This window comes from Neoarius graeffei, chromosome 11 (assembly GCF_027579695.1).
Source record: "Neoarius graeffei isolate fNeoGra1 chromosome 11, fNeoGra1.pri, whole genome shotgun sequence".
In the NCBI taxonomy this organism is placed as follows: Eukaryota; Metazoa; Chordata; class Actinopteri; order Siluriformes; family Ariidae; genus Neoarius; species Neoarius graeffei.
In genome coordinates this window covers 69341984-69486162 of record NC_083579.1, presented here as the reverse complement: position 1 = coordinate 69486162, position 144179 = coordinate 69341984, and the positions used below count along the sequence as shown (strand labels likewise).

Genomic DNA, 144179 nt, shown 5'->3' with positions numbered 1-144179 from the left:
TTTTGATAGAATCTACGGCCAGTCATTTTGCCCTGCCCCTGCCTCGCGCTCCGTCCGGTGCGGTAGTGATGTCCTGTTGCTCGTGCACCGCAGCAGAGACCCACGCGACCTTCAGCCAGTACAGTCGCTGTTCTTTTACCACCGCCGTTATTCTCATCTTTCCGGTGTGTTCTTGATTTTTCCATTGTGACCTATTGTCCTATTTCGTCATATCAAATACCCAAAATGTATCATATTATTCATATTTAAGTGAATAATCAATTCAGTCATCATAACTTAGCATTTTTAACCCAAGCAATCAAACAGAGGAAATTTATTCAATATTTTCACTCACCTGTGAAGGATGGGCTTTAATTCTTCATGATGTACAACCCCGATTCCAAAAAAGTTGGGACAAAGTACAAATAAAACAAATAAAAACAAAATGCAATAATTTACAAATCTCAAAAACTGATATTGTATTCACAGTAGAACATAAACAACATATCAAATGTCGAAAGTGAGACATTTTGAAATTTCATGCCAAATATTGGCTCATTTGAAATTTCATGACAGCAACACATCTCAAAAAAGTTGGGACAGGGGCAATAAGAGGCTGGAAAAGTTAAAGGTACAAAAAAGGAACAGCTGGAGGACCAAATTGCAACTCATTAGGTCAATTGGCAATAGGTCATTAACATGACTGGGTATAAAAAGAGCATCTTGGAGTGGCAGCGGCTCTCAGAAGTAAAGATGGGAAGAGGATCACCAATCCCCCTAATTCTGCGCCGACAAATAGTGGAGCAGTATCAGAAAGGAGTTCGACAGTGTAAAATTGCAAAGAGTTTGAACATATCATCATCTACAGTGCATAATATCATCAAAAGATTCAGAGAATCTGGAAAAATCTCTGTGCGTAAGGGTCAAGGCCGGAAAACCATACTGGGTGCCCGTGATCTTCGGGCCCTTAAACGGCACTGCATCACATACAGGCATGCTTCTGTATTGGAAATCACAAAATGGGCTCAGGAACATTTCCAGAGAACATTATCTGTGAACACAATTCACCGTGCCATCCACCGTTGCCAGCTAAAACTCTATAGTTCAAAGAAGAAGCCGTATCTAAACATGATCCAGAAGTGCAGACGTTTTCTCTGGGCCAAGGCTCATTTAAAATGGACTGTGGCAAAGTGGAAAACTGTTCTGTGGTTAGACGAATCAAAATTTGAAGTTATTTATGGAAATCAGGGACGCCGTGTCATTCGGACTAAAGAGGAGAAGGACGACCCAAGTTGTTATCAGCGCTCAGTTCAGAAGCCTGCATCTCTGATGGTATGGGGTTGCATTAGTGCGTGTGGCATGGGCAGCTTACACATCTGGAAAGACACCATCAATGCTGAAAGGTATATCCAGGTTCTAGAGCAACATATGCTCCCATCCAGACGACGTCTCTTTCAGGGAAGACCTTGCATTTTCCAACATGACAATGCCAAACCACATACTGCATCAATTACAGCATCATGGCTGCGTAGAAGAAGGGTCCGGGTACTGAACTGGCCAGCCTGCAGTCCAGATCTTTCACCCATAGAAAACATTTGGCGCATCATAAAACGGAAGATATGACAAAAAAGACCTAAGACAGTTGAGCAACTAGAATCCTACATTAGACAAGAATGGGTTAACATTCCTATCCCTAAACTTGAGCAACTTGTCTCCTCAGTCCCCAGACGTTTACAGACTGTTGTAAAGAGAAAAGGGGATGTCTCACAGTGGTAAACATGGCCTTGTCCCAACTTTTTTGAGATGTGGTGTTGTCATGAAATTTAAAATCACCTAATTTTTCTCTTTAAATGATACATTTTCTCAGTTTAAACATTTGATATGTCATCTATGTTCTATTCTGAATAAAATATGGAATTTTGAAACTTCCACATCATTGCATTCTGTTTTTATTTACAATTTGTATTTTGTCCCAACTTTTTTGGAATCGGGGTTGTAGTTATTTTATATGAAAATCAATTTTACAAAAGCATTTGAATTGTAATCAAAAAAATTTCCACAGTGGAGGCCAGATAAAGCAAGATACTATCTTTATTCTTATTAAACATGACAAAAGAAACATTGAGTGTTAGGTAAATGCAAAAAAAAAAAAAGAGTAAAATTAGAAAATTTATTTTTTGACCATAATGTCCCAAATGAGAGACCAGTTTCTGAGGCCGACCTATGTATATATAATATAAAAATTGCAGACGTGAGTGTTTTACTGGGAAAAACGCCACTCTTATTTTTCATAGGAGCTACATCCTGGACATGGAGAACCAAAACCGTTATATAAATCTCTATACGTCACTCGTGAGGAAATCAATGAATTGTTTTGATAAATTTGGGTACTTTTTGTTTGTGAATGTGTCTACATAATAAAAAGAAAATCACACATTGACTTGAAGACATGAAGTTTATCTTCTCGTGTTGAAAAACTCGCATTTTTCATATGAAATACATCGCGGATATGAGTGACATATTTTCCAATATTTTACTCCAATGATGTCACTCTCAATGTTTTCCTGCTGACTAGACACCCGGTGTCAAAATGGTGAACCAGTTCAAAATTAAAATATTTGTAGGTTTTGTTTTTTTTTGTTTGTTTTTTTGGGGATGTGTCCATATAATATAAAGAACATTACACGGTGGTGCGAAGATATGACGTTTATCTTCTTGTGTTGAAAATATATCACTCAGTTCCTTCACTTCGTTGTAATATATACATTCACCTCTCGAAGATAAACTTCATATCTTCACGTAATTGTGTAACATCCTCTATATATTCTATTGTACACCATTTGCACACTCTCAGAAGAAAGGGTACAAACTGTCCTATTCCTTGTATGTTCATCTTTTTTGCCTTTAATATGTATCTTTCACCTGGAAATGTCAATACAGTGAACCTTAAAAATTATATACTTAAAGTGCCATTCCACCATTGGATGTATTCTTTGGCATAAAATACAATATATTTTATGACAACATGACTAGACAGAGAAATCTTTTAGCTTCAAAATGATATATCAAACATAATTTTTTGACAACGACAAGTATATTAATTTTGCGACCAAAGTCACCTACCCTTTTAATTTCCGCGCGGTAGTGAAACGTGATGTCATCGGCAGGTTCCCCTTCTTGTGTACCACGTGTCGGTCTATTTTTAGACCAGGAAACCCCCAAAGTGAGAGAGTCATTTCTCCTCGTATATGGGGGCCAAAAAAATTGCAAAAAATTTTGAGTTAATCTTTCAGTTAGCTAGATTTATTGGTATTAGCTAGATTTATTGGTATTATTTTTATCGCGTTCTATCCGCCATTGCTGATAATATGTGCCACGTCACACGTCACGTGGTACACAAGAAGGGGAACCTGCCGATGACATCACGCGCGGAAATTAAAAGGGTAGGTGACTTTGGTCGCAAAATTAATATACTTGTCGTTGTCAAAAAATTATGTTTGATATATCATTTTGAAGCTAAAAGATTTCTCTATCTAGTGATACCATTTATATATGTTGTCAAAATATATTGTATTTTATGCCAAAGAATACATCCAATGGTGGAATGGCACTTTAATTGGACATTATAATTCCATATAAGTGTAAAGCTTTAAAGATAGACTACATGCATCTTTGTAGGTAAAAGATACTAATAGTGCAAAAGGTGTACACTTTAGGGTACCACCAACAAGGAAAGGTGGAGTTTAGTATTTTTTCCCCCTGAGGGTGTACATACACAATATAATGACTAGCTGTTCTATTATCATCAATAAAGAAACAGAAAGCAGGAACCAATTGTTTGCAACAGGACAAAAATATCCCTAATATGTCACATTGTGTATAGAGTTTTACTCTTTGTCATATTTGATGAAATAAAGATAACAAATAGTGTTGTGTGTATTTGCCCAAAGGGGAAAATACTGATTTTACACAATGGCAGGATATGAGTTGAAATCAGCTGCATGCACCAACAAATGACATCTTCACTCATCACCTCATATGAAACAGGAAGCCTGCAGTAAAGACTTAGAGATGAAACCTAAAATAAAAGTCTGACGAGTGGCCATTGTTCTGAATCAGCAATGCCATAGAGGAAGTCTGACCAATTGATCCATATCCTATGTTCGTGAAGTTTTCCAGAGAGTGTTCAGATACAGAATAAATAGACACAGCTGTCTATATACCTTCAAAAGATATCTATCTGTACTGATGTAAACAGCACTGGCCACACAGCAGGCTATATCTATTTCAATCATTAAACACCAAGCAAATCAAACTTGATCATCCAGTCACACATCTGATCATATTACATCACAGCTAAAGATTAAAATACAGGGTTTTTTTTACATAACATTTTTAAACTGGCTAGCTACTTAAACTTAGCACTGCACTAATGTTTAAAAGATTACTAGCTAGCGTAGCTGAAGTTACGTCTCTAAAGGATTTAATGTTAATAATTTGCCACGCTTGCTAGCAAGCTAGCTGAACCTAAACTAAGCAATATATTATCTAATTCAGTAGCTATTTTCTAACAAAGTTGCGAGCAGTAGGTTTCCTTATGATAGCTAACTTTCTAGCCAACATTGCTAACCAGCACTTTATCCTGGCCACAGTGGTGGTGGTGGATATGAAGTCTAGCCCGTATTTTTGGTCACACACAAGTTGCAGTTTTCATGACATTTGTCTCATCTCATCTCATCTAGCTGCTTTATCCTGTTCTACAGGGTCGCAGGCAAGCTGGAGCCTATCCCAGCTGACTATGGGTGAAAGGCGGGGTACACCCTGGACAAGTCGCCAGGTCATCACAGGGCTGACACATAGACACAGACAACCATTCACACTCACATTCACACCTACGGTCAATTTAGAGTCACCAGTTAACCTAACCTGCATGTCTTTGGACTGTGGGGGAAACCGGAGCACCCGGAGGAAACCCACGCGGACACGGGGAGAACATGCAAACTCCGCACAGAAAGGCCCTCGCCGGCCACGGGGCTCGAACCCGGACCTTCTTGCTGTGAGGCGACAGCGCGAACCACTACACCACCGTGCCGCCTCATGACATTTGTGAAAAATAAAATTTGGCTGTTTTCATAGGTGTTTTCCAGTCGCAAACAAACATAACTGAGAGAATTAAGTGCTTGGCTTTCAGTGAGGCCATGCAGATGCTAAATCAGGTTTCATTAATTTTAGTAATCCCTTTTGTAGTTTATAGTGAGAAATCTCTGATATACATTACCGTTCAAAAGTTTGGGGTCACTTTGAAATGTCCTTATTTTTGAAAGAAAAGCACTGTTCTTTTCAATGAAGATCACTTTAAACTAATCAGAAATCCACTCTATACATTGCTAATGTGGTAAATGACTATTCTAGCTGCAAATGTCTGGTTTTTGGTGCAATATCTCCATAGGTGTATAGAGGCCCATTTCCAGCAACTCTCACTCCAGTGTTCTAATGGTACAATGTGTTTGCTCATTGCCTCAGAAGCCTAATGGATGATTAGAAAACCCTTGTACAATCATGTTAGCACAGCTGAAAACAGTTTAGCTCTTTAGAGAAGCTATAAAACTGACCTTCCTTTGAGCAGATTGAGTTTCTGAAGCATCACATTTGTGGGGTCGAATAAATGCTCAAAATGGCCAGAAAAATGTTTTGACTATATTTTCTATTCATTTTACAACTTATGGTGGTAAATAAAAGTGTGACTTTTCATGGAAAACACAAAATTGTCTGGGTGACCCCAAACTTTTGAATGGTAGTGTAACATAGTGGTCAGTCACAGATGTTTGTTTACAGACAGACAGAAGTGAAGGGACTTGATGATAAAAAGTGACCCCCAACTTCATCTCATTATCTCTAGCTGCTTTATCCTTCTACAGGGTCGCAGGCAAGCTGGAGCCTATCCCAGCTGACTATGGGCGAAAGGCGGGGTACACCCTGGACAAGTCGCCAGGTCATCACAGGGCTGACACATAGACACAGACAACCATTCACACCTACGGTCAATTTAGAGTCACCAGTTAACCTAACCTGCATGTCTTTGGACTGTGGGGGAAACCGGAGCACCCGGAGGAAACCCACGCAGACACAGGGAGAACATGCAAACTCCACACAGAAAGGCCCTCGCCGGCCCCGGGGCTCGAACCCAGGACCTTCTTGCTGTGAGGCGACAGCGCTAACCACTACACCACCGTGCCGCCGACCCCCAACTTGATTATTGATTATTACAGTTTCAACTTTTGAGAGATTTGGCATTAAAAAGACAACATAAACACCCAGGCTTCCAATAAGAACTACGCAAATGGTATTACTCTGTAAACAGAAAGCATCATTCAGAACAACTGATGTCACTTCAAACTGGATCCACCTAGACACTCCTATTATTCTGTTAGTCATGTTTGTACAGCACTGGTGGCAAAAGACAAAAATCAGAGACGGTTGCAACATGCTTGAGTAAGCATTGAGACAGAAATAGCTGGAAGATCTGTTTAGCATTCCCTGGTGGCTAGTAGCTTGGGGCAGTGTTCCGATCTGTTGTATGCTGGATAAACACTTCCTCCAGCCAAATCTGCACTCTGAGGTCATTGGCCAAATGAATGACTCACTTGGGAAGGTCTCCAAGTTTGTTTGTTTTCAGACCAAGCAAGAACAGAGCAATGCCAGTCACCACTGTGTACCCTTAAAAAAAATTCCATTCCTGTACTCTTTGTGTATGAGGATGAGAAGAAGAGCAAGACACATAAAAGCCATGGTACATTTTTTGGTGAAGTGTTTATAACACTTGAAATAGAAAGGTTGCGAGAGTGGGATCTGGGGGTATTAAGCTTGGAATTTCCTGCTCTTTATCATGTGTGTGTACAGGCAAGGTGTGATAGACATGCATACATATTTGCAAATTGTGTGTGCATTCCTTTATGTCTGTGTGCTTATTTTTGTATTAAAATAACATATATCATATATCACATATCACATATTTGATTATATATCACATACAGTTGAAACCGTATATTTACATACACTTTAGGAAAAGACACAATCTTTTTTTTTTCTCATAGTCAGACATGAAATCAGACATTCACTTTAACTTTTCATGTCTGTCTGAATATTTAAAATTATTTTAATGTACTTAATGCCAAATTAATCAGAGAAGGAGTTTTTTATTCAATATTTTAATTGCTTTTATCAAATCAGAAGTTTACATACACTTCATCAGTACTTGGTACAAATGCCCTTAAACTGTCTGACTTGGGTCAAACGTTTTGGATAACCTTCAACAAGCTTTGCACAATACTTGACAGGAATTTTGGCCCATTCCTCTTGACAGAACTGGTATAACTGGGCCATATTTTTTGGCTGCTTTTCATGCACATGTCGTTTCAGCTCTGCCCACAAATGCTCAATAGGGTTGAGGTCGGGGCTTTGTGATGGCCACTCCAAAACATTGACTTTGTTGTCATCAAGCCATTTTTTGACCAGTTTGGCGGTGTGCTTCGGGTCATTGTACATTTGGAAGACCCATTTGCGGCCAAGCTTTAACTTCCTGGCAGATGCTTTCAGGTGTTGGTTCAGTATCTCCACATACTGTTCCTTCTTCATTACTCCATTGATTTTGTGAAGTGCACCAGTACCTCCTGCAGCAAAACAACCCCACAACATGATGCTGCCTCCGCCATGTTTCACTGTTGGTATGGTGTTGTTAGGATTGTAAGCGTCTCCTTTTTTTCTCCAAACATATCGTTGTTGATTATGGCCAAACAGCTCAATTTTAGTTTCATCCGACCACAAGACATGTCTCCAAAAATTGAGATCCTTTCCCCTGTGTTCATTTGCAAACTGTAATCTGGCCTGTTTATGTTTGTGTTGGAGTAATGGCTTTCTCCTGGCAGAGTGGCCTTTCAGCCCATGTTGGTGCAGAACTCGTTTCACCGTGGACAGTGACACACTCTTACCAGCTTCAGCCATCATCTTCACGAGGTCCTTTGCAGTCATTCTTGGGTTCTTATGCACAGCACTGACCAGAACCCGCTCATCTCTGGGACTCAGAATCCGTCTCCTTCCTGTGCGGTATGATGGCTCGACATTCCCACATTGTTTATACTTTCGTATAATGGTTTGAACTGAAGACCGTGGCACCTTCAGGCTTCTTGAAATTTCCCCCAAAGATGAGCCAGACTTGTGCAAGTTAACCATTCTTAGTCTGAGATCTTGATCAATTTCTTTAGATTTACCCATGTTGTGTACAAGGAAACACTGTGTTTGAGGTGTTCCTTAAAATACAATCTCAGGTGTGTGTCTCAGGTGTGTCTCCAATTAATTCAAATGTTGCCAATTAACCTATCAGAAGCTTCCAAATGACATGACATCATCATCTGGGCGTTCCTACATTGTTTAAAGGCACACAAACTGCAGTGTATGTAAACTTCTCATCTCATCTCATTATCTCTAGCCGCTTTATCCTTCTACAGGGTCGCAGGCAAGCTGGAGCCTATCCCAACTGACTACGGGCGAAAGGCGGGGTACACCCTGAACAGGTCGCCAGGTCATCACAGGGCTGACACATAGACACAGACAACCATTCACACTCACATTCACACCTACGGTCAATTTAGAGTCACCAGTTAACCTAACCTGCATGTCTTTGGACTGTGGGGGAAACCGGAGCACCCGGAGGAAACCCACGTGGACACGGGGAGAACATGCAAACTCCACACAGAAAGGCCCTTGCCGGCCCCGGGGCTCGAACCCAGGACCTTCTTGCTGTGAGGCGACAGCGCTAACCACTACACCACTGTGCCGCCCTATGTAAACTTCTGATTTGATAAAAGCAATTAAAATATTGAATAAAAAACTCCTTCTCTGATTAATTTGGCATTAAGTACATTGAAATAATTTTAAATATTCAGACAGACATGAAAAAGTTAAAGTGAATGTCTGATTTCATGTCTGACTATGAGAAAAAAAAAAGATTGTGTCTTTTCCTAAAGTGTATGTAAATATACGGTTTCAACTGTATATACGCATTATGTTGAAGCTCTGATGAAGTAATTTACTGAGATTGATATCAATATCCATATAGAAATGTCTTTCAAATAAATGCGTTCCTTGTGTGTAACTGGAATTTAAATTGTACATGGAAAGTATTTATTGGAAAATAATTATTTTTACTGGCCATATTTTGTTTAAAAAATACAACCTGTACAACCTGTAACACACACACACACACACACACACACACACACAGTACGACTGGTACTCTAAACACCTCATCATATGCGAAAAGCCAGTGTGTACATGTTTCTGATTTGTATCATTGTAATATATTTAGTAATGTTTATTTTACCATTTTTACCTTCAGAGAAGGTCAAACGTTTCATGTGGGTGCTGTTAGATTGCTAGCACACAGAGCTAGATTGCTAGGACAGGTTTATAGGATTGATTTATAAAGGGCTGAACATTCCAGAGATCTATACACAGCAACTCAATGGTGGAGGAATCAAAAACACCCTGTCTCGGTTACAGCACTGCTGATTAAAACTTACATAAGCCTGCAAACACATGACTAAATCTTGTGTTTCCATGGGCAAAAAAATCTGCAGTATTCTTTAATACCCCTTCTGTCTTAGTGAAAGTGGAACAAGCTTTATCGGAGTCTGGGAAACTGCCAAAATGACTGCAGGACTGAAGGAGATGTTCTCATAGCTGATACAGATACAGATACAGACCACTGAGTATATCTTCTTGCCTTTTTCATTTAATATAATGAATGATGAGTTTCAGGGTTTACGAATGTGATATAAAAAAAGGTAAATTTGTTTAAAATAACACAAATTTGAGTTATGATTAGGTGTGATATGATTTGAAATGTTTATGTGGCTTGATCATGAATCACATGAATCATAAATTTATGAAGGCTATACCTGTGTTAGGAACTCCATAACTTACCTAACATCCTTAAAATGTCATTTCTCTGATATTTAAATGTCATCTACTGTATGTTTTATTTTTTTTTCTGGATTTTAAAAGGAGATAGAAAAGAGAACCTGGAGTTCCTTTATACTGAAGAAAAAGCACTAAAGTTCTTTTTCCAAAGGATATAATGGACAGTTTACCAACATCAATTCAGATGGGATATAATATTCAATATATTATTAACTATTATATTATTCATAGTACATCCATCCATTATCTGTAACTGCTTATCCTGTGCAGGGTCGCAGGCAAGCTGGAGCCTATCTCAGCTGACTATGGGCGAGAGGCAGGGTACACCCTGGACAAGTCGCCAGGTCATCACAGGGCTGACACATAGACACAGACAACCATTCACACTCACATTCACACCTACGGTCAATTTAGAGTCACCAGTTAACCTAACCTGCATGTCTTTGGACTGTGGGGGAAACCAGAGCACCCGGAGGAAACCCACGCAGACACGGGGAGAACATGCAAACTCCACACACCAACCGCTGGGCTCGAACCCAGGACCTTCTTGCTGTGAGGCAACAGTGGTAACCACTACACCACCGTGCTGCCCTATTTGTAGTACATTTAACACTTATTCCACGAAATTGAGTCATACACGCGATGGGCTATAAGCTATGTTCAATGAGATTGAGTGGAATAACTGTTTTATTCTATCCACATTCACTGGATTTTGAGAAACAGAGCATTTTTATTTTTTGCAAAATAGATAAATAGAAACTTTATACAAAACGTCCGACAAAATCATTTCCGCTTAGAATTTAAACAAACCAGCAAAATGACAATAGCAATTTATGAAAAATGCTATAATAGTAATTATTGAAAAATTAAAAAAATATATGTTCTTACCATCAAATATTTTTGTTCCATATTTTGATTAATTGTTTTTTTTTTTTTTTTTTGGGGGGGGGGGGGGTGTTTTCGAGTATTGTTTTTATTTCATTCTTGGTTGGTTCAGTAACACACTCTGCCATTTTCTTTTCTTCTTTTTTTGGCAGTTGGTAAACCAACTTAAAGCTGCATTACTGCCACCAACTGGGCTGGAGTGTGGAACAGGAGATATTGGGGGGGAAAAAAACTCATCTCATCTCATTATCTCTAGCCGCTTTATCCTTCTACAGGGTCACAGGCAAGCTGGAGCCTATCCCAGCTGACTACGGGCGAAAGGCGGGGTACACCCTGGACAAGTCGCCAGGTCATCACAGGACTGACACATAGACAACCATTCACACTCACATTCACACCTACGGTCAATTTAGAGTCACCAGTTAACCTGACCTGCATGTCTTTGGACTGTGGGGGAAACCGGAGCACCCGGAGGAAACCCATGCGGACACGGGGAGAACATGCAAACTCCACACAGAAAGGCCCTCGCCGGCCATGGGGCTCGAACCCAGGACCTTCTTGCTGTGAGGTGACAGTGCTAACCACTACACCACCGTGCCGCCGGGGGAAAAACTATATTCTTTTATTTATCTATTTTTGTTATTTTTAAATACTTCATAGCAAAGTGATATATCTGACTTAATGCGTGCCGCCATTTTGTTTTTCTCTACTCAGGGTAAATGAGCTGATATCCTAGTAGTAGAGTAGCCAATCAGAGTACACAATTGCTCATATCCAGTGAATGTGGATAGAATATCTCATCTCATTATCTCTAGCCGCTTTATCCTGTTCTACAGGGTCGCAGGCAAGCCGGAGCCTATCCCAGCTGACTACGGGCGAAAGGCGGGGTACACCCTGGACAAGTCGCCAGGTCATCACAGGGCCGACACATAGACACAGACAACCATTCACACTCACATTCACACCTACGGTCAATTTAGAGTCACCAGTTAACCTAACCTGCATGTCTTTGGACTGTGGGGGAAACCGGAGCACCCGGAGGAAACCCACGCAGACACGGGGAGAACATGCAAACTCCGCACAGAAAGGCCCTCGCCGGCCACGGGGCTCGAACCCGGACCTTCTTGCTGTGAGGCGACAGTGCTAACCACTACACCACCGTGCTGCCCTTGGATAGAATATATTATGGTTATTTTATATAATGTCAAATACAGTTGAATCTTTCCAAACATGTTCATGCACAGTCTGGAAAAACACTACTGACATGTTTGATTTGGACATGATACATCAAAAATAATGACATCACCACACCTCACAATATAAAACTAGTCCAATTTGAATAATAAATACGTTTTAGAGAATGAATTTTCCATCATATTTCTTACATTGTCAGTAGGCAAGTCGTCACATTATTATTTTAAGCTGGAAGAGGGAGTGGCTGTGAGGAAAGGTGGTGCTGAGTGGGGGGAAAGGAAATAAAAGATGGAAATGTGTTTTAATAGGTACAGTATTATGAAAAGATTAGTGGTGAGGTATCTATTCTATTGTTCACCTTGACAAACAATGACACCATAACAAGTCTAATTATGACATTGTTAAAGGAACTGCTGAGCTTTCTGAAGCATGATTTATGGAACCAGGGTAGGAATAGAGGATTATCTATCTAGCTGAAATGAGACTCTCATAAATCTAATTGAGCCAAGTCAGCCAACTCAGAACAGTTTCTGGCATTGTTACATTTATTGAGATCACACTTCTGTGTTTTACCGAGTGTCACACTTCACCAACAAATTGAAACTAGATCTCAGTTGATTTCCTTTGAGAACATCCAGCACATCTATCTACAAGATTTATTTTACCAAGGTATGTACCAAACTTTAGTCATTCTCAGTAAAATCATTTGTTCTGCAACCTGAAGAGATTATCTAGAAGATGGATGAGCAGTGTGAAAGGTATTTTTGTCATAAAAATACATGAGGTCAGACCATAGTGTAGTTAATCAAGCAGTGGTAGATACTGTTATGAGTAATGTTGATGGATGCAGTCAGATCTGGTGTGGTGAAATTGCAACATAGCCACTTATCCACTTTGCTGAGATCAGAATAAGATGGCTGGAATTTTCTTTTAAAAAAGTACACTATATGGCCAAAAGTATGTGGATGCCTGACCATCACATCCATGTGTGAGTCTTTCCGAAACTGTTGCACAAATTTGGAAGCACACAAGTGTTTAGAATATCTTTGTAAGCTGTAACATTAAGACTTTCCTTCACTGGAACTAAGGGGCCCAAACATATTCCAGCATGTCCCTGTGTACAAAGTGAGGTTTATGAAGACATGGTTTCCAAGATTGTTATGGAAGAACTTGAGTGGCCTATACAGAACCCTGACCTCAACCCCACTGAACACCTTTGGGATGAAATGGAATGCTGATTGTGTGCCAGGCTCCCTCGTCTGACATCAGTGCCCAAGTTCACTAATGCTCCTGTGGCAGAATGGTCACAAATCCCCACAGTCAATTTCCTAAATGTAATGGAGATTTCTCCCAGTGTGGAGATTGCTATAACAGCCAGCAAAGGGAGAGACAAGCACATATGGGTGTGATGGAAAGGTGTCCTTAAACTTTTGGCAATGTAATATATATATATATATATATATATATATATATATATATATATATATATATATATATATATTTTTTTTTTTTTTTTTTTTCATGATAAACGTTTTTAACTCATGGTAATTGGAGTGCTTACACACTCTACTGATGACAAAGTTTTAATATGTGACGTAATAAAACAAGGCAACAGAAGTGACTAAATTAATCAGTGATTATTTTCTCACTAATGTTTGCAGGAACAGAAATCGGTCGAATGAAGAGACGACAAGGAGCTTGTGTTAAATGGTTCAATCAAAACATCTTGCCAAAGGACTACAGCTGAAAATTATCCAGTTGGCCAGAGGTGGACAGTAACGAAATACAGTGACTTTCCAAAAAGAACATTGCTGCTCATCTGCAGTTTGCTAAAGATCATGTGGACAAGCCAGAAGGCTATTGGAAAAATGTTTTGTGGACGGATGAGACCAAAATAGAACTTCTTGGTCTAAATGAAAAGCATTATGTTTGGAGAAAGGAAAACACTGCATTCCAGCATAAGAACCTTATCCCATCTGTGAAACATGGTAGTGGTAGTATCATGGTTTGGGCCTGTTTTGCTGCATCTGGGCCAAGACAGCTTGCCATCATTGATGGAACAATTAATTCTGAATTATATCAGCGAATTCTAAAGGAAAATGTCAGGACATCTGTCCATGAACTGAATCTCAAGAGAAGGTGGGTCATGCAGCAAGACAACGACCCTAAGCACACAAGTTGTTCTACCAAAGAATGGTTAAAGAAGAATAAAGTTAATGTTTTGGAATGGCCAAGTCAAAGTCCTGACCTTAATCCAATAGAAATGTTGTGGAAGGACCTGAAGCGAGCAGTTCATGTGAGGAAACCCACCAACATCCCAGAGTTGAAGCTGTTCTGTATGGAGGAATGGGCTAAAATTCCTCCAAGCCGGTGTGCAGGACTGATCAACAGTTACCGGAAACATTTAGTTGCAGTTATTGCTGTACAAGGGGGTCACTCCAGATACTGAAAGCAAAAGGTTCACATACTTTTGCCACTCACAGATACGTAATATTGGATCATTTTCCTTAATAAATAAATGACCAAGTATAATATATTTTGTCTCATTTGTTTAACTGAGTTCTCTTTATCTACTTTTAGGACTTGTGTGAAAAATCTGATGATGTTTTAGGTCATATTTATGCAGAAATATAGAAAATTCTAAAGGGTTCACAAACTTTCAAGCACCACTGTATGACTTAAACTTCACTACATTTGAAAGACAAATATCGTACTTTTCACTCCACTACAGTTCTTTCAAGGTCCTCATTACTATGAAGCAGCTTTGAAAGTTGATGTTTTTTCTTTTCTTAAACGTGATTGTTTTTTTTTTTCCCCAGGTGACACTGAGACAGCCGATCAGTAATCACTAGGGTCACATCACGTCCATAGACTGTATAAAATCAAGTTTAATGATTTCTCAGCAGCATTTATTTGAACAGGCGGCACGGTGGTGTAGTGGTTAGCGCTGTCGCCTCACAGCAAGAAGGTCCTGGGTTCGAGCCCCGTGGCCGGCGAGGGCCTTTCTGTGCGGAGTTTGCATGTTCTCCCCGTGTCCGCGTGGGTTTCCTCCGGGTGCTCCGGTTTCCCCCACAGTCCAAAGACATGCAGGTTAGGTTAACTGGTGACTCTAAATTGAGCGTAGGTGTGAATGTGAGTGTGAATGGTTGTCTGTGTCTATGTGTCAGCCCTGTGATGACCTGGCGACTTGTCCAGGGTGTACCCCGCCTTTCGCCCGTAGTCAGCTGGGATAGGCTCCAGCTTGCCTGTGACCCTGTAGAACAGGATAAAGCGGCTAGAGATAATGAGATGAGATGAGATTTATTTGAACACGATCAGTCCATGGCAGAATGGAATGAGGTGGTTCTTCTGGAGAATGTACGCACCCATGGCCATACCTAGAATCCATGTTTCAGTTTTTTGAAAGGATTAAAGATTTGTTTCATTTTAAATGTTTGCTTTGTTTGCCTAAAATGAACCACATCGCAGCCTCCAAAAACTCGCCATCCAACCTGTGGAAGCATATTGGGTATGTAAATGTTTTATTCCAAGAGAAAGTTTGCCTACCAAGTTGCTGTAGCCTTGTCCATGGCTAACATCAACACATAGCTAGTTAACTTGGACCCTGTTAGTTAGCATGTAAAAACAGAGTTACACTAACATGAATAACGTTAACTTATCTGAAGTCCTTTCAGGAATATCTCATCTCATTATCTCTAGCCGCTTTATCCTGTTCTACAGGGTCGCAGGCAAGCTGGAGCCTATCCCAGCTGACTACGGGCGAAAGGCGGGGTACACCCTGGACAAGTCACCAGGTCATCACAGGGCTGACACATAGACACAGACAACCATTCACACTCGCATTCACACCTACGGTCAATTTAGAGTCACCAGTTACCCTAACCTGCATGTCTTTGGACTGTGGGGGAAACCGGAGCACCCGGAGGAAACACACGCGGACACGGGGAGAACATGCAAACTCCGCACAGAAAGGCCCTCGCCGGCCACGGGGCTCAAACCCAGGACCTTCTTGCTATGAGGCGACAGCGCTAACCACTACACCACCGTGCTGCCCCTTTCAGGAATATGTTTTAGCATAATCTTGCCAAATAAACAAAATGTAGAAATCTTTATTTTCTCGTCGCATTAGCTACCCAATATGATTGAGTTTGAAAAGAGCTTGCTAGCATGTCAGGAGCTTCACTGACTGGCTAGCTTAACGTTAAACCACCATGATGACACAGCATACGTTCATTTTGTGAATTCACATTTCTGTCTTTGGTAATGTTAACATTGTAGCTTTTGTAAGCATTGTAGCAATAATACAAAAATGTGTTGACAGAAAATGTACTTTTAATACTTAAGTATTTTTAAAAGCAAATACTTCAGTACTTTAACTTAAGTAAAAATTTGACTGTACAACTTTCACTTGTATCGGAGTAACATTTGACCAGTGGGATCTGTACTTTCACTTAAGTAATGTAGTTGGGTACTTTGTCCACCTCTGCTGCTTGCTAACACTGGCACATTTACAGAAATGTTGATTAATGTGTGCTGTCCTTATAAATAAAGAAATGAAATAAATACTGTGAGTGACTTTCACCTCAGGTGATGAGACAGTAATTGAAGATGGTGATAATCTGAGTGATAAGTCATTTCATATTGTAAGTGTATAATTCTTTCAAATTTGGCAGTAATGTTGATTATAAATGTAGATGCGGAAAGGAATCTCTCATCTCATCTCATTATCTCTAGTCGCTTTATCCTGTCCTACAGGGTCGCCGGCAAGCTGGAGCCTATCCCAGCTGACTACGGGTGAAAGGCGGGGTACACCCTGGACAAGTCGCCAGATCGTCGCAGGGCTGACACACAAAAAAAAAAAAAGCACACAAGAATCTTGATTAAGGCTGATTTTCCCCAAAAGCATAGCAAAGTTAAGGTCATCTTAACTGGGGGGGGGGGGGGGGGGTGGTGGTGGTGTTCATTTTGATGCTCATTCCACCATTTAATAACCCTTGTTCTACAATCTTTTTGGAGAAACTTCTCATCTCATCTCATCTCATCTCATTATCTGTAGCCGCTTTATCCTTCTACAGGGTCGCAGGCAAGCTGGAGCCTATCCCAGCTGACTACGGGCGAAAGGCAGGGTACACCCTGGACAAGTCGCCAGGTCATCACAGGGCTGACACATAGACACAGACAACCATTCACACTCACATTCACACCTACGGTCAATTTAGAGTCACCAGTTAACCTAACCTGCATGTCTTTGGACTGTGGGGGAAACCGGAGCACCCAGAGGAAACCCTCGCGGACACAGGGAGAACATGCAAACTCCGCACAGAAAGGCCCTCGCCAGCCACGGGGCTCGAACCCGGACCTTCTTGCTGTGAGGCGACAGCGCTAACCACTACACCACCGTGCCACCCGGAAAGGAATCTTTAAATGTAATTTTTCCACTTTTCACTTTCGGGAACAACTAGACTTTAAAATGCTATAACCTTACTTGTAGTTGAGATACTTACAAAAATATGAATATGAAATATTCATATTTCAGTTCAGGAAAGCTTTTAGTTTTCAGAACTTTTTATAGTCGAAAAAAATATCAAAATTGTACAATGTGAATGGTTTTCCAAGGTGGCCACACATATTTAACCTCAATAATCATAAACATGTTTGAACTTCACTCCTCAGATACAGCAAGGAGTCTGTACTGGCCTACAGGCATGGCCTACATTTTCACATTACTCATGGATGAGCTTGCTCCCATGATTCACAGCTTATTTGTCACACACCAGTTCAGACCCATTCACATCTCAGCCACTGCTTCACCAGAATGCAAAAAAAAAAAAAAAACTCCAACCCTCATTACAAATCACCCAGTGAGCTTTTGAGGCTGGTCCTCTGCTTTTGTTCGGTAGTTTCAATGCAATTCCAGTGTCTGTTTTGCCAAGACAATGCCTCATTCATCGAATTCATCTCATTTCATACAGCTTAGCCTCTTTTGCATACATAAGAAATGTAAAGTGGTGAATGCTAATCTGAAGTTGCAAGAGGTTTTGTGTCAGTTGAATGAATTTACTGTCAAAAGTCAAAAGAACAAGGCTTGGTAATGATATTCGTCATAAAGTATATTACTTCTATCATCAAACAAATTGGCTATATTTATTATTTTTACCATACCATTGTTATGTGTATGCACAGTTTCCAATGTTCCATTGGTTAATCTAGTCTCATCAATGCAATCATCAATTTGGGATTTGAAAAGCTGGACCGTAGTATTGAAATGATAGTGAGGATGGGAAGTGTGAGTTCTCGCTTTCATCCCCTCACTAAGTACACTGACCTACATCTGTCCGTCTTTAATTAGCTCTGCTAGTTTTAGACTCCAGGGCTGTTGAAGGGAACTGAACAAAAGAGGTTGGCACAATTGTCTTGAATGTGTGTGTGTGTGTGTGTGTGTGTGTGTGTGTGTGTGTGTGTGTACTTGCTCTTGTACTTGCTACATATTGAGGACTGGCATACGTTTTTTACCAACAGAGTTAGGACATTTTTGGAAAGTGAGGACATTTTGGTTGGTCCTCACTTCTTCAAAGGGCTGTTTGAGGGTGAAGAGTGCCCCACAAAGATAGAAGTACGAGAGGGAGAGAGAGAGAGAGAGAGAGAGAGAGAGAATGAGTCATGCTAAGATTCTATCCCTGTGTCCGAAATCACTCACTATATAGTGAGGTTGCCATTTTGTAGTGCTGTCCGAATGTATAGTGAGAATTATTACACCCTATATAGTGGACTCATAGTATCTCACGATGCATTGTGAAAAGTAGTGTACAACCGATGGTCACTAACCAAGCAATATATACCATCATGCATTGCAGTCGTGCTGAAAGAAAAAAAAGTGTGTTGGGATGAATGGACGGAGGAAGAAACACATAAACGGACATTCAAGTCCAATTAAAAATAGTAAGAGAATAGAAAGTAAGCTAGAATAGAATAAGACAGATAAAATACAAGAATAAAAGTTACAGTGCAGAGCGAGGAATTAATCAAAAGCCTCTAATTTGATTTAATAAAAGGCAGCAGCAAAGAAGAAAGTATTCAGCCTTGATTTAAAAGAACTGAAAGATGTAGCAGACACAAACTACTTTGTATTTATCAATGTGGGAAATACGCTCAGTATAATATGGATTTATCACAAAAATACATGCATGTACTGTATTTATTATTTTGAAAACCCACCAGCTGACTGATCTGGCACATTTTAATTGTGCAACAGTAATGGTGTAAATGACGGCGTGGCAAAGTAGTGTCCAAAAGTGCTTTTTCATTTTACCAATGAGCTCACTATATAGTCCTCTATATAGTAATTCCCTTGATAGTGAGTAGGGAATAGTGAACGAGTGAGTGATTTCAGACACAGGGTGTGTGTTTGTCTTGTCTGGTATAAAAAAAAAAAAGAGTAACACTCCCTGGAGCATGCGTATGTTTAAGTGCATTCATTACAGTGTATTATACTGTTTAAGAGGGACTCATAAAATAAAAAATATTGCTATGATTGTAAATACAATGTACAGAATTGTGTTATAACCATTTATACATGTTGATATATTCACTTGGTGACATGAAGAAACTTTCACTGTCTATATAATCTCTGTTCCAGTTTTCAGTTCCTTAATGGGTTCCTTTTACTTTTACAGTTACTCATTTGGCAGGCTTTTTTCCCCCAAACCAACTTACCGATGGCATGGATGGTAAGAAAAAAGAGAACACAAAGACCATAATTCAGCATATGATGCAGATCCACAATAATAGAGGTGGAACTTAGCACAAAGGAAAAACAAGAGTGCTCTTCACACACTTTTCTGACCTGACCTGCATTATATTCAACACTCGGACAGAAGCCTGTCAGTTAGGTGAAACGCATAGGTGAAAAACACCAAAGTCCTGTGAGAAAATAATATAAATGTGTTGATATTTAAACCATTTTTCCTAGTAGTACTCAACCTGAATTCTGAAAGTCTCCTTAAACAGAAGTATCTTCAAAACCAAATGGACACTTCTCCAGAGGTGGACAGTAATGAAGTACATTTACTTGAGTACTGTACTTAAGTACACTTTTTGAGTATCTGTACTTTACTTGAGTATTATTTTTTTTAGAAGCTTATGACTTTAACTTCACTACATTTGAAAGACAAATATTGTACTTTTCACTCCACTACATTTCTATCAAGGTCCTCGTTACTCGTTACTATAAAGCAGCTTTAAAAGTGGATTTTTTTCTTTTCTTTTCTAAAACGTGATTGTTTTTTTTCCGCAGGTGACATTGAGACAGCCAATTAGTAATCACAAGGGTCACGTCTATAGACTGTAAATCAAGATCAGTGATTTCTCCACAGCATTATTTGAACACGATCAGTTGATGGCAGAATGGAAAGAGGCGGTTCTTCTGGAGAATGCACGCACCCGTGGCCATACCTAGAACCCATGTTTCCGTTTTCTGAAAGGAAAAAAAAAAAAAGTCATTTCATTTTAAATGTTTGCCAAAAACGAACCACATCACGGCCTACAAAAACTCGCCATCCAACCTGTAGAAGCACATTGAGGTATATAAACGTTTTATTCCAAGAGAAAGCTTGCAATGAAGTTGTCTGTGCTTTTAGAGCTAGCGATAACATTGCAATAATTATACATGCTGGTTAGTCAAATGACTTTCTATGGATTTGCCCGCTAAGTTGCCATAGCCTTGTCCACGGCTAACGTTAACATATAGCTAGTTAACTTGGACACTATTAGCTAGCATGTAAAAATGGAGTTACGCTAACATGAATAACGTTAATTTATCTGAAGTCCTTTCAGAAATATGTTTTAACATAAGCTTGCTAAATAAACAGTGTAGAAATCTTTCTTTTCTAGTAGCGTTAGCTACCCAATATGATTTCGAGTTTGAAAAGCGTTTGCTAGCATGTCAGGTGGAGTTTCACTGACTAGCTAGCTTAATGTTAAACCGCCATGATGGCACAGCATGCGCATACATGTCAACCTATACGGAATGTCCGTATTTTATACGGATTTGATTCAATAAACGTAGTATACGGGCATATAAATAAAGTTATACGGATTCTTTAAAAAAACTTCAATATTTATTTAGAGCTATAATCAATTCCCACGATGATAAAAGACATAACATTTACAAACGTACTGTACACCACAGACAGCCAGTAAAGAGTCTTATGAAATCGTGCGTTATCTTGTGGTAGCGAGACTTCGTTCCACTTTTGATCATGCGCACACCGCATTGCGAGAATCCTGCCAACCAAGAAGTCATAGACATAGAAACATAGATGCCGCCTTCTGCATAGAATCATACGTCATCCTCGCCGCCATATTGGATGGGGCAAAGTGGAGATTCTTCAGCTGTCTCCAGACAGTAGCTGAGAATAAAGATGCCTCATTCATGTGCTGCGTTTAACTGTACCAACAGGTTTACCGTCCAAACGAGATCACATGGGATTACCTTTCACAGGTGAGACTGGAAAAATACTTTTCATTGTATTTGGTCATTATAACGTAATTTTACGAACAGATTTTCCTGAAGTCTCACGCATAATAGCCGCTCGGTGAAACCTGTCTCCAAACAACGAAGTATTTCCTTCGTAACTACGCTGATAACACTTTGTGTTTTTGTCAAACATCGGAGCTTTGTATTCATTCTGAAGGTTTATTGTTATTAATATTGAATAAAAAGTAACTGGGATATATCATTGTTAATTATCATTCAAATTTTAGGTAAATTATTTTAATTTGCATCTTATACGGATTTTATAAGGGAAATACGGATTTTGGAGGTTGGTTATACAGGTTTGATTGACCAAAGGTTGATATGTATGCATGCGTTCATTTTGTGAATTCTCATTTCTGTCTTTGGGAACAGCATTAGGTTTTGTAAGCATTGTGGCAATAATACAACGATGCATTGACAGAAAATGTACTTTTAATACTTAGGTATTTTTAAAAGCAAGTAACTTCAGTGCTTTAACTGAAGTAAAAATTTGACTGTACAACTTTCACTTGTATCGGAGTAACATTTGACCAGTGGGATCTGTACTTTGACTTAAGTAATGAAGTTGGGTACTTTGTCCACCTCTGCACTTCTCTATAGCTACAGAAGAAGCTTGTGAACAATAGCTTCCATTCACATGGACTCACTCTTCTCTACCCAACATGTTGGACAAAAGATGAATTTTTAAAAAAATCTCAATTATCAGTAATATCCTTTGCTGTTTGTCTGCGTTATGCTAGCTAGGAAATTGGATACTAGCTATCAGATAATATAGTATTGGTCTTGTAGCTATGTTCTTGTCCACAGCAGTTTAATATTTGTACAACAATAATTTAGAAACCAAGAATCCAGCATAATTAAGAAGCTATTTATGATTTAGTGCATACTACCAGTGTGGTTTCTGAATAATATCTAGTTTGAGCATTAGCGATATTCCACCATGACCTTTAAGTGTACCCCTTGTAAAAGTTTTTTTAAAATTCATTTTATACAGGTAATTGTGGTACATTTTAGCCATAGAAAAACTCCCTATGATTTCTTTATCATATTTTATCAAACTCTGAAGCATGATTTTATTGTGGCACATCATAGTAAAAATGTTTGTATGCTTTAAACCATTTTGCTACCATGGTTTTACTATGGTGCTTTATGGTAGCTGTGTTAATTACATGTCAAGTCAGTTGATTTGTTTCAACAACAGACATTGTCACAAAGCAGCTTTACAGGAAAATAAGGACTTTAAACATATTAACTACTTTTATCCCTAACAAATATATTTATCCATGATGAGCAAACCTGAGGCGACCGTGGCGAGGAAAAATTCCCTTAGACAACACGAGGAAGAAACCTTGAGAGGAACCAGACTCAAAAGGGAACCCATCTTCATTTGGGTGATGAGAGAGCATGATTATAAACAGCTTGCTTCTATAACTGTGTCCTATATAGTCACAAAGTGCAGCTGTGTAACCAGCAAATTCATTATAGTTTTAGCATTAACTCTATTTTGTTGAAGTTATCAACTGTTCACTGATGGAGACTTTAGTGCAAAACTGTTCATGACAACTGCAGTCTTAAAGTTATCATGTCAATTTTAGTCCTAAACCATCACAGCAAAACTGTAAGTGTCCAGGGCCATCTTCTGAGTGTAGCTTTTGATTGTATGGGGCCATACTCCAAAGGAGTGATATGATGAGAACTCTAGCCAGAAGTACGGCATCAGGATGGATCAGGCAGGTCCAGAGAACAGGAGAGGGCAGCAACACTGGAGTCTCAGGAGTGATGTGTAACTCGATAGAGAGACAGACAGGGTGAGAGACAGAGAGAGAGAGAGAACACAGGTTGTTAGGTATGCCTGTTGTCACCTAATGGTTAAGAATAGGGCAATTCCATGTAAATGTCAACCTCACCATGCAAAAATAAAGCAACATGTAATACATCAAAACCACTCCCAGAGATATCACCTAGGCCTGTATTTTACAGATGTGAATAAGTTGAACCAATTTGTAACCAACCTAATATGTCACTGTCAGTCTTTCTTTCTTATAATGTAAACCCCAAGCTAAAATCAACTTTGATCATGTACAATTCTATATTATTGCCACAAGCCACAGAAATGTATGCTAAAATCCACAAAACAGCAAAACAATAGCCATCCTAAATATTATTTAAGAACTTTGATAGTTTTAGCTGATATTTAGAGAGTTTTTCAAAGGGTTATGGTGGTTAAATTGCTGATTTTCTAAACATATGCCATGTCCATTTCAGACGCGTCACATCCATAACCGAATTTCGTCACATCCATAACACTGACTTTTCCTTCCGAAACTCTGCATGAAATACAAAATATTTTAAACAAAGATTTTTTAATATTCACCTTGGACCCCTCTATCAAATGGATATCTCCATTTCGACATTAGGTTTACAATTTCACAGAGTTTGATAATAATGTACAGTCACCCAAGAAAAGTGATACTTTTTCTGTCACATCCATAACGCATCTTTTATTGGCATTTTCTGGCATGCCCTAGATGTACTATGGGAATTGTTCTTGTTCTATCACTTCTCCAGTATGGTACAGCCTTAAAATATGCAACACCTGTTTAAATACTGGGAGACAATAAAACATGCACTGGGTCATTTGTTGCCATTTTGAGTTCAAGTGTCACGTCCATAACGCTGGAATTGCTCAATAGGAAATATTGTGTGCTGAGTGCAAGACCAACTATGACAGCATAACAAATGGGGAGAACCAGAAGGTAACACAGACATGAGGGTGCCCTGGGACATGACATACAGCTAGCCACTCCACTGTCAACAAACCTGAGTGAATGCATGAGAGTGGGGGGCATCCACACATCCCAATTTACCAAAACACTCTATGCCCAAGGACCCTTCAGATCTACTCCTTTACCTAATAAAAAGCTATTAACAAAAGGCTTGATAAAATATATGTTTTCAGTCTAGACTTAAACACTGAGACTGTGTCCGAATCCCGAACACTACTTGGAAGAGTGTTCCATAACTGTGGGGCTTTTTAAGAAAAGGCTCTGTCCCCTGATGTAGCCTTCACTATATGAGGTACCAGGAGATAGCCTGCACTTTTTGATCTAAGTAGGTGTGGCAGGTCATAAAGGACCAGAATTTCACTTAGGTACTGTGGCACAAGATCATTCAGCAAATATAGCAAATATATACAAGGCATGTTTTCAGTACAAACAGACAACTCTTGGTGACTTTACATCTTTTGAATACCTAAGTGCAATCCTAAAATGTTCTTCTAACATATTAGTGTTGACTATGTACAGACCACCAAGACTTTCTGCACCACTGTTCCTAGAGGAGTTTGGGGAACTGTTGTCAAATATTTGTTTAGAGTTTGACAATCTTATTATTTCTGGGGATTTTAACTTCCATGTTGATAATCTAGATAACACGTATGCAAATGAATTTCTTACACTGATTGATGCCTTCAACCTAACACAACATGTACAAGGGCCAACACACTCCCATGGCCACACCCTCGACCTTGTCATCACTAAGGGTCTTAATGTATCTACTAGTGTCATGGACCTGGGTATATCTGATCATTTCTGTGTTTTCTTTGATGTTTCCATTTCCCCTCACTTTCAAAACAAGTCTGTGACTGTAAAAAAGAGGGTAATTACCAATGGCACAGCAGCTCTTTTTGAGCAGGCACTCTCAGAACTCCTATGTCAATCTTTAGATTGTGCAGATGATCTAATGCAAATTTTTAATTCAAGAATGAATCATATTATGGATGCTATTGCTCCTTTAAAAACCAAAAGAGTCATAGACAAAGGGAAAGCACCCTGGAAACTAAATCCAGCAGTTAAAATGTTAGAGGGAATGTAGAAAGTCTGAAAGAAGATGGCGTAAATCTAAACTCCAGATTCATTATCAAATCTACAAAGGGATGTTATGTAAACACAACTTAGAAATTTCTAAAGCAAGACAGTCTTTTTTTGCTGACATTATTAATAGGAATATCAACAATGCCCGTGTGCTATTTTCTACAGTTGAAAAGCTAACAAACCCATCAAGACAAATGCCTTCTGAATTTCTCTCAGTTAATACATGCAACGACTTTGCATCTTTTTTCAAAGGAAAGATTGATAAAATACGTATGAATATAGCCACACAGGTGCAAACACTTCAAAATCTGGAACCATTGGATAAAGAGAGAGGGGGTCGTAATATAATGTCAACATTTAGTTTAATTGATGTTGAGACTCTGAGAAAAACAGTACAAAGTCTCAGCTCCTCCACATCTGAACTGGACATTTTACCTACAGTCTTTTTCAAATCTGTTCTTCACCTAATATCAGACGAGGTACTTCAGATTATCAACACCTCCTTACGAACTGGCATGTTTCCTTCATCTCTGAAAAAAGCGGTTGTAAAACCCCTACTGAAAAAGAATAACCTGGATGTCTCAGTACTCAACAACTACAGGCCCATATCCAATTTGCCATTCGTTGGTAAAATAATTGAAAAAATTGTTTTTAATCAATTAACTGCCTTCCTGACATCAAACGGATGTTTTGATAAGTTTCAGTCAGGTTTTCGTGCCAATCATAGCACTGAAACAGCTCTTACTAAAGTCATGAATGACCTACGTCTTAATTCTGATGCTGGTAAAACATCAGTCTTGGTGCTTTTAGACTTAAGTGCTGCATTTGACACGGTAGATCATTTCATACTGTTACATCGACTGGAGCATTGGGTTGGATTTACTGGTATAGTAATCAACTGGTTAAAATCTTACCTACAACAAAGATTTTTTTATATGGCCATTGGAGGCCACAGTTCATCACCCGTGTCCTTGAACTGTGGGGTTCCCCAGGGCTCAATCCTGGGACCATTACTATTCAACCTTTATATGCTCCCACTTGGACAAATTATTAAGAATAACTCAATAAACTTCCATAGCTATGCAGATGACACTCAGCTTTACTTAGCTATGTCACCTAATGACTATGCCCCTCTTGAGTCTCTTCATAGATGCAATGACCAAATTAACAAATGGATGTCTCACAATTTTCTTCAGCTGAACGCAGATAAAACTGAAGTAATTATATTTGGCAAAAAGGAGGAAAGGCTTAGGATTGCCACTGTTCTTGAAACTAAGGGGCTTAAAGCAAAGGATACTGTCAAAAACCTTGGTGTCCTTATTGACAGTGAACTTAACTTCAACAGTCATATGAAAGTGGTAAAAAAGTCTGCATTCTATCACCTAAAAAATATTTCTAAACTCAGGGGTCTCATGTCAAAGCATGATCTAGAAAAAACTTATTCATGCTTTCATCTCCAGTAGGGTTGATTACTGCAATAGCCTTTTCACAGGTCTTCCAAAAAAGACCACCAAAGAGCTTCAACTAATCCAAAATGCAGCAGCAAGGGTTCTTACAAGAACAAAAAGGGTAGTCCATATCACTCCAATCCTAAGGTCTCTGCACTGGCTCCCAGTGAGCTATAGAATTGACTTTAAGGCATTACTTCTTCTATTTAAAACATTAAATGGGATGGGACCCAACTACCTACTGGATATGTTTCAATTATATGCACCAACTAGGTCTCTAAGATCACAGGAGAAAAACTTGCTAGTAATACCAGCTGTCAAAATGAAGTGTGGTGAAGCAGCCTTTAGTTGCTATGCTGCTAAGCTTTGGAACCAACTTCCAGATGATATCAAAAATGCTCCTACTGTTGTTAGTTTTAAATCAAAGCTGTTTTCAGATGCTTTCACTTGATTAATTTTGACCTAAAGTGTAATTAATTTCCTTTAACATAATTTCTTTTAATTTTGATTTTAATGATTTTACTTTAATTCTTTATTTTAATTTCTTTTTAATTTTGGATTTTAATGATTTCACTTTTACTTTAATTCTTTGTTACTGTTCTTATGCTTTTATTTTTTGTGAAGCACATTGAATTGCCTGTGTGTATGAAATGCGCTATACAAATAAACTTGCCTTGCCTTGCCTTCAGTGCTTTAAAGGTCAATAGTAGTATTTTATAATCAATGCGAAATTTGATTGGGAGCCAGTGCAGTGTGGATAAGGTTGTGGTCATAGCTTCTAATTCTAGTAAGGACTCTTACTGTTGCATTTTGAACTAATTGGAGCTTGTTTATGCACTTGTTGGAACACCCAGACAGCAAGGCATTACAATAATCCAATTTAGAGGTAACAAAGGCATCCATCCATCAATCATCAGTGCATCCATCTATTATCTGTGGCCGCTTATCCTATACAGGGTCGCAGGCAAGCTGGAGCCTATCCCAGCTGACTATGGGCGAGAGGCAGGGTACACCCTGGACAAGGAAGAAACCCACGCAGAACATGGAAACTCCACACAGAAAGGCCCTCGTCAGCCACTGGGCTCGAACCCAGGACCTTCTTGCTGTGAGGCAACAGTGCTAACCACTACACCATTGTGCCGCCTGTAACAAAGGCATGAACCTTTTTTTTTTTTACATCATGTAGTGATATTATATTTCTTTGCAATATTTCTGAGATGAAAGAAGGCTATTCTTGTAATATTATCGATATGAGTTTAAAATGAAAGACTGGAGTCAATGATTACCTGAAGTCTTTTACTGCTGCACGTGAAGAAACAGACAGGCTATCCAAAGTTACTGTGTAATCAGAAAACCTACTTCTAGCTGCATGTGGTCCTAGTACAAGTACTTCTGTCTTGTCAGAGTTAAGTAGAAGGAAGTTAATAAGCATCCAGTGTCTAGTGTCCTTTACACATTCCTCAATTTTATTAAGCTGGTGTCTGTCATCTGGCTTTGCTGAAACATATAACTGTGTGTCATCAGCATAACAGTGGACGTTAATACCATGTTCATGAATAATATCACCCAGAGGTAACATCTCATCTCATCTCATTATCTCTAGCCGCTTTATCCTTCTACAGGGTCGCAGGCAAGCTGGAGCCTATCCCAGCTGACTATGGGCGAAAGGCGGGGTACACCCTGGACAAGTCGCCAGGTCATCACAGGGCTCAGAGGTAACATATATAAAGAAAAAAGCAGTGGGCCTAAGACAGAATCTTGTGGAACACCAAACTTTACCTTAGTATGCATGGAAAAATCACCATTTACATCAACAAGCTGATAATGATCAGTTAAATATGACCTGAGACAAGCGAGGGCTGTTCCCTTGACTCCCACAACATTTTCTAGTCCATCAAGGAAAATGATCACTGGTGTCAAAGGTTGCACTAAGATCAAGCAATAAAAGCAAGGAGACACAACCCTGATAAGATGCCAGTAGTAGGTAATTTACTACTTTAACCAGTGATGTCTCCGTGCTATGATGAGGTCTAAATCCTGATTGATACATTTCACTGATGTTATTCCTATGTAGATATGAGCATAACTGCTGTGCCACAGCTTTTTCTAGGATTTTGTAGATAAAGGGGAGGTTTGATATTGGTCGATAATTGGACAGCTGACAGGGGTTGAGGTCAGGGTTTTTTTGTTTGTTTGTTTGTTTGTTTGTTTGTTTGTTTTTTTAATCAGGGATTTGATAACTGCTAGTTTAAAGGATTTGGGTACATAGCTAGTTCTAAGGGAAGAATTTATTATTTTTAGAAGAGATTCGATTGCTTCTGGTGTCTTTTTGTTGAGTCATGTAGGTAAGGGATCTAGTACATAAGTTGAAGGTTTTGATGTGGAAATTAGTGATTAGTTCAATTTCTCTCATGGGAGTAAAACATTCTCATTGCTGTTCTCATACAGTTATATTGTTAACTAAAGGGTTACTTAAATTGTCTGGCCATAAATTAGTAGCTTGAATTTTTTGTCTGATATTTTCAGTTTTGCCACTGAAAAAATTCATGAAGTTGTTACTACTAAATATTGCAGGTGTGTATGTATCTACCGGTACGGTGGTCTTTTTCCTAGTTAATTTTGCTAATGTATTAAATAAGAATCTAGGATTATTTTTGTTATCTTCTATGAGGGTGGAGATATACGTCGATATAGCAAGATTAAGAGAGCTTTTCTATACTTCAGGAGGCTCTCCTTTCATACTAATTGGAATACTACCAATTTTGTTTGACACCGTTTACATTCTAATTTTTGAGTGGTCTGTTTGAAGGTGCATGTGTAATCATTATACCAGAGTGCTCGTTTTTTTCTCTCTAATCAATTTTCTTTTAAGTGGAGCTACATTATCTAAAGTATGGCAGAACGTTGACTCTAAGCATTCAGTTGCCTGATCAAGTTCTGTGGGGTCTGACAGTGATCCAATCAAAAGTTGATCTCTCCCGGAGACTACTGATAAAACGTTGTGTAGGAGTTGATATGAATGTAGGTTTGACACAGTAGCGTGACATGATATTATTGCTCAGACATTTTTTGAATGAGATGAAATAATGATCTGAGGTAGCTTCAGACTGTGGAAGTGTGACTATATTTTTTAAATTTAATCCAAATGTTAGTATTACAGTGGTGCTTGAAAGTTTGTGAACCCCTTAGAATTTTCTATATTTCTGCATAAATATGACCTAAAACATCATCAGATTTTCACACAAGTCCTAAAAGTAGATAAAGAGAACCCAGTTAAACAAATGAGACAAAAATATTATACTTGGTCATTTATTTATTGAGGAAAATGATCCAATATTACATATCTGTGAGTGGCAAAAGTATGTGAACCTCTAGGATTAGCAGTTAATTTGAAGGTGAAATTAGAGTCAGGTGTTTTCAATCGATAGGATGACAATCAGGTGTGAGTGGGCACCCTGTTTTATTTAAAGAACAGGGATCTATCAAAGTCTGATCTTCACAACACATATTTGTGTTAGTGTATCATGGCACAAACAAAGGACACATCTGAGGACCTCAGCAAAAAAGTGTTGTTGATGCTCATCAGGCTGGAAAAGGTTACAAAACCATCTCTAAAGAGTTTGGACTCCACCAATCCAAGCCAGAAGGCTATTGGAAAAATGTTTTGTGGATGGATGAGACCAAAGTAGAACTTTTTGGTTTAAATGAGAAGCGTTATGTTTGAAGAAAGGAAAACACTGCATTCCAGCATAAGAACCTTATTTCATCTGTGAAATATGGTGGTGGTAGTATCATGGTTTGGGCCTGTTTTGCTACATATGGGCCAGGACGGCTTGCCATCATTGATGGAACAATGAATTCTGAATTATACCAGTGAATTCTGTCCGGTGATGACCTGGCGACTTGTCCAGGGTGTACCCCACCTTTCGCCCATAGTCAGCTGGGATAGGCTCCAGCTTGCCTGCGACCCTGTTGAACAGGATAAAGCAGCTAGAGATAATGAGATGAGATGAGACCCGTGAATTCTAAAGGAAAATGTCAGGACATCTGTCCATGAAGTGAATCTCAAGAGAAAGTGGGTCATGCAGCAAGACAACCACCCTAAGCACACAAGTCGTTCTACCAAAGAATGGTTAAAGAAGAATAAAGTTAATGTTTTGGAATGGCTAAGTCAAAGTCCTGACCTTAATCCAATAAGTCAATAAATAAATGACCAAGTATAATATTTTTGTCTCATTTGTTTAACTGGGTTCTCTTTATTTACTTTTAGGACTTGCGTGAACATTTGATGTTTTACTTCATATTTATGCAGAAATATAGAAAATTCTAAAGGGTTCACAAACTTTCAAGCACCACTGTACCTTAACATCAGGTGTTGGCAGTGGCTGTACATTTCAGTATGATCTAATTTTATGTTAATTAGGTTACTAGAACAAACTCTGAGTATTTCTACTTTTTTTGTATAGCTCAGGGAACAGACACAGTCTCGATATAATGGAACCTGAGTGCCAACTCTGTGCAGTTATCAGACAGTTGGTTTAGCCTGTTTGTCTGCTTCCTGGCCTTGGCTCTGGATTGTCACAAATCAACTAGGCCTGTTCTGAGACTATAAGCTCTGCTGCAAGAAATGACAGCAGCACTTTCCCAAGTTGGATGAATACCATTCCTCCATAACAGGCCAGCCTTGCCCTCAAAATTTCTCTAATTATCTATAAAGCCAGGTGGCATGGTGGTGTAGTGGTTAGCGCTGTCGCCTCACAGCAAGAAGGTCCGGGTTCGAGCCCCGTGGCTGGCGAGGGCCTTTCTGTGCGGAGTTTGCATGTTCTCCCTGTGTCCACGTGGGTTTCCTCCAGGTGCTCCAGTTTCCCCCACAGTCCAAAGACATGCAGGTTAGGTTAACTGGTGACTCTAAATTGACCGTAGGTGTGAGTGTGAATGGTTGTCTGTGTCTATGTGTCAGCCCTGTGATGACCTGGCAACTTGTCCGGGGTGTACCCTGCCTTTCGCCCGTAGTCAGCTGGGATAGGCTCCAGCTTGCCTCCGACCCTGTAGAACAGGATAAAGCAGCTAGAGATAATGAGATGAGATCTATAAAGCCCACGTTGTTTTTAGAGCACCACCTGGACAACCAACAGTTCGGCGACCATAACCTGCTGTAAACTACATTGCCATGCCACATTGGGATGGGGCCAGAGCATATTTGAGCATCAGACATCGCCTTCACTAATTTAAATGCCTCTCCAAAATTACTCTTATTAACCTCAGACTGCTGAAGGTGTATATCGTTAGGAGCACAATTTTTCATGTAGGTGCTATCTTTGAAAAGCTACGCTTGCCTAAGACCCTAAGATTACCTGCTATGTCCAGCGCCCTGGCTCTCAGTATACACCTAACTAAAGCTGCTGGTGCCCCTAAATGCCTAACTAATTTCACGTGCCATAAGATAGAGTCCCCTATAACAGTTCCATGTGACTAACACTGCCACAGTTTTAATATGGAATTTTAAAATGGAACTGCTATAAGATAACTTGTTAGTGTCTGAACACCAGTGTCGTAGTCAAGTCACTAAATCTTGAGTCCGAGCTCAGTCTCGAGTCCCCAGTGTTCAAGTCTGAGTGAAGTCCAAGTCATTAAAGAAAATTGAGTTGAGTCCACTATTGACCCGAGTCGAGTCTGAGAACAAGACTCCAACCGCATCATTTGACGGTGGCTGTTGCTGCCTTCATGTGAAAGCGTCTCTGCTACTGTGTTGGACGAACGTTACTGCTTGACTGCCCCATTTTAGTTAATAGGCTACAGATAAATAAAGTTGTTCATCGCTCAGCAAGCCCCGCCCACTATCAACAGGGCAAATAACATGAGACAGGGTTAACACTAGCTAGTTCATTGCTCAGCAAGCAAGCCCTGCCCACTATCAACAGGGCAATGAACATAGCGTGTCACTTCCTTCTCTGGGTGGAGTCTTGCCAAATGACAATTGAAGTTCGAGGTTGTCCCCGTTGTCTCCTCGACAGTTCTTCTACATATGGAACACATACCGTAGCAGTGCATTTTTTCTCACTGCACAAGAAGTCTGTATAAGCAAAGCAGACAATCCTAGCGGCGTTCTCTCCAGGCATTTTAGCGCCATTAACGTTAGTTTGTTCCTGAACGTGACATATGAACAGGTGAATGTGCATTCTCTTCCACAAAATTAATATAAAAATTAATGTAGATATAAATATTTTATGCCAAATTATTATGGCATGTTACAGAAAAAAAAATCAGAGTCCTTGTCTCCAATGTACAAGTCCAAATGCAGTTAATGCATGAGTCCAAGTCCGAGTCATCAGTGCTCAAGTCCAAGTCAAGTCACGAGTCCTTAAAGGTCCCATGGCATGGTGGTTTGTTGATGCTTTAAACGGGCTCGTGAAGGCTTCCGGATGTTATATCCGCAGCCTTTCTCGAAATGAACCCTCGGCACGTAAATATAGCCTCCTGGGAGAAAGCCCCATTTCAGCGCTTTTCCCAGTGCGTCGTTTTGCTAATGAGAAGCAGGAGGCGGGGAAGGGTAGAGGGTGGGGGAGGGGCTTGACCAAGCTGTGGCCATGCTAGCTGTGTGTGAACAGTAGCAATGGCAATACTGATACTGATCTACATACTGACAGAAAATTATGAACACACAAAAATAAATATGAGAAATACATAACATAAGAAGAAATGACCACTAATCAGGTTCCTTCACAAGTCTAAATAAGGGAGTGGGAAAATGTGTGTACAACACTAGTAGTATAGTATAGTAGTATAGTGTTTGCGTGCACACACATACTCGCTGCTATCAGCGCCTGTAGCCACGCTGCTAAGACAAAACCCCGTTCTCCCTCGGACTCCTTTCGTAAACTCAACGTGACACAGAGAACAGAGAGTGAGAGTGTTCGGAGTGGTAGTTTACGAACGTATAATACCCTAGGCTTGAACACGCACTCCATAACCAAAGAGGATAGAAGCAGCAACTACAGCAACATATCGCTTATCCAACAGAAGACATACATTGCGGAGCAATAGTCAAACATAAGCTCATAAGTTACAGTCAATTTCCAGACTAAACTCAGTTTAACAGAGCATGTTGCATGCTCTTTAGTTTTGTAGCGCAGATTACCTGGCTAACTGCAGGAAGCGGTTAGCTGCACAGCTAATGTAGCCATTGCTAGGCTAACGCACCGATTTTAAAACACGGCAAAACGACTTAACAGTTATACACTTACTTGTTCGGTGTTTGTTGCTGATGCGGCAGGGATGCTTGGTACGGACCCAGGCTTCAGTGACAGTTGATGTGCAAAACCTGCCCTGTACTGTCCCAAGTTGTGGAAACGTTCCTCAGGAAAATGCTTCCGACAAACATACACCGTCTTAGGTAGACTCGACGGTGTATTATTGAAGTAAATAAAATTAAGCCACTGCGTCTTCAGGGGCTCTCCCATCGGCAGTAAAAACAGACTCTTTTCTGTGTTGTCACATCCATGTACAGCGCAATTTCCATGTTTCGCTCGCTTAGGTGATGCCATGTTGTTGTGTCCTCTATGGTCTCCTCACTACAACTGGGCGGGGCAATCCATACAGTGGGTGGGAATCCAGAGGGGGGGGCGTGGGGATCATCTCCCTTGCTGAGGTAGTAAAGGGAAGAGCTTATCAACGCGCCGTTTTGACGCGCCATTCTCAAATGTTGGGCATAGTTTGGTTTACACATTATGAAATTTCTAGCCACTGGGGTGACTTAAGAAGGTCAGAGGAACTCATTTTAACGTTAAAAAACCTCAGAAAGTGAAAATTTCATGCCATGGGACCTTTAAAATTAGAGCATGAGTCAGACTCGAGTCCTACAAGCCGAACAAGTCCAAAAAAACAAAACAAAACAAAAACGCTTCCTCACAAATGTCATAAATGCTGAAAGATTGGGAACAGTGTGATTTTGAGAAGCACTTTATTCTACTGTCTTAGCGTTGTTGGTTTTTTTTGTTAATTCTTATGTAAATAGCAAGGTGAAGATGAAAAATCTTTTCAAGTATAATCACTTTTTTTTGCATGGTGCAACTGTGGGTGCACCATCTACTCCCTTGTGGTTAAAAATGTCACAATTACATTTTAAAGTTATTGTAGCTTTTTCCTGTAAAACACTAGTGAATTCTCCAAGGGGGGACCCAGAAAACAGAGTAACTCTACATATTGCTCTCTGTCATATATATATATATATATATATCTCATCTCATCTCATTATCTTTAGCCACTTTATCCTTCTACAGGGTCGCAGGCAAGCTGGAGCCTATCCCAGCTGACTACGGGCGAGAGGCGGGGTACACCCTGGACAAGTCGCCAGGTCATCACAGGGCTGACACATAGACACAGACAACCATTCCCACTCACATTCACACCTACGGTCAATTTAGAGTCACCAGTTAACCTAACCTGCATGTCTTTGGACTGTGGGGGAAACCGGAGCACCCGGAGGAAACCCACGCGGACACGGGGAGAACATGCAAACTCCACACAGAAAGGCCCTCGCCGGCCCCGGGGCTCGAACCCAGGACCTTCTTGCTGTGAGGCGACAGCGCTAACCACTACACCACCGTGCTGCCCTATTCTGACAACAGTTACAGGTTAAACCTTCATAAAATGTCTGAATAATATCGCCGTGAAAATCATATCTAATGTAAATAGCAACTGAAAGACTGACTTGCCAGACTTGGTTTAAGTGTGGTGTGTTTGTGTGTTTCATAAGTGGCACTGCCTTTCTATGTGCTACATCCTAAAGAAAAAAAAAAAGCATTAACCATGCTCTCTGGTCTTATTCATCATATCCTTGTATTCTTCAGGAGTCTTTGGACACAAGTCTTCCATTGTTTTGGTGAAACACAACTGAAGCCTGGCTGCAGTGCTGGAATCATGTACTGTACACCGGGTATTTTTCCCTGTACCTACCCAGTTACTTCCTGCACCTGCCCAGTCCAAGTACATTATGTTCATGACTGCATGCCAGTAATTGGATATTTGACATCATCTGCAAACAGGAAGTGCGTTTATACAAGTGAAACCAAGTATTTATTTGTATGCAGCAGTGTAATATTATATGGTAAATGTCAGTCTCAAACAGTGAAGCAGAGAAAACAACAGATTAAACAATGTTCATCAACTATTAGGGAAATGATTTTAGTTTGCGGGGCGGCACGGTGGTGTAGTGGTTAGCGCTGTTGCCTCACAGCAAGAAGGTCCTGGGTTCGAGCCCCGTGGCTGGCGAGGGCCTTTCTGTGTGGAGTTTGCATGTTCTCCCCGTGTCCGCGTGGGTTTCCTCCGGGTGCTCCGGTTTCCCCCACAGTCCAAAGACATGCAGGTTAGGTTAACTGGTGACTCTAAATTGACCGTAGGTGTGAATGTGAGTGTGAATGGTTGTCTGTGTCTATGTGTCGGCCCTGTGATGGCCTGGCGACTTGTCCAAGGTGTACCCCGCCTTTCGCCTGTAGTCAGCTGGGATAGGCTCCAGCTTGCCTGCGACCCTGTAGAACAGGATAAAGCGGCTAGAGATAATGAGATGAAATGAGATTTTAGTTTGCAAAGAGCCCATAATTATTAAAAGAATACACACACAACTGATTTATGAAAGCATAAAAGCAGGCACCTAAATGGTTAAAGAGCCGTTAACATTTAGAGTAAAAAAAAAAAAAACTTGGTGTGTGTGTGTCTTAAGTTCTTCTCTGGTCACGACTGTGGTGTCATGTTTCAAGCTCAGCCGAGCATGACATTGTGGTGTGGAGAGAGTCACGCAGGCATCTCTGCTGTAAAATGACAAGCGGTGAATCTGAACCCCATCACACACACTTACTGTACATACTCAGCACGAAGTCCCAGTGTGCACGCACGCACACACACACAGAGAGAGTGAGAACACCAAAAGTGATGGTGCCATTGACCCCTTTAGAGACTTCCTTATATGGGGCATAGCGTGATCCTGTTACACATTTCCTGTTCTACAATGAGACTGCTATCTCAAGTGGACTACAAGAACAAACTCCACACCGACAGGAGCTTAAAAAAAATAATGCAACAAAGAGTGATCATTCCAGGAATGAAAGATCCCTGAAAATCAAAATGACACTGTGTGGAGTTTTCACATGTTCTCCTTGTGTTCATGTGGAGTTCCTCCTTGCCTCACACCCAGTTGTTCCACGATATGCTCACCCTCACCATAATTAAGTGGTTACTGTAGCTACTGAAGATGAAGGAATGATTAAAGATGATTTATTTTTTATATTCTAGGTTCCATTTGCCACAAATAAACAACCTTAGGATTTCAGTACCTGTGGCTCAGTTAGCTATGGTTCATTTAATCAGGGTTGCAGGGGATCCAGAACTTTTCCAAGCCTATCCAGAGCCTTGGAACATGGAGCAAGAAGTATACAGTACACACACATGTAACAGTCTGGCTCATGACCGTCACAAAAGAGAGGAGGAAACACAGGTACGTTTCAGAAGCTCAAGGATTTATTCAATAAACGAGTCAAAAATAGAATGTAAAACATAACTCAAACAATGTCAGTATGAACCAGTCAGTAATTGGAAGTATGCAAAAAGTGAACACATGAAAACAAAGGGGGGCGGCACGGTGGTGTAGTGGTTAGCGCTGTCGCCTCACAGCAAGAAGGTCCTGGGTTCGAGCCCCGGGGCTGGCGAGGGCCTTTCTGTGTGGAGTTTGCATGTTCTCCCCGTGTCCGCGTGGGTTTCCTCCGGGTGCTCCGGTTTCCCCCACAGTCCAAAGACATGCAGGTTAGGTTAACTGGTGACTCTAAATTGACCGTAGGTGTGAGTGTGAATGGTTGTCTGTGTCTATGTGTCAGCCCTGTGATGACCTGGTGACTTGTCCAGGGTGTACCCCGCCTTTCGCCCGTAGTCAGCTGGGATAGGCTCCAGCTTGCCTGCGACCCTGTAGAAGGATAAAGCGGCTTGAGATAATGAGATGAGAGATGAGATGAAAACAAAGGCAACACAAACCAAAACCCAAAAGGGCAAACGCCTGCCACCCATCCGTCCCCTCCGCCTGAGTAGGCCTAAAAGAGGAGAATATAAAGAAAACAAAAGACAGGTGAACACAGTCCCAGGTAACTACCCATTTAAAGAGCCAAAACCCCAACAAGCTGACAGCCCTGAAGCTGTCTCACACACACACACACACATACAGTGACATTTCATTTTGCTCGGTTTTAATGAAAACAGTGAAAGTAAATAGGTCATAAGTTAGCTAATAAAAAAACTTGCAATATTTTCTAACGATTCACTGCACAGCACAGTCCAGCGTCAAGGCCACTAATATTTATCGAACATCAAACGCAAACAGATGTTGAGCGAAACTGACACGAGAAAACATTAAAGGGGAACTGAAGTCATTTTTAAACTTGCTTTATTTCTTAATTAGCGTGTTATTCAATTACGTTTTCGGTTTTATTAACCTTATATCGTGACTCGTATTGGCATATGTGACCCCTCACCGAATCCAGGGACACATGTCGGCCGAAACGAATCCGAGATAATCGCAAAAGAAGCATTTTTTTTTTCGAAATTTGTGATTTTTGTTTTTTTCCATCATGTGCAAGTTGAGATCTTGAAGAATGCAATCAGTATTTCAGATAATAGATTGTTTTGTTGGAAAAGCATACATTTTTTGTTGCAAATTGTCTCGTTTTTGTCAGGACTGTAGCCTGCTGGGGGGTGTGGGTAAATTACCATATGGGCCATTCACGATGATTTAGTCATTTGGTTTTTTTTTTCCACGAATCAGCTGTATGATACGAGCTGAGCGCATGGCTACTTAACCTGCATACAGGTGTGTGATTTCACTATGGAATGAGTTACTAAACAGAGCGCAGAGGAGCAAACACCGCGAAGCAAACAGACACTCGGTATTTACATTGGAGATAACCATTTCTAGCAAAAAAAACCCGCAACCTCGTTTTCCAGATTGAATGGAATACTTGAATGATTGGATGATACACGGACCGTTCTAGGACTACATTATTCCATCGGAGGCATTGGTGTGTGCAAGGCGCCGTTTCTCTTTCTGATGGGGTAAGTTTATTAATCTAAGGCTGTGTGGTTATTTTTGCATGTAACGGAGAGTGTTGTGGTTTGGTTAAGCCTAGGTCACAACTGGACGTACGATTTTTTGGCCGTGTGATTTTTGGCGTTTCCCAAATCGCTGTGTTTTTTTTTGTTCATGGAGAAAGAGACGCGCGTTGGCCGTAAGTTTGTCTCGCAACCTGAAAAAAACCTAAGCGCCCGTAGAGTTTGTTTGACATGACAAAGAACCTCTGCGGCCGGTCTGCGGCTCGAAAATCAGCACATCACACACGCGCTCTCGTGCTTTTCACACGCGCGCTCTCGTGCGTTTCATGCGCGCTCTCCATGTGTTTCTTGCGTTTTTTGCATGTAGACCGGCTGTAGGAGCACATACGGCCGGTTGTGACCGAGGCTTTACATGAAACTAGTGTTGTGTTAGTTGTGTCATCATCGTGCTATCTTTCTTTCTTACGGTGTGAGTAATTTTTCAACCACAAAACGTTAAAGTATACTTTAGGACTTATTTTTGTACTTCATAATTGTGTTGGGCATACTTTGCATGGAAGGAAAATTGACGTGGTGATCTTTGTTTACATGAAAGTAGTATCTTGCTAGCTCGTAGGGGGTAGGGCTTTCCTTAATGTCATGCAAATGAGCACCATTATGTGCCCGCCCTGCACCCAGAGTAGCTGAGAAGGAAAACTTTGAGGGCGATTTTCTCCCTTTTCTGTTTTAAGAAGTATACACTTTCAAAAGGCCACACATTCTTCAAATATTGTCAGATCTCCACATGGAAGGCATCATTAGAAAGCTTAGAAACTGTACTTTCTGAATCTGTCAATAACTCAAAATGCCCCAGGGCAGACATGTGTCCCTGGATTCTGTGATCTGCCACATATTTTATTACACTTATCGGCCTTTTCGGTTTGTAGCCATGTTGAATGTAGTTTGTATGGTCCACGGCAGGCGTCGCTTATCCGTGCGATCTTCACGAGACTTGTGCGAGACTTCAAACGTGAAGTGTCAGCACCACCATTTTGAAAACTGTTTACAAAGCAGCCAGTTCGTCATATTATTCCAATTTAGATTAATTTTAAGATTTGCCAGCTTCATCAGTGATGGAGATTATTCCATACGACTTCGAACCAACGTGGCATAGAGAAGAGTTGGAAAGACGACAAGATAAGGACTAGTCTGTCACACTGGTATTTACGTCATTACTGTCACACAATTAAAATGGGCCAGATCAGGCAGCTGGTGGGTTTTCAAAATAATAAATACATGCACGTATTTTTGTGATAAATACATATTATACTGGGTGCATTTCCCACATAATCCTCACTAAGGTTTCAGACAGCGCTACAAAATGGTGTCCCCACTATATAGCGCCCTATATAGTGAGTAGGGAGTGATTTCGGACACAGAGAAAACTTCCGGCTTGATTATGTCAGCATTCGAAGGAGGGCGTGTGCGTCTTTTGACAACGTTGGCAGATGTTGGTCACTTTGATTTCCTCTGTACATTTTACTTCCGTCCTACGATGTCTCGCACAGGTCTCAGCGAATCTCGTTGACGGCCATTGCTTTGACATATTACGTAGCATATTTCAAACACTCACAACTTACTATAGCAGTGGCAAAATAGCTGTCAGAAATGCATTCCTATATTTGATAAAATGAGATAAATAGAATTTTGAGAATTAAAAAATTTGCCTTCAGTTCCCCTTTAAAAGGGGGAGTCACTGATTCTGGAGAAAGATTGTTGATATTTGAACTCAACAGCCAAATAAATACACAGTGTGCCACACCCCAAATACATGGACTACTACAGTGACAACTGGCCGGGCTGACCAAAAGAGAAATACGGCAGAATCCAGTGAATGTGTCTTTCTCATAGATGAAGCAAAACATCAATCCATTATCCATAACTGCTTATCCTGCGCAGGTTCGCGGGCAAGCTGGAGCCTATCCCAGCTGACTGTGGGCAAGAAGCGGGTTACACCCTGAACAACTCGCCAGGCTGACACATAGAGACAAACAACCATTCACACTCACAGTCAATTTAGAGCCACCAATTAGCCTAACCTGCATGTCTTTGGACTGTGGGGGAAACCGGAGCACCCGGAAGAAACCCACACAGAACATGCAAACTCCACACAGAAAGGCCCCCATCGGCCACTGGGCTCAAACCCAGGACCTTCTCGCTGTGAAGCGACAGTGCTAACCACTACACCACCATACTGCCCTTAAGCAAAACAAACATCATCAAATAAAATGCCATCAAATAAATGACATGCAAGCACACAAACCCATCATCCAAACCACAAGGAACCAAAGTGAAAGAAGAGAGGACCATAAGTTTGTAGCTAAGCTAATAAGGAAGTTAACATTACCTAGCATAGCATTTCAAATTATGCGTTAATCCAAATAATAAAACTTGTGTTTTTTAGATGTATGTGGCTGTAAAACCCTTCACAAACATTGTACAAACAAATACCATGATCAAATCAAGTGGCTTTACTGTCATTTCAACCATATACAGTTGATCATACAGTGCACAGTGAAACTAAACAATGTTCCTCCAAAGCCATGGTGCTACATGAAACAAAACAAAACAGAACTACATCAGACCACACATAACCAAATGAGACTACACAGACCTACACAGGACTACATAAAGTGTACATGTGCAAACATCGCAAGACAGTGCAATAAATACTAAAACAGAGCAAGAGTAAAAGTAAAATATGTAAAAGACAGTGCAGTGATGGGTGGCACGGTGGTGTAGTGGTTAGCACTGTCGCCTCAAGCAAGAAGGTCCTGGGTTCGAGCCCCGTGGCCGACGAGGGCCTTTCTGTGCAGAGTTTGCATGTTCTCCCCATGTCCGTGTGGGTGTGCTCCGGTTTCCCCCAAAGACATGCAGGTTAGGTTAACTGGTGGCTCTAAATTGACCGTAGGTGTGAGTGTGAATGGTTGTCTGTGTCTATGTGTCAGCTCTGTGATGACCTGGCGACTTGTCCAGGGTGTACCCCGCCTCTTGCCCATAGTCAGCTGGGATAGGATCCAGCTTGCCTGTGACCCTGTAGGACAGGATAAGCGGCTACAGACGATGGATGGATGGAGTGCAGTGATGATCAGTACACGATTCTAGTGAGAATAAAGCAATGAGGGATAAATTTATAAATTCAGATATGTAAAATGTAAATCTGGAATTTATATATTTCTGTAAAGCTGCTTTGTGAAAATATCCATTGTTAAAATTGCTGTACAAATAAAATTGAATTGAATGTGCAGTAACTAGAAATTAGCATTGAGTTATTGCACTGTTCTGTGTTGACGTAAACATAGGCAACCACTGCGAGCCTTACCACAGAGATGCATTTTTGCTGGCATGAAACAAGGTTAGCCCATCTAGCTAACCTAGCTAACCATCCAGAACTCTGATGCTGAGCCACGTCAGATGTAGTCCAGTTTATTGTCCAGGGAGCAGCCCCTGGAAAGCAGGATTGATGGGAGAGTTGGCTGGCTATAGACCCTTTTCAGTCACGTGACCTTCGTAAACGCGACCACCATTTTGGACATGTAGCGGACTTCGGCTCGAATTGGTTTGAATGCAAGGAAGGCGACAAACGGAGAACATACAAGAAAAAGGAGCGAGATGCAGAAAACACCTTCGCTATCCAGCGACGTAGAGCATTTACAGGGCGAGCAGAGGGAGAGGTATTTTCAAAAATTGAGGTTAGCAGGCTTAGAGAGCGACGTTTATCTGCTTCCGGCTGGATTGTTTACAGACGTACGGAAGTACACGAAGCCCTCGTCTTTACCTGACTTCGGCCCACATGATCTTTATACCTATGTCGTTAAAAACCCATCGCCATACACAGGTATTGATCTGAAAACTCTTGTTTTGAACACTTATTTGTAGGCAGTGCTTAATGTGTAAAGTGGGAGGTCCCGGAGCGCAGAGGATGAGCGGCTCTGGTGCGGAAAAAAAGAGGGGGAGAGGGGGGCGCTGCGCTGCGCTTCTGGGCATGTTTTGTAATAACACTGCAAATTAAGTTCATCTGCAGATATTTTGTGGATGTCGTTTCATGAGAGAAATCACCAACAAGACAGATATCAAAATCAGACATTAACACTAAATAAACTTGCATTTTTTAATTTAATTATTTGTTTTTGTTTTTTTTTGTTACATAGTTAAAAAAGGTGTCGGATCACCGGATCCAGTGTAAATAGCTGCCGGAGCCAACGCCCGAGGTTCCGGAGCGCGCTCCAGCTTGCTCCCCCTCAAATTAAGCGCTGTTTGTAGGATACTGCCTCTGATCTGTCGTACAGTCTACCAACAGCAAAGGAACACAACGCTAGCTAATGTCGTTAGCTAATAGCTACTACAGAAGAACAAAGAGGTTACAATGGGTTATTTTAGCCTATTTGGTTACACACTCGCCGCCACAGAATGTTAACAGCAATGTAATGCCTTTTCTGGCTAATTTTATTCGTCTTACCTCCAACAAAGTGGTCACTACACAAGTGCTGGTATGCCGAGGGCTACCAATCTTTCCTGTTTATGGCTGCTATCCATCTTCTCCGTCGGTCAGCATCTACCGGGATCCGATAAAATGATAACCCTTGCCTTGTTTGTTGATGGTTACTACATCCAGGTGCACAACAATATAGTGGCATGATGGAAGTCTTGCTGAAAATAAACACTTTCTTTGCTGCCGTTCCTCAATGCTGGCTGTGGTAAACTACTGGTAGTACATGTCCAAAATGGTGGCCGCGTTTGTCGTGACGTCACGTGAAAAGGGTCCATAGTTTGTTTCCTCCACCCGCTTCTTCTCTCGGCCAATGGCCCTCTTGTTTTTCTTCTTCTTTGATGTTTACTGGTGGTTGGCAATGAAAGAATAGGTACATTACTGCCACCACCTGGTACGGAGTATGGTTCATTGTCACTCTCACCGCGCCCTTTTCCCATCTCCCCCTCCCCTTCCTTCTGTCCTATGCATGAGCACTAATGCCCCACTCCCTGTTGATGATTGGCTGGAATAGTGTTGTGTGACTCGGTCCGAGCCACTTTATTTGTTTCCCATTTACAGAGCCAGGGCTGTGTGTGAACACCGGATTTTTTTGTTCAATACACAGACAGAATGGACAACTATCAGACTGTCAGGAGATACTTGCTAAATTTGATTTTTTTTTTTAATGTATTGAATTAGAATCGATGACTGCACCTTTAATGGTGCAGTAAATGCATAGCATTTTAAATACAACTATTAATTAACTTGACTACATGGTAACAGTAGCTCAGAAATCAGAGTGATTTTATTTGACAGCATTAAAGACAAAAGCTGGAATTAATTAAGCGTTTTTTGACCAACAATGAGAAAATCAATGTGTAGTATCTAATGACACATTATTACTTTGAGATCGTACATAAAAAAAAACCCTCTATAAATTAAATACATTATAATTCTCTACAAAACAACTGGCAGTTCTACTTTTCATATAATCATTCCTGATGCTTAATGCCTCATACAGTATTGTACAGGACACGGGTTACTCTACTAGATTCTATACAGTATCTATGTTAAAATCCGGCTTGATCTGCAAGTCCAATAAAACATTATAATATGTCCATCTAAATGACTCAAAAGGAGAAAGCTGTTGATATTCAGTAACAAGATTTTGCAAGCAGCACAATAAGAACAGATAAAATGCATTTGGTCAATAAGTAACAGGAACAGCAGGGAGCCACGACACTGCAATCAATATTCAGTTAATGTGGCTGTTGCTCTGTTTTACGTTCAGTCTGGCCTTGTGTACTCATGCAAAGTAATTAAGGGTTGGAGCAAAACATCATGGACAAAAGGGAGCGGTTTTCGGTTGCAAATGCCCACAAAAACATGGAATTTTTCAAAATCATACAGTTTTTGCAGTGAACTTTCATTTAACTCATAGAAATAAAATTGAATCTCTCTGGAAAACATTGCGCTCTTGTGTTCAGGATTTCCCCCTAAGAAAAAAAAGCATATCAAAGCTGGATCAGAGCGGAAGCAGGCCTCAAAACATTTGTGCTGACGACAGCTGTGGAGTCCAGTTTAAAAAAAAAAAAAAAAAGCCTGGGTCAGCCAGTTCCCAGCTTTGTTTGTAGTTCTACACTGATGGGATTTCCATTAAATGGGGATAAGCTACAACCATGATAAAAGGAAAGAAACTGTCAGGTATTTAGATCTAAAAAAACTGCAAAGCTGACATTAAAAAAAATGTATAAAGTACTAAAATGAATGAAAACCTCAATCACTGTCAATAACAATAATTAAAATGTGATTAAATTTATTTGCAGTGAAGAAGTAGACCTACTGGCATTTTCTGGTGTCAGGAAACAGGAAGTGGGACCTAATGACAGCTCTCACAGACTGTTAAGAACACACAATCCAAAGACATTACCCAAGGTAGGGTTATGTAGAAGAACGCAAAGCACTAAGATCTTGCAACAGAACTGAGCAAACAAATCTAAATCCTAACTCCAACAAAACAGCATGCCACTAAGTACTAAAGCCCATGTAAAAGCAGATGACATATATATGTAAGGTAACGAATCCCAGGTGAAGTTAATCATCAGGTGGAGATGAAGAAATTCACTGGGCATGGTGTGAAGTTGAGGAAGTGTTGTAGCATCAGAGCTGCCTAGATTTTTTTTAATGACTTCAGTTAAACTGATTTTGTATTGCTATAAATATAGCAGGTGCTCTGACTACAAATCTGGTTTTGGTGACTTTTATGTTTTATATAATATGAGGCATTAAAGTTGTATATGAATGGGAATCAATTAACATTTTCTCTTTTTAGACTCGAATTGAGTCTGATTGGATTTCAGACCCCAGGTATAAATTCAGTGTAAGCTTAGCTAAATGAAAACATAAAGCATCCTCTAAGGTGGGCGGCACGGTGGTGTAGTGGTTAGCGCTGTCGCCTCACAGCAAGAAGGTCCGGGTTCGAGCCCCATGGCCGGCGAGGGCCTTTCTGTGCGGAGTTTGCATGTTCTCCCCGTGTCCGCATGGGTTTGCTCCGGGTGCTCCGGTTTCCCCCACAGTCCAAAGACATGCAGGTTAGGTTAACTGGTGACTCTAAATTGACCGTAGGTGTGAATGTGAGTGTGAATGGTTGTCTTTGTCTATGTGTCAGCCCTGTGATGACCTGGCGACTTGTCCAGGGTGTACCCCGCCTTTCACCCATAGTCAGCTGGGATAGGCTCCAGCTTGCCTGCGACCCTGTAGAACAGGATAAAGAGGCTAGAGATAATGAGATGAGATCCTCCAAGGTTCTTTACTGATTATAATTAAGTCATTCCACAAAATCGAGTTGTACGTGAGCTGATAGCCAATGAGGTATCTAGCACCGAGTTGGTGATAAGCCATGTATGGCGAGATTGAGTGGAATAACTGTTTTATTATATCTACATTCACTGGATTTTGAGAAACCATGCATTTTTATTTTTAGCAAATTCAAACAAACAGGCAAAATGACAGTAGCAATTTGAAAAAAATACTATAATAATTCTTGAAAAATAAAAAAGATACATTCTTAACATCAAATACTTTCATCTCATCTCATTATCTCTAGCCGCTTTATCCTTCTACAGGGTCGCAGGCAAGCTGGAGCCTATCCCAGCTGACTATGGGCGAAAGGCGGGGTACACCCTGGACAAGTCGCCAGGTCATCACAGGGCTGACACATAGACACAGACAACCATTCACACTCACATTCACACCTACGGTCAATTTAGAGTCACCAGTTAACCTAACCTGCATGTCTTTGGACTGTGGGGGAAACCGGAGCACCCGGAGGAAACCCACGCGGACACGGGGAGAACATGCAAACTCCGCACAGAAAGGCCCTCGCCGGCCATGGGGCTCGAACCCAGGACCTTCTTGCTGTGAGGCGACAGCGCTAACCACTACACCACCGTGCCGCCATCAAATACTTTTATTCTATATTTTGTTACTTTTTTGTATTTTGGACGGCTTTGTTTTCGAACAGAGTTTTTATTTCATTCTCAGTTGGTTCAGCAAAACACTCTGCCATTTTGTTTTTCTCTACTCATGGTATATGAGCTGATATCCTAGTAGTAGGGTAGCCAATCAGAGCGTGTGATTGTTCATATTCAGTGAATGTGGATAGACTAATATGGCATATACTATTGTTCTAATCAGGAAATAAGTAATATGTATAAACAATACTTGTAACTGTTTTTGTAAGGGAGAATGAGCAGGAAGTGCAATCATACACCAAAGACAACAGGAAGCTAATGGCAAGGTAAGCCAAAATAGGCACTGTAAAAATGGGTGGGTCAACAAACAAACAAACAAACAAACAAACAAACAAACAAACAAACACAAAATAAGTTAGAATAGAAAGGAAATGTGTGTTTAACACTGTGAAGATGTATTTTGATATAGTTAGTTAAAACTGGGTTTAAATTAAAGCTAGATGGCCTTTGGATTTCATAAAATCGGTGAAATTTAGTTCCCTCTGAAATTTGGTCATTGTGATATATGTTTATTTCTATAATATCTCACAAAATATCAGGCCATTCTATAGCTGTGCGAGCAGAAACAAAGGGTTGTAATAGATGGTGTTGCTTCGGAGCTCTTGCCCGTTACTTCCGGGGTGCCACAAGGTAGTTTAGTTGGGCCCTTCCTCTTTACGGTATTTATTAATGATCTACCCGAGGCTACTGTAAACCATACAAATGTAGCTATTTATGCAGACGACACAAAGCTCTTCCGCTCCATCTCCTTAGCTGAAGACTGTGAACAACTTCAGTAGGATCTGGTAAATGTAGATAGGTGGAGCGCAAATTCCAATATGAAGTTTAATCCAACTAAATGTAAAGTGTTATCTGTTACGCGGAAAAAGGCTCCACTCACTCATGATTATCACCTTGAAAACACGTGTCTCGCTCGGGTTGATGAAGAGAAGGATCTCGGAGTTGTGATATCTAGCACTCTAACGTGGAATTCACATGTGAACTCAATCGTCAGTAAAGCCAACAGAATGCTGGGACTTTTGAAAAGATCGTGCACACAACTCATAGATACTAGCGTAAGAAGATCTCTCTACCTCGCCTTTGTTAAGTCTCAACTGTGCTTTGCTTCTGAAGTATGGTCTCCGTCCACAGTCGTGTTAAGATCTTTGATTGAAAGAGTCCAGCGTCGTGCTACACGTTGGATCCTCAAGCAGCGGATTGGAGATATGGCCTACAAAGACAGACTCACAGCTCTAAATTTGCTACCCCTGTCTTATGACAGAGAGTTGAGGGACTTAGTTTTTTTGTATAAATGTATATTTGGCCCTACCAACTTAGATATAAGCCAGTTTGTCACCTTTGTATCTCATGGCCGTACCAGATCACTCAATCCGTTATTAGTTTTAAAGCCCGCCTACTGCAGAACAACCACTTACCAGGCCTCCTTCTTTAATAGATCTGTTAAACCATGGAATTTTGTCTGTAAAACGTTTTCTCCCGACAAGTTCTGTAGTATTGATGTATTTAAATCTTCCCTACGCTCATTTTATAATGAACTTCTGAAATCTACTTACAGTATTGATTTTAGCTGCACCTGGACTATGATCTGTACCTGTTCCTGTCATTCTTAATTGTAATTTTTTTTTATTTATTTATCTACTTATTTTAACTTAATCGGGGATGCGCCTCGCATGGGTCGCCCGTTTGCGTTTTCCCCTTTGGACTTTTTTTTTTGTTTAATTTTGTTTTGAGTTCGTTTTTTTTTCCAATATTGTCATTTTCTTGCATTTATGTATGCTTATTATTTAGTCCAATAAAGCTGGATAAAGTAGCTGGGAAGTTATTTAATTTGAGGGGATTCCTGAGCAAATAATGTGCATGAAATCACTCGCTTCGCGCAGTCAAGCAGACAGAGGAAGTCAGTGTGCGTATGCGCAGGTTTACCTTTGATCATGCACTGACAGTTACATCATTCTGTTGCTAAACGAACAGCTGATCACCCCGAGGTGCTCGCTGACCGCCGATATTTATTAATTTGGTCCTGCGTTTCTTTTCTTTTGCAACATAACATCTTTTTTTCTCACTTTCCGTTACTGTCATTGGTCTTTCATGTTTCATTTGCGCACTTATGTCCTCCATTTTTCTCTCCTGTTTCAAATTTGTATCCCACAATGCCTTGGGCGAACGGGGAAAGCCCACCACGTGATGCATGATGTAGTATCTTGAATTGGATCATAGTGAAGCAGGAAAAAATAGTGGAGAATTTAGGGCCACGTGACCCTAAATTTATTAATTGTTCCATTTAAAAAAAAAAAAAACTAATAAAGTTGGAAGTCTGTGATTCCAATTCAGTAGCTTTCAGTCCACTAAACAAAAATAATTGAGTGTTGGAGAAAATTCTTTTTATGACCTAAGCTTGAAAAATCTGAAAGGCAGTTGTAGCAAGAGTTCTAGGTGGGTGGAGCACAAAAGCACAGCAGGCCAGAACGGAGTTCTCAAAAACTCTTTTATTTTAGCTTTTCAGCTTTTATATTCACTCTCTCACATGCATACATGCACACAAGCGTCCAGGTTGGGGGAGAGCTCCCTTCCTCTGCTCTCCCTCTCCTCTTTATAGGGCACGGTCACTGGGGAAGACACACAAACACAGGTTAATTCCCATCAGATGTAGTGATTCTGCCACTTACCTTCCCTAACTCCGCCCTCCATTCACAGACTGACGCTTGACCATGCCCCTGCTGCCACATACCTCCACTGCCCGACTCAGGCCGGGGAGCCGTCCGGCCTGAAGCCGACTCCCCCCCCTTGACGGGAGAGGAAGTCCGCCACGACCATCTGCGCCTCCAGCTTGTGGACCACCTCGAACTTAAATGGCTGGCGTGCCAGATACCAACGGGTGATCCACACGTTGGCATCCTTCATACAGTGGAGCCACTGCAGGGGCGCGTGGTCTGAACAGAGGGTGAAAGGGTGCCCCAGCAGGTAGTAGCAGAGGGCGAGGACCACCCACTTGATGGCGAGGCACTCCTTTTCTATTGTGCTGTAGCGGCCCTCGTGCACTGACAGCTTCCGGCTGATGTACAGCACTGGACGGTCCTCCCCCTCCACCTCCTGGGACAGAACAGCCCCCTGTCCGACACGTCCGTCTGCAAAACAAAGGGGAGAGCGAAGTCAGGGGAGTGTAATAGTGGCCCCCCACACAGTGCAGCCTTTACCTCCGAGAAAGCCCGCTGGCATTGCTCCATCCACTGGACCAGATCTGGTGCCCCCTTTTTAGTGAGATCAGTCAGTGGGCTGGTGACGTCCAAATAATTAGGTATAAACCTATGATAGTAGCCAGCCAGCCCCAGGAACTGTCTCACCCCCTTTTTGGTCTTGGGCCTTGGGCAGGCCGCAATCGCTGCTGTCTTGTTGATTTGGGGACGCACCTACCCATTGCCCAAGTGGAAGCCCAGATACCGTACTTCCACCCGCCCAATTGCATGCTTCTTCGGGTTGGCTGTGAGACCCGCTTGCCTCACCGACCTAAGGACGGCCCTCAGGTGTTTTAGGTGCCGCGGCCAGTCATTACTGTAAATAATGATGTCATCTAGGTATGCAGCCGCATAGGTAGCGTGGGGGTGGAGGACCCTATCCATAAGCCGCTAGAACGTAGCGGGCGCCCCAAACAGCCCAAAAGGAAGTGTGACGAACTGGTGTAAGCCAAACGGTGTGGAAAAGGCCGTTTTCTCTTGGGATAACGGAGTCAAGGGGATCTGCCAATATCCCTTTGTCAAATCCAGTGTCGAATAAAAATGAGCCGTGCCTAGTCGATCGAGCAACTCATCAATATGAGGCATTGGGTATGCATCAAATTTAGACACCGCGTTGACTTTTCTATAGTCCACACAGAACCGGACCAACCTGTCGGCCTTGGGCACCAAGACCACCGGGCTGCTCCAGTCACTGTGGGACTCCTCGACGATGCCCATTTCGAGCATGGCCTCAAGTTCTTCCCAAACCACCTTTTTTTGTGTTTGGGCAGTCTGTAAGGGCGGCTGCACACTACTACCCCTGGGGGCGTCTCAATGTGGTGTTCTATGAGGTGGGTGCGGCCGGGCAGGGGCAAGAACATGTCAGAAAATTCTGTTTGCAACTGGGCAACCTCCGCGAGTTGGGTCGGGGAGAGGTGGGCTCCACAGAGGACCGGAGCGGTGGGCGATGTCAATTTTCCTTTTTGAACCTCCGGCCCCAGCTCCGCCTTCTCTGGAACCACTGACACCAATGCCACGGGGACCTCCTCGCGACAAAGTTTTAACAGATTGAGGTGATAAATCTGTAACGCCCTGCCCCTGTCCGTTCGCCTCACCTCATAGTTGACATCCCTGACTCGCCGTGTGACCTCAAAGGGTCCTTGCCACCTGGCAATTAATTTGGAGCTCAATGTGGGCAACAACACGAGTACTTTATCTCCCGGTGTGAACTCCCTAAGGCACGTGCCCCTGTCGTACAGACGGACTTGACGTTCTTGGGCCTGCCGCAAATTCTCCTGGGTTAAGTGCGTGAGGGTGTGGAATTTGGCATGCAGGTCGATAACGTGCTGAATTTCATTTTTACTTGTTGAAGGTCCCGCCTCCCAATTTTCATGCAGCACATCTAGAATGCCATGCAGCTTTCACCCGTATAATAATTCGAACAGGGAGAACCCCATGGAGGCTTGTGGGACCTCTGGCACTGCGAATAACAGGGGCTCGAGCCATTTATCCCAGTTGCGTGCGTCCTCGCTTACAAATTTTTTAATTATGTTTTTGAGGGTGTGATTGAACTGTTCGACTAAGCCATCCGTTTGTGGGTGATAAACGCTGGTGCGGATAGGTTTAATTCCCAGTAACCCATACAGTTCGCGCAGTGTGCGTGACATAAACATAGTGCCTTGATCAGTCAGAATCTCTTTGGGGATTCTGACTCGGGAGATGATGCGGAAGAGCACTTCTGTAATACTACGTGCTGAGATATTGCGAAGAGGCACTGCTTCCGGATATCGCATTGCATAGTTCACCAGAACTAAAATAAAGCAATATCCTCGTGTTGACCGATCTAATGGCCCGACGAGATCCATCCCAATTCTTTTGAATGGGGTCTCGATTAATGGCAGAGGGTGCAAAGGCGCTTTAGGAATGGCCGCTGGATTTACTAACTGGCATTCGCAGCATGCCGTACACCACCAACGGACATTGCCACAAATCCCTGGCCAATAGAACCGGGCCATTATTTGGGCTAGTGTCTTATCCCGCCCCAAGTGTCCGGCCATGGGATTAAAGTGAGCCGCATGGAATACAAGTTCCTGGCGGGTCTTTAGGATTAAAAGCTGAGTTATCGGTTCTTTAGTCTGAGTGTCCTGCATCACTCAGTATAACCTATCCTTCATAATGGAGAAATAGGGGAAGGACGGTGTGGCGGTTGGCTGGAGCGTTTGACCATCGATTACTCTCACTTGGTCAAATGCATGCCGCAGAGTCCCGTCCCGTGAATGCTCTAACGGGAAATCCATGAGGGATTCCCTGAGAGAGGGAGGAGCCTGCTGCTCCTCACTCTGATGTGGTGATGACGTAGACAGCTCTGTGACAGCTGCTTCCACCAATGCCACACCGGGACCTCCCCCCGCTAAACTATGGCAGGCCCCACTCTTCACTAAATGAGTCATTAATTCCCCAAATCTCGGCCAATCAGTCGCCAAAATTATCGAGTGGGTAAGGCGAGGATTAACCACCACCTTTACTCTAAATTTCTCCCCTCGAAATAGAATGTGGACCATCACTAAAGGGTAGTTGTGAACATCCCCTTGCACACACAACAACTTCACCAATTGTGCTCTCCCCAATGCTTCGTCTTGCACCAGGCTTTGATGGATTGAGGTCTGATTACAGCCGGAGTCCACCAAAGCCTGATAGGTATCCCTTTGGATACTCACCGGTATGCAATACGCTCTGGCCCGATCGAGGGTGGTCTCTGGCGCGTCGGGGATCCGAACCACCACGCCCACCTCCATTGCTGAGCACTGATGCTGGAGGTGCCCCGGTTCCCCACAGCACCAGCATACCGGCCCAGGCTCTCCCTTTGCACCGGTGTTCCGGAGTTCACTCACCTGAGGGGGGGAAGACACAGACACAGAAGTAGGAAACAGTAGGGCACCGCGGGTGCGGCGGGCCAGCTGGGGTGGAGCTGGCCCCCGCCTCTGTGGTGGGGGAATGGGGCGAGGACGAGGAACAGAGGGAGAGGGAGAAAGAGAAGAGAGGGGAGAAGAGGGGACACGCCGTCCTGCCATCGGAACAGCCGCCATATGGTCCTCCGCCAGATCGATGACCCGATCCAGCAACGCCGGGCAATGGCACTAGACCCACTCTGCGGTTCCTTCCAGAAGTCGGGTGACGAATTGTTCCAGTGCCACCAGTTCGATGATTCCCTCGGCGTCGCGGTTGTCAGCCCTCAGCCACCACCAGCAGGCATCCCGGAGCTACTGGCCAAACGCGAATGACCGGCCGACCTCCTCCAAGCGCAGCACACGAAAGCACTGCCGCTGCTGTTCCGGTGTGCGCCCCACATGTTGGAGGACGGCCCTGTGGAGGTTGGTGTAGACCAGCCAGCTGTCTGCGGGGAGCTGTAGTGCGGCCAGCTGCACTTCGCCCGTTAGCAGGGGGAGGAGGCGTGCCATGCGCTGTTCCACTGGCCAACCCCATGCCTCTACTGCCTGCTCAAAAAGAGTGAGGAAGGCTTCAGGGTCGTCCTGCGGACCCATCTTCATTAGGGTGAGGTGGGGAGGGTCCACGCCGGTGGTGATGGCGGACCCCACTGACGTGAGCAGGTGCTGGAACGCCTGGCGATCTTCCTGCTGCGCCAGCACCAGGGCTTCGAACCGTTGTTCTTGTTCCTTCCGGAGGGCGACCAGTGCCTGGTGCCGGCTCTGTTGGGTCGTGGCAAGGGCATGGACCAGGTCCTTGAAGGGGGAGGACTCCATGGGGCTGTTCTCTTCCATACTCCGAGTCCTGGGTTTCGGCACCACTGTAGCAAGAGTTCTAGGTGGGTGGAGCACAAAAGCATGGCAGGCCAGAACTGAGTTCTCAAAAACTCTTTTATTTTAGCTTTTCAGCTTTTATATTCACTCTCTCACATATATACACACACGCACACAAGCGTCCAGGTTGGGGGAGAGCTCCCTTCCTCTGCTCTCCCTCTCCTCTTTATAGGGCAAGGTCACTGGGGAAGACACACAAACACAGGTTACTCAGGTTTATACTTCATAGTCTTTGCTAACTGATTCTTTTTTTAAGGTTACTTGTTGTCAGTAACATGGAGAAATTGTGTATGTGTTTAGTGATTAGCTAGCTCTTGCTAATCTCTGCCTGAATCTCATAGTGCATTTTATGCACTGCAGCAAAAAACTGAATCATCTACATCACTGGATATCTGGATATGGGGTGACTTCAAAAATAATCTTTGGATTATTTAAATATAAAAGTAGATTTTATTTTTTTATTTTGCTTAGAAATCCAGCTTGGTCTGCCAGTTTGGCCAGCTCGTCTGTTTTGGCAGCTGGCGGATGAACAGACTAAGCTGGGTTTTTCAGCTGGGTGGTCAAAACTTAATACAGTTACACAGAGAAATGAATAATAGAAATTAAAACTGCAGTAAAACCAAACGATTATAGCTTTGCTCTATAAGAGCTGCAGTCTGAATGGATTTAAATTATACAAATATTTTAAAGCACTTCTTTATGGTTTGGCCCATTATCATTACACCCTTTTAAATATTGATGATCTGCATCAACAATTAATTGACGTGTGTCAAGGTTCGAGACATCTTTAAAGTGGTGTCTGTGAAATTGTATATGTATTTATTCCTTAGAGAGATAAAAATCATAATATGCGCATTGTACAGTAATGTATATATTTTTAATTCATATAAAATTTACATCAGGCTGAAGAGTGTAAGGTGGTTTATTGTAAAAACACTGTAGGCCTGAACAGAGCTGAAACCTCTCATTGAATACTGATGTCTGTGAAATAGGGAAAAGATAAATGACATTCCATCCAGGACCATCAGTATTTTATGTGCTTGCCCTTTCCAGCATTGCAACTTTATGAGGTCAGGAGGCTAAAGAATGAAGAACTGATCCATTATTCATCTTTTTATTGGCCCTTCCCATGCTAAATAGTGGCTCAGGCAGAAAAGAATACCCATGGAACCCCACTGCACTATCGCAGCTAATGCTGAGCCAGGCAATATGATTCAAAATCTGAGTGAGCATGGTGAAAAGAAATGTTTTGTTCCCTTAAGACTGTATGTAGCCACAAATGGAATGGAATGGACAGAGGTATCATAATAAAAATGACCTCACATTAGGATGCTAGGATGAATAATTTTAAAGGATAAGGCATATCCGTTATATTTGTTGTTATAGCTAGGCTTATACACTAGTTCTAATAAAAAAGTCCAGTGGAAACAGACGACATCAACTATCAATTCGGTCTGGTATCTGGGATCAGAAGTGAGGAGAAAGTTTGCCCTTTGGTTGTCAAACCTTCTGCCATGATTATTATCTTAATTCATATCATTTATGAATGAAAATCTAAAACACAACTGGTTGTGCTGTTATAGAACAACATTACACCCCAAAGTTGGTCATTTTCCTATAACAGAATGTCACAAATTGTTTTATTCCTCTTATACCACTGCAATTTGCCAAATATTTTTTAATTAAAAATGTCATACCTTACATACTAGTGCACCTCAAACAATTATATCGCGAAAAAGTTATTTTTTTAATAATTTAATTCAAAAAGATAAACTTTCATATATTCTATATTCATTACATGTCAAGCGAAATATTTAAAGCCTTTTTTTATTTTAATTTTGATGATTATGGCTTATATCTCATGAAAATCAGAAATCCAGTGTCTCAAATCATTAGAATATTTCCTAAGATCAATCAAAAAAGGATTTACAATACAGAAATGTCTAACTTCTGAAAAGTATATTCATTTACACACTCAATACTTGGTTGAGGCTCCTTTACCACACATTACTGCATCAATATGGCGTGGCATGGAGGCAATCAGCCTGTGGCGCTGCTGAGGTGTTATTGAAGCCCAGGTTGCTTTGATAGCGGCCTTCAGCTTGTCTGTATTTTTGGGTCGGGTGTTTCTCATCTTCCTCTTGACAATACTCCTGAGATTCTCTCTGGAGTTCAGGTCAGGCGAGTTGGCTGGCCAGTCAAGCACAGTAATATCATGGTCAACTAACCATTTGGTAATAGTGTTGGCACTGTGGGCAGGTGCTAAGTCCTGCTGGAAAAGGAAATCGACATCTACATAAAGCTCGTCAGCAGATGGAAGCATGACGTGTTCTAAAATCTCCTGCTGCATTGACTTTGGACTTGATAAAACACAGTGGACCAACACCAGCAGATAATACAGCACCCCAAATCATCACAGACTGTGAAAACTTCACACTGGACTTCAAACACCTTGGATTCTGTGCCTCTCCACTCTTCCTCCAGACTCTAGGACATTGATTTCCAAATCAAATGCAAAATTTACTTTCATCTGAAAAGAGGACTTTGGACCACTGAGCAACAGTCCAGTTCTTTCTCTCCTTAGCCCAAGTAAGACGCTTCTGACGTTGTCTCTGGGTAAGGAGTGGCTTGATATTAGGAATGTGACAGTTGTAGCCCCTTTCCTGAAGACGTCTGTGTGTGGTGGCTCTTGATGCGCTGACACCAGCCTCAGTCCACTCCTTGTGAAACTCTCCCAAGTTCTTGAACTGACTTTTCTTGACAATCCTCTCAAGGCTGTGGTCATCCCTGTTGCTTGTGCACCTTTTCCAGCCAGCCTTTTCAGCAACGACCTTCTGTGGCTTACCCTGCTTATGGAGGGTGTTGATGATCATCTTCTGGACAACTGTCAAATCAGCAGTCTTCTCCATGATTGTGGTTACGTGTACTGAACTAGACTGAGAGATACACGCTGTTTATATTGTTTTACTCAAACTCAAAATGAAATATTCAAATATTTTGAGATGTTTTTGTGCACTGTAGGACATAATTATAAACATTAAAATAGAAAAATGCTTGAAACATTTTAGTTTACATGTAATGAGTCTAGAATATATTTTCACTTTTTTAAATAACTGATGGAAAATATTGAACTTTTTCACTATATTCTAATTGTTTGAGATGCAGTAGTATGTTTATAGTCACATTTAATGTTTTGGAACATCCACAAACAAGTTAGTTCCTGTTATGGCTTACATTATAAGAGTTATAAAATGTCATTCCTTCACTTTGTCCTCTGTCCTGAAGACTTTCCCACTGTGGAAAGCCTAAAGTTACAGCTTTATTTCTTTACAAAGCAATGACACTGGAGAATCCTTATGTAAATATTAAATAATAATCTCCTGTCCGAAAACTTCACCATAACATCCATTAATCCATCTATCATCTATACCACTTATCTGTCAGGGTTGTGTGGGAAGCTGGGGCTAATCCCAGCTGACTTTGGGTGAGAGGCAGTGTACACCCTAGGCAGGTCGCCAATCTATCGCAGGGCAAACATTGAGACAAACAACCATTCACACTCCCATCTATGGGCAATTTAGAGAAGCCAGTTGACCTAATCCACATGTTTTTGGACTGTGGGAGGAAGCTGGAGCACCTGGAGGAAACCCACAAAGGCACAGTGAGAACATGCAAACTCCACATGGAAAGGCCTCCATTCCACACAGAGAGGTTTGAACACAGAACCTTCTTGCTGTAGGGCAACAGTGTTAACACCACCATGCCACCTTTCACCATAACAACTTATCTCATCTCATTATCTCTAGCCGCTTTATCCTGTTCTACAGGGTCGCAGGCAAGCTGGAGCCTATCCCAGCTGACTACGGGTGAAAGGCGGGGTACACCCTGGACAAGTCGCCAGGTCATCACAGGGCTGACACATAGACACAGACAACCATTCACACTCACATTCACACCTACGGTCAATTTAGAGTCACCAGTTAACCTAACCTGCATGTCTTTGGACTGTGGGGGAAACCGGAGCATCCAGAGGAAACCCACACGGACACGGGGAGAACATGCAAACTCTGCAGATTTTTTAAAAATTATCATTTTTATGCATTTTAAAAATATATATTAAATTTTTCTGATGTGGATTATGTGGAATGACCACCATTCAAGTCTCTGTGAATGAGCTGTTACTGTAGAAAGATAGCATATTATTATGTTATATTAGAACGAGCACATTAACATAAAGCTTGTGATTTCAATTAAAGTCTGCACTATTGTTAGAGCTGCTGTTACAGGAAATTAATCAAAACCTTCTAACCAATCAGAAGCTCTTGTTTATGATATTATTATTATTTATGCTTATAAGCTTATAATAATCTTATTATCTTATATTACATCTACATGTTTACAAGGTTCTACCAAGCACCCTAAAGCATTCTTTGCTTCGTTAATTTGGGGGAACTCCTGAAGGTCAACCTACATTAGAACATTTCTGGTTTCCGAAGCTTTTCAAGTAGAACGACTTTAGTAAAGAATCCTTCAGGAGCACTTTTTTCCCTAAGAGTGTACTTATGACTTAAATTAAAAAAAAAAAAAAATGCATTAACCAGATTAGAACTAGCATCTGCTGATATGGCATAGCACTCATTATTACTGTTCTTTGTCATGTTTTCAATATCTTTATCTTATTTGTCACATTCTTGGACCTCATTCTATTTCTGTGCCTTTTCTTATCACTATTAAAACAGCAGGTATGAGTGTCTGGTATGTGACAAAATTCCTGATGTGTCCTACGGAATATAAGAGGAAAAAAAAGGAAACCAGATGTTAAAGTGAGCAGGTCAAAAACACGGTTGTGGTCATAACAGGATGACAGGCTTTACTCCACTTTGCTGTTTCCTGTTTTTCTCTGGACACTTTGAAGTTCCTCAGGAGTATGTCCTGGTCTGCTGTGTGTAGTCACGTTGGCTAATTTGACATCATGATGCCTTTGAATACCCCAGAAAGGCTTGTAACTCGTTGTATTCCTGTCTGTTAACAGTATTGAACACAGATAGATAGATAGATAGATAGATAGATAGATAGATAGATTGATAGATTGATTGATTGATTGATTGATTGATTGATTGATTGATTGATTGATTGATTGATTGATTTACTTTATTGATCCCAAGCTGGGAAATTGTTAAAAATTTCCATTGGTGCAATAACATTTGCACCGATGAGTCAAGTAATGGCATTAATCAATGAAAGATGGACAGTTTGTAGACCTGGTTTAGTTTTTCTTAACTTGGGTTCTTATATTTATCTAACATTATAAAGTCATAACTATCCCCTTAACCAAACACTATGCCAATAATTTCGCTACACATTACTTACTGTTCTTGATAATCTTTACTGTGGCCTTACTATGGCACCTAATGGTTTAAATTTGGAAAAAAAAAAAAAACAACAACTATAACGTGACCAACAATTTAAACTAAGTTGTGGCCTAAATAGTCTCCTGTCTTATCCATCCATTATCTGTAACCGCTTATCCTGTGCAGGGTCGCGGGCAAGCTGGAGCCTATCCCAGCTGACTATGGGTGAGAGGTGGGGTACACCCTGGACAAGTCTCCAGGTCATCGCAGGGTTGACCACTCACACTCACATTCACACCTACGGTCAATTTAGAGCCACTAATTAACCTAACCTGCATATCTTTGGACAGCGGAGGAAACCGGAGCACCTGGAAGAAACCCATGCAGACACGGGGAGAACATGCAAACTCCACACAGAAAGGCCCCCGTCAGCCACTGGGCTCAAACCCAGAACCTTTTTGCTGTGAGGTGACAGTGCTAACCACTACACCACCGTGCCACCCCTCTCCTGTCTTATCTCATCTCATCTCATCTCATCTCATCTCATTATCTCTAGCCGCTTTATCCTTCTACAGGGTCGCAGGCAAGCTGGAGCCTATCCCAGCTGACTATGGGTGAAAGGCAGGGTACACCCTGGACAAGTCGCCAGGTCATCACAGGGCTGACACATAGACACAGACAACCATTCACACTCACATTCACACCTACGCTCAATTTAGAGTCACCAGTTAACCTAACCTGCATATCTTTGGACAGCGGAGGAAACCGGAGCACCTGGAAGAAACCCATGCAGACACGGGGAGAACATGCAAACTCCACACAGAAAGGCCCCCATCAGCCACTGGGCTCAAACCCAGAGCCTTTTTGCTGTGAGGTGACAGTGCTAACCACTACACCACCGTGCCACCCCTCTCCTGTCTTATTCAAATTCAAAATCTTCTCCGAACACCTATCCTTTTGATTTTAGCTGAGCCTTTGGGATGATTATGTAGGTGCATGATCTGCTTATGTAACAGATCTTACTCTGACAGAAAATAAGAGGAAAGACATTAAGTCGAGTTCTGTAATTAAATCTGTCTTTGCCTTTTTCATTTTGACAACAAAAGCAGCCTGTCATCAGGAAGCAAGGAGACTGTTTTTCATACAGTTTCCCGGTATTAAGTACATAGTTTTTATTTTTAACTGGTATGTAGGGTTTTTATTTTTTTACATACTTAAGTCTCACATGGCACACCAGCCAAGCGACTGCTCACAAACAACAATATCTTCATCCATACTTGCTTGGCATCCTTTTTTAGTTCCTTTTCAAAACAGTAGCGTCAAGCAAAGAAAGTCAGAAAGCTTTTCAAATGTGAGACATGGACATAAATACGGACACTTTCATGCCTCATATAGGGCTATGCTTCGGGACATCGCTGGGGCCTCTACAGGGTCAGAACACAGGAGACTGATACAGCCACTTTAGGCTGAAAAGCAGAGCCGGCATAATGCCAAGCGAACCCAGTCTCTCCTCCTCCTCCCTTCTCCCCCGAATAAATCCTGCTCTTGTTCCCGCTGTGCAGTGAAGCACAGAGATTAGAGCCAGGCTGAAGAATGTTCTAAGTGTAAGTGTTACAAAAGTGGATGCCATCAGTATTGTACTTACTTAACATAGTTTACAGATGCACTCATAACTCTTTTCTGTCTCTACATGCATCTCTAAATCTGCCTTGTTTAGTTTCTGAATACACTGTTGCTTAGTACCCATGAACTCATAGAAGAATTGTTACCACCGCTTGAATGAGTGATTTTAATTCTATGGATTGGTGTTTGAGTGAAATTTGTAAAACACAGAAGTCAGATTTTTCTGATTAAAATAGAAACCATCTCAGTACTGCTTAGGTAGTCTCATGGAATTAGGCTCTACAACTTGAATGTTTAACATCCAACATGGTAATTATTAGAGGATTTGGTGTGAAGCTAATCCTGACTTAGCCTCTAGCTAAGCCTCTAGCTAAGTCATGATAGTAAAGAACAAATTAATTTGGTTGTTTGTTGTTGGCCAAGTCAGTAGTAATATGGCAAACCAAAATGAAACTCGGATACAAACACTTGTGTTAGTGTCATGTCAGTGCGTGTTGGCGCTCGGAGCGTGCAGCAGCATGCTCAGGCTGCAACTTGCGTGCAGTGCCACATTCAAGTTTATTAGGACTAATTCCCATGCACCTATTCCCGATCAGAGTGCAATCACAGCTCGAACATGTAAGGACTCTCCTGACACACCAATTTTGCAAAATATACAATCTGTTCTTTGTATCTGATGTTAACAAGCCATTTGATTTAGCAACCAGTGTTGCTACTCTGGTTTCGACTTTGCTTTCTGTTTACCTGACCATGTTTTGCCTTGCCTTGTATATGTTGTTTGTCAATTGCCTGAACTCTGCCTGTTTCTGGTTATGCTCTTTGCCTCACGTTTTGGAACTGTTTGCCAGCTTGCTTTCAATAAAACTCTTTTTGCATTTACATCCATCCATTACCTACTTCTATGGGTGGCAGGGTGATGTAGTGGTTAGCACTGTCACTTCACAGCAAGAAGGTTCTGGGTTCAAGCACAGTGGCTAATGGAGGCCTTTCTGTGTGGAGTTTGCATGTTCTCCCTGTGTCTGCATGGGTTTCCTCTGGGTGCTCTGGTTTCCCCCACAGTCCAAAGACATGCAGGTTAGGCTAATTGGTGGCTCTAAATTGACCGTAGGTGTGAATTGTTGTTTGTCTCGATGTGTCAGCCCTGCGATGATCTGGTGACTTGTCCAGGGTGTACCCTGCCTCTCGCCCATAGTCAGCTGGGATAGGCTCCAGCTTGCCCATGACCCTGCACAGGATAAGCAGTTATGGATAATGGATGGATGTATATGCTGTTTGTTAATCGCCTGAACTCTGCCTGTTTCTGGTTATGCACTTTGCCTCACATTTTGGAACTGTTTACCAGCTTGCTTTCAATAAAACTCTTTTTGCATTTACATCCATCCATTGCCTACTTCTATGGGCAGCACGGTGGTGTAGTGATTAGCACTGTCACCTCACAGCAAGAAGGTTCTGGGTTCAAGCCCAGTGGCTGACGGGGGCCTTTCTGTGTGGAGTTTGCATGTTCTCCCTGTGTCTGTGTGGCTTTCCTCCAGATGCTCCAGTTTCCCTCACAGTCCAAAGACATGCAGTTGGGTTAACTGGCTACTCTGAATTGTCCATAGGTGTGAATGTGAGTGTGAATGGTTGACAGGAGAAAACCTCTATAATAATCCAGTAGAAGGCAATGGGAAACCACTACTGTAATCCTTACCTAGAAACTTTGATGGCTGAAGCCTTCAGAGTGGACCTGCCATTAGGCAGAACACTGAAAAAGACGATTGCCTACTTCTGTCACAGAATACTTAACCTTCAACACAGATGTAGTGAAAGAGAGCAGGCACGCTGAGCAACGCCACGCCAGACTCACGGTGCCTAAACCGGAATCTGTATGGTTCATCTAACGCCTAGGATCAGACACACCAGCACTCTGTGATGGTATAAACTATCCACCCAGTGGATTTTTGTTACAGTGCAGGCTCTTCTATGAGGACCTGGTAGAGCCCAAGCCTACCGAGAATTTCTGTGTAGGATATATGATTTACTGGCTCACTGGACCAGCACACCAGTGGGCCAAATAACTCCTCACTATAGAACACCCATGCCTCAAAAACTCCATGTCTTTTGGTGACACGATCAAGTTCTTGTACCAAGCTCCAGAGTGGGAAAAACCCATAGAAATTTGGTCGGTGGGGGTCTGGTACTCCAGAGGCCGACATGGTGGCAGACGAGGAGACATTCACTCCAGAGCTCCCTCCAGAGGCTGACACAGCGGCAGATGAGGACACATTTGCTCCAGAGCTCCCTCCAGAGGCCGACACAGCAGCAGATGAGGAGACATTCACTCCAGAGCTCCCTCCAGAGGCCGACACAGCAGCAGATGAGGAGACATTCATTCCAGAGCTCCCTCCCTGCATTTACATCCATCCATCGCCTACTCCCATGACTGTCAGTGGCAAATGCAAGCTGCTTTACTACCCTTTAACTAGCCATCTAATTATTAGCGATGGTAGGAGCACGTGTGGATTCCATAGTCATATGTATTCATAGATTCGTATGGCATCTCAGGACTTTTTATTAATTTCCAGAGCATTAAAACCAGTTTACTCACAATATATTATTGTTAATAGTTCAATATTAGGTGTTCTGTGGTATTCTGCTTCTGCAGATCTGTCTATAACCATGATATCACACTTTTAAATAACGTATTAAATAAATGAAGGGCAGTAGGGTGGTACAGTGGTTAGCCCTGTTGCCTCAAAGCAAGAAGGTTCGGGGTTCAAACCTTGCAGCTGACCAGGGCCTTTCTGTACAGAGTTTGCATGGTTTTTCTGTGGGTTTCCTCCCACAATACAATGATATGCAGATTAGGTCCACTGGCTCCACTAAATTGCGAGTGTGAATGGTTGTTCATTAGTTTGATCTTAGTTTGGCAACCTGCTCAAGGTGTACCCTACCACCCACCTGAAGTCAGCTGGGATTGACTCCAGCTTTCCCCGTGACCCTGATGGATAAACGGTATAGATAACGGTTGGATGGAATATCTAAATTAGTCTTCCATGTACTTCAAGTAACCAACAAAACAAAAAGCTTGATCTTACTGTTTCTAAGCAACTGAACACGTTCACAGAGACACACAGTGGCTCTTCCAAAAGTAGGGTCAAAACTGTGCCAAATAAATTTTGGTTGGCTATCATTAAACATGGGTGGCACGGTGGTGTAGTGGTTAGCGCTGTCGCCTCACAGCAAGAAGGTCCGGGTTCGAGCCCCGTGGCCGGCGAGGGCCTTTCTGTGTGGAGTTTGCATGTTGTCCGCGTGGGTTTCCTCTGGGTGCTCCGGTTTCCCCCACAGTCCAAAGACATGCAGGTTAGGTTAACTGGTGACTCTAAATTGACCATAGGTGTGAATGGTTGTCTGTGTCTATGTGTCAGCCCTGTGATGACCTGGCGACTTGTCCAGGGTGTACCCCGCCTTTCACCCGTAGTCAGCTGGGATAGGCTCCAGCTTGCCGGCGACCCTGTAGAAGGATAAAGCGGCTAGAGATAATGAGATGAGATGAGATGAGATCATTAAACATGATTCGTATTTCAGATGCATTGATCTACATTAGAATTTTGCAGAGCCCTGAGCAGTCATATATCTAAGCAGTTGTATATCTCGCTGTAGTGAGTAATCAAGATTTTGTCACAAAAACATGATTTTTGGCAATCATTTCTTAAAGCCTGCATCACTACTTTAAAAGAACAAACACAGTAATGTTCATTTTGTCAGCATAAGCATGTTCAGAGTAGGAATGAACTTCAGTACACTAGCACTATTGAATAACATGTTCATTTATTTGCATCAGTCATCAGAATATGTATATGACACAAGGTTAATATTCCTAACATGTGAACATGTGCAGTTTAAAGTGGTCAGACTGGATGGCGTCGACATGTCAGTACAGCTGGTTCTGTAAAGCTGCTGTTGTCAGCACGTAATACACTGCAACAGCTGCAGTTCATGGGAGTGAAGAATCAAAGCCTTGAGCCAGGAAAACAGCAGTACAAAACTCAATAATAAACCCAAAATAACCACCTCAAAGAAGACATATCTAATTTGTGAGTGCTAGTACATAGCGTACTTAAAGTGAGTCAAGTAAAGCGAATGACAAATGCAGCCTAATTCAAGACAACTATAAAACCATAGATGAGTTATATAAATTCCAGACAGTGATGTACTGTCATGTATGAGAAAGTGAGCAGACGCTGCCGGATGTTTATACAAGTCCGGGCGGCAGGCCAATGAGTGTTGAAGTGACCTGATGTCTGACAAAAGCCACAGCAATGCAGCATTAATCACTACATAGCAGTGGGCCTCATTGTTCCTGCTTCTGGCTAAACATTTCTGCTAGTAGAGCAAAGACAGCCACTGTATCCCAGCTGAACCACTGCAATGGGGGTGTCATGGGAAACTCTAAGCTGTGTGATGGATATACATTTCAGACATGTTTAAAAATGCATTAAGTTTATTGTTAGGAATCTAAATGTCGAAGCATGTGGCAGTTTTTTTAAGAAGATATTTCAGGTTCAGATAAAAAGTATGGTGGTGTAGAGGCACTGTTACCTTATGACTCTACAGTACGTGTACATGTTTGTTCCTTGTGTGAATGGACCAAAATAAAACTATTACTACTCCTACTTATAGTAAGAAGGTTCCAGGTTTGAACCCCATGGCCGACGGGGACCTTTCTGTGTGGAGTTTGCATGTTCTCCCCGTGACTGTGTGGGTTTGCTCTGGTTTCCCCCCACAGTGCAAAGACATGTAGATTAGGTAAAATACCTAGCCACCGGGGTTGTACAAGGTGTACTTAGTGCTGGTCCCAAGCCCGGATAGATAGAAGGCCCAGTGTAAGATTAGCATGAGCTAAACTGGTTATTAACCTTCTGAAAATAAAGTCTTGTTAATCTAATTTCAACAAAACAACGTTTGTACTGTAGATATTGATTTAGTGAATAATAAAAGTTTTAACATTTTGAACGTTTTAATATTTGTGTGTTGACCTTGGAAAACTTTCAGTGTAGCTAAATTCTGTCAAAAGATCAGGTTTTGATCAAAACAGCTTTTCGGCTTATGCGATACTGTACTGAGGTGGTACAGTGGTGTAGTGGTTAGCACTGTCACCTCACAGCAACAAGGTTCTGGGTTTGAGCACAGTAGCCAATGGGGGCCTTTCTACATGGAGTTTGCATGTTCTCCCCATGTCTGCCCGGGTCCCCTCTGGGTTTCCTCCACAGTTCAAAGACATGCAGGTTAGGCTAATTGGTGGCTCTGAATTGACCGTAGGTGTGAATGTGAGTGTGAATGGTTGTTTGTTTTTATGTGTCAGGCCTGTGATGACCTGGCGACTTGTCCAGGGTGTACCCTGCCTCTCACCCATAGTCAGCTGGGACAGGCTCCAGCTTGCCTGCGACCCTGCACAGGATAAGCGGTTACAGGTACAGGTTACAGATGGATAATACTGTACTTTGACAACTCTACTTTAAGCAAACAAATACGTATATTTCACCAAAACAATGGAGAAAATGGATCACATTAAGTAGACAAGAAGCTAGCTTAGCAAACATGTATAAAGAAGTAAAGTTCTAGTGAAACAGACTATAGGCATAGTGGTGGACAAAATGTTTAAAATGCCAATGTTTGGAATAAAAAAGAGTAATTTAACCAAAGCGTAAAACTCCCTGAATGAATCCTTGATTATTTCATCAGTCAAGTCAAGTAAAGTCAAGTTTATTTGTATAGCGCTTTTAACAATAAACATTGTCGCAAAGCAGCTTTACAGAATTTGAACGACTTAAAATACGAGCTAATTTTATCCCTAATCTATTCCCAATGAGCACGCCTGTGGCGACGGTGGCAAGGAAAAACTCCCTCAGACGACATGAGGAAGAAACCTCGAGAGGAACCAGACTCAAAAGGGAACCCATCCCCATCCGGGCAACAACAGACAACATGACTATAACATTAACAGTCCTAACATAAAGTCAGCTTCGTTGATGCTATAAACCCCCACCGACGGAAACCCGAGCGCAAAACCGTTATCGACAACCGTAGTCCCAAAGTCAGCAAGTCAACTGCAGTCCTAAAGTCAGCAAGCCAACTGCAGTCCCCAGCCAAAAAAGCACCACTGCAAGAGTCCAGAGCGTCCTCCAGGCGCGACCCCCAACTGTCCACATGGGGCCGCCTTCCACAGGAGCGATGCGATGAGACTCCAACCAGACACAGGGCACCAGGATGGATCAGGCAGGTCCGAGGTAAGCAAGGTAAGAGCAAACAGCGATCAGTTAAGTCAAGAGGCGACAATGAAACTCATGTTTGTTCAATACCATGATTGACATTTACCTCAAGAAACTACACCGACTGACACGAATGATGTTTTTATTAAACTGATACCTCGTGCATTGTAAATTTATAATCTTTGATAAAGTGAGTGGTGACATTTGTTATTTTTACATTTTAATTATTACATGTTAAATTCAATACAAACTAAATCAATGCATAGTAGTTGCTTTTATCAGTGTGCTGGTTTTCAGGAAAGCTGGGAGTTTTCAAAATATTCCAGAGAGGATCAAAATTTCGCCATGTGAACGGTTTTCCCAGGCCACCACACATTTAATAATACTGGTCATCATCTGGGCATAAACAAATTTTGTAGCAGTTGTAAAGAAATCCAATAAAGCTTTCAATTAAACCATAATGGAACATTAACAGCCTGCAAGCAGCTTTCAACATTCCATTGCACCCATTCGGTACTCTACAAGGTTTATGTCTGGCCTCAGAGAAGACCATTCCAACGCTAATTTTCTTTTTGGTAAAGTATTCTTTCAAAAGGTGGCTGATATGTTTGGGATTATTGTCTTGCTGAAAGAAAAATGCCATGCTTTTATCCAAAATGCCTTTATGCACTTCTGTCTTCATAAGTTCATATTTACCACTGTAAGAAAAACGGCTCTGGATTTTACAGTAGCCACCTCCATGTTTACGATACCCTTAGTGGCATTTGGTTGAAATTCTTGCCCAGGTTTCTTGACACAAAATGTCTACCACCATCAGATCCATGTAGGTTCAGTCTGAACTCGTGAAAACAAGACCATACTCCAAATGTGTGTCTGTATGTGCATCTCATCTCATCTCATTATCTCTAGCCGCTTTATCCTGTTCTACAGGGTTGCAGGCAAGCTGGAGCCTATCCCAGCTGACTATGGGCGAAAGGCGGGGTACACCCTGGACAAGTCGCCAGGTCATCACAGGGCTGACACATAGACACAGACAACCATTCACACTCACATTCACACCTACGCTCAATTTAGAGTCACCAGTTAACCTAGCCTGCATGTCTTTGGACTGTGGGGGAAACCGGAGCACCCGGAGGAAACCCACGTGGACAGAACATGCAAACTCCGCACAGAAAGGCCCTCGCCGGCCACGGGGCTCAAACCCGGACCTTCTTGCTGTGAGGCGACAGCGCTAACCACTACACCACTGTGCCGCCCCCTGTATGTACATATTATTTTGAAAATTTCACCCTGTCTTTTATTATCTTTAAACTTCTGATAGGTTCTTGGCACATTACTTCCTCTATTTCTAATGTCTGTAAGCTTATTTGTATCTGGTATTCTTCATTGAAGTTATAAACAATGCTTGATGCTGTTTCTTACCTGTTTTTTTTTTTCCTGACTTTACCTAGAATAATCCTGTCCAGTCTCTTTGTGGTCTTCCTGGGTCTGCCTATCCTCAATCACAAGTCCCTGCTTAAAAAATAATATAGCTGACAGTGGACAATCTTGTTTTTTTTTGTTTTTTTTTGCTAATCTGATTTGCCTTCTTTATACCAACAGACAATGCTAAGTGTCACATTTCTTCCATTCTTGCAATAAGCTTTAAACCTGGACCCAAACCAATTTATAGAAGACGTACAGTAAATTAGCTTCATAGGTGGAGATGATAACATTAATTATGGGCCTGTTCCAGCATGTAAGTGCTGTACAGTTTCAGTTTCTCTAGATTCATGAGTTAAACATGGTAAAATCACTGTTGTTGACTTAATTACATTGGATCGTCTTTCATTTGGGAACTACACTACTACTCAACCTATGATGCCAGTATCATATGCAAAGGTCTATGAGGAGGTACATCAAATTGTTTTAGCTAATCCATGAACTAGCATCATGTTAAGGAAACTAAAACAGAACTGCTGGTGTATTGGACGCTCAGTTCCTCTCTGCTGCGGCAAGTGGAAGAAATTCAATATAACATCACTTCACATTTGGAGAGAATTAAAATAGAAGGACCTGCCCAGTCGTAAACCAATCAAGCTGTTCTCAGAGGAGTTGGATTTGAAGGTTTGAGGAAAATGTCCAACCAGCATCACAAACCTTGATCGAGCATTTGTGAGGAACACTGACGTGAACTACAAAAACAGAGATTAATTGCTTTTGGCTGTTGCTGTTTTCCTCAAAATAAACCTGGTAATCTTTTAACAGGTAATAATAGTTTGTGCACTGAATCTCATCTCATTATCTCTAGCCGCTTCATCCTTCTACAGGGTCGCAGGCAAGCTGGAGCCTATCCCAGCTGACTATGGGCGAAAGGCGGGGTACACCCTGGACAAGTCGCCAGGTCATCACAGGGCTGACACATAGACACAGACAACCATTCACACTCACATTCACACCTACGGTCAATTTAGAGTCACCAGTTAACCTAACCTGCATGTCTTTGGACTGTGGGGGAAACCGGAGCACCTGGAGGAAACCCACGCGGACAGAACATGCAAACTCCGCACAGAAAGGCCCTCGCCGGCCACGGGGCTCAAACCCGGACCTTCTTGCTGTGAGGCGACAGCGCTAACCACTACACCACCGTGCCACCCTGTGCTGAAGCTTTTCATAAATTTTCTTTTCTGTTTTCCAGTTTGAACATATGCACTGGGGCGGCACGGTGGTGTAGTGGTTAGCGCTGTCGCCTCACAGCAAGAAGGTCCTGGGTTCGAGCCCCGGGGCCGGCGAGGGCCTTTCTGTGTGGAGTTTGTATGTTCTCCCCGTGTCCGCGTGGGTTTCCTCCGGGTGCTCCGGTTTCCCCCACAGTCCAAAGACATGCAGGTTAGGTTAACTGGTGACTCTAAATTGACCGTAGGTGTGAATGGTTGTCTGTGTCTATGTGTCAGCCCTGTGATGACCTGGCGACTTGTCCAGGGTGTACCCCGCCTTTCGCCCGTAGTCAGCTGGGATAGGCTCCAGCTTGCCTGCAACCCTGTAGAACAGGATAAAGCGGCTAGAGATAATGAGATGAGATGAGAGACATATGCACTGCAAAAAATTTAAAACTGAATTTGAGGAGAAAATGACTTAAAACTGGTGAAATTATCTTGCTGCATGGACAGATATTTTTACTTGATAAGACATCTTAGAATAAGTTGGTTGCAATCTGGAACTAGGTTTAATAATCTCAGAATTGGTGTCTTGTATTCTTCTAATAGGAAATGCTGGATCGTTTCAACTATTTCCAAGATATTTTCACTTGCCAAGATATCATTTTTTTGCAGTGTGCTGTACATTGTAAATAAACGGATGACCAGGAAATGGACCAAGCCAGAAATGAAGCACTAAAAGAACTAGCACAGAAGAAAGCAGAGAGGTTAAAAAAAGAAAGAGAGAAACTGCAGTAATTAAAAATGTTTTTCCAAAAACTCAATAGGCAATACATAAAACATTTTTTATTTTATAATATACACTGCAAAAAATGGTCTTTCAAAAATAAGAAATTAAAGATTAAAACAAAGCATATTTGCTTGAATCAGGTGAAAAAAATCTGCCAATGGAACGAGTCAAATTTGACTTGGTAAGATTTCTTAAAGTAAGATGAAAAATCTAACCTGTTTTTAGAGGAAATAATTCCAAAATAAGATTGGGGAACTTATTATGCGTGATCTGATTAACTCAAAATAATCAAAATAGTTCTAATAACAAGATCGTACTTCTTACATTTAGCCATTCAAGTCATTTTTATTTATTTCATTTTAAGGGTATTTCACTTAAATTCATGACAAAGTCTTAGCAGTAAAAACTGAATTTAAGAAAAATATACTAATATTAGGATTGTTAAATTCTACAACTAAGCATTGCTAGCTTAAAAGATTCTCCTTTTGTGACCTGTAATTAGTAAAATACTCTAGATATGAGACCAGAGACTATCTTGAGTCAAGTTGACGACACGTGTAGCATTGCAACAAGTTTATTTTTTTTCCCATTTCAACATTCAAACATTAAAACATCTCTTAAGATTCCACTTCCCCAGGACCTCAGGCACCAAAAAAAAATAAAAATAATAATAATAATAATAATAAAAAGTCTACACATTTTGACTTACAGTGCTTACACAACGCCAAAGCAACAGTGCATTTTGGGGGTAAGATTCAAAGATTTCAGTAAAGTTCATTTATTCCCAAAACAAGCATACTTTGTTTTTTTTTTTCTTGAAACAAGATGAACTGCATTTGACAAATGTCCAAAATGTACTTACTTGTTTTTTTAAAAAAAAAAACTTGTTTTATTTTCAAAGGTGCTCCAAATAAGACTTTTTCAAGGCATTTTGTCTATACAAGATTTTCAAGATGGACTGTCTAAAAACTAGCCTTTCTAGCTAAATGAGGTTTTGCTTGTTGGGCAATTATGTCTTATAATAAGGGTGGCTAGATGTTTTGACTTGAAAATAGACAAATAAACTTCCTAAGATTTTTATTTTTTTGCAGTGTAGTATTCTGAATATTGACGACTTGTCCAGGGTGTACCCATTTTTCGCCCATAGTCAGCGGGGATAAGCTCCAGCTTGCCCGTGACCCTGCACAGGATAAGCAGTTACGAATAATGGATGGATGGATGGATGGATATATTTTGAATAGCTGAATCCCAAAATGTGCTGCGTCTTAACTGTGTCACGTTCATAAATGCTGACAATCATATTTTCCCCCCTGTTTATAGACCCCTGTATCTCATGCACGAGACTGGTGTAGATAGTATTCCTTGCCTTGTTACAGTACTGACTGTTATTACATTCTTTTTTTTTTTTGCTTCGTATGACCAGATAATTATTTTGCATAGTTATGTAAATGGGTTACACGTTGGCACAGTGGGCAGCGGTGAAGCCTCTCAGCTCCACGGTAATCAGTTTGACCCTGAGCTACTGTCTGTGTGGAGTTCTAGATCTTCTCCCCATGAGCATGTGGGTTTCTTCCATTTTCTCGGGTTTCCTCTCTTCTCAACTGGCTTCACTATGTGTGGGGCGTCCCATTTTGGGGTGGATTCTTCTGCCTTGAGCACAAGTGTTCCCAGGAGATGCTTTGGATGCTCTAGATAAGACGAATGAATGAATAATTATGCATATGCTTATTTGAAAATTTGGCTTTGACCCATTTATATATTGATTAATGCATTATGCTAAAACTGATCCAGACAGTTAAACCAATTACGGTATCAGTATGGTCAGGGTTCGCATCATCCCTTAGGGACTTAATGTTATTTCATGAACAAATGCCATAAATATTCCACCCTGTTTGGTTGTTTTAATTTGATATGACAGTTTGTGTTATGTTCATGAATGATTCATATGAAATGTAAAATTACAGCCCTAGGGTGGATTATGTTATCTATTGCAAACTAATTAAAATTTTTCTCTCTCACACACAAAAAAGAATGAAAAAAAAAAGAAACAAAAACAGGTCTAGTGTTGTACGGTAAAGGCCTGCCCAGGCATCAGGAAAATGCCAATCATGAAAACAAATGGTAAAAGACATCCCTGATGTTTTGCCTAAACTGTGTACTTACTCTGTAAAAACAAGAGTCAGATGAAAATTCACCAGTGTCTCAAGGATTTTTTTTTCTACCGAAAAAGGTTAAAAGAGGTCCCATAAACATGACCCTACTTCCTGTACAGATGTGGCTCCAAACTGAGTTCTGTTCTTAAAACTTTGTGTCAAAACCAACACAAGCGTTGTGCATTCCAGCATGTGGTTGTGTCTGATGCCCCTGTGCCACTCACTGCACTGGCTGTGATCACAGCTATGATCTGTCAGACCTCAAAAGCACATCTGTAACCGCTGGCAGCCGGATTGATCCGGATAAAACCAGAGACACAAATCCCACTGCTGGATCCGACAGATCTGAGGGATTGTGGGAATGCCCCTTCGTTTTTTTTATCGCTCCCTGCAGTGCTGTGAATTAAGTAACATCTGTTTCTGGGTTTGGGTTGATTTTACACAGAATCAGACACTTTCGGATAATGGATATGCTGCAACTGTTCTTTTTCCTAGAAAGTAGATAGAACTCAATGTTATATATACTGTACATGGTATATTTAATGACTTGAACTTCTGCTATCACTGAGGGAATTAATACATAAGATTGGAGCAAAAATCATTTCTGTTTCTAGATTATACTTTATAGCCTTCAAGTAACAAGAACTTGATCTGTCTGCAAGAGGGAGAATTTTTTTTGGGGGGGGAGATCTGGGGAATATAAACCGAAGGGTACGTCCACATTAATATGTTTTAGTTGTAAAATGTATCACTTTTGCTACATTTACTCGTCTGGCCATCTGGTTTATTTTGATCATACTACTCTGGAGTTTTTGAGCCCCTAAAATGGAGACTTTTGGAAACTCTGCTGGCCCTGTTTTAGTTTGAAAACTCCGTAAAGATTTTGGAGTCATGATGTATCCTTTCCTGATTCATCATGTTCCTATCACATGACCCTTTTCTGGAAGTTAAGAAGTGGCATCAGCTGTTTATAGACCCCTTGCACTGATGTCACACTTACATTAGCAACCGTTGCTACCCTTGTCCTAGGGGACAAGCAAACTTTGTTCACATACTGAAGACAAGTGATATTGAAGATGTCAGACGTCTGTAGTTTGAAGAAAACTACAGCTAAAAAAGCTTTACTACCGGATTACTTGGATAATCTACGTCAGAAAGAAGCAAAGGATAGATATACGGGGAAATTAGTGGTTATGATCCGTACAAATTCCTTGAAACAATTGGAATGACAATGTAGATTTGTGGCCTAGCGTTACCTCTATAGATGTTAGAATGTACATTCTCACTGTATTTTCTTTGTTTTAATAATAATAATAATAATAATCTCATCTCATCTCATTATCTCTAGCCGCTTTATCCTGTTCTACAGGGTCGCAGGCAAGCTGGAGCCTATCCCAGCTGACTACGGGCGAAAGGCGGGGTACACCCTGGACAAGTCGCCAGGTCATCACAGGGCTGACACATAGACACAGACAACCATTCACACTCACATTCACACCTACGGTCAATTTAGAGTCACCAGTTAACCGAACCTGCATGTCTTTGGACTGTGGGGGAAACCGGAGCACCCGGAGGAAACCCACGCGGACACGGGGAGAACATGCAAACTCTGCACAGAAAGGCCCTCGCCGGCCACGGGGCTCGAACCCGGACCTTCTTGCTGTGAGGCGACAGCGCTAACCACTACACCACCGTGCTGCCATCTCATCTCATCTCATTATCTCTAGCCGCTTTATCCTTCTACAGGGTCGCAGGCAAGCTGGAGCCTATCCCAGCTGACTACGGGCGAAAGGTGGGGTACACCCTAGACAAGTCGCCAGGTCATCACAGGGCTGACACATAGACACAGACAACCATTCACACTCACATTCACACCTACGGTCAATTTAGAGTCACCAGTTAACCTAACCTGCATGTCTTTGGACTGTGGGGGAAACCGGAGCACCCGGAGGAAACCCACGCGGACACGGGGAGAACATGCAAACTTCACACAGAAAGGCCCTCGCCGGCCACGGGGCTCGAACCCAGGACCTTCTTGCTGTGAGGCGACAGCGCTAACCACTACACCACCGTGCCGCCCCGTGCTGCCATAATAATAATAATAATAAACATCATTTGCTGGAAGAGAAGAGCAGGGAGGACTGAGAATCGAATGGCTGTGGTTTATTTACACCCGATACTAAAACTTGTAGCGTCCTAGCAACTATCGCAAAGACGTGTACAAAAAGCCCAGAAATTCCTCCTTACCCGGGCAATGATACAGGATTTATCTTGTAGTGTCCTGATCCCCAGATCTTTAACCCAGCCACATATAAAAAGTTGTTCTCCTCCATCCTCTTCCAGGTTTTCATCTGTGTGTCCGTGTAGAACGGTGTCTGCAGCACCAGGTAGTCTGAGATGTCAGGGAACTCAAGAGATGGATAATTTTTCAAATCATCAGAAAAATCCTTCTTGACTAGCGTGTAAGGATCTATCCCATTGCAAAGCGCAACTTTTTGAAGGCATCTTGACCATGCATTGGCCTCTAAACTGCGAAAATAGTCAGACATGGTTTCACTAGCTCTTTACATAACAGCAGCCAAATTGGTTTGCCTGACCACCACTTCATTCACCGGAAGTAAACTCACAAGCAAGTCATATGACTAAATACAACCTATTTTCTATTATATAGGTTCTATTATATGTGGATTTCATGATAGAATTTTAATTTGCGTTTGTGGACGATGGTTTTTGGAAGTGTTCCTGAGCCCATGAAGTGATTTCTACTATAGAATCACATCGGTTTTTAATGCAGTGTCGCCTGAGGGCCTGAAGATCACAGGCATCCAGTGTCAGTTTTCAGCCTTGTCTCTTGCATTCAGAGATTTCTCCAGATTCTCTGAATCTTTTAATGATATTATGTATCATAGATGATGTGATCTCCAAATTCTTCGCAGTTTAACATTGAGGAATGTTATTCTTAAATTCTTGCACTGTTTGCCCAGAGCGCTGAACCCCTCCCCATCTTTACTTCTGAGAGACTCCGCCTCTCTGGGATGCTCTTTTTATACCCAATCATATTACTGACCCATTGCCAATTAACTTAGTTAGTTGTGAAGTGTTTCACGAGGTGTTTTTTTTTTTAGCATTACACAAATTTTCCAGTCCCGTCCCAACTTTTTGAAATGTCTCTCGTCTCGTCTTCTTCCACTTCTCCGGGGCCAGGTCGCGGAGGCAGCAGTCTGAGCATGGAAGCCCAAACTTCACTCTCCCCAGACACCTTGGCCAGCTCCTCGGGAAGAACACTGAGGCGTTCCCAGGCCAGCCGAGAGACATAGTCCCTCCAGTGTGTCCTGGGTCTTCCCCGGGGCCTCCTCCCGGGGGGACATGCCTGGAACACCTCCCCAGGGAGGCGTCCAGGAGGCATCCGAAAGAGATGCCCGAGCCACCTCAGCTGATTCCTCTCGATGTGGAGGAGCAGCGGCTCTACTCCGAGCTCCTCCCAAGTGACTGTGCTTCTCACCCTATCTCTAAGGGAGCGCCCAGCCACCCTGCGAAGGAAACTCATTTCGGCCGCTTGTATCCGTGATCTTGTTCTTTCGGTCATTACCATAGGTGAGAGTCAGAACATAGATCGACCGGTAAATCAAGAGCTTCGCCCCTGGCTCCAGGGTGGGACCCCGGCTGTGCCATACCAGGCGATGTCACGGTCCTTGATCGATTGTTATCCATAAGGGGTTGGGGCTCGTATGCGAGCGCTTCGTGGCCGGGCCTTTGCCCACGGGGCCTGGCCGGGCTCAGCCTGAAACGGTGATGTGGGCCTGACCTCCTGTGGGTTCACCACCCACAGAGGTAGCCAGAGGGGACTTGTGCAGTGTGGATTGGGTGGCAGTCGAAGGCAGGGGCCTCGACGACCTGATCCCCGAACACAGCGGCTAGCTGTCGGGACATTGAATGTCATTTTTGAAATGTGTTGGAAGCATTAAATTCCAAATGAGCATATATTTAAAAAAAATTATTTAATTTTTTCAAAATTTATATTGTCTTTATACTATTTTGAATGAAATATAGGGTTTCCATGATTTGCAAATCTTCACATTGTTTTCATTTATTTTACACAGGCTTGATTTTTTTTTTTAAGAAATATGGTTGTGTTTGAAGGGCAGCACGGTGGTGTAGTGGTTAGCGCTGTCGCCTCACAGCAAGAAGGTCCGGGTTCGAGCCTTGTGGCCGACGAGGGCCTTTCTGTGCGGAGTTTGCATGTTCTCCCCGTGTCTGCGTGGGTTTCCTCCGGCTGCTCCGGTTTCCCCCACAGTCCAAAGACATGCAGGTTAGGTTAACTGGTGACTCTAAATTGAGCGTAGGTGTGAATGTGAGTGTGAATGGTTGTCTGTGTCTATGTGTCAGCCCTGTGATGACCTGGCGACTTGTCCAGGGTGTACCCCGCCTTTCGCCCGTCGTCAGCTGGGATAGGCTCCAGCTTGCCTGCGACCCTGTAGAACAGGATAAAGTGGCTAGAGATAATGAGATGAGGTGGTTGTGTTTGCAAAAGTTTGTGTCTCCATTTATCTTAACAGCCTAATATCAGATTACATCTAAGGAGTCACTAACATTTCTTACAACTCCAAACTCTTTACTCAGATATACTCATCACTGTCAAAGCAGAAACTGTATAAAAAGCATTTATAAGTCCTATCACTATCATTACTATCCTTTGTGTCCTGTAGTACTGTTCTCTCAGCACAGTTGACTTCTGATTTTACGATACACACACATGATAAATGCGCTTCTGTTTCTCAGGCCAGAATCATTACATCTCTGACCACTGCAAAGTCATTCTGGTATTTCCTCCATGAGTTTTATGGTCACATACCGCCAGTGGGCAATCACATAAATCTTTAAGTTAGTTCGGAGCCATAGTTTGCTATTAAAGTTAACATTAGTATAACTGCCGGTACACATAAAATGTGCACAAAACACACCATTCGTCAAAATCGTCTGGTAAACACAAGCCCTTCCTGCTCGTTAATCTAATAATTATATAGTCTTCCACACTTCATACCCTTACACTGGATCACTTTTAACTTCCCTAAGGCTAGTTCCCGAACATTCCTCTATAATAAAGACTTTAATCATCAGAATTTTAAATTTTATTTGTATAGCACTTTTAACAATGGACATCGTCACAAAACAGCTTTAGAGAAATATATATATTTTACAGATATGAATCATCATTTTTATATCCCTAATAAAGCCAGATGCGACATAACAACATGGTAGAACAAGTAGGAACATCCCACTGACTACCCAGCTTAGGAAATATACAGCAAATATACAGTAAGTAGAACTAGAAATAAACTTTTCCAAGCATTAATTCACTGGAAGCCCTCTGGGCCATTGACCTTTTTTTTCCCCAAATGGTCAAATTGATCATTTAAACAGTTAACTGGTGACTCTAAATTGACCGTAGGTGTGAATGTGAGTGTGAATGGTTGTCTGTGTCTATGTGTCAGCCCTGTGATGACCTGGCGACTTGTCCAGGGTGTACCCCGCCTTTCGCCTGTAGTCAGCTGGGATAGGCTCCAGCTTGCCTGCGACCCTGTAGAAGGATAAAGCGGCTAGAGATAATGAGATGAGATGGTCAAATTGATCATTTAAACATGACTAATTATGGGTAATGCAGCACTATAGTGCAGTCAAGCCTGGGGGGGGAGTGCTTTCCAGTACCTTTAGTCTCTCTACACCTCAAAAAAGAAAAAAAAAACACCACCACATATTCTGTGAACCCTTTAGCAGGCTGATAGAATATGTATGTACATTAACATTATCTGGAAATAATACGAGCCACATTTTATTAAATAAGAGCAGCTAATACACTACCGTTCAAAAGTTTGGGGTCACTTTGAAATTTCCTTATTTTTGAAAGAAAAGCACTGTTCTTTTCAATGAAGATCACTTTAAACTAATCAGAAATACACTCCGGCGGCACGATGGTGTAGCGGTTAGCGCTGTCGCCTCACAGCAAGAAGGTCCGGGTTCGAGCCCTGCGGCCGGTGAGGGCCTTTCTGTGCGGAGTTTGCATGTTCTCCCCGTGTCCGCGTGGGTTTCCTCCGGGTGTTCGCGGATGCACTGTCCGTTTACATTAAACTGCCTGGAAACGCCGGGAAACGGGAATCCGCCAGCGTCCACGTATTCAATCCAGATCGTGTCAGCTCCGGTGCTGTGTAAACATTGAGAATACGCGGATACGCTGTGCTGAGCTCTGGCTGGCGTCTCATTGGACAACGTCACTGTGACATCCACCTTCCTGATTCGCTGGCGTTGTTCATGTGACGCGACTGCTGAAAAACGGCGCGGACTTCTGCCTTGTATCACCTTTCATTAAAGAGTATAAAAGTATGAAAATACTGCAAATACTGATGCAAATACTGCCCATTGTGTAGTTATGATGGTCTTTAGGCTTGCCCATCCTTCCACTTGCAAGTGGTAAGTGATATGCGCTGGGATCACACACACAGCGGCTCAGTCCCGAATCACAGCTTGTTCACTTCACTCGCGCGCTCTGTGAGCTGCGCAGGGCCGGAGTGCGCACCCTCCAGAGGGCACTCGCTGTTCAGGGCGGAGTGATTTGGAGCGCAGGATGCCTGCGGAGCCGAGCGTATCCGTGTATTGGTATTGCTGTGTGCACGCAAATCGTGTATTGGTGTTGCTGTGTGCACACTAATCGTTTTAAAAATGTTAATCTGATGATCCGCTGATACGGTCTAATGTAAACATGGGCTAAATTGACCGTAGGTGTGAGTGTGAATGGTTGTCTGTGTCTATGTGTCAGCCCTGTGATGACCTGGCGACTTGTCCAGGGTGTACCCCGCCTTTCGCCCGTAGTCAGCTGGGATAGGCTCCAGCTTGCCTGCGACCCTGTAGAACAGGATAAAGCGGCTAGAGATAATGAGATGAGATGAGAAATCCACTCTATACATTGCTAATGTGGTAAATGACTATTCTAGCTGCAAATGTCTGGTTTTCGGTGCAATATCTCCATAGGTGTATAGAGGCCCATTTCCAGCAACTCTCACTCCAGTGTTCTAATGGTACAATGTGTTTGCTCATTGCCTCAGAAGGCTAATGGATGATTAGAAAACCCTTGTACAATCATGTTAGCACAGCTGAAAACAGTTGAGCTCTTTAGAGAAGCTATAAAACTGACCTTCCTTTGAGCAGATTGAGTTTCTGGAGCATTGTGGGGTCGATTAAATGCTCAAAATGGCCAGAAAAATGTCTCGACTATATTTTCTATTCATTTTACAACTTATGGTGGGAAATAAAAGTGTGACTTTTCATGGAAAACGCAAAATTGTCGGGGTGACCCCAAACTTTTGAACGGTAGTGCATGTCTGTGAAGGTTCTCAGTCATCCAGGTCATCATAATCCGTAGGTGCTAAACAAGGCAACTGGACTTGCTTGAAATCCTTGAAGACGTTTCACTTCTCATCCGAAAGGCTTCTTCAGTTCTGTCTGATTAGTCGGGAGTTTCAGGTATTTATCCTCTAGTGGACCAAAAACAACCCTAAGGAGTCGTTGAAGTCACATGGGGGTTGAGGTCACACGGGTCATTGACCAGTTTGGGGTCAACGACCCGTGTGACCTCAATGACTCTCTTTAGGGTTGTTTTTGGTCCACTAGAGGATAAATACCTGAAACTCCTGACTAGTCAGATAGAACCAAAGAAGCCTTTCAGATAAGAGGTGAAACATCTTCAAGGATTTCAAGCAAGTCCAAAGAGCAGCTAATGTTTTATCGCCACCTTGTGTTTGATTTAAGCAACAGGTGAAGGAAAAAAAAAATCAGAGAACGAAATTCTCCAAAGTACAGGTGTTTATTAAGTAAATAACCACTTTCAAACATATAAATGATCCTCTGCAGCTACAGAAATGGCATGTCTTATACAAATCAAAAATTTTTTAAAGGGTTTTCTATATACCATCTAACAAAATAACAACAACGATATTATTTATTTTCTTTATTAAAGATTTCCATAATTCCATCATCAAAATCAACTCAGTGTACATTATCAAAATAAGTGCATACGGCCAGAATAACGTTAAGTTTTTTCCCCCTTCATTGTGAGTAATGATATTCTACCATCATTCAATTTATACTATGAATTACATATTATAAATTGATTAATGTCAGGATGTCATTATATGCAAAAACAATGCTACAGTCCTAATGACACTGAAGTCCATTGAAACTGCGCATAAGTGCATTAGTGCACTGCATAATTTGTATCCATGTGAAAAGAAAAAAAAAAAATTATACAGGGCTAATTCCAGCATGATAATCAGCTGTTTGGTTTAGTGTTCACGGTGAACAATCAACAATGTCAGAGAACCAATATTAGTTTGATGACAACAACAGGTCAGATAAAAACTCCTGTCCTCGTGAGAATGTCTAAACCGAGATAAAGATTAACAGAAGGATGTTTTAGTGTCATTATGCTGAAACCCTGAAAAATCCCTGAACAACAAAGCTAAAAAAGGTCCAGGTCCTCACTGGCCACAGCCTCGTTCTGTTGGATATACTTTAAGATGTCGTGCTGGTCCATTGCCTGGACCACGGCAGGCTGAGGAGGCGCTCGACCAGTCTGTGCCACAGACGACGGCTTGTGTGGAATTACTGGCTTGGTTTTCACTGCTGGTTTCGGGCCAACAGCTGGCTTTGGTTGCACTGGTTTACTGATTGCTAAAAGTTTGTCCAAATCCTCCTCCACCCTAACAAAAGGGAGAAAAAACAAAAAAAAGAGAGAGAATCTTTGAGTAATCCGAGACAGTAGCTATGAATTCTGGTCTTTGTCCTACAAGTGAACTGTGGTCTCTTTATGGATTTATTTATATAATAAATACTAACCGAAAATGACTAAAATCCGAATGTCTTGTTTCACAACTCAGAGTGAAAATTATGTTCAGGTATACAGTGGTGCTTGAAAGTTTGTGAACCCTTTAGAATTTTCGATATTTCTGCATAAATATGACCTAAAACATCATCAGATTTTCACACAAGTCCTAAAAGTAGATAAAGAGAACCCAGTTAAACAAATGAGACAAAAATATTATACTTGGTCATTTATTTATTGAGGAAAATGATCCAATATTACATATCTGTGAGTGGCAAAAGTATGTGAACATCTAGGATGAGCAGTTAATTTGAAGGTGAAATTAGAGTCAGGTGTTTTCAATCAATGGGATGACAATCAGGTGTGAGTGGGCACCCTGTTTTATTTAAAGAACAGGGATCTATCAAAGTCTGATCTTCACAACACATGTTTGTGGAAGTGTATCATGGCACAAACAAAGGAGATTTCTGAGGACCTCAGAAAAAGCATTGTTGATGCTCACCAGGCTGGAAAAGGTTACAAAAGGTTACAAAACCATCTCTAAAGAGTTTAGACTCCACCAATCCACAGTCAGACAGATTGTGTACAAATGGAGGAAATTCAAGACCATTGTTACCCTCCCCAGGAGTGGTCAACCAACAAAGATCACTCCAAGAGCAAGGCGTGTAATAGTTGGAGAGGTCACAAAGGACCCTGGGGTAACTTCTACGCAACTGAAGGCCTCTCTCACATTGGCTAATGTTAATGTTCATGAGTCCACCATCAGGAGAACACTGAACAACAATGGTGTGCATGGCAGGGTCGCAAGGAGAAAGCCACTGCTCTCCAAAAGAACATTGCTGCTCATCTGCAGTTTGCTAAAGATCACATGGACAAGCTAGAAGGCTATTGGAAAAATGTTTTGTGGACAGATGAGACCAAAATAGAACTTTTTGGTTTAAATGAGAAGTGTTATGTTTGGAGAAAGGAAAACACTGCATTCCAGCATAAGAACCTTATCCCATCTGTGAAACATGGTGGGGGTAGTATCAGGGTTTGGGCCTGTTTTGCTGCATCTGGGCCAGGACGGCTTGCCATCAATGATGGAACAATGAATTCTGAATTACACCAGCAAATTCGAAAGGAAAATGTCAGGACATCTGTCCATGAACTGAATCTCAAGAGAAGGTGGGTCATGCAGCAAGACAACAACCCTAAGCACACAAGTCGTTCTACCAAAGAATGGTTAAAGAAGAATAAAAGTTAATGTTTTGGAATGGCCAAGTCAAAGTCCTGACCTTAATCCAATGGAAATGTTGTGGAAGGACCTGAAGCGAGCAGTTCATGTGAGGAAACCCACCAACATCCCAGAGTTGAAGCTGTTCTGTACGGAGGAATGGGCTAAAATTCCTCCAAGCTGGTGTGCAGGACTGATCAACAGTTACCGGAAACATTTAGTTGCAGTTATTGCTGCACAAGGGGGTCACTCCAGATACTGAAAGCAAAGGTTCACATACTTTTGCCACTCACAGATATGTAATATTGGATCATTTTCCTCAATAAATAAATGACCAAGTATAATATTTTTGTCTCATTTGTTTAACTGGGTTCTCTTTATCTACTTTTAGGACTTGTGTGAAAATCTGATGACGTTTTAGGTCATATTTATGCAGAAATATCGAAAATTCTAAATGGTTCACAAACTTTCAAGCACCACTGTAAATAAACGTCAAATCCTGTAAATGGGTGGCACGGTGGTGTAGTGGTTAGCACGGTCGCCTCACAGCAAGAAGGTTCTGGGTTCGAACCCAGTGGTCCGGTTTCCCCCACAGTCCAAAGACATGCAGTTAGGTTGATGTGGGACGGCCTTGGGCTGAGGTGCCCTTGAGCAAGGTACCGAACCCCTGACTGCTCCCCGGGCGCTCTGGTGTGGCTGCCCACTGCTCTGAGTGTGTGTGCGCGTATGTTCACTGCTTCAGATGGGTTAAATGCAGAGGATGAATTTCACTGTGCTTGAAGTGCGCATGTGACGAATAAAGGTTTCTTCTTCTTCATAGTAACAGGCTATGCATGAAAAACAACTGGGGGTGTGTGTAACCACACCACACCCTGCTCATGCTCAAATTTCAGCATAAGATGACTAATTAAAGTAAATCTTGACCTCGGATTATACTGTCAAAAAGTTCAACTGCTTATTTTTATTACATTTACAGCAATTATCCAGAGCGACATACAGAAGTGCTTTGAAATCTCTATCAGAAACACAACCTCAGGCTAGGTCAGGGACAGACAACACCATCGAGAAAATTCATGCAAAAACCAAATCAGAATCAATTAAATATGGAGAAAATAAGGCAGCCAACACACACCCATAAATTAAGACAAACAAAACAAACCTTTCAATTATATTAATATGAAATATTAATTATTATACATACAGGGCACTTTTTCGATGGAATAAAAACGTGTTCTATTCCCTTCTAGTGGGTTTTATTCATTTGGCTTGATAGCATGCAATATTGTTAGCATATGGCTTATCCTACATGTATTACGCCACTCTACCCAATGGAGAATTAGCGTTGAATATGGTTTATGATATAGCATGGTTGTCAAGACAACATAACGTCGTACGTCGGAGACGTAAAACTTCCACGCTAGCGAGTGACTGCGACAATTTGTAAGCAAACATGGCTGCTAGGGCTAGGTTTGCTTCGTTAAATACGGAAGATTGAGAGAATTTTTAAAGAGAAATACACGTTGAACTCTCGAAAGGAATGCCTCCCCTCATTATCTGTAGCTGCTTTATCCTGTTCTACAGGGTCGCAGGCAAGCTGGAGCCTATCCCAGCTGACTACGGGCGAAAGGCGGGGTACACCCTGGACAAGTCACCAGGTCATCACAGGGCTGACACATAGACACAGACAACCATTCACACTCACATTCACACCTACGGTCAATTTAGAGTCACCAGTTAACCTAACCTGCATGTCTTTGGACTGTGGGGGAAACCGGAGCACCCGGAGGAAACCCACGCGGACACGGGGAGAACATGCAAACTCCGCACAGAAAGGCCCTCGCCGGCCACGGGGCTCGAACCCGGACCTTCTTACTGTGAGGCGACAGCGCTAACCACTACACCACCATGCTGCCCGAAAAAAGCCATTATTATTATTATTATTATTACTACTGACATAAAAGTGAGTCAAAAGAAATTCCATTTCAGCCTGTACCCTGATCGTTCAGGTCACACTCCCAGCTGTTTATCCACTTGAACCTTCACAGATGTGTGGGTTTTTTTTTTTGGCGTCACTACATGCAATTAAGTTGTGTCAAGAATGTATTTTGTACTTGTAATCAACACTTGTGGTGTAATCAACACAAACACACACACGAGTATGAAGAAAACCAGCCCTTTTGAAACTTTTGGGAATCTGGCAGAAATTTTTAGTTCTGTTTGGCTTTAGCAAACATTTATACACAACTTTATAAAAAGAATGATAAATGAGGCCCATCATTGGTGACCTGAATAGTTGAGTTCTCAGTGTGCACTCAAAATGTGATGCATGCAACTGAATATTCATAGTCAGGAGAACAATAAAGTACACCTGTGTGTTCATCTATCAGTGCTTAAATAATAACTGCTTGGTCCTCACCTACTTCTATAAACAAACGAATAACCTCACGTCAGGCTTGTAGTACTTGAGTCCGACTCGTGCCCTAATTTTAAGGACTCATGACTCAGCTTGGACTCGAGCACTGATGACTCGGACTTGGACTCAGATTTGTGCATTAACTGCATTCGGACTCGTAAATTGGAGACGAGCACTCGGATTTTTATTTTATTTTTTGTAACATGCCACAATTTGGCATAAGATATTTACATCTACATTAATTTTTGGACCAATTTCGTGCAAGAGTGTCACACCTGCATGCCTTGGCGCGTGCATCAGACAGACTCTCGGGCGTGCTCTGGACAGCGCGTGTGCCAAGCGGACTCTCGCATGCGCCCCGTAAACGACTCGCACCTGCACAGGATTAAGTCGCAATCAGCACGCCTATATGAAACCTGTGAAAACACACATAGGCCCAATCCCAATTCTAATTTCTACCCCTACCCCTCCGCCTTCCCCTCCTCCTTCCCCTTGGCCCTTCCCCTTGAAACTGAGCTACAAGGGATAGGGCTTGAAATTCAACCCTTACGTATTGGGATAGCCCTTCAACGATCGCATACGTCATCGCGTACCTCCGTCAGCGTTTACGTTAGCAAAACGCGACCAAATGCGTCATTGGCTGCGACCAGCCGCTACAGTCAGAGCCAGAACCAGAAATCTCTGCTGGCAGGGTGTGATTTGTTAACTAACACCACTGAATGGGATATCGCTTCGTGCACCACATCCGACAGAATGAGGTGTCAGAACACTCATGTAAACAATAAAAGCGAGAATAACAGAACAAAACGTACGCAGTAAAGCAACCGAAAACAATACTCACTCCCAAAGCTTTTTAGCAGCAGCTTGGATTTCAGAAATCGCTGCTCATTCTCAGCTCGAAAGCGAATCAAACGGCGTGTTTCCTCTGGATAACAACTTAAAACACGTAAATAATGGAGAAAATACATTTATGACAATCTTTCGCCGCGGGAACCGCCATCTTTCTGAAATCCGCATGAAATCTCGCTGAAATCCGCATGGCATTGTGGGAAATCACTCAAACCCCTTCGTTCGGAGTCAGCTCCAGGAAAATCTCCGTTTGGAGGGGTACAGAAGCCCTCCCCCTTCCCCTACCCCTCCGCGTTAACTGGGATTGGGATACCCCTACCCCTTCACGTGAACGCGCAAAATGGAGGGGAAGGGCTAAGGGGTTGGTCCAAGGGGTGAAATGGGATTCGGCCTTACTTTGCGAAGTATTGAGTTGCGTTGCTGACACGTTACCGAGCCTTATTTCCTTGTTTGGTTTCCTGATTTCATCTTTGATTCTGCCGAGTCTACGATAGCCAGTTTGTGCCTCGCTCGACCGATTGCCTGTTTCACGATTTTGCCTGGCGTTCTGAATTGTTTACCGTCTTCACTTGTATTAATAAACACACCTTCTGCACTTACATCCATCTCCCAACCATCTCTGACAGAATACTTCACACTCACCTGTTCATACGTCATGTTCAGGAACAAACTAATGTTAATGGCGCTAAAACGGACACCGTCGGGCCATCCTTAAAAAAAAAAAATCCGTTTCCTGTCCACCGGGTGAGCAAAAAAATTTTCAGTCAGGAAGGAGGGATTTTTTTTTTTAATATATGGATGGATAAGAAATCGCAATGCTGTGTTTGCTTTTTCTTTCAGTACTTTTTTATTACAAAAGCAGACACATTTAATAAAACATGACGGTTTAATCAACTGAAACTTGTACAAAAACTTTGTTAGCATTTTAAATGCTGACTGCAACATTTGCAAAACTTTTACAAAAGGTACTTAAAATGTCCGACACACGGACTTTTTGTAGTTCTAAATCGACCGTTAGGCCTAGTTCGGATGAAATTACACTATTAAAATGATCACTGAATGATTTGTTTTTCTGAATCTTTACTATTTTGTTGTTCGCTAGAATACCATTTTGCGATTTCACACTTAAGCAGATGTTTGAAAACTCCGGATCTCCTTCCTTCATGGTGGCTGCCATTTTTTTGTGCCGCACGGCGCATGCGCAGAGCTGATTCAGTTCAGAGTGCGCGTGCACTCGGCGGAAGCAGTAGTGCGTCGGAGGGAACAGAAGCAGAGATAATGCTTATTTTGTCTCCGGTAAACCAGTCTTCTCTCGTTCAATTACGTGCTGCATCAATAGACACCGTTGGTTGTAAATGAAACCAAACTGAGTGGTTGGAGTGTATTTTCATACACAAATGGAGAAATGTTCGCTGAGTGTTTAATTGTGTAGCCGCCACTGCAGACCGTTGTCGTTGTTAATTCATAGCATGCTCAGCTGCGTGAATGTGTCATGCACCGAAAATAAGAGATTTACAAGCCAGGAACGCCTCATGATGCAATACGCAAGAAAAGAAAGAAGATTTACTGCCATTTTACTTTGTATTTGAGTAAAGTGAATAAATAAATGGTCTGTGGAAAATACATTTAATCCTGGGAACTGCGTGCACAGGAGTTTATTTTGTGTTTACTCCCCCCCCGGCTGGCTACTTATTTGTCATGGCTGGCTAGTATGAGCCTTAGTGGAAAGCCCTGGGAATGCGGAAATGTCAAGTTCGATTTTAGATTTACGAACCCGAAAAAAATGTCGAAAAACCGGCGTTAAAAAAAAAAAAATTTCAACCGTACAAACGGCACTCACCTGGCCGGTGGACCGGAAACAGAACATTTTTTAATAATGGCCTCAAATGGTGCGGTTGGAGTCTTGTTCTCGGACTCGACTCGAAATTTTCTTTAATGACTCGGAGTTGAACACTGGGGACTTGAGACTGGACTCAGACTCAAGGTTTAGTGACCTGACTACAACACTGCCTCACGTGATGACAAGAAACACAACAGATTTCAAAGTGTAGTATTTTTTCCCCCCCAAAAAAGTAAACCAACATTTAGAAACCAGGTGGGGGGGGCAGATAAGTACACCCTTCCTACTTCCATAGTCATTGGGCGTAATTAGGAGCCAGAACCTTCTTGCTGTGAGACGACCGAGCTAACCACTGTGCCGCCCAAGGGAAAAAAAAAATCCCTTCTCTCCAAAAAGAATATGGATTTCTTGAACAATCACAAAGGTTTTTAAACAATATCCTTTGGACTGATAGGAACAAGATAGAGATGTTTGGTCATGATGCACAGCACCACATTTGGCGAAAACCAAACAGAACGACAAAGCAAACTATTACACACATTTATAAAGCAGATAACATCACTAAGATTTGTGTTTTTCCAGTCTGTAATGCTCTAATGGGTTCATGCTGCGTTTCCTCCAAACACCAAACATGGTTAACAGAAAAGATATAACCTTGTTACTTTAACAAAACATGCTAAACTTGTGGTTCTCTCATCTGATTTTTTTTCAAAATGCTTTGTAGCATCGGCCCAAATGTAGGAAACAAAATACTTTTTTTGAGGAATAGAGTTTGCTGTTGCAATTCTTGGGCTATTCTCTCCACCTGGTCAGTCTCATCCCTGACTACAGGACAAAAAGCTTGACCTTGCAGGAGAGTGAAGGAGACACAAGGACTGACCTCAAGAGATCATCCACATCTTCATCTAGTTTAGTGATCGTAGAGGCTTCACTCTTCTGGTAGGTATTAGGGAGCAGCAAGGAATCTCCAAGAGAGACCGTTCCACCTAAATCCGGGTCCTCGAACAATTTCACGTCACCTGTAGGTGCAGCGGAAGCAAGATGATACCTAATTAAATTCAATACATCAACGCCAACACATCTTCTGCACGTTTTTTTGTTTGTACTGAATGATTAGGAAGAAATACTGCAGTTTTTTGGTTTTTCAGTTTTAATATGCTTTCACACTTTTTTGATTTCATAAAAATCAGTGAAATTTAGTTCTCTATACAATGAACAAACTTCATAAACAATATATGTTTGTTTACGTCCGCAATATCTAAAAAAAACCACGCCATTCTGTGGCTGGGAAGTTATTTAATTTGAGGAGATTCCCGAGCAAATAATGTGCATGAAATCGCTCGCTTCATGCAGTCAAGCAGACAGAGGAAGTCCGTGTGCGCATGCGCAGGTTTACCTTCTTCTTTTGGGGTTTACGGCAGCTGGCATCCACAGTGTTGCATTACTGCCATCTACAGGTTTACCTTTGACCGTGCACTGACAGTTCCATCATTCTGTCACTAAACAAACAGCTGATCACACCGAGGTGCTCGCTGAGCGCCGATATTTATTAGTTTGGTCCTGCGTTTCCTTTCCTTCGTATATAACATAACGTCTTTTCTTCTCACTTTCCGTTACTGTAGTCGGTCTTTCACGTTTCATTCGCATCCTCCATTTTTCTCTCCTGTTTCAGATTTGTATCCCACAATGCCTTGCGCGAACGGGGAAAGCCCACCACGTGATGCATGACGTAGTATCTTGAACTGGGTCATGGTGAAGCAGGAAAATACAACGGGGAATTTAGGGCCACGTGGCTCTAAATTCATTAATTGTTCTATTTAAAGGGGTACCAAATATAATATATACAGTTGCTGATGTGACAAAGTAACATATTCTTAAGTATTCTATCAAATTTATATACTAGAAAACAACGAAATATCTTGATAATTGTAAATATAATAGTCGGTACGCTAAACAGCACAAGAGTCGCCATTTTTAAAAGACCGTGACGTCAGCCCTGCCCACTGCACTAGGAGAGAAGCGTGTAATCATGGCATCGGGCGCATCAAGTGAAAGCGACAGCTCTGTCGAATCATACGAAGAGATCCCGCAAAAGACACGTCTGGAGGATCGTTATGCTTTCCATCGGTCCTGTTATTACACCCGAAAGCAACACACTGTGGCATTGTGTAGCCGATCACTTACAATTCATCCTACTTTCCGATTCACACGTGCTATTCCCAACCTCAATGAGCCAACACAACTGGGCACATACATACGTCATGAGTGTTACGCAGAGAAAATGAACGTGCATTCTGATTGGATAAAATTAATATCATGGCGGGCTGTTCAAACTGCGGAAATGGTTTGCTCGAGCTACTTTCAAAACACTATAACTTTCCAACCTTAGAACAAAAAACTTTTGTAAGTCTTGAATAAGGTTCGTCAATGTGTGTTTTATTGTTATATTTACTCTATATATTGCCCTCTGTTCCCCTTTAAAAAAAAAAAAAACCTAATAAAATTGGAAGTCTGTGATTCGAATTCGGTAGCTTTCAGTCCACTAAACAAAAATAACTGGGTGTCAGGGAAAATTCTTTTTATAACCTACACTTGAAAAATCTGAAAGGCAGTACAGCTTTAAACCGAACTCTCACTGGTCAGAGATGCCGTTTTGCACTAATATGAAGAAAGCAGCTGCTGCCATGTGCACACAGTAACCATCACAATTTTCTCCTACTAGTCTTGGCGCGTATTAGCTACATAACTAGCATAGCTTGCCATTTAGACTAGAATTATCATCAGCAAATCTGATGAGAAGGTTGTTTGCCTTCGATGTGGTTGCGGAGGCAGAAAACCAAGTGCGACTGGACTGTTTGCAGCCACAGTTAAAGGAGAACTGAAGACAATTTTTTTATTATCAAAATTCTATTTCTCATTTTATTAAATATCGGAATGCATTTTTGATCACTATTTTGTCGCTGCTATAGCAAGTTATGAGTGTTTGAAATATGCTCTGTAATATATCAGTCCATATGTAAAAGCAACGGCCGTAAACGAGATTCGTTGAGACCTGTGCGAGACATTGTAGGATGGAAGTAAAACGTACAGCGGAAATCATACCCTGTGTACGAAATCGCTCACTCGTTCACTACTCCCTATATAGGGAATTACTATATAAAAGGACTATATAGTAAGCTCATTGGTAAAATGAAAAAAAAAAAAAAGCTTTCAGACACTAGTCCGTCACGCTGGTATTTTCATCATTACTGTCGCACAATTAAAACGTGCTGGATCAGTCGGCGGGTGGGTTTTCAAAATAATAAATACATGCGTGTGTTTTTGTGATAAATCCATATTATACTGAGCGCATTTCCCACATTAATCAATACAAAGTACCTGCATCTTTCAGTTCTTTTAAATCAAGGCTGAAAACTTTCTTTCTTCTTTGCCGCTCATCTCATTATCTCTAGCCGCTTTATCCTTCTACAGGGTCGCAGGCAAGCTGGAGCCTATCCCAGCTGACTACGGGCGAAAGGCGGGGTACACCCTGGACAAGTCGCCAGGTCATCACAGGGCTGACACATAGACACAGACAACCATTCACACTCACATTCACACCTACGGTCAATTTAGAGTCACCAGTTAACCTAACCTGCATGTCTTTGGACTGTGGGGGAAACCGGAGCACCCGGAGGAAACCCACGCGGACACGGGGAGAACATGCAAACTCCGCACAGAAAGGCCCTCGCCGGCCACGGGGCTCGAACCCAGGACCTTCTTGCTGTGAGGCAACAGCGCTAACCACTACACCACTGTGCCACCCTAAATCAAATTTGAGACTTTTAATTTGATTTCTTTCAGCGCGACCGCAATGCATGATGGGATATATTGCTTTGGTTAGTGACGATCGGTTGTACACTACTTTTCATGATGCATTGTGGGATACTTTGAGTGCACTATACAGGGTGTAAATAATCCTCACTATCGTTTCGGACAGCACTACAAAATGGCGTCCTCACTATATAGTGAGTAGGGAGCGATTTCGGACACAGCGAAAGTGACCAACATCTGCCAACGTTGTCAAAAGACGCGCGCGCCCTCTTTCGAATGCTGATGTGATCAAGCCGGAAGTTTTGTTTGTTTTGATAGCGATCAGGAAAGTTTGAAAAAAAGTAGGCAGTAATCCTCATTTAAACTCGTTTTTGTGCAATATTTCGTTTGGAAAACAGTTTTCAAAATGGCGGCACTGACACCTGGCTGACACTTCACGTTTCGAAGTCTCGCACAAGTCTCGTGAAGATCGCGCGGATAAGTGACGCCTGCCGTGGACCAAACGAACTAAATTCAACATGGATAAAAACCGAACAGGCCGATAAGTATAATATTTAATTGCAATTAGTTGCCAATACGAGTCACGATATAAGGTTACTAAAACCGAAAACGTAATTGAATAACACGTTAATTAAGAAATAAAGCAAGTTTAAAAATGACTTCGGTTCTCCTTTAATGTGGGACATCACATTTGCCTCTTTGCCACCAAATCAGTTCCAGGGCTGGTTCGGGGCCAGTGCTGGTTCACAACTCGTTCAACTCGCGAGCCAGCTGAGAACCAGTTTGCTTTTCCATCGCTTGCGGTGCTAAAGGAAGCCACGTCATTACGTCGCTGTATACGTCAGTTACGTCGTTGTATACGTCATTACGTCGCTGTATACGTCAGTTACGTCGCTACGTTTGCATAAACCTTGGCGCGAATATCGAAGCAAAAACAACATGGAAGAAGCAGCAGCAACAACAACAACAACAACAACAATAATAAATGACTTCGCGTTTGTACAGCTGCTGCTTCTCGTCACTTAAAAATGGCGATCTTTCATGGTCTTGTTATTGTTGTTGGTCTTAACAACTCCGCCCCCCCGCTGACGTAAGCGGTTCTTTCCTCTGGCCCAGCAGAGAGTTGGTGCTAGCCTGGAACCGGTTTTTCTGGCCCCAGAGCCAGTTCTTTGTCAGTGGAAACAGAAAACCTGGTTCCAAACTAAGCACTGGCCCTGAACCAGCCCTGGAACTGCTTTGATGGAAAAGGGGTAATTGAGTACTGGTGAATGTCCCAAAAGAGCCAAGTGGTTATTTTTAGTTCTACTGCAATGTGGGAGCATTGGTAGTGAAATATATTTGACTGAATCGGTTTATATTTGCGCACTAAAGTGGCACTCTTATCATGGATGCTTTTTTTCCCTTATTTACCCTGCAATTTGTGACCTGATTGGATGGGAGGGGGAGGAAAAAAGGAAAAAAAAAAAAACTTGATGTCACTCTGTACTTTTTAAAAGTTTTCCATAAGATTAAATCTAAAAAGCCTGCTGGCAATTGCACCCTAAACACATCTACATTGTCCAAGACACTGTGTAAGCATGCTCATTCGTATACTTTTGGTGTAACACAATCAAAAAGGATCACTCACTGCTCTTTACCGCAGGCTGAAAAAGCTCCTTGTCTGGATCATCCTCCTCATCAAACAGAGTGAGTTTGGGTTTAGCGACAGGTTTTTGTGCTGGCTTGGCAGGCTTAGTCTTCTTCTTCGCCCTATAAGCACAAAATAATTTTAGAAAGCATAAGTAGAGTATGAAGGGATTATTTGCTTATTTTTCTATCATTTTACTATAGATAGATAGAGCTTTATTGTCACTGTAATGCACAAGGACAGTACAACGAAACTGGTTGGCTGTCCTTTGCCAGTGCACAGAACATCTCATCTCATTATCTCTAGCCGCTTCATCCTTCTACAGGGTCGCAGGCAAGCTGGAGCCTATCCCAGCTGACTACGGGCGAAAGGCGGGGTACACCCTGGACAAGTCGCCAGGTCATCACAGGGCTGACACATAGACACAGACAACCATTCACACTCACATTCACACCTACGGTCAATTTAGAGTCACCAGTTAACCTAACCTGCATGTCTTTGGACTGTGGGGGAAACCGGAGCACCCGGAGGAAACCCACGCGGACACGGGGAGAACATGCAAACTCCACACAGAAAGGCCCTCGCCGGCCACGGGGCTCGAACCTGGACCTTCTTGCTGTGAGGCGACAGTGCTAACCACTACACCACCGTGCCGCCCTGCACAGAACATAAAAGATAAATAAGAGATCAATATTAAGACAGGGGCGGCACAGTGGTGTAGTGGTTAGCGTTGTCGCCTCACAGCAAGAAGGTCCGGGTTCGGGCACAGTCCAAAGGTTAGGTTAACTGGTGACTCTAAATTGAGCGTAGGTGTGAATGTGAGTGTGAATGGTTGTCTGTGTCTATGTGTCAGCCCTGTGATGACCTGGCGACTTGTCCAGGGTGTACCCCGCCTTTCGCCCATAGTCAGCTGGGATAGGCTCCAGCTTGCCTGCGACCCTGTAGAAGGATAAAGCGGCTAGAGATAATGAGATGAGATGAATGAATATTAAGACACGTTAAAAAAATTAAAAAGATACTGCACATTTCGGGTGTTCATGCTATTTGCGTGTCCATGTTCAGTGCTGTTACGGCTCGGGCATGAAAACTATTTTTCAGTCTGTTGGTTCTTGCCCTGAAACACCTTCCAGAAGGCAACGGTTTGAACGGATGGTGTCCGGGATGCGATGGGTCCTTGAGGATGCGGTGAGCTTTTCTGAGGCAGTGTGTCATGTTGTGTATAATGGAAATTCTATACGGTCACAGCCAAAAGTTTTGAGACTGACACAAATTTTGGTTTTCAAAAAGTTTGCTGCTTCAGTTTTTATAGTGGCAATTTGCATCGACTCTAGATTATCTCACTGGGCTGCAACAGCCTGCGACTAGTTGGAGACACAACAGTGGCGATAAAATATGCAAATTAGCAACAATTTTCACTTGGAATCCCACTGAATTGATATTTGCATATTTTACCACAATTGTATCTCCAACTAGTCGCAGGCTGTCGCAGCCCAGCGAGATACTGGCTCGCACTTCCTGTCTCAACTCGCACTTCCTGTCTCGCGGAAACTGACTTGAGAAGGGTTCGTGACGGCTTTGCGACACCAGCGACGCATTTGCGGTTATTTTGAGAGAAATTTTGTCGCACGAATTTTTTGAACATGTTCAAAATTTCAGCGACGAAGGAGCGACACTTTGCGACTCATGCGAGGAAATTGCGAAGCCTCGCGAATGTTTCGAGACACTTTTGAAACTCTCTCGCGAATGACGTTCGCAATTTGTCGCAAGCTGTTGCAGCCCAGTGAGATACTACCCTTATGAAGAGCGATCAGATGAATTGCAATTAATTGCAAAGTCCTTCCTTGCCATGAAAATTAACAATCACAAACCCCCCCCCCCCAATTTCCACTGCATTTTAGCGCTGCCACAAAATGACCTGCGAACCTCATTTCAGTGATGAGCTCGTTATCTCGGGAGAAAGTGTTAAGAAGGACAAGGCAGCTGATATCACCCTGTCATGCTGATTGAATCGGAAGAGCAGACTGGTTGCTTTAAAAAGGAGAGGGATGCTTGAAATCATTGTCTTCTTCTGTTAACCATGGTTACCTCCAAGGAAACACGTGCAGTCATCATTGTTTGGGCTTCACAGGCAAGGATACTGCTGCTAGTAAGATTGCACCTAAATCAACCATTTAAATCAGATCATCAAGAACTTCAAGGACAGAGGTTCAATTGCTGTGAAGAAGGTTTCGGGGCGCCCAAGAAAGTCAGTCCAGCAAGTACCAGAACTGTCTCCTAAAGAGGATTCAGCTACGGGATCGGGTCACCACCAGTGCAGAGCTTGCTCAGGAATGGCAACAGGCAGGTATGAGCGCACAGTTTGGCGAAGATTTTGGAGGATGGCCTGGTGTCAAGAAGGGCAGCAAAGAAGCCACTTCCCTCCATAAAAAACATCAAGGACAGACTGACATTCTGTAGGAAGTACAGGGATTGGATTGCAGAAGATTGGGGTAAAATTATTTTCTCTGATGAAGCCCCTTTCAGACTGTTTGGAGAAGAAAACATTAGCACTACCATGAGTCCTGTGTCATGCCAACAGTAAAGCATCCTGAGACTATTCATGTGTGGGCTCGCTTCTCATCCAAGGGACTGGGCTCACTCACAATTTGGCCTAAGAACACTGCCATGAATAAAGAATGGTATCGAAACATCCTCCAAGAGCAACTTCTCCCAACGACCCAGAAGCAAGTTGGTAATGAACAATGCTTTTTTCAGCATGATGGAGCACCATGTCACAAGGCAAAAGTGAAAACCAAGTGGCTCGGGGAACAAAACAGTGAAATTTTGGGTCCACGGGCAGGAAACTCCCCAGCTCTTAATCCCATCGAGAACTTGTGGTCAATCCTCAAAAAACAGGTGGACAAACAAACATTGTGAAACTCCAAGCACTGATTATGCAAGAATGGGTTGCTATCAGTTAGGGATGTTAACCGATGACCGTTTGACCGATGGTTGACCGAATCAACGTCAACCGGTTAATTTTTTTTTTTGTTGTCGGTTAAAAAAAATTTTTAAAAATCAATCGTTTTGCAGTTGCCGATTTTGGAGTGGAGAACCTGGAATTCTGTGTTGTAAACGCTTGGGGCATGCCATGCGGTGTAAGGACGACAGCTGACAAATCAGAAACACCCATTCAGTCATGTCCCACCCTCCCACCCCAGTTGAAGACAGCTGCCACTCGGCGAGAGAAGAGTGTAGACACAGGCTTTTTAGCTTACAAATTGCTATTCTGTTTTTTTTTTTAATTATTATTAGAAGGCACATCGAGTTTAGTCCTGCCTTGGCCAGTGCATTCTGAAAGTATGTTTTGGTCTGTAGCCAATAATGCATGTTACTGCAGATCATATCTCTCCACACAAACTAAAGGCACAGATGCCGACTTTTGGAGGGAAGGGGAAAGAATGAAATGACAGCGGTGTCTGGAGGGGGAGTGACAAACGCAGCTTATGTCTGTGAGCCAAGTCGGTGACGGCTTCAGAGCAACTTCAATACCATGCAGTAATGGCGTGTTGATATTGGTAATGGCGTTTATAACGATTGTAGCTAATTAATTAGATTACCCGGCGTTATAACAGCCTTTATTTTAATGCCGTTATTCTCATCACAGAATGTTATGTACTTCTTCTAGCATTTGACTTTATTTTCAACGCCATCATGGCCAACTGAAACTGTCTCTAAGCTGGAGCCATTTGTCCTCCGCTCCAATACAAACCCCTCGACATCAGTGCCGCGTCTGACTAAATGTTTCGCACTGTAGAAAAGGTAATGTGAGTGGAGGGCAGCGACTGGGACTGAATGTGCGGATGCTCGCGGTTAGATTTAGAATAGATTCTAATAATTCCAATTCTAGAATTTTAAACAGGGATGCAAACGGCGCACCTTTTGGCAGATGCCGCCTTTTTCATGGCTGAATTGTGCAGATCTGATTTTTTTTTTTTTTAGGGGGGGCGTTGGAGTGTCTGAATAATTTCATCAGTGTAAATTCTGTATTAAAAATTACTAAATAAGCAAATGCCATTACAGTCCATGAAACATAGGAAGTACGAGAAGAAAACAGTAAATCAGAAAGCTGCGCACATTTGGGCTGCTTCCGCGAAAACGTGCGCAGCTTTCTGATTTACTGTTTTCTTCTCATACTTCCTATGTTTCATGGACTGTAACAGCATTTGCTTATTTAGTAATTTTAATACAGAATTTACTCTGATGAAATTATTCAGACACTCCAATGCCCCCCCCCCAAAAAAAAATCGGATCTGCACGATTCAGCCGTGAAAAAGGCGGCATCCACCAAAAGTCGTGCCGTTTGCATCCCTGTTAAACTCATAGGTTAACCGACTTTAACCGGCTAATGAGGCTCGGTGGTTGGTCAAGATTTTTTTTTTTAGTTTTCGCTATCCCTACTATCGGTCAGGATTTGGGCCAGAACCTGATATCCGGCATGCCAGGGTGAATTGCAGGAGTCTTGAAAAAGAAGGGTCAACACTGTAAATATTGACTCTTTGCATAAACTTGATAGCCTGGCAAGCCAGACTAAATGTGAATAATTAGTCTGGCCTCAATCCGTAGACATTTCCGACGGGTGTGGGAGGAACAACCCACTGTCTTTCAAACTGTCTCTGTGCGTATAGGCCAACGCTCTGACCAATCAGCGCAACAGTGACTGTGACATAGTCAGAGCGACAGAAAGCAGTGGGGGAGGCCTTGAAATTAAATAATTTTTCAAAATGCGTATTAATTAATAAACAGGTTCTAGATATTAAGAAGTTTGGAGATAATGACCACAAGTTTGGAGTCTGTACCACATAACTCTTTTTTTTTCAAGTGTTTTTCAAGGGTTTGCTTAAACTGTTTTTGAGAGTTTTTATTTAGTGGTGTTTGGTGAAATAATTTCCCTTAAATTTAAAAATAACGGGAAAATAAGAAACAATCAAAAAGTAATGTTTCAAAGCTGTTTATTAATTCTTCGTACTGCACAAACTAGCCCCATCCTTTTGGCTACCAGCGAAGCCAGCTGGTAGATCAGACTTTTGCCATAGCCGGTCGGCAAAACAGCGAAAACGTCCTTCTTGAAAAGGAATGAGCGGAGAGCCTCTTCCTGCTCATGTTTCAACGAAAACTCCAAGTCTAATTCTTCTAAAACTGATTCCAAAGCGGAGTCAAACGCGTGCTGTTCACTAGCCGTAGCCATCTTTCCTGTTGCGCTTTCTCCAGCGTCGCGCAGCTTTGTCATCACTCCTGCAAAAGCCCGCCCAAAGAATTCAAACAAAAACCTTGCGTTGTGATTGGCGGGCACGATTTGATGCCCGGGGTGTTTTTGTTTATATGGTGCGAGGCTAGACCCACTCGCTAGGCAAAAATATTTTTGGCCGCTAGGCGGGTGGGTCTAGTTTACTAGGCTATAAACTTGATGCATTTGTCAAGAAAAACCTTTGAAACGCTTATAATTGTACTTCAGTATACCCTAGAAACCTCTGACAAAAAGATCTAAAAAGCACTGAAGCAGCAAACTTTGTGAAAACCAAAATTTGTGTCAGTCTCAAAACTTTTGGCCACGACTGTACAACTGACAGGTTCAATGTTTATAATATTTTTTTTTTTTTTTACACACATGCATACATGTCAACCTTTGGTCAATCAAACCTGTATAACCAACCTCCAAAATCCGTATTTCCCTTATAAAATCCGTATAAGATGCAAATTAAAATAATTTACCTAAAATTTGAATGATAATTAACAATGATATATCCCAGTTACTTTTTATTCAATATTAATAACAATAAACCTTCAGAATGAATACAAAGCTCTAATGTTTGACAAAAACACAAAGTGTTATCAGCGTAGTTACGAAGGAAATACTTCGTTGTTTGGAGACAGGTTTCACCGAGCGGCTATTATGCGCGAGACTTCAGGAAAATCTGTTCGTAAAATTACGTTATAATGACCAAATACAATGAAAAGTATTTTTCCAGTCTCACCTGTGAAAGGTAATCCCATGTGATCTCGTTTGGACGGCAAACCTGTTGGTACAGTTAAACGCAGCACATGAATGAGGCATCTTTATTCTCGGGCGCGGATGACGTATGATTCTACGCAGAAGCCGGCGTCTATGACTTCCCGGTTGGCGGGATTCTCGCAATGCGGTGTGCGCATGATCAAAAGTGGAATGAAGTCTTGCTACCACAAGATAACGCGCGATTTCATAAGACTCTTTACTGGCTGTCTGTGGTGTACAGTACATTTGTAAATGTTATGTGCTCTTTTATCATCATGGGAATTGATTATAGCTCTAAATAAATACTGAAGTTTTTTTTTAAATAATCCGTATAACTTTATTTATACACCCGTATACTACGTTTATTGAATCAAATCCGTATAAAATACGGACATCCCGTATAGGTTGACATGTATGCACATGGACACAATATTGCATTACAGATTCATTGGACGTGAAAAATTAATATTCAACTGGTTCTATAATCTGGAACTATAGTACCATTTCTCAGTCAATTCACAGATAGTGATCTATCTTTCCTCTAAACTAGCAGAACCCTTTTCATCAGAACACTGATAAATAACAAATGGCGTCACAACAGTTCAGTTTCAGATCCCATATCCTTTCTGAAGCCAAAGAAAGGCCTATAAAAGGTTTGCGATTTAAAACAGAAGTGTGCTTTGTTAGAAAATGTGGGTGGAGGAGACTGTTTACAGAGTCACATCAGAGAAACAGATGCATAACATTTTTAAAGAAATTACAGACAGTCCCTAAACACGAGACACACACGAGCTCACTCCCAGTAAGCGTGCTTGTGACTCATAGTGACGTAGCAAAAGTGAACCTTATGACTCTGAAGCAAATCATCAGAGTACCATGTTCCTGGTCAAAACACTGCAATTATTTCAGGGTGGGTGGTGACCCCTGACTATTCAAATGGTACTTATCAGTAGTGTTATTTTAAAAGTCTAGACAGTCGACAATTGGTCTGAATCCACACACTTTTTTTTTTTTTTTTTTTTTAAACACAACTAATGCCTCGTTCACAACCGGCCGTACGTGCTCCTACGGCCGGTCTACATGCAAAAAACGCAAGAAACGCACGGAGGGCACGCGTGAAACGCATGGAGGCCGCGCGTGTGACGTGCTGATTTTCAAGCCGTAGACTGGCCGCAGAGGTTCTTTGTCATGTCAAACAAACTCTACGGGCACTTACGTTTTTTTCAGGTTGCAAGACAAACTTACGGCCAACGTGCGTCTTTCTCCACGAACAAAAAAAACCGCAGCGATTTGGGAAATGCCAAAAAATCGTACGTCCGGTTGTGACCTAGGCTTAAATCAAGTTGTTTTTCAACCAACCGAATATCAACAATAATTTGATCGATACGTCACCATTCAATTCAAAATAAACCAGATGGCCATTTCCTTTTTTGCTCACTAATAAACACAGGCGAGTGACACTCGCAAGTCAGAGCAGGGCACTAATGGACAGAGATAAACTTTTTTTATTATTATTATTATTTTAAGAGAACTCTTGAGACGGTTCCTCATCAGGTTCTTGAGAATTCTTAGCTGGGTTTTATAAAAAGCATTTCCATAAAGAGAGATAAGGATGAGAGTTTTCCAAAACAGAGTGCAAATGATTGACCTTTTATAGTCCCTTTATTTGGAACATTGCTGACGGGCATGAAGCTCTGGAAGATGTCCAGTAACATCAAACTGATAAATCAGGCATAATGAAAGGAGGTTTGGTTATATTATGCACCACAAACAGCCCAAAATAGATATATATATATTTTTAAAAGCACTCGCTTTAATGAGCGTAGGGTTACTAAAAAGAGTGTTTCCACATTTATTAAACAATATTCGCTGAGAAGCCGACCATGAAACTCTGAGTCAATAGACGTGTTTAAATTATTGCAGAATAAATCGCACTGGTATCAATATTCAGTGCATGAAGGGTTGTAAAAGCATCTCACCGCTGGCCTCATGAGTGCGTGTCAGTTAGAAGCAGAACAGAGCCAGTGCACTAATTATCAGGCATTACTGGAGCTCTGGAAAGTTCTTAGTGATTTTGCAGAATTTTAAACATGATTTCATTGCTAAAAAATTTGGCAATCTGTATTTCATATACAGAGACGCTAATTTAACCCTCTGGGGTTTGAGGGTATTTTCTGGCACTAATGATTTTGTCATGCTGTGATTTTGTCATCAATTTCAATAAATCTAAACAGTATTTTCAAAGTCATCTGACTTTTATTGTATTCAGCACAAATTCAGCTACAATAGAGATCTTGCAGTCACGTGACCGGAAAGTACACAACCGCCATCTTGTCGGTCAAAAACACCGCTGAATACTGCTGCACTCGTGTACAGAATGGATCAATTTCAACCGACGGATTACACGGCTCATTTTTCTAATGAACAGATAACTAGATATATGTCTAAAATAAACGATCTACAGATTTGTGACCCTTATGGCTTACCGGACGGAGTTTTCACGACCGGATTTTGAACTGTCAGCGGAATACCCGGACGTGTATAATTACCTCATTAACTTTCCCTCGCTGTTCAGTGGTGAAGCACTGCATGCCTATAAATCTCTGCACAGTTATCTTTACAGAAATTCAGGATTTGTCAGCGACTCAGATGTGGCATCTTGTAAACAAGAATCCTCATTGGACGGGTAAGTCACTTAAGTATTGAGTATAGCACTGACCAGCCGATTATAGAACAGAATAAGGTAATTCCAAATCGTCCGTCTTGTTTACATGGATCTGGCGTTGGAGAGGTAAAGGCTTGGCAGTGGAGGTTTGAGTGGCTGTTTTCTGAGCTTAGTCAACAGGCCGGCTCTGCAGCCTCGCTTTTGCTTCCGCTCCCGGCACCGCCTCCTTCACTTTGCTTCCGATAACAATCCACGGAGACCCCGCTGGTCTCGCTATCTCGTCCGGAATGTTTTTTTTTTTTCCTTGTCCGGAATGTTGTGCATGCGATGGAAATCGCTACAAACCGTCATTTTCTGCTGGAAACCAATGTCCAGTAAGTCCATACGGTTGTAGTGGATATTGAAGTCCAGTACAGACGAACAACACGCAAAAATACACACAAAAAACATAAAAAACGTGCACAGGTAGGGAGAGCTTGTAGCCGCAGCCGTTGTAGTAGAATTGTATATAGTAGGGTTTTCCAGAAGAAAAGGTAGAAGTAAAAGCAGAAGTAGAAGGCAGAATATGGCGTTTGACCGACAAGATGGCGTCTGTCACAATCTGGATCGGCTGTGACGTCACATGCAAGTGCGCCATAATATCCATGTAGTATGTATATTAGGGCTGTAACGATACACCCAACTCACGATTCGATTCGTATCATGATTTTTGACCCATGATTCGATACACCCACGATTTTTTTTTAAATAATGTTTTTTTAAAGTAGTAAATTTGACTTAATAGGGCTGTAACGATACACCCAACTCACGATTCGATTCGTATCACGATTTTTGACCCACGATTCGATACACCCACGATTTTTTTTAAAATACGTTTTTTTAAAGTAGTAAATTTGACTTATTAACATTTACTTACTTACATTAACTTAATAATTTAATAACAAATAATTCCGACCACTGCAGAGAATGAGTAATATGCATGCAAAAATGAACAAATGTATATCCAAAGATTGTTTTATTTCTCAAAATAATACTGTTGAAAGACATTCAACAAACTTTCATTCTGTATAACAAAATGCTACTCCATTGAATAAATGAAATATCTCCCTTTCATTCTGGGGAAGCAGAATTGCACTAGTGCTGCAAAAGTAAACAAATAACCAAATAAATAACATTTCTCTTTTCTGTCACAAATGTGACCCCATTGAGTTAAAGTAAATGAAATATCTCCCTTCTATTCTGAGGTAGCATACTTGCACTAGTGCTAAACCAATAGTCAAGATATCAAAATAACATCTGTTCTGTATAACAGATCAGATAACATCCTGCACCAGCTTGTGCGATGGCAACTGCAGCATTTTTTGTTTGTCACTTAACACAGCAGCGGCTGAAGTGCTTTTGTGAAAAAACGTGACAATTTTCCTGACTCTGCAAAGGAGTCTGGAGACCTGATTCACGGCCATTCCTTTCTGTGCAGCTAGATTTACTGTGTGGGCAAAGCATCTGATATGCGGAGAAAATCCGGCCGCCTCAACAGCATTTGCGATATTCCTCGCGTTGTCAGTGGTCACTGGCACCGGGAGGTCTGAGCTGATCTTCCATTCTGACATCTGCGTCAGGATTTCTGTCAGATGGCCACTTGTATGGCTCTCGTACACCGGCCGTGTTTGAAGGACTGGGTTTGCGATTTGCCACTGGCCAGTGATGTAGTCTTTTTGTCACATGACTGAAACTTTTTGTCACATGACTGAAAGCTCGTCGCGTGACTCACAGAAGATTGTCGCAGGTCGGCGAAAAAACGACTTACTAATAGATATTAAAAAATAAAAGTAATTTAAAGGAACAGTCCACCGTACTTCCATAATGAAATATGCTCTTATCTGAATTGAGACGAGCTGCTCCGTACCTCTCCGAGCTTTGCGCGACCTCCCAGTCAGTCAGATGCGCTGTCACTCCTGTTAGCAATGTAGCTAGGCTCAGTATGGCCAATGGTATTTTTTGGGGCTGTAGTTAGATGCGACCAAACTCTTCCGCGTTTTTCCTGTTTACATAGGTTTATATGACCAGTGATATGAAACAAGTTCAGTTACACAAATTGAAACGTGGCGATTTTCTATGCTATGGAAAGTCCGCACTATAATGACAGGCGTACTAACACCTTCTGCGCGCTTCGGCAGCGCACTGATACCGTCACTGATACGGATTGATACGGAGCTCAGATATCAATGTGCTGCTGAAGCACGCAGAAGGTGTTAGTACGCCTGTCATTATAGTGCGGACTTTCCATAGCATAGAAAATCGCTACGTTTCAATTTGTGTAACTGAACTTGTTTCATATCACTGGTCATATAAACCTATGTAAACAGGAAAAACGCGGAAGAGTTTGGTCGCGTCTAACTACAGCCCCAAAAAAATACCATTGGCCATGCTGAGCCTAGCTACATTGCTAACAGGAGTGACAGCGCGTCTGACTGACTGGGAGGTCGCGCAAAGCTCGGAGAGGTACGGAGCAGCTCGTCTCAATTCAGATAAGAGCATATTTCATTATGGAAGTATGGTGGACTGTTCCTTTAAGCAAGTTTAAAATGTAATTTAAATAAAAAGTAAAGTATTCATAAATTGAAGTTTGGAAGCACTAACATCTGTTTTTGGGCTGAGGAGAAGTTTGAAAGGGTGTACCGCGATTCTGCCTTCTTGTATCTCGACACGGATTGTGGCTCTGCGTATCGTGATTTAGATTTCGATACGCATATTGTTACAGGCCTAATGTATATCATGGAAAAAAACCCAGATAAATGAAGATGTTGTAAAAAGCAGTTTAAGAACTGTGTTGGAATGTGTGAAAAACATGACCGTACCCATTGTGTCGAACCGTTTTGATCACTTGAGGTGATTCTGTTCAGTCTTAGGAATGTATCCAGAACAAAAACTTAAATCTGCTCTATTGATTTGGACAATTAACCGGCCATCAAAAAAAAAAAAGTCCAGTTGTTTTGGGATAAAGGGTTGGCAGTGGGAGGGGTATTCAATGAGAAGGGTAAAAAAAAAAAAAATTCATTCCATTCAATGAGAAGAGTGAAAACCCCTCCCACTGCCATCTCTTAATCCCATCAAGTCAAGTGGTCAAAACAGTTCATCCCAATGGATAAGGTCATGTTTTTCACACATTCCAACACAGTTCTAAAACTGCGTCTAATAACAGCTTAATTTATCTGCCATTTGACTTTATTCAGTGTGTCTTGAAATTAACTCTTGTACAATTTTACTCAGTTCAGAACCACAGTCAACACTGTTACTCTGTTACGCAAATATTATTCTGTAATTTTGCTTCCACTCCAACTTTTACTCTCTGAACTCAAAATCTAGCTAAATTAATTATTTTTGAGGAAAATACTTTTAACTCTGGAAAAACTGCTCAGTCATTTTTCCTGTGTATACACTATAGCACACGTATATCAACTGATCTGCTCATAATAAATAGAAGAAATATTTACGCTAAAGCCAGTATCTCACTGGGCTGTGACAGCTTGCGACAAATTGCAAATGTCATTCGCGAGAGAGTTTCAAAAGTGTCTCGAAACATTCGCAGGGCTTCTCAATTTCCTTGTATGAGTCGCAAAGTGTTGCTCCTTCATCGCTGAAATTTTGAACATGTTCAAAAAATTTGTGCGACAAAATTTCTCTCAAAATAGCCGCAAATGCGTCGCTGGTGTCGCAAAGCTGTCGCGAACCCTTCTCAAGTCAGTTTCCGTGAGGCTTCCTCTACTTCCCTGCCTGCCAAGGGAAAGCCAGGCTTACTAGTTGGAGACACAACAATTGTGGTAAAATATGCGAATATCAATTCAGTGTGATTCCAAGTGAAAATTGTTGCTAATTCGCATATTTTATCGCAATTGTTGTGTCTCCAACTAGTCGCGGGCTGTCGCAGCACAGTGAGATACTACCCTTACTCGAGTTGATCTTCAGCTGGATTGAGTCAAAGTTATTAAAAAAAAAAAATCCCGGACCGCTCATCAGTGTCGCAGTTCTCGAGATTGAACTGAATCACTGTCCTGAATTATGAATTGAATTACTGTCCTGAATCATCCGAAGTGCATAAAATCCGCATGCCATTTCGCAGCAAGTTTTACCTCCAACTAGCCTAAACTATGGCTGACACATTTTATCCTGTTTATGGTGGGCATTCCCAGCATGAAAGAGAAACCAATCAAAACCCAAAGAGTGAAAATGATTATCTTGCCGTTACCATGTGAACAGTCTTTTATGAATGTGTAAGTGTGCGCTCAGCACTTCGACTCTGGTGTGACTGAGTAAGGTGACAAATTTTATGTTTCATCTAATTTAGGTAATTTTAAAAATACACTGAACAAAAATATAAACGCAGCGGTCCATATTTTATGAAATACAAATGTTCAGATAGAAATTCATTTTCATTTTTATTTTCTATGTGCCCGAGCCCAGTCCAGATGAGAACGTCGTCGCCCAGCAGTCAGGTCCAATCCTCGATGAGGTCTACGTGCATGGAGGCCAGCTTCTCTGAGTCGGTTTCTCACAGTTTGACTGCTGACCCTGCGATTGTGTCTCCCCATGGTCTCATCTGCAGTCCGTGTTGCAGTCCGGCATCGATCACGCAGGTGGGTCAGACGGATATGCCGGTCTTGTGCTGGAGTGGTGACACGTGGCCTGCGTGCATGTGGCATGTTGTCTGTGGTGCCATGCTGCTGAAATCGTCGTCGGAGGCGGACTATCGTGGAATAGCACCCCCAATTGACGCCCTACAGCTCTGATGGACATTCCAGCCTGCAGCATGCCAATGGCTCGTTCCCGGTTGATTCTGGTCATCTGTGGCATCTTGACATTTGAACATTTTTGTCATTTTAGGGTGGCCTTTTATTGGCCCCACATAAAGGATGGTCATGACATGCATTACTCAGTGAAATTTTTGTCTGCAATGGTCACACCCGACTGGATCATGGATTATCTCAAGTCTGGGCACTGCTCAGAACTTGAGTAGAGGGACTTTTTTTTTCAAAAAATGTTTACTGGTATGCTATACTATCATTTGATGTGGGCAGAAAAAAAAATCAGTATCGGATGTACAAAATAAATAAAATCTTTAGGTGCTGCGTTTATATTTTTGTTCAGTGTATATTATTTGGCACTGAGCACATAGGAAAGTGTAAAGTTTGTCACTATGTTAATCATGCTTCTATGATAAATTTCTTCGAGATTTTTTTTTTTTTTTATCTAAATATATGACCTACTCATTCTAAACTTGCCGAGCTTCACCGATGAAGCTCTCAATCCCAGAGGGTCAAGTACCCCTTTTTTCTCCAAAACATTTATAATTCTATAAAATGATGGAACATGAGGGACTAAACTAACCCTGTCCCACAGTTGTTATCAAGCCAACATATAATGAGAAAAATCCTTAATGCTAAGGTCACACATAGCCGGTTGAGCCGTGAGAACCTTGGCTCGGGCTACCGGGGCCGTTCCGAAAGATTCTGGAGGTGATCTGTTGCATAAATTTGGGTGGCGTAAATATGCAAATGAAGCCACGGTAGCTGCAATGGTAGACACCGGAAAAATCAACGGCGGCAGCGATGTATAGAGACGTACCGTATGGCCTTACGGCGATAACGGCAGTGTGTATGGTTTTCATGACTGCAGTACGGCATAGCCAAGGCTAGATGAAATAAGTCACGCCCCCTAGGCAAACTTTTCACTTTTTGCAGAATGTTGTTCTGTGAACATGGAGCTCGAGTGTTGTGAGGGAATGCTACAGTAACCACCGGTAGCCCACATACAGTAAGTCTCACGTATGCCTCAAGGATGCCTTCACGGTTACGACGGCTGAACTCATCTGGTGCTTGACCCACAGCAATTTTCAACATGACAAAACTTTCCAGCGCCCTCTCGGTTGTCAAGGTAGCGCCACGGCTCTCACTTATTCCGACAGAAGGGCTCAGAACGCATGCTGGTTGATCCCCAGAAGGCTCAAAATCATCTACTGTGAAGCGATTCCGGCTTTGTGAGACCTTAGCATAAAACTTCCAAAGACACTGGCAGCAAACACCACCGACAGTACAAATCCTATAAACAGAGCGAGACACAGGTTTTTTAATGTAAATCTTATGGCTGAAAGGGACAAACTGTATTGAAATATGTAACATTCAGCCATCTTTGTCTACTAAGAATGCATTCACATGGACAGACGGATTTCTGGACTTAATCATGGACCCATGTTCACTGTGCAAACCAGTAACAGCCAGTTAACAAGGAATTTTTAAACACTAATCCTGTGTCCGAAATCGTTCACTACTCCCTATATAGGGAATTACTATGGAGATCTTGTATGTGACGTCACAGCCGATCCAGATTGTGACGGACGCCATCATGTCGGTCAAACGCCATATTCCACCTTCTACTTCTACTTCTGGTTCTACTTCTACCTTTTCTTCTGGAAAACCCTACTATATACAATTCTACTACAACGGCTGCGGCTACAAGCTCTCCCTACCTGTGCACGTTTTTTATGTTTTTTGTGTGTATTTTTGCGTGTTGTTCGTCTGTACCGGACTTCAATATCCACTACAACCGTATGGACTTACTGGACATTGGTTTCTAGCAGAAAATGACGGTTTGTAGCGATTTCCATTGCATGCACAACATTCCGGACGAGAAAAAAATATATATAACATTCCGGACGAGATGGCGAGACCAGCGGGGTCTCCGTGGATTGTTACTGGAAAAATAAGCTGGTCCAGGGCAGCACCCTGGTCGGGGGACAAGGGGGGGCGAAGCCCCCCGAAGCTCCTGGGTTTTTCTGACTTAAAAATTGTACTAAAATGGCAAGCAAACACACAAGAAAAAACTTGTCATGATTAACAAATTCAAGCCAATTTAATGGTCAACATGCAACTCTGAGCCCCTATAGTAAATTCAATGATTCTTAACTGACAAAAAGCCAAAACATGAAACCTAAAAATGTCATTCTAAATTAAATCTGCATTCGAATAAATAGAAAACTGTATAAGGAAAAACAAAATTTATACTTTCAATTACTGTAGAAGTTGAACATACCTAAATGTGCCTTTTCAAACAAACATGATGCAACATAAGAATTCATCCACAAGTCTTCAGGAACTCTCAAAGAAAAAAAGATGCTAGCATCCATGTCCAGTTCCAGCATATCAGTCACTTTTTTTCTGCAGTTTCTACTCTAGCAATGTCAACTTCATATACATAACTCTATAGTGTTCACTCACCAAAGGATAATCATAACTCCACAGTGTTCATTCACTTAAGGATATTCAGAACCCCAGTGTTCACTCACTTAAGGATATTCAAAACTACTGTGTTCACTCACTTAGGTTTCGTTTCTATCCCGGGCTCCAGCCTGACTTTGCACGCTCGTAGCTCGGGCAGGGGAGGTCCCAGCATCCTCAAACTTGACAGCCAGAGTCCTCTGCCCTCCCCCCAAAGAACCAGCGTGGGCAGGGCCCACTAGCCCTGCGCCTCGGGACGTAATTCGCCCCGAGGCGAGCCGCGGCGCTCCGCTTAGGTTTTGTTTCTATCCCAGGCTGCAGCCCGACTTTGGACGCTCGTAGCTCGGGCAGGGGAGGTCCCAGCATCCCCAAACTTGACAGCCAGAGACCTCTGCCCTCTCCCCAAAAAAGGAAATCGCTGAACAAATATGTCTCACAGTCTTATGTCCAATGTCTGTAGCAACCTCTTTCTCCAACCATTCCCAGCGGAACTTGTTTTTCACTATTCTGTCAATTTCTTTAACTCGATTTGCATCTTTACGCTCGATCACGGAGGCTGCCATCTTTCAACTCTTTGTTTGAAGCGAGCTTACGTACAGCTATCTAACAAGCGCGTTCATTGGTTGTTACAGAGCGATGGGCCAATCACGTACCTCGTTTTATCTCAATGACGGAATTACTGAAAGTCGGAACGAATAGGATACGAATGCGGATTTTTGAGCGAAAAATCGGAAAAACATTTTTTTTTCAAATTTTGAGGTGAAAAAAGCGGAATTCCGCGAATCCGTGGAAAAAAAAAAATCACATCCCTGAAAAAAGCTTGCCATCTCTAACAACTACTAATATTAGTAACTAACTACTGCTAATAATAATGGCTTTTTTTTCATGGTCTATCCAATACATTCCATTCAGCTACTTGTTTTTGACTTGTTCAATATCATGCTAGCTTAATGGAATATATCTGATATACCACAATAAAAAAGCAGTCAATATTATTTAAATCAAGGTCACTATTTTCAAAAAAAAAAAAATCTTGCCATCTCTAACTACTACTAATAATATTAGTAATTAGTACTAATATTGGTTACTAACTACTGGTTATAATAATGGCTTTTTTTTTCGTGGTATATCCAATACATTCCATTCAGCTACTTGTTTTTGACTTGTTCAATATCATGCTAGCTGAATGGAATACATCTGATATACCATGATAAAAAAGCCAGCCAATAGTATTTAAATATTCAAGGTCACCATTTTCAAAAAAATCTTGCCATCTCTAACTACAACTACTAATAATTATATTAGTAATTAATACTAATATTAGTAACTAATTACTACTACTACTACTACTACTACTACTAATAATAATAATAATAATAATAGCAGCATAGGAAACCTCCATGAACCTAAAACATTAAATTCATGACAAAACTGGGATTTGGCGATAAAATTAGGCTCCAAAAACACCACCAGAAGAGGAAGAAAATGTCGTCAGGCAGTCACTGCACTACTGAAGACTCCTGTACTGTTTGGTAGAAAAGTGAGTGTGACGGGAATCAGGATCAATGATTGCATTTGAGCAGCCAATGGTCTGCACTGTTTTATCTCGACCTACAGGTTTCTTTTCAGTAAACAAGAAGCACAACAGGTTTTACGTTACAGTATGGGAGGAACAGCTGACAATGAAAATGATGACAAAATGTAGGATTTGTTACTGCACATCGTTTGATGAAAAGTTACTAAAACTAAAAACAACCGTGATCTGTTGATCCTAAAATCAATATGATGTTCCAAAAAAAAAAAAAATTTAAAATACTAATACTGCATTTCACTCTTTACATGAGTACTCTTATGTAGTCAATCATTAATGGGCAGAATAATTTAAACTGTTTTTTTTTTTTTTGCTGAACTGTATTTTAGACATGACGTATGTACTATGTACCTTGCCTTGGTTACTTATAGAATATATGAAAGTTTACCTTTTTGAATTAAATTATGAAAAAAAGGAACTTTTTCATGGTATTCTAACTTTTTGAGATGCACTAGTATATTAGGCTTTCAAGAGAATTCAACAAAACTGGGTTAGACATACTCAAATGCTCTACTGCCCTCTAGGGGCCTTATCTGCTGTGTGCAACTTGGACAGTAAACTCTACTTGCTACAGTACGTCATGTGAAATAATGTGTATTCTCTATAGTTATATTCTTACCTAACACTGCCTAAGGGGTCAAACAATTCTTCTTCATCTTCCTCCTCCTCCTCCTCCTCCTCCTCAGGTGTCTTTCCTACTTTCACAGGCTTGTTCACTCGTTCAGGCTGAGCAGTAGGTACCTCATTGCTTCCAAAGAAATCCAACCCATCGTCTTCATTTTCATCCTCCACTACATCAGGGGTATTGGAGGCTTTCACATCATGAAGCGTACCTTTCGCTCCTGTGATATTTAAAGCAAATATGAGGACACTAATAGGTTAAATACAAAACATGCAACGCATCGACATCACTAGGTCTCTCACCTAAGAATTCCATTAGCTCTGGACAGGTAGAGAGAGTTGGATTTTTGGAAATAAAGCGGACAAGTTCATCAAAGGCCACTCGTCGTTCACGGATATCTGTTTCTCCAACAAAGAGCGCTTTGCGGGGCATAGCAGGCAGCTGGACGCTGGGATACTGAGCAATCAAGTTGGAGTAAAACTCATCAATTTCACTGTACTTCTTTGACACCTAAAGAATTAATAGCGATAATTTTAATTAGCATAATACCTGTGAGGTGATGCACAATTGCTACATATTCATGATCCAAGGACACACACACACACACACACACAATCAGCTGTTTGATATGCTTCAACACTACATCGCCACTGTTTTTTTGTTTGTTTCTTTTTTTTTTTTTTAATGAGTCATCTCAAATGTAACCAGGGTCCAAAATTCAAGTTTATTTTATTTGTACAGCGCTTTTAACAATAAACATTGTCGCAAAGCAGCTTTACAGAATTTGAACGACTTAAAACATGAGCTAATTTTATCCCTAATCTATCCCCAATGAGCAAGCCTGTGGCGACGGTGGCAAGGAAAAACTCCCTCAGACGACATGAGGAAGAAACCTCGAGAGGAACCAGACTCAAAAGGGAACCCATCCTCATTTGGGCAACATTAGCACCTACCATTTGGGCAAAATTAGCACCTACCATACGCCAAAAGGCAAGTAAAAATCTATGCTGGTGAATAAAACCAGAACTGTGAGTAAACTCACGACAGAATACCCCCCGCTTATGAGCCTGTCATCATACACAGTGGATATTAAAAATGTACACACCCCATTAAAATGATCAGTTTTTCTGATGTTTAAAAAAAAAAAAGAGACCACGATAAATAATTTCTAAACTTTTCCCACCTTTAATCTGTACAATTCAGTTGAAAAACAAACAAATCTGTTAGGGGGAAAAACATAATTAAAAAAATAAAAGTACAGTAAGCTGGTTGCATAAGTATGCACACCTTTAAACTAAGACTTTGTTGAAGCACCTTTTGATTTAATTACAGGATTCAGCCTTTTTGGATCGGAGTCTATCAGCCTGCCACACCTAGACTTGTCAATATTTGCCCACTCTTCCTTGCAAAAGTGCTCCAAATCTGTCAGATTGCGAGGGCGTCTCTTGTGCACAGCCCTCTTCAGGTCACCCCACAGATTTTCAATTGGATTTAGGTCTGGGCTCTGGCTGGGCCATTCCAAAACTTTTTTGGGGTCATTGTTGTGCTGAAAGATGAAATTCCTCTTCATCTTCAGCTTTCTAGCAGAGACCTGAAGGTTTTGGGCCAAAATTGACTGGTATTTAGAACTGTTGATAATTCCCTCCACCTCGACTAAATCCCCTGTTCCAGCTGAAGAAAAACAACCCCAAAACATGATGCTGCCACCACCATGCTTCACCGTGGGTTTGGTGTTCTTTTGGTGATGCGCAGTGTTGTTTTTGCACCAAACATACCTTTTGGAATTGTGGCCAAAAAGTTCAACCTTGGTTTCATCAGACCATAACACATTTTCCCACAGGCTTTTGGGAGAGTTGATGGATTTTTTTTTTTTTTTGCAAAATTTAGCCTGGCTTGAATGTTTTTCTTTGACCCTACCTCATAGTCCAGACATATGGAGAATATGGGAGATTGTGGTCACATGTAGAACACAACCAGTACAGGCCAGAAATTCCTGCAGCTCCTTCAGTGTTGCTGTAGGCCTCTTGGCAGCCTCCCTGACCAGTTTTCATCTTGTCTTTTCATCAATTTTGGAGGGACGTCCAGTTCTCAGTAATGTCACTGTTGTCCCATATTTTCTCCGCTTCTTGATGACTGTCTTCACTGTGCTCCATGGTATATCTAATGCCGTGGAAATGTTTTTGTACCCTTCTCCTGACTGATACCTTTCAACAATGAGATCCCTTTGATGCTTTGTAAGCTCTCTGTGAACCCTAGCTTTTGCTGGAGGATGCAACTGAGTAAATGTCTGAACTTTATTTGGGATTAATCAGAGTCAATTTAATTGATGGCAGATATGAACCCAAAAAGACTGAATGCTGTAATTAAATCAAAAAGGTGCTTCAACAAAGTATTAGTTTAAGGGTGTGCAGACTTATGCAACCGGCTTATTGTACGTTTTTTATTTTTTATGTTTTTCCCTCAAACAGATTTGTTTGTTTTTCACTTGAACTGTACTGGTTATACAGTGGTGCTTGAAAGTTCGTGAGCCCTTTAGAATTTTCTATATTTCTGCATAAATATGACCTAAAACAACATTAGATTTTCACACAAGTCCTAAATGTAGATAAAGAGAACTCCGTTGAACAAATGAGACAAAAATATTATACTTGGTCATTTATTTATTGAGGAAAATGATCCAATATTACATAATCTGTGAGTGGCAAAAGTATGTGAACCTTTGCTTTCAGTATCTGGTGTGACCCCCTTGTGCAGCGATAACTGCAACTAAACGTTTCCAGTAACTGTTGATCAGTCCTGCACACCGGCTTGGAGGAATTTTAGCCCATTCCTCCGTACAGAACAGCTTCAACTGTGGGATGTTGGTGGGTTTCCTCACATGAACTGCTCGCTTCAGGTCCTTCCACAACATTTCGATTGGATTAAGGTCAGGACTTTGACTTGGCCATTCCAAAACATTAACTTTATTCTTCTTTAACCATTCTTTGGTAGAATGACTTGTGTGCTTCGGGTCGTTGTCTTGCTGCATGACCCACCTTCTCTTGAGATTCAGTTCATGGACAGATGTCCTGACATTTTCCTTTAGAATTCGCTGGTATAATTCATAATTCATTGTTCTATCAATGGTGGCAAGCCGTCCTGGCCCAGATGCAGCAAAACAGGCCCAAACCATGATACTACCACCACCATGTTTCACAGACGGGATAAGGTTCTTATGCTGGAATGCAGTGTTTTCCTTTCTCCAAACATAACGCTTCTCATTTAAACCAAAAAGTTCTATTTTGGTCTCATCTGTCCACAAAACATTTCTCCAATAGCCTTCTGGCTTGTCCACGTGATCTTTAGCAAACTGCAGACGAGCAGCAATGTTCTTTTTGGAGAGCAGTGGCTTTCTCCTTGCAACCCTGACATGCACACCATTGTTGTTCAGTGTTCTCCTGATGGTGGACTCATGAACATTAACATTAGCCAATGTGAGAGAGGCCTTCAGTAGCTTAGAAGTTACCCTGGGGTCCTTTGTGACCTCGCCAACTATTACACGCCTTGCTCTTGGAGTGATCTTTGTTGGTCGCCCACTCCTGGGGAGGGTAACAATGGTCTTGAATTTCCTCCATTTGTACACAATCTGTCTGACTGTGGATTGGTGGAGTCCAAACTCTTTAGAGATGGTTTTGTAACCTTTTCCAGCCTGATGAGCATCAACAATGCTTTTTTGCTGAGGTCCTCAGAAATCTCCTTTGTTCGTGCCATGATACACTTCCACAAATATGTGTTGTGACAATCAGACTTTGATAGATCCCTGTTCTTTAAATAAAACAAGGTGCCCACTCACACCTGATTGTCATCCCATTGATTGAAAACACCTGACTCTAATTTCACCTTCAAATTAACTGCTAATCCTAGAGGTTCACATACTTTTGCCACTCACAGATATGTAATATTGGATCATTTTCCTCAATAAATAAATGACCAAGTATAATATTTTTGTCTCATTTGTTTAACTGGGTTCTCTTCATCTACTTTTAGGACTTGTGTGAAAATCTGATGATGTTTTAGGTCATATTTATGCAGAAATGTAGAAAATTCTAAAGGGTTTACAAACTTTCAAGCACCACTATATGTACACTCAAACAGGATCAAAATATGTTAGACAATAGTACAAGAAAAAAAAACTGGCTGTGAAATCAGGTTTAATATCAGATAAGCACCTCTTTAGTCTCAGAGATCTTTTGCTCGGTCAGGAAATCAACCACTCACCACAAACTGGATAACATCTCCTGGTTTGTGTTTAGCAGATTTGAAGGGTGCAAGGCGGGTGATCACCACAATCTGGTACTCCACATGACCCGTCATCATGGGACCTCGCAACTCCTGATACAGTGGAACCTGTAGGTCAATGCCTGTAGCCTCATTCTGCAGAGGCCTATGTCAAACAAACAAACTGCATGAATATACACACTTTGGGGGGAAAAATCTGCATAAAATGTAGTATCTTTAATTTAGCAATGAAAAGTTAATCATAAAAACTGAAGCAACATGCGTGAATAAATTTGTTTAAATAATGAGCTACACTTGCAGCTTTTACAGTTAGGTCCATAAATATTTGGACAGAGACAACATTTTTCTAATTTTGGTTCTGTACATTACCACAATGAATTTTGAGCAAAACAATTCAGATGCAGTTGAAGTTCAGACTTTCAGCTTTAATTCAGTGGGTTGAACAAAATGATTGCATAAAAATGTGAGGAACTAAAGCATTTTTTAAACACAATCCCTTCATTTCAGGGGCTCAAAAGTAATTGGACAAATTAAATAATTGTAAATAAAATGTTCATTTCTAATACTTGGTTGAAAACCCTTTGTTGGCAATGACTGCCTGAAGTCTTGAACTCATGGACATCACCAGACGCTGTGTTTCTTCCTTTTTAATGCTCTGCCAGGCCTTTACTGCAACGGTTTTCAGTTGCTGTCTGTTTGTGGGCCTTTCTGTCTGAAGTTTAGTCTTTAACAAGTGAAATGCATGCTCAACTGGGTTGAGATCAGGTGACTGACTTGGCCATTCAAGAATATTCCACTTCTTTGCTTTAATAAACTCCTGGGTTGCTTTGGCTTTATGTTTTGGGTCATTGTCCATCTGTATTATGAAACGCCGACCAATCAGTTTGGCTGGATTTGAGCCCACAGTATGTCTCTGAATACCTCAGAATTCATCCGGCTGCTTCTGTCCTGTGTCACATCATCAATAAACACTAGTGACCCAGTGCCACTGGCAGCCATGCATGCCCAAGCCATCACACTGCCTCCGCCGTGTTTTACAGATGATGTGGTATGCTTTGGATCATGAGCTGTACCATGCCTTTGCCATACTTTTTTCTTTCCATCATTCTGGTAGAGGTTGATCTTGGTTTCATCTGTCCAAAGAATGTTCTTCCAGAACTGTGCTGGCTTTTTTAGATGTTTTTTAGCAAAGTCCAATCTAGCCTTTTTATTCTTGAGGCTTATGAGTGGCTTGCACTGTGCAGTGAACCCTCTGTATTTACTTTCATGCAGTCTTCTCTTTATGGTAGATTTGGATATTGATACGCCTACCTCCTGGAGAGTGTTGTTCACTTGGTTGGCTGTTGTGAAGGGGTTTCCGGTCTTTTTGCATTGATGAGTTCACCAGTGCTTTCTTTCTTTCTCAGGATGGACCAAACTGTAGATTTTGCCACTCCTAATATTGTAGCAATTTCTCGGATGGGTTTTTTTCTGTTTTCGCAGCTTAAGGATGGCTTGTTTCACCTGCATGGAGAGCTCCTTTGACTGGATGTTTTCTTCACAGCAAAATCTTCCAAATGCAAGCACCACACCTCAGATCAACTCCAGGCCTTTTATCTGCTTAATTGAGAATGACATAACGAAGGAATTTCCCACACCTGCCCATGAAATAGCCTTTGAGTCAATTGTCCAATTACTTTTGGTCCCTTTAAAAACAGGGTGGCACATGTTAAGGAGCTGAAACTCCTAAACCCTTCATCCAATTTTAATGTGGATACCCTCAAATGAAAGCTGAAAGTCTGGACTTTATGTCTATGTCCATTATATAACTATAACTTGAATACGTTTCAGTAAACAGGTAAAAAAAAAAAAAATTGTGTCAGTGTCCAAATATATATGGACCTAACTGTATACATGAACACATAGTGAGTGTTGTTCTGGGGGTGAGTTTCCCAAAAGCCTCTTAATGCTAAGAGCATCTTAAAGCATATACGCAGAGCCATGGCCTCCCTTTCGTTTATAAATGCCTTGAGACCTCAAGAATGGCACAGGAATACTTTTAAGCATTAACAATAAATCTAATATAGTAATTTTTACGATTAAAGTGATTTATATAGGTAGCGGTCTGAATGAATGACCTTGACGTCCGTAACGTCACAGCAGGAAGTCTATCGGTCTCGTCGCCATTTCCGCTATCCTAAAACACAGAGCTGACTGCAACTCCGATCCTCCATTTTGAGCTAATTTATTGCCATGCCACGTAGATGTGTTGCTGCACCCGCCATGGATTTACACTGCATTCATGGCCCAAGAATGTTCAAATTGCAAAGATTTGGACGTGTTTTGCAAGAAGTTCACGGGCACACTGGGTGCCTACGAAGTGGTCTCTCCTCTGCTCTGCACATTTTACTGAAGACTCGTACGAAACCTCTGATCTGTTGAGGAGCGTTGGCTATAAGCCCGTACTGAAAGAGGGTGCAGTACCAACAATTAAAGAAAACTATAAGTATTTATTTTATTTATTTTAAAAGGAAAGTGAATTTAGTTGCACCAGTTTTCCCGGAGTGAGCCGAGGGTTGTTGGTAAAACCCGAGACGGAATGGGACGTGACATATCGCTTGGGCAGTGACCTTCCCGCGGTTGTTGCTAAAACCGGTGATATCCCGTTCTGTCCTGGGTTTTAGTAATTACCTGAGCCGAGCAGTAATGGCGGAGTACTCAGTAATGGAGAAAGAGCGGACCAGCTGTCTTATTTCTAAACTGGATATTGCTGCCATCTCACCCTTACATGGAAGAAGCGAATGAACGGAGAACCGAACGAACAACTGAATGCCAGATTGTTTCAAAACAATCGGCCTTCAAGAAGCGAGAACACGAACAGGTAAGCTCCAACTCTCATTTGGATCCAAAATAACAAAAACACGTCGTTTAACTGCATTTAGATTAATACATGTAACTTGTATTGTGTGTTTAAGTTACCGGTATAAGATTATTTAATTTGCTTCAGAATGTGATTTTCTCAGTTCATCTGATTATTTAATTAGCCTTTTACGTTTTATCAGTGAAAATGCATGCGTGTACATGTATGTTGCATAAGTTATAACACCTATCCTGTTTTAATGAAAGTCAACCCACAAACAATGAAGTAAAATCAGTTTTAGTTGAGCAAGTCGGTAACGGTATTTCTTACTTTCACCATACATTTTTATTTACATGACTGTGGTCATATAAAACCGGTTACCGCTGTGACGTCACGCACTCAGGGATGGCTAGGTCAGCGGGGCAGCTCGAATGCCAACTTTGCGGTCGATTTTAACTCTCAAAAAAAAAATATTTTTTTAATTCCCATTTATGCAGCATACAAGAGTCAAGGATGGAGATACTATCCACTCAGAAATTTATTTAAAAATAAAGGTTCTGCGTATCTGCTTTAAAGTGCATATCCTGGGCCAATTTAGTGTTTTTTTAATATGACAGTATGTCCCTTTACACACTAATCCAGAAGGGTAATTTTGCACAAGGCCATCTGTCTAGAGCAGAAAAAAATAAAATAAAAAAAACACGTCTGGAAAAATCCCAAGGGAGTCTGAAGCCAGATTCGTGACGTCACGTGCGGCTCCACCAGCAGGCAGAGAGACCCTGCATGGGTTCAGTGCACAGCCTGTGTAGACCAAGTTTAACAATTAGCGATTTTGCATTGAAATGATGATGGTTAAAAGCTTCAGCTTCTAAACCCATGGATTCATGTATCAATGCTCATCTATCTATTGTTACAGAAATCATATTTTTTCTAATTACTATTTGTATTTATATATTTCTTCATTTAAAAGAGTACTGGCTACTGTAGGAGAAAGATTTCATAAGCTACACACATGGAATCGGCTAAGCAGGCTTGTATATACATTTAATGTGTTTGACACGTCCCAAGATCTCAAGCCCTGACATGCATATCCCTTGATACATGTGAAGTAAGTGTATTATCGCCCAGCGCTTTCGTGTTGTTTACTTTTGTGCATGTCAATAAATAACATTATCCGTGTACCACACAAACACAGGAACACCTAATTTAGAGTATAGTCTCTTTTATTTGTTACCCTGGCAACAGTCAACTTGTGAATTGCCGATTTTCTTGGTCTTTTTCTCGGCTCTGCTTGGTCCCCGGCTTCGAGGGCCTCAGTGGATGCGGCACTTTGCCTTCTGTCAGGGGAGACGAACACGGCTGGCTCCTTTGGTGACGCTGACACAAATGGAGACGGTGTTGCTTTGGGCATTCTAACAGATGGAACTGCGTCTTTTTTCAGATCAAGTTGCTTCTTGAAGCTCATTTCCCACTGCAAATAGTTCTCAAAGTCGTCGGGCTTTATGAAGTGAGCCCCGCATATGATGCTGTGGTCTGTTGCATGTTGCCAGTTTTTCCAGGTGCCTCGCACGAAGCGCTCCCATTTCTCTCTCATTGTCCGGTCTTTTGGAAAACGATGAGTACTAATCCCATCATGATTGGTGTTGCTACACCCTCCTACGATACATCTGTTAACCATTTTAATAATTATGTGATAACGTTGAAGAAATTTGCAGAAAACCACCAGGTCGTTTTCTCATAAACAAACCAACGCTGACATGGGATTCAGAGGGAGGCGTCCCGCACGTGACGTCACGAAAATCAGTGTTTGCCGGGAAATCCAAATGCCAAGTTTTTTCAGAGGCGGACCAATTCGCCTCAAATGGCTTGATTTCAACTGAATTTTTCTGGTATTGCGCAAGGTAAAAAAAAAATTGCACAAAATGCAAAATGTGACAGATATTTGACCAAAGTTTAATATAAAATAAGAGAATTACATTGATCTTGCTCCTGAATATACCCAAGATGTGCCTTTTAACTTGGAGAGTGTGAGTGTGTTCATTGTGATGCTTGCTCTACCATTTAACGATGATCTTTGTGCTACAATGCTTTTGGGAAACCCACCCCTGGTTAGTTTAATGCCCTCCTATAGATAACAAACAGGTGGTCAAGTGGGTCCTAACGTTAAAGTGCATATTCTGGACCAATTTCGTGTTTTTTTTTTTTATATGAAAGTATGTCCCTTTACACACTCATCCAGAAGGGTAATTTTGCACAAGGCCATCTGTCTACAGCAGAAAAAAATAAAATAACAAAACGCGTCTGGAAAAATCCCAAGGGAGCCTGGAGCCAGATTCGTGACGTCACCTGCGGAAGCGCCAGCAGGCTGCGCGAGCTTTGCACGGTTTCAGTGCACAGCCTGTGTAGACCAAGCGCTCCCATTTCTCTCTCATTGTCCGGTCTTTTGGAAAACGATGAGTACTAATCCCAGCAAGATTGGTGTTGCTACACCCTCCTACGATACATCTGTTAACCATTTTAATAATTACGTGATAACGTTGAAGAAATTTGCAGAAAACCACCAGGTTGTTTTCTCATAAACAAACCAGCGCTGACATGGGATTCAGAAGGAAGCGTCCCGCACGCGACGTCACGAAAATCAATGTTTGCCGGGAAACCCAAATGCCAAGTTTTTTCAGAGGCGGACCAATTCGCCTCAAATGGCTTGAATTCAACTGAATTTTTCTGGTATTGCGCAAGGTAAAAAAAAAATTGCACAAAATGCAAAATGTGACAGATATTTGACCAAAGTTTAATATAAAATAAGAGAATTACATTGATCTTGCTCTTGAATATACCCAAGATGTCCCTTTTAACTTGGAGAGAGTGTGAGTGTGTTCATTGTGATGCTTGCTCTACCATTTAACGATGATCTTTGTGCTACAATGCTTTTGGGAAACCCACCCCTGGTTAGTTTAATGCCCTCCTATAGATAACAAACATGTGGTCAAGTGTAGTCTGGCTAACGCGACAAAGCTCTCCGAGCTATTGGTCTGGCCAAGATATTAAGCCCAACCGTTTCCCAGAGCCCGTGGTTGACCCGCCTCCCTGAAATGCCTCAGTTTGCTACTGGTCGAAGCCAGAAAAGGCTGTGACGAAGCTTAAACCAATCACATCACTCTTTCCTCTGACGTATGTGACGCGACGGGGCTAACTAGTAGATTAAACTCTTACCGAAGCCGGTCGGGAGCAAGGCGAAAACGTCCTTCCTTTCAATAAATACCTCCAGGGCTGCTCTTTGCTCCGTTTTCAATGAGAACTTCCCGTTGAATGCTTTCAATACAGCATCTATGCGTAATAGATGCGGAAGCGTGAATGAAGCGCTTCCGGCATAGATTCTGTAAACAATCTATGGCTTCCGATCGCAGTTCTACTACGTCAGTGCCTTGAACACGCCTCTACCCAGGGCCGTTGGAGATGCTCAAAGTTGATTGGTTCCCGATTTTTCGGGAGCTTGGAAGAGCTGTAGATAGCTTGCCTGGCCAGACTAAGCTCGCAACAGGCCTTCGTGTTGCGTCACGCTTAGGATGGGCGGGCCCAGGCTAGGTCAAGTGGGTCCTAACGTTAATCTGCAGCACCTTCATGTTCTGCACACCCATTTCCAGTTTTATCTTGTCTACTTCTTCTTCTGGCTGCTCCCGATTAGGGGTCTCCATTGCTCCCTGTCTTCCGCATCCTTCTCTACCAAACCTGCCACTTTCATGTCCTCTCTCACCACATCCATGTATCGGGCAATTCCAGCGTTATGGACGTGACACTTGAACTCAAAATGGCAACAAATGACCCAGTGCATGTTTTATTGTCTCCCAGTATTTAAACAGGTGTTGCATATTTTAAGGCTGTACCATACTGGAGAAGTGATAGAATAAGAACAATTCCCATAGTACATCTAGGGCATGCCAGAAAATGCCAATAAAAGATGCGTTATGGATGTGACAGAAAAAGTATCACTTTTCTTGGGTGACTGTACATTTTTATCAAACTCTGTGAAATCGTAAACCTAATGTCGAAATGGAGATATCCATTTGATAGAGGGGTCCAAGGTGAATATTAAAAAATCTTTGTTTAAAATATTTTGTATTTCATGCAGAGTTTCGGAAGGAAAAGTCAGCGTTATGGATGTGACAAAATTCCGTTATGGATGTGACGCGTCTGAAATGGACATGGCATATGTTTCGAAAATCAGCAATTTAACCACCATAACCCTTTGAAAAACTCTCTAAATATCAGCTAAAACTATCAAAGTTCTTAAATAATATTTAGGATGGCTATTGTTTTGCTGTTTTGTGGATTTTAGCATACATTTCTGTGGCTTGTGGCAATAATATAGAATTGTACATGATCAAAGTTGATTTTAGCTTGGGTTTTACATTATAAGAAAGAAAGAAAGACTGACAGTGACATATTAGGTTGGTTACAAATTGGTTCAACTTATTCACATCTGTAAAATACAGGCCTAGGTGAGATCTCTGGGAGTGGTTTTGATGTATTACATGTTGCTTTATTTTTGCATGGTGAGGTTGACATTTACATGGAATTGCCCTAATCTCCTCTTTGGCCTTCCTCATTTTCGTTTCAACATTCTCCTTCCCACATGCTCTGCGTCTCTTCTCAGGATGTGCCCGTAACATCTCAGTCTCATCTCTCTTAGCTTAATTCCCAAGCTCTCTACATGTGCTGTCCCTCTGATGTGCTCGTTCCTTATCCTGTCCAACCTCGTCACTCCCGTCCTCAACTCCGCCACCTCCGACTTTGCCTCCCGTCTCTTCGTTAAGGGTACGGTCTCCAATCCGTACATCACAGCTGGTCTCACGACTGTCTTATACATCTTACCTTTCGCTTCTGCTGGTCACAAATGACTCCCGAAATCCTTCTCCAACTGCTCCACCCTGCCTGCGCTCTCTTCCTCACCTCACTATCGCAGTCCCCATTTTCCTGCACAGTTGACCCCAGGGACTTGAATTCACCGACTTTCTTTACGTCGCCTCCTTGCATCTTCACTCCACTCTCATCCCCATTCTCATTGATGCACATGCATTCTGTTTTGCTCCTGCTCACCTTCATTCTTCTTTGTTTATCTTGTCTACAGTGTAATTTAGTCACATTTGAGCATAAGGTTCAACACAGTAAACAGTAAACAGTATTTATGTACACACCAAACAGTGATGTGCTCAATACCATTCCTGTCCATGAACACCACTAGTCTGATAAGCTTTTGTCCCATTCTATTTACAAACCCATACAGGCTATATTATAAACACACTTGTATTTCCTGACTTTTAGATATTAGGAGTTGCTTACCAAATCTCACTGTACTTCTACTATAACGATATTCTGTTATATTCTATATCATACACAGGTAAATAATATCTGGTATATTTGACCATTGACCCTCAACCAAACCCCACATCAGCTAACTGCAGGAACAGTTCATTAAACTGTAGGAAAAAGTTACCTGCTCGTAACAAGTCCATCTGGCATTACTGAACGGTGTGGCGTTACTGGTGAACGTCTTAAATGTATTAAAGAAGCGTTATTACCATTTCTTTCACTCAATTTAAATCAATCTTGTGACCGGAACGTAAACACTAAGCTACTAACCAGACAGCAGAAGTGGCTAGCTTGTGGCTAAGTCACGGGACTCGGTTTTCCCCTCAGTTAGCATACAACTTAGCTAGCATGCAAACTGTATCTGGATTGACTGTTAATAATATCAACAACGCGCTGTAATTCTCTGGAATTAACTTTCATTTGCATGTTTGTGTATGGTTCTGTACATTAAAAAAAAAAAAGTTTACAATATACAGTGGAAAAAAATTAACCCGTAGTCGGCAGGATTCGAACCTGCGCGGGGAGACCCCAATGGATTTCTAGTCCATCGCCTTAACCACTCGGCCACGACTACCGACGAAGGAAATGCCTAAAATGAACCGTTTTTAATCAAGTGACATCTCTAAGACGTTTTCTTACTTTAAAAAGAAAATATCTGATTTTATCAGACTCATTTATTTTCATGTAAAAGTTATATTCAACGAAAACGAATATTGAGAAGTCCTGAAGTTTGGCAACATTTCAAAGCAAATCCGCATGGTGGCGCACTAACACTTTAAATGACTATTTCACATGGATTCGAGAAAACAATGGTCTCGAAAACGTGAAGCCACCACAGGTCTAGCGCCCCTACTGGCTGGCTGTAAGATAAACGAACAGCACTGGGGAACAATTTGAAAAAAATGTTCTGTTGAGTTAAATTTTTATGCTGATTAAAACTAAAATTGGCATGCTGATTCCAAAATTGCAGTCCGTTTTTTTTCTAGCACGTCAAGTTTTTTCTCCACAGCTTACCCTCCAGATAAGCAAAATTCCACTGTAGTAAGACTATTTGAAGGTTATGGAAGAACGTTATCAGGGTAGATGGGATGTACAGTGGTGCTTGAAAGTTTGTGAACCCTTTAGAATTTTCGATATTTCTGCATAAATATGACCTAAAACATCAGATTTTCACACAAGTCCTAAAAGTAGATAAAGAGCATCCAGTTAAACAAATGAGACAAAAATATTATACTTGGTCATTTATTTATTGAGGAAAATGATCCAATATTGCATATCTGTGAGTGGCAAAAGTATGTGAACCTTTGCTTTCAGTATCTGGTGTGACCCCCTTGTGCAGCAATAACTGCAACTAAACGTTTGCGGTAACTGTTGATCAGTCCTGCACACCGGCTTGGAGGAATTTTAGCCCATTCCTCCGTACAGAACAGCTTCAACTCTGGGATGTTGGTGGGTTTCCTCACATGAACTGCTGGCTTCAGGTCCTTCCACAACATTTCGGTTGGATTAAGGTCAGGACTTTGACTTGGCCATTCCAAAACATTAACTTTATTCTTCTTTAATCATTCTTTGGTAGACCGACTTGTGTGCTTAGGGTTGCTGTCTTGCTGCATGACCCACCTTCTCTTGAGATTCAGTTCATGGACAGATGTCCTGACATTTTCCTTTAGAATTCGCTGGTATAATTCAGGATTCATTGTTCCATCAATGATGGCAAGCCGTCCTGGCCCAGGTGCAGCAAAACAGGCCCAAACCCTGATACTATCACCACCATGTTTCACAGACAGGATAAGGTTCTTATGCTGGAATGCAGTGTTTTCCTTTCTCCAAACATAACGCTTCTCATTTAAACCAAAAAGTTCTATTTTGGTCTCATCCGTCCACAAAACATTTTTCCAATAGCCTTCTGGCTTGTCCACGTGATCTTTAGCAAACTGCAGATGAGCAGCAATGTTCTTTTTGGAGAGCAATGGCTTTCTCCTTGAAACTCTGCCATGTTGTTCAGTGTTCTCCTGATGGTGGACTCATGAACATTAACATTAGCCAATGTGAGAGAGGCCTTCAGTTGCTTAGAAGTTACCCTGGGGTCCTTTGTGACCTCGCCGACTATTACACACCTTGCTCTTGGAGTGATCTTTGTTGGTCGCCCACTCCTGGGGAGGGTAACAATGGTCTTGAATTTCCTCCATTTATACACAATCTGTCTGACTGTGGATTGGTGGAGTCCAAACCCTTTAGAGATGGTTTTGTAACCTTTTCCAGCCTGATGAGCATCAACAACGCTTTTTCTGAGGTCCTCAGAAATCTCCTTTGTTCGTGCCATGATACACTTCCACAAACGTGTTGTGAAGATCAGACTTTGATAGATCCCTGTTCTTTAAATAAAACAGGGTGCCCACTCACACCTGATTGTCATCCCATTGATTGAAAACACCTAACTCTAATTTCACCTTCAAATTAACTGCTAATCCTAGAGGTTCACATACTTTTGCCACTCACAGATATGTAATATTGGATCATTTTCCTCAATAAATAAATGACCAAATATATCATTTTTGTCTCATTTGCTTAACTGGGTTCTCTTTATCTACTTTTTGGACTTGTGTGAAAATCTGATGATGTTTTAGGTCATATTTATGCAGAAGTATAGAAAATTCTAAAGGGTTCACAAACTTTCAAGCACCACTGTACATATGATAGCTGACTATTGTTGGAGCATCAAACGCGATAGTCCTCAAGTTGAACACTTGAACACTAGTCCTCAAGTTGAACAACCCAGCAGCTGGCGAGGGCCTTTCTGTGTGGAGTTTGCATGTTGTCTGCGTGGGTTTGCTCTGGTTTCCCCCACAAGACATGCAGTGAGGTTAAAACGTGGGGTGGCCTTGAGCAAGGTACCTAACCCCTGACTGCTCTGGTGTGGCTGCTGACTGCTCTGAGTGTGTGCGTGTGTTCACTGCTTCAGATGGGTTAAATGCAGAGGATGAATTTCAAGTCAAGTCAATTTTATTGTCAAATATGCTATACATGCTCGACATACAGCACAGATGAAATTTCAGTCCTCTCTGACCCACGGTGCAAACAGGCAATGCAATAAATAAAAATAAAAATAGAATAATTGAAAAAAAAACAATATAAACAGTATAAACACTCTAGATAGGAACTAGACATAGACTAAACACTCAGACAAACAATATAAACAGTATAAACTAAACACTCAGACAATATAAACAGTGTAAACACTAGATAAGAATTAGACAAAGACTAAACACTCAGACAATATAAACAGTATAGACACTCTAGATATGAACTAGATGTAGACTAAACACTCATATATACACACACACACACACATAAATTGGTTCAAATAAGCAAACAGTCAAGGGCACTTGAGGTTGAATTTCACTGTGCTTGAAGTGTGCATGTGATAAATAAAGGTTTCTTCTTACACACAATTATAATTACAGTAGCTATATCCTTTGTAAAAACATGTGTTAAATAAACATTGCAGTCATGCCTGTTTCTTTAATATTTCATTGTATGTCAATATTTGTAAATTTTTATAAAACAAGCACATATCTGTTAAGTACAGTATTTTTCATGTTTTTTAAGAAAACGAGGATCCTATAGTTCAAAAACTTGACGTGATAGAGAAAAACTGAGATCAGTTTTGGATTCCGCACCCAAAAATGAGTTAAAAACAGCTGTCAGACCTAACTCAACAAAAATTGTGTTCCCCAGTGTAGTCTGACGATATTCCATCATGTCGCTTTTCTCATCTGAACTGTTCGCATCTACTGTGTCTAATTCTCCAATGCTGATATCTGCACTTTTCTTTTACTTCTCCCCAAAAATGAGTTTTTAAATGTTTTTCTACTATATCCTAAGAAGGCATGGATACTCTTGGGGTGGGAATTAAGTGATTGACAGCTTTCGCAGAAGGGGTTCTAGCCAGTAAGCTAACTTCAGAGCAGAATGTACTGGCATATACCTACTTATTTGAACTGTTCTGGACACATACACTTATACAAACTGTTAGCAATTTCTATAAAATGTTTGAATAATTGTGAGGTTTGATAGGAAAAGGCAAGTTTAATCACGCTAATTACCAAGCCACAACATACCTTGATAGCGACACCATTAGCCATAATATTAAAACCACTGACAGGTGAAGTGAATAATTAAATAATATTGGCTGGCGTTGAGTGGTATATCAGATATATTCCATTCAGCTAGCATGATATTGAACGAATCGAAGACAAGTTCAATATCATGCTAGCTGAATGGAATATATCTGATATACCATGAAAAAAACAGCAAATATTATTATTATTATACATACTCTCTTTCTATGGGTGGCATGGTGGGGTAGTGGTTAGCGCTGTCGCCTCACAGCAAGAAGGTCCGGGTTCAAGCCCCGTGGCTGGGGAGGGCCTTTCTGTGTGGAGTTTGCATGTTCTCCCCGTGTCCGAGTGGGTTTCCTTCGGGTGCTCCGGTTTCCCCCACAGTCCAAAGACATGCAGGTTAGGTTAACTGGTGACTCTAAATTGACCGTAGGTGTGAGTGTGAATGGTTGTCTGTGTCTATGTGTCAGCCCTGTGATGACCTGGCGACTTGTCCAGGGTGTACCCCGCCTTTCGCCCGTAGTCAGCTGGGATAGGCTCCAGCTTGCCTGCGACCCTATAGAAGGATAAAGTGGCTAGAGATAATGAGATGAGATGAGACCATGAAAAAAACAGCAAATATTATTATTATTATACATACTCTCTTTCTATGGGCGGCATGGTGGGGTAGTGGTTAGCGCTGTCGCCTCACAGCAAGAAGGTCCGGGTTCGAGCCCCATGGCCGGCGAGGGCCTTTCTGTGTGGAGTTTGTATGTTCTCCCCGTGTCTGCGTGGGTTTCCTCCGGGTGCTCCGGTTTCCCCCACAGTCCAAAGACATGCAGGTTAGGTTAACTGGTGACTCTAAATTGACAGTAGGTGTGAGTGTGAATGGTTGTCTGTGTCTATGTGTCAGCCCTGCGATGACCTGGCGACTTGTCCAGGGTGTACCCAGCCTTTCGCCCGTAGTCAGCTGGGATAGGCTCCAGCTTGCCTGCGACCCTGTAGAACAGGATAAAGCGGCTAGAGATAATGAGATGAGATACTCTCTTTCTATAAGCATATCAGCATTCTCGACGGCCAGCACTAGCTTACCCACAAGTTGGCGCTGTTAGCATGGCAGCGAAGTCACCTTCCAGCTTGTGTAGGGTTCATTAGCGCGGCAGTGAAGTCACCTTCCAGCCGGTGTGGGGTTCATTAGAGATTAAATTAGATAGAGCTTTATTGATCCCTTTGGGAGGGTTCCCTCAGGGAAATTAAAATTCCAGCATCATTACAGGAGAATAGAAAATAGAGAGTATTTACATATACAAATATAAAAAAGAATAAGATATGGGGAAAAAAAAAGTCCAGCAGGAGAGGTATTGCCCATTTATATTGCACATTGTCCAGTATTGCTTTTTGTCAGGCTAGGCTACTGCTGCTCTTTCCCGTCCTCTGTCCTCCTGTTATCCCTCCTCCCCCCCAGAGAGAAGTTGTACAGTCTGATGGCATGAGGGACAAAGGAATTTTTGAGTCTGTTCATCCTGCACTTGGGAAGGAGCATTCTGTCACCGAACAGGCTCCTCTGGTTGCTGATGACGGTGTGCAGAGGGTGACTGGCATTGTCCATGATGTTCAGTAGTTTGTCCATAGTCCTCTTCTCTGCCACCGTCACCAGAGAGTCCAGCTTCATGCCGACCACAGAGCCGGCCTTCCTGATCAGTTTGTCCAGCCTGGATGTGTCCTTCTTGGATGTGCTGCCACCCCAGCACACCACGGTGTAAAACAGGACACTGGCGACCACGGACTGATAGAACATCCACAGGAATTTCCTGCAGATGTTAAAGGACTGCAGCCTCCTCAGGAAATATAGCCTGCTCTGTCCCTTCCTGTACAAGTGGTTGGTGTTGCAAATCCAGTCCAGCTTGCTGTCCAGCCACAGCCGGAGGTACTTGTAGGAATCCACAGCCTCCACCTCGACTCCCTCGATCAGAACTGGTCGTGACCTTGGTCTGGACCTACCAAAGTCAATGACCAGCTCCTTGGTCTTCAAGGTGTTGAGCTGCAGATGGTTCCTGTTGCACCAAATGGCAAAGTCCCTCACCAGGCTCCTATACTCCTCCTCTCTATTGTCCCTGATACACTCCACAATGGCTGTGTCATCGGCAAACTTCTGAATGTGACACAGCTCCGAGTTGTAGCAGAAGTTTGCAGTGTACAGGGTGAAGAGAAGAGGGGCCAGCACCGTGCCCTGGGGTGCTCTGGTGCTGCTAATCACAGTGTCAGACATGATGTCCTTCAGCCTGATGTACTGCAGGCTGTCGGTGAGGTAGCTGGAGATCCAGGTGACCAGGCAGGGGTCCACTCGCATCCTGTTCAGTTTGTCCTGAAGCATAAGGGGCTGGATGGTGTTGAAGGCACTCGAGAAGTCCAAGAAGAGGATCCCCACTGTGCCATTTCCCTTTTCCAGATGCGAGTGGGCTCGGTGTAGCAGATAGAGGATGGCGTCTTCCACACCAATACCTGCCTGGTACACAAACTGCAGACAGTCCTGGACATGTTGCACCTGGGGTCTGAGGAGGCTGAGGGAGAGCTGCTCAAACATCTTCATCAGATGTGAAGTGAGTGCCACTGATCAGAAGTCGTTCAGCTTGCTGGGCCGGTTCTTCTTGGGAACTGGAACGATGCATGATGTCTTCCAGAGGGTGGGCACTCTCCCCAGCTGCAGGCTGAGGTTGAAGATGCGTTGGAGTGGTTCACTCAGTTCAGCAGCGCAGGTCTTCAGTAGTCGGGGACACACCTTGTCTGGGCCTGCTGCTTTCCTGGGGTGAAGCTTCCTCAGTTGACCTCTGACCTGGTCTGCAGTAATGCATGGAGGAGTCTGTGTTGAGGTGGGGGAGGAGGGGGCTGCTGCAATGACTGGGGGAAGGACTGATGGTTTTCACACCTTCCCAGACCTCCCTCATGCTGTTCTCCTTCAGCTTCTGCTCCACCTTTCTCCTGTAGCTGTCCTTAGCTTCCCTCACATAGCGTTTCACCTCCTGCTGTGCTGCTTTCATCGCCTCCCTGTCCCTGCTCCTGAAGACGGCCTTCTTCCTGTTGAGGACAGCTTTGACTTCCTGTGTTACCCATGGCTTGTTATTAGGGTAACACTGTACAGTCTTAGCAGGGGAGACCACGTCTGCACAGAAGTTGAGGTAATCCGTCAGACAGTGTGTCAACCCCTCCATGTCCTCACAGTGTGGGCTAAGCAGCACATCCCAGTCCGTGGTGTCATAACAGTCTCTGAGGGCAGCTTCCATTTCAGGGGACCACCTCCTGATGGAGCTAGTTGTTGCAGGCTGCCTTTGGACCAGGAGGGTGTACTTCAGCTGTAGATGAACCAGGTTGTGGTCAGACTTCCCTAGTGGGGGGGAGGGGTGTGACTCTGTATGCATCCCTCACATTAGCATACAGCAAGTCAATTGTCCTGTTGTTCCTTGTTGGACAGTCCACAACCTGGTAAAAAGCAGCCAAAGTAGAGTCCAAAGTAGCGTGATTAAAGTCCCCAGAAATGATCATAAATGCCTCAGGGTGCTGTGTCTGCAGCCTTGCTGTGACAGAGTGAATCCTCTCACATGCAGCGGCTGCGTCTGCCCTTGGAGGGATGTAAACACAGATGATGATCACATGACTGAACTCCCTTGGCAGATAATGTGGCCACAGGCTAATGGCTAGCAGCTCCAAGTCCGGGCAACATAAGACTGTCTTTACGGAGATATGTCCCGGGTTACACCAGCGGTTGTTTACGTAGATTATGAGTCACCCACCTTTGCCTTTCCTGCATGCTTTAGTGTCTCTGTCGGCTCTCACAGCAGTGAATCCCTGCAGGTCCACGTTAGCATCCAGTACAAGGTGTGTTAGCCATGTCTCCGTAAAGATAAACAAGCTGCTCTCATGGTAAATCCGCTGGTTGTTCAGTACGGATAGCTCATCGACCTTGTTCGGCAGCAAGTTCGCATTCCCCATGATAACGGAGGGAATGGATGGTTTGCAGCACCGCCAGTTGTCCGCTAGCCTAGCCTTTAGCTTAGCCCCGGCTTTGCAGCCCCTGGGTCTCCTCCTCAGCTCTGCCGGGATGGGGTATCGTATCCCGGCTCGTCCCATTGTTTTCAGGGCCAGCAGCTCCTCTTTCAAATAAGCGAGAAAACTGGCTCCTGGTTGTGTGTTAAAATTAAAAATATCCATGTGATATGAAGAAAAACACACTATGTCTTCGTAAGAAGAGCAGAAGAGTAAAAAGGTGGAAAAAAAGAGGTTTAAAGAGCTAAAAACTACAGAGCTACTGGAGAGGCAGCCATCTTCCACAGCGCCACACTATAAACCTTATAAACGAGGTTTAATTTTTATTAGTGCAGCAATGAAGTCATCTTCCAGCCGGTGTAGGGTTCATTAGCGCGGCAATGAAGTCACCTACAGCCAGTGTAGGTTCATTAGCGCAGCAGTGAAGTCACCTTCCAGCCAGTGTAGAGTTCATTAGTGCAACAGTGAAGTCACCTTCCAGCCGGTGTAGAGTTCATTAGTGTGGCAGTGAAGTCACCTTCCAGCTGGTGTAGGGTTCATTAGCACAGCAGTGAAGTCACCTACAGCCAGTGTAGGGTTCATTAGCGCGGCAGTGAAATCACCTTCCAGCCAGTGTAGGGTTCATTAGCGTGGCAGTGAAGTCATCTACAGCCACTGTAGCATTCATCAGTAGCACAGGCTAACAGCTGAGGAACTAAGATTTCCATCCCAAGACTCTTCTTCCACGCACACTCACCACAGCATTTTTCACTCAGACTTAAGTATTCATTTCCTGATGTAATTTACTTTTAAAATCAACATCAACAATTACACACAACAGAGTGACCTGGCAGCCAAAATTCTCTCAAAATCTTCCACTTTTAACAAAGGAAATCTTGTTGGCCATGTTTGTTTACAAACTGTCACAGTCACTCGCTAGCGCGGAAGTTTTACATCTCAGGTGTGTCTCTTTTCCAGTTTTTTTATGTCTGTTGGTGTGTTTTTCTCTTGTAAATATACGTGAAGAATATATAATAAAGTTTTGGTAGCCTTTCAGGTGTTCAGCGAGTCTTCGGTTTCAGTTTTTAGTTTATTTATTTAGTACTTAATTATAGCATAGCTAATCCTAGCAGTAGCACTGGATTAGCCTCGTCTTCTCTCTTTCCTGGAGGACAAAGAAATGATTCTGTGCATGCGCAGCAGAAAAGTTTTGTCATTGGATATTCGCATAAGCTCTGACATGTGACGTCGTGTTGTCTTGACAACGTGCAATGTTGTAACAATATTGCATGCTCATTCTCCATTGGGGAGAGTGGCGTAATACATGTAGGATAAGCAATATAACAATATTGCATACTAGAACGGAATAGAATATATATTTTTATTACAATGGCACCTTTCAAGGGATGGAATATATTAGGCAGCAAGAGAACAGAATAACAGAGAGCTGGTAAAGAGCTGGAGAGAGAGAGAGAGAGAGAGAGAGAGAGAGAGAGAGAGAGAGAATTACAGTGTGTTATTTTATAAAGTGCCATAAGAGGATGGTGTCGGCTAACCCATTTCATGCTTCCAGCTGGACAAACACTCGTGTCCTTCTCTAATGACTTTGTCTCAATGGAAAACTGGAACAGAACAAACCTGACATTATAAAATTAGACATAACATTATAATGTAGCATATGGGTACATTAAAACCTGATGAAGGTCACGAAATTATATTTTAAAACAAGCATATTAATGTCTTTTCAGGACATGCTATTTTTCTCCCACTAATAAAAATAAAAATGCCTTCTCAAAAATTATACTCAGGATGAAGTGACCCAAGATCCCCCCCCCCCCCCCCCCCCCAAGTAAATATGCTTTAGAATATCAAAAGAGTGAATTTAACACTGCATTTAATGGTCTTTTTTTTGTTTTTGTTTGTTTTTTACTGAAAGATGTGCTTTGATAGAATTGTTTCCCATAAACTATTACTCAGTTATTCAGGGAAATAAATAATTTTTTGGCACTCCTGCTGAAAAATCCAGTTTATCCTGGCAGCGAGTAGCTGCCAAAACACAAACTGAACTGGTTGACCACCTTTGCCAACTGTTTGGAAGGAAACAGTTTCTGGATTACTGCTAATAATGCTACACATACCCATTTTTTTCCCAAGAAAATAACACAACAGTAAGGGAGTTAGAAAATCACAAATATGAATCAATGAGTTTAGTCGGTAATAAATTCGCTGGAAATTTTACCTGCTGCCACAGATGGTCAACCGTTGTGACCAATTCAAGGTGTGTTTAGTAGCTGGCTGAAGTTTTCAGCAGGGACATGATCAGCACAGATTACTAATTGTCAAATTTTCAGATTTTTCTTTTCTTTTTACAGCTACAGGTTTACTGGTTTACTTTGTTGTGTTTTTTCCCCATACCAAATGCAACACATAGTAATCTGGCAGTAAAAAATAGTTAATGTTTACATTCTAGCCTAGCCTAATTTGACACATTCACACCTCTCCCCGGGCGGCACGGTGGTGTAGTGGTTAGCGCTGTCCCCTCACAGCAAGAAGGTCCTGGGTTTGAGCCCCGTGGCCGGCGAGGGCCTTTCTGTGTGGAGTTTGCATGTTCTCCCCGTGTCCGTGTGGGTTTCCTCTGGGTGCTCCGGTTTCCCCCACAGTCCAAAGACATACAGGTTAGGTTAACTGGTGACTCTAAATTGACCGTAGGTGTGAATGGTTGTCTGTGTCTAGGTGTCAGCCCTGTGATGACCTGGCAACTTGTCCAGGGTGTACCCTGCCTTTCGCCTGTAGTCAGCTGGGATAGGCTCCAGCTTGCCTGCGACCCTGTAAGGCAAGGCAAGTTTATTTATATAGCACATTTCATACACAATGGCAGTTCAATGTGCTTTACAGAAGTAAAAACAGTAAACAATAGAGAAATAAAATTACATAAAATAATTTTATTTTTAATCTAAAACAATTAATTAAAAGAATTAAAAGAAAATAATAAGAATTAAACAACAGTAGAAATAAAATAATAAAATGCCAAAAAGAAAAAAGGAGAAAAAGAAAAAGAAACCAGCGGAATAAAATAGAATAAAATTAAAGTAAATTTAAAACATGCAGAGAAAGTAAAGATTATAAAAAATGTAAAAATATTAATTATTTAACAGAAAGCATCTGAAAACAGCTTGGTCTTTAACCTAGATTTGAAGCTGCCAACAGCAGGAGCATTTTTAATGTCCTCTGGCAGTTGGTTCCATAGATGTACTGCATAGTAGCTAAAAGCTGCTTCACCACACTTTGTTTTAACAACTGGTTTTAATAGTAAATTTTTCTGTTGCGATCTGGTAGATCTGATTGGGTTAGGCCGCTGCAACATATCAGAGAGGTAATTGGGCCCTGTACCATTTAGAGATTTATACACCAGCAGCAATGCTTTAAAGTCAATTCTGTAGCTTACTGAACAGGATAAAGTGGCTAGAGATAATGAGATGAGATGAGACACCTCTCTCCCCCCAGACATTAAAGACCCATTTACACCCACTGCTATCCCACCTCCTCTCGCCTCTGACCCCACACCAGCACTCAAGATCTGTGAAGAGGATGTTTGTCAGCTTTTTCGCAGACAGAAGATCAGGAAGGCACCCGGCCCAGATGGTGTGTCACCCTCCTGTCTGAAGGTCTGTGCTGATCAGCTGGCCCCCATCTTCACCCAGATCTTCAATAGATCCCTGGAGCTGTGTGAAGTCCCCTCATGCTTCAAACACTCCACAATAATCCCGGTTCCCAAGAAAACCACCATCACAGGACTGAATGACTACAGGCCTGTAGCCCTCACATCTGTAGTCATGAAGTCCTTCGAGAGACTGGTGTTGTCACACCTGAAGGACATCACAGACCCCCTGCTGGACCCCCTGCAGTTTGCCTACTGGGCAAACAGGTCAGCGGATGATGCAATCAATATGGGACTGCACTACATCCTGCAACACCTTGATTCTGCAGGGACGTATGCCAGGATCCTGCTCGTGGACTTCAGTTCGGCGTTCAACACCATCGTTCCAGACATCCTCCACACCAAGCTCACCCAGCTCACTGTGCCCTCCTCCACCTGTCAGTGGATTATAAACTTCCTGACTGACAGGAAGCAGCAGGTGAGGCTGGGGAGCATCACATCCAGCACCCGGACTATCAGCACTGGTGCCCCCCAGGGGTGTGTGCTCTCCCCACTGCTATTCTCCCTTTACTCCAATGACTGCACCTCAAGAGACCCATCTGTTAAACTCCTGAAATTTGCAGACGACACAATGGTCATCGGCCTCATCCGAGACGGTGACGAGTCTGCATACAGACAGGAGGTCAAATGGCTGGTCTGTTGGTGCGGTCAGAACAATCTGGAGCTGAACACGCTCAAAACTGTGGAGATGACAGTGGACTTTAGGAGGAGCCCCCCCCACCCCACCCTGCCGCCCATCACCATCACCAACAACACTGTGACTGCTGTTGAAACCTTCAGGTTTCTGGGCTCCACAATCTCCCGGGACCTGAAGTGGGAGACCAACACAGTCACCATCATCAAAAAGGCCCAGCAGAGGTTGTACTTTCTGCGCCAGCTCAGGAAGCTCAACCTGTCTAAGGAGCTGCTGACACAATTCTACTCTGGCATCATTCAGTCTGTTCTCTGCTCTTCCATCACTGTTTGGTTTGGATCAGTCACCAAGCAGGACAAGAACAGACTGCAACAGGCAATAAGGTCTGCAGAGAAAATTATTGGTGTCAGCCTGCCCTCCATCCAAGACCTGTACCTGTCCAGAGTCAGGAAACGGGCAGGTAACATCTCTGCAGACCCATCACACCCTGGTCACAAATTGTTTAAACTTCTCCCCTCTGGGAGACGCTACAGATCACTGTACGCAAAAACAACCAGACACAAAAACAGTTTTTTCCCTCAGGCTGTCTCTGTGATGAACAGATAAAACCGGACTCAAATATCAGTAACATCAGCTGTGAAATATCTGCACACCAGTGGTGGCTGCTGGTTTTTAAAACAGGGGAAGCCCATTTTGCGCATTCATCGTAAAACCTGTAGGCCGGATAACAAAGCATAGAAAGGTGTGCCCCATTAGCATAGTGAACTAGACAACCCTACCTAGTGGCAGAAAGTATTTTTGCTTGTACATTTCATGTTATAGTCTGGCTTGCCAGGCTAGTGCCTCATATCCTTAATCAAAAATATCAAACATCCAAAAATCACTGGCTATTCAACGAAGAGCCTTGAACATCATACCCTGATATGCAACACAGAGTCTTTAACACAACACCCAGCTGTGCAACACATCCTTGAACATCTTCTGCAACACAGTCTGGAAATTCATAACCAGGTAGGCTATGCAACACACAGAACCTTGAATATTATACCCAGGTATAACCTATAACACAGAGCCCACCATTCTCTTAACATTACTGAACAATATACACACTTCAGATTCATGAACATGAACACTATTTATACACAAATTCTGCCCTCCACTCCTTTTCCAGAAAATGGTCTGTGACCCTGTCATACTAGCTGGTTGTGCTTTCCAGAGACTTCACCAATTTCTGTTAGCAGCTAGCACTGCAGATCCCAATAAGGCTCAAGCTAGCCTACAATCAGATTGAACTACAAATGAAATAAACGAGTGAATTCACGAATGATCAAACTGATAGAATGGATGAAAGTTAACGGAGCACAACGAGTAATATTTACATTTATTTACAGAGTAATGTACAGAGACATCAATGAGAAGAAACGTTTATATGAAAAGAAATTCGGACAGCACTTTGGCACACGACTACACTTTCTCGACATCCGCTAGGGACTGACTGATCATACTTCCGTGTTCCTCGCCGAAGTACCGCCCTCCTCATGTCTTTCAAACACTACCTCCAATAATCCTTTATCAGCCCGGCTTCTTGTCCCTGCCACTGTCTCGTTTAGTCCCAGAGAAGCCCGGCTTCCCTGGAAGTGACGATTTTGTTGATTTTAACCAATAACAACTAGCCGAAATTGGCTGTTCAGAGCCGTCTCGTAGACTGCAACGGATACCCGGCTGCCAGTCAGTGTTGCCAGATACTGCTGACGTTTTCCATCCCAAAATATGTTCAAAACCCGCCAAAATGCACTTAAATCCGCCCAATCTGGCAACACTGCTGCCAGTCCATAGAGCCCATTGAAATAAGAAAGGTTACAGCCTGGCAGCAAAGGTGATTCTCGTAGCGAACTGCAAGTTCATCAGACATCACTCAAATAAGTTACAGGATAGTTATGAACATAAATACAATCTTGGGCATATATTATGTTATGCAAGTTATTGTTTTAATGAGAATTCAACATCGTAGACGCCGCAGTTTGGGGAGAGAATTTTAGGGGAAGCTCGGCTTCCCTTGTTGTCTCTGAGAAATCGCCCCTGCTGCACACTCATACCATCATTCTGTGCACACTGTATATATTTATATTTACTAAGTCATCCTTGCACTATGCACCATTTTGCACCAAAAGATTTTATGTGTACATAGCTTTTTTGTTTTGTTTTTTGTCTACACTTTTATGTTTGTACCGTATTTTCCGGACTATACGTCGCTCCGGAGTTTAAGTCGCATCAGCCAAAAAATGCATTATGAAGACGAAAAAAACATATATACGTCGCACCGGACTATAAGTCGCACTTTTTTGAAGGGTTATTCTATCCATAGAATCTGTGATTGTATCTGATAAGCGGCGCGTGGTTACTGCGCGACTGCATTGTTTATTTAATAAACGAACAGCTGAGCAGTGATAACGCGCCCTTTGCCCTGTAAGTAGCCTAGTCTGATTATTTTAAATATCTACTACTATCTTTAATACTATCACTATCGTTATTACTAATAGCCTATATTATTATTATAACTAATATTAGTAGCCTATTACTGATGCATTAATCAGTTTGCTTTTAGAATATTTTTACCGGTAGGGCTTATTATCGCCCCATGGCTCTTTCATCTGTGTTATTAAAGCTGTAGTCATCATCGAGGAGTGTCATTCTTCATTTTTGTCGAATTTTATTTAATCAAATCAGAGGTCAAGTAGGCTATAGGTATATCATCTCCAAAGACAGGTACGGTAGTAAAAACAACCGTCTAGTGAAAAAAAAAAAACAACAACCGCTTTTAAATCCCCTACTTAAATCCTTAAAATGAGTCATTTAACTCATGTCTTGTGTGATCTGATCTCCAATGGTGAAATAAACCGGCTGTGATGAGTACAGTCTGTTATTTTAGAAGATAAATGTAATATATAATTTAATATATAGACTAATAAAAATTAATATTTTATAATATAATATCACGACATATTACTGTCTGTAACTGTTTGTCACTAAAGCGTTTTCTAAGATCATAATGTCTGATATTATTATTATTATTATTATTATTATTATTATTATTATTATTATTATTTTACACACACAATAAGCGCGTGTGCGTAAAGTTATAGTAAACCATCCCCCGCCTTTTTTTTTTTTTTTTTGAGTCGCCGGACCCACCCACCTCCTGCGTTCCGGGACCTCCCACTTCACAAATTAAGCACTGCCTAAAATCACTACATAACTTATTTAAATAACTATAGGCCTATCATTAATAATAAAACACAGGTCAATCAAGTTTATCAAGCTGATGATTTCACTCCAAATCAGCAAATCCATTGAATTCCTCATCCTCGGTGTCGCTTCTGAACAACTCTGCCAACTCCAGCGGCAGATGAAGCGCCGTTTCCTCTTCTTCTGCGTGGCTGTCGTCAGACTCAGCATCAGCTCCAGTTATTCCGCGGTGAAAAAAAAAAAAAACATATATACGTCGCACCGGAGTATAAGTCGCATTGCCAGCCGAACCATGAAAAAAAGTGCGACTTATAGTCCGAAAAATACGGTACTAAGAGAGCTAAGTGAAACTGGAGTCAAATTCCTTGTGTGTTCACATATCTGGCAATAAAAATGATCCTGATTCTGATTCTAGTTTCTGTTCTCTATTTATTCATCACCTTTCTGTTCACTATGTATTCAAGTATGTGAACAGTGAATATTGGGCATGTTTTTGTGTATGGTTTCTCTCCTTTTGATTAACCACAAGAAATCTTGCAAGGGTTTATTGTGCAAACTCACAGCCATACTGCATCAGTCGTCCTGCATCTGCGTCTTCACATGAAAAAAACACCTATAGCATGATGATGAATTTCTCTGAAAAGTACAGCTTACTAAACAGTCAGGTGTTTGAGCTTCTTTGATCATATATATTTTAACTGATATGAGTTTCATATGAATTTGTTTATCTCAATAACTAAATGCAAATGATGGGTTAAATTCTGAGTAACTATGGCAACACTACACTGGAAGACTAATTACATGAAATTATATAGTGGCATGCAGTATGGATGTGTGTGAAAGAAAGAAAGAAAGAAAGAAAGAAAGAGAAGTCACACAAAAATGTAACTTTTTTATTTATTTAAAAGTAAGACTGTTTTCACAACAGACACATACAGCTCTACACACAACTGTAAGAGCCACTGAATGTTGTTGTTGTTGTTGTTGTTGTTGTTTTTCTCAAACAGATCACTCCTAACCTCATGCCAACCAAGTAAAGAATCAGAATTTATTACATAATTTCAACAGGTGAAATACTGAATCTCATCTCATTATCTCTAGCCGCTTTATCCTGTTCTACAGGGTCGCAGGCAAGCTGGAGCCTATCCCAGCTGACTACGGGCGAAAGGCGGGGTACACCCTGGACAAGTCGCCAGGTCATCACAGGGCTGACACATAGACACAGACAACCATTCACACTCACATTCACACCTACGCTCAATTTAGAGTCACCAGTTAACCTAACCTGCATATCTTTGGATTGTGGGGGAAACCAGAGCACCCGGAGGAAACCCACGCATACAACATGCAAACTCCACACAGAAAGGCCCTCGCTGGCCACGGGGCTCGAACCCAGGATCTTCTTGCTATGAGGTGACAGCGCTAACCACTACATCACCGTGCCACCCAAAATACTGAATCATCCACTCATATTAAATAAATAAATAAATAAATGTCAATATGGGTCAATCCTACAATCAATTTGTATCCTTTTACCAAATCTCATCTCATCTCATTATCTCTAGCCGCTTTATCCTTCTACAGGGTTGCAGGCAAGCTGGAGCCCATCCCAGCTGACTACGGGCGAAAGGCGGGGTACACCCTGGACAAGTCGCCAGGTCATCACAGGGCTGACACATAGACACAGACAACCATTCACACTCACACCTACGGTCAATTTAGAGTCACCAGTTAACCTAGCCTGCATGTCTTTGGACTGTGGGGGAAACCGGAGCACCCGGAGGAAACCCACGCGGACAACATGCAAACTCCACACAGAAAGGCCCTCGCCGGACCCGGGGTTCGAACCCAGGACCTTCTTGCTGTGAGGCGACAGCGCTAACCACTACACCACCGTGCCGCCCTCCTTTTACCAAATCCAGACAAAATATTTAATTTGATTTGAAGAGGGATACATCTGCAATATTGAAACTCCTTTTCTTTTCTTTTGTTCAAGGAAAGAAAAAGCTATGTCCATATTTCCCTCTGACACAATGTGTATTGGCAATGCATCATCATGTTAAGTAGTGCACATTTGCATATAGCTCTGTATTGAAAGATGGTGGCATGTTATTGCCTAGTGAGATGTGATGGATTAGAGAGGTGCATTAATCCAAATACAGACCAACTTAAGAAGAAGAAGAACTTCAACAAGCATGAGCTATCCATCAACATAACCAAACAATGTTAACAGTCAAGAAAAGTACAACTATCAAGTACAACTATTTGCAAGTTTTATTACTATTTTGAATAATAATCCATTTAAATAACCAGTGGAGCAAACAGTGATGTACATACTGCTGTTTTTGTTGACATTTTCTGTCTTATAAACAGTTAAAGCAATTATAAAAAGAAACTATTGGTTGAAAAGCAGGACATGTACAAAAGGCCAAGCTTGTAGTACTTGAGTCCAGGACTCGGACTCGAGTCCAACTTGTGCCCTAATTTTAAGGACTCATGACTCGACTTGGACTTGAGCACTAATGACTCAGACTTGGACTCAGACTCGTGCATTAACTGCATCCAGACTCATAAATTGGAGACGAGGACTTGGATTTTTTCTTTTGTTTGTAACATGCAATAATTTGGCAAAAGATATTTATTTGTACATTAATTTTTATACTAATTTTGTGCAAGAGAATGCACAGTCACCTGTTCGTACATCATGTTCAGGAACAAACTAACATTAATGGCGCTAAAATACCTGGAGAGAATGCGCCTAGGATTGTCTGCTTTGCTTACAGTATACAGACTTCTCGTGCAGTGGGAAAAATGCACTGCTATGTGTTCCATATTTAGAAGAACTATCGAGGAGACGACGGGGACAACGTCGAACTTCAGTCGTCATTTGGCGAGACTCCACCCAGAGAAGGAAGTGGCAAGCTATGTTCATTGCTCTGTTGATAGTGGGCGGGGCTTGCTTGCTGAGCGATGATCTAGCTAGTGTTAACCCTCTCTCATGTTATTTGCCCTGTTGATAGTGGGCGGGGCTTGCTGAGTGATGAACAAACTTTTTATCTGTAGCCTATTAACTAAAATGGGGCAGTCGAGCAGTAACGTTAGTCCAACACAGTAGCAGAGATGCTTTCACATAAAGGCAGCAACAGCCACCGTCAAATGGTGCGGTTGGAGTCTTGTTCTCAGACTTGATTCGGATCAAAAGTGGACTTGACTCAAAATTTTCTTGAATGACTTGGACTTGGGCGGCACGGTGGTGTAGTGGTTAGCGCTGTCGCCTCACAGCAAGAAGGTCCTGGGTTCGAGCCCCGGGGCCGGCGAGGGCCTTTCTGTGTGGAGTTTGCATGTTCTCCCCGTGTCCGCGTGGGTTTCCTCCGGGTGCTCCGGTTTCCCCCACAGTCCAAAGACATGCAGGTTAGGTGACTCTAAATTGACCGTAGGTGTGAATGTGAGTGTGAATGGTTGTCTGTGTCTATGTGTCAGCCCTGTGATGACCTGGCGACTTGTCCAGGGTGTACCCCGCCTTTCGCCCGTAGTCAGCTGGGATAGGCTCCAGCTTGCCTGCGACCCTGTAGAAGGATAAAGCGGCTAGAGATAATGAGATGAGATGAGACTTGGACTTGACTCGGACTTGAACACTGGGGACTCGAGGCTGGACTCGGACTCAAGGTTTAGTGACTCGGCTACAGCACTGCAAAGGGCTTAAAGATGGCTAGATCTACTGTATGTAGTTCAAGGACTCACAGGCAAACTGGATAAAACTCAGTCTTTACACAGTTTCTTACTGTAATTTTTTTTTTATTATTTTGATTTCCTACTATTAAACTCTCTCCCGTGCTTAAAAACGCTATAATTCTGTAAACAAAGAAAAAACATTTAAACAAACAAACAAACAAGCTAACAAGCTAACAGAATTCTGAGATCCTTAGTGCACTTGAAAATCCCCAACATGAGTGACAAAGAAAAATCCTTCAAATCTTCAAGATAGCATTATTCCATTTTTATTGTCTTCCGTCTCACAACAAATCAGCACAGAGGCTCCAACCAAGCTCAATGAAAAAGAGGGAGATCTCCCTACACTCACCCCAGAAAATAGGGAGAATTTTTTAAACCTTGAATGACATACACAAAGCTACAGGAAGATGCTAAATGATACACATGATACACAAATGATTTAAAATGTACAAACAAACAAGATTTCTGTATCAAAATAACATCTATTTATTCAAATTTTGTTATCTGTCATTTGGGTGAAGTACAATCATATTAAGTAATAAAATCTTGAAATAGGCATCAGCACGTCATTTGACATGAC

The 144179-nt window shown here is 41.9% G+C and overlaps 1 protein-coding gene and 1 non-coding gene across 2 annotated transcripts; both read right to left on the bottom strand.

Moving 5' to 3' along the window:
• Nucleotides 1–80729: 80729 nt before the first annotated feature.
• Nucleotides 80730–124485, bottom strand: hs1bp3 (HCLS1 binding protein 3). The gene is made up of 7 exons (XM_060934667.1): nt 124274–124485; nt 115920–116085; nt 111965–112172; nt 111660–111882; nt 93483–93604; nt 88923–89061; nt 80730–81602 (listed from the first exon to the last, which is right to left on the bottom strand). Exons 1-7 carry the CDS (start codon nt 124297–124299, stop codon nt 81362–81364), a joined length of 1125 nt encoding a protein of 374 aa, XP_060790650.1. The 5' UTR covers nt 124300–124485; the 3' UTR covers nt 80730–81361.
• Nucleotides 124486–124641: 156 nt separating this feature from the next.
• trnas-aga (transfer RNA serine (anticodon AGA)) lies at nt 124642–124723 on the bottom strand. The gene has a single exon. It is a non-coding gene; the product is annotated as a tRNA-Ser (tRNA).
• Between the last annotated feature and the right edge of the window lie 19456 nt (nt 124724–144179).

What these genes read in the sequence shown, in the direction of transcription:
- hs1bp3 (XM_060934667.1), bottom strand. Translation starts at nt 124,299, where the DNA reads ATGCCAGATGGACTTGTTACGAGCAG. An exon ending in GAGATGTTATCCAGTTTGTG is followed by an intron (nt 112,173 to 115,919) that starts GTGAGTGGTTGA and finishes TTAATTCTTTAG; the next exon opens with GTGTCAAAGAAGTACAGTGA. An exon ending in GACCCCTTAGGCAGTGTTAG is followed by an intron (nt 93,605 to 111,659) that starts GTAAGAATATAA and finishes TTGTGCTTATAG; the next exon opens with GGCGAAGAAGAAGACTAAGC.